Source organism: Pelodiscus sinensis, chromosome 27 (assembly GCF_052426305.1).
Source record: "Pelodiscus sinensis isolate ZL-2025 chromosome 27, ASM5242630v1, whole genome shotgun sequence".
Taxonomy (NCBI): Eukaryota; Metazoa; Chordata; order Testudines; family Trionychidae; genus Pelodiscus; species Pelodiscus sinensis.
In genome coordinates this window covers 10236290-10376358 of record NC_143078.1, presented here as the reverse complement: position 1 = coordinate 10376358, position 140069 = coordinate 10236290, and the positions used below count along the sequence as shown (strand labels likewise).

The following is a 140069-nucleotide window of genomic DNA, read 5'->3' as shown; positions in this document are numbered from 1 at the left end:
TCATTATCTCATAGACACTAACCTCCCCCCCCTCACCCCTGCTCTGTTCTAAAATCTGATTTGTCAATTTTATATCTGTTCACTTTTTTTGATTGTATCCTTTGGTGTATATGGTCATGTCAATTTTCTTCCACTATTTGATCTGAGGAAGTGGGTCTGGCCCACAAAAGCTCATCATCTAATAAACCATCTTGTTAGTCTTTAAAGTGCTGCATAGTCCTGTCTTTTGTCTCTAGGAACAGGGTTATCATCTGCTCAGGCTGGGACTTAGGTGTCAATACACATGTGGAGCGAGTCACTGGGAATCACACATAGTGACACAGCCAGTTGGGAACACTGGGTTACAAAGCAGACAGCACCCCCACGACGTCACAGCATGTCTCAGTTTCCCTGGACACTGCAGCACTATCTGCATAAGGAGGGGGAGGCTGGAAATGACTCACTGTGGAAGTATAAACTTAAAAAAACAACAAATGGTCCGGTAGCACTTTATAGACTAACAAAACATGTTGATGGGATCATGAGCTTTCGTGGGCACAGCCCACGGCTTCAGATGACTGGAAGCATGTCAGTCTCTAACATCCTGAGGACCAGGTGACAGCGAATAATACCGTGGGCCTGGAAGCAGGACAAAGCAGGAGGCGGGGCTGCCTGGGGGGCTGTGAGCAGTGGCTGAGAGTGTGAAGGAGTTTTTCGTCTGGCTGCAGGAGAAGGGAGCCAGACCTAGGGCTCTGGGCTCCCCTTTCCCCAAGATGGATTGTACTGAATGCTCCTGGTTCCTGTAACAAGAAATCTGGGCTACGCTGTGTCTCTGGGAACCAACAAACCTTCTGTTCTACTTGCTGGAACTGGCTGCAGATGGGGGTGCAGGGCTTGGTGACACCCCCACACTCCATGACAGGTGATATTTTATTCATTCGTGATGGCTGGAGGCACACAACGTGGTTGCAATTAGTGTGATCAAAATCTGGGGCACACACATCTCAAATCCCGGACAGTATTAGCACTCTTGCAAGTTATGCTTTGGCACATTCAAATCCTCGGGCTAGTTTCTGAAGCACTTTCCTTTGCCAGTCTTCATACAAGAAGGTTTCCAATGCTCTGCTCCCTGTCCATACTGCCCATAGCAACACATACTCTTCAGCTTGACACCATAGGGGGACAAGATGCTCCCCACTGGCAAATAGATCTGAAGAAAGGGGCATTTGGAATTGAAACAAAGAAACCCAGCTCATAGTAAGTGGCCCGGCAAAATTCTAGACCTAAATGTGTTTCATTCCCTTCCTCTTCCCAAATACAGAGGCCCAGGGACATTTCTTAGTGGTAAAATGATGGTGGGGACACATTGGGTTTTCTTGCCTCTGTGAAAATTGTGAGTAAAGGTACCCCACTAGCAGCTGTGGAATCTTGCTGATTTGATGAGTCCTTTATGTCCATTTGTATTCAAGCCCTCAGGATTTGGGGTCACTGTGCTTTCTTTCCATAGACAGAATGGGCAGGAAAAGCAACATTTACAGACAGACTCCCAAAGCACCTAAACCATATATAGAACACACTACTAAAATGCAGCTGCTTTTGGGGTAGATGGCAGCAGCTAATTAGCACAGAACACTGTATACAGCTGTGAGGAAAGAGGATGTTGTGACCAAGAGGTAGTGGTTAATGAACTGGGCTGGGACTCAGGAGTCTTTTTATTGCTCCAGTTCTGCTGCTAACCTGCTGTATAAATCACTGCGCCTCAGTTTCCCCTCCCACCATTTGAATATTTAGATGGCGAGATTTTGGGGGCAGGGATTGTCTCTTACATGTCCATACAGAACCTAGCACAGTAAGACCTCCATTTCAAATGAGGCCTCTAGATGCTGCTGTGATATAAATATTAAATAATAATAAGCAAGTTCTCCAGGGTCAATCCTTAACCTTACAAAAGTGCTCTGGACTCCAATAACCATGAATTACAAAGTCTCATCCAATGGACTCTCAGACACAGTAACACACAAATAATAAAAGGGCTGCATTGCATCTTCCTGCATTTTCTGTTCTGTTCTACACAGGTTCTTATATTGTGCTTATCATCATTGTATCAGAGCGCCTTCCAGTGCAGGCTGAATCTCTCTAGGCCAGCACTCTCTGGTCCAGCAACATCCGTGGTCCGACATGGTTTTAGTTAGCTGGATGTTCACTTATCACAGGTATGGCCAAGTTTTCCAAAGTCCAATAAAATTTGTTTACAGCCACCAATCCTGGCTCTCAGTGTTCTGTGCTGTTATTTTGCTCTAATTTACTCCTAAAATGTCTTCTAAGAGCCCACTAAGCAGTGGAAGTGTGGGTAATGGTGCTAGATAATATTGACCTCCCTGATCTGGCATATTCTCTGGTCCCGAGGGTGCCGGACTAGAGAGGTTCAGCCATTATCACAATAAGCCACAGCATACTCTAGACATACAGAGCAGGATCTAATCTCTCTCACGCTCTCCTGCCAAAATGCCCCTTCTCCAATGGCAGCCAAAGGCCAATTTGCAAAGGCAGCATTAGCGGGCAGTGCAGCCTCTGGTGGATGACAGGGTTTCAGGGGACAGTTCCCCCCTCCCCTTCAGCTTCATCCCCCACTTATCCTGAATCCTCAGGCAGCTTCTCAGTGTTGTCTACTTCTGCCTGTCTGTGCCGCACCTCTGATCCCATTGAACTCAATGGCAGAACTCCCACAGACTTCCATGGTAGCCAGGTTTGTCTGTAGTTTCTTCTGGCCCATCACCTCTTTAAGACTGAGCTTGTGTGTTTGTGTCAGGCTCAGCAGGGGTAAAGGCAAAGCAGTAACAAATCTCAGGCAGCACTTTAGCAACTTAAGTGCAGTCATAGGAAATCAGGGACTCCCTGTGCTATTCCACTCTGGCTAAGAACACAACCAGAGCCTCAGGGCAGCCATGCAACGGTAATGGCATGTAAATACAGAGCGTATTAAGTAGCATATTGGGACTCTACCTCCTCCACAACAGCCACATCGGAGAATCTCAAAGCCTACTACAAACCTCACATCCCCTTTGTCTGCTAGTCAAGAATCAGCGTCTCTATTACCGCTGTACAAAGAATGGCCATCCCATGCTGCAGAAGAGTTTGCTATTTTGAAATTTGATTCCTAATAGGAACACATGGAGGGGGGTTTATCCATTGCTGTCAATGGTGGCTACTACGTGCTTAGCTTTTTTGAAGTTGAGGCCGTAATGGGTCCCGGAGAGGTTAATTTCCTCCTCAACACTTGAATAGCAATTGGTGTGTGCCAATGAGGTTGTGATACCGCAAGTAAACAGCTGGGCTCAATCTTCACTCAACCGACAACAAAAAAGAGGCAACAGAAAACAATTTGACTCTTTGCTGTTTATTCGCAACAATACATGTGGAGAGCATGGATACGCAAGCCAGAGGTAAGCTGAGGCTGTATGCAAGGCACAGTAAGAATTACACAGTCTATGTCTGATTCCAACAGTGTCCAGGAGAGAAGATTTAGACCAGAAAGGGAATGTTTTCGCCAGTTCTGGTGAGGCCTCGTTTAACTAGGCAGCTAGGGCTAAGCCCACTTGGTTGTTGGCCATATCAAAGACAGAATAATATTCCCTAAGGAAGATGTTACCCATGATCCAGAGCGGCTGCCCATTCTGAGAGGGTTCGTAAGTGACCTCAATTCCAAGAGTGCAGTAGCCATTGTTCTGTAAGAAAGAAAAAGAGATAGCCAGGATGGGCAGGAATGGGGCGTCTGGCATTGGCCACTATCAGCAGACAGGACACTGGCTAGATAGACCTTTGGTCTAACCCAGCATGGCCGTTCTTATGTCCTTATCACGTGTCTCTGGAGCTGTCGTTTCAACAGCCCGAGGGTTGTGTCAGCTGCACAGTGGACTTTTTGGGAGCTTTGCACTGGTTTGGATGGGAGCAGGAGCAGGCCCCGTAAGCTTGCATGATTGGAATGCGAATTGTGTTGAGCGCTGCTAGGAATGACAGGCACACAGAACTGCAGTGGGAAAAGGAGGAGGTCTCTGCTTCAGTACAGAAGCTCTGACTCCTGACTGTGGACCCGGGCCTGGCTCCTTGTCTCTGTAAGAGAAAAGTTGGTTCGGACTTTAAAGTAATACATACATTGAGGACGTAGACGGAGGGGGGCAGCGGGAACTGGGATCCATTGATGACGAAGGTGATGGTCGGCATGTTTGAGATGTTGCTGCAATCAGCCACGTACTGAGGAAGAAAAGAACAAGAGGTGATTAAGCCAGTACCAACTTAGAACAGGGGCTTTTCTCAACAGAGGAGAATGGCTACTGTAAAGTATCTACTGTTCCACCAAACTGGGGTGAGCTAAAGCTGGGAGATGCGTCTTGCTGAAAAATGCAGTTTCAGGTGGACCAAGATTGTTTGCACCCTTGATCTGATGGTTTCAACTGGGGAAAGATTTTCAGGGCCAGGAAACAACGTATGAATGTTCACACGTGTTCCCTCTTTGTAGCCTTTAGCCCCATGGAGAGGGCTCTTCCCTAGGAGGTAGGAAACCTACATTCAAACTCCATCCTCTAGCAGGGACTTGAACTTAGATCTTCCTTATACCAAGTAAGTGCTCTAACCACTGGCATATCACTCTGTCTCACTTAGCAAAGCTGTTCCTCTTCAACAGGACAGTCAGGTAGAGAATGATTTAAAGTCACACCTCTTACCACCAGAACGAGGGTCCTGTTCACTCGTTCACATTCACTTTCTCTTTGGCGCTATAAGCATTTAAACGTGTGGAACAGCATCAACAGAAGCAATTGAGAGCAAACCCAGTCCTGTAGGCCAGGGACTTGATTCACCACCTGTCAAGGTTGTTCTCCATTCTGACACTTTGATTGCAGAAGCTGGGGGTCCACAAGACATTTTAAAATACCCTACCACTAAAGGCTTCTGCTCAAAAACTGCCCAAGGTCCTAGATTCCCTGACCTCAGGTGGTACGCTGCCATCACCCAAATGCAAGAACTCTTTTGAGAACCCAGGGAGACACATTTGGGAATTTCTTCCTGTGGGGTAATGCCAGGCTCTTTAATCCTTCCTCAGAAGGGAGCTTGAAAACAAACTGTAATTTCTTAATAGCTGACCTTTCAGTCTCAGGCACAGGCACATAGAACCTCCTGCCTTCTACAACACAGGAATCAGATCATTGTCTTAAAAAGCTGATTTTCTTAACAAAAAAAAGATGACATACTTAAAGAAGTATACTAGGTTGCTAGGTGCTACAGAGCTACTGAAAAAGGCAGATTAAAAATACAGAGAATTGCTTCCCTGGGATTCAGTTTAAAATTTACAATGTACAGGGTGCGGGAGGGTGAGGTACACGGGTACAGCACAGAGGAGTCCAACAAACCCAAAAATAAAGAAAATAACCTGATCACATCTAACTAAACATTCCTTGTTCTACTCATATACCTGTTGTTCCAATGGTTAGTCCTTCCCAAGGCATGGATATCACTGAACTTTCCATGCCTTGCTCCTGGCTTAACTCATATCTCCAGCGCAGATCTGCTCCCACAAAAGACTACAACAAGATGATCCTGTTTTTCAGTTTAAAAACTCATACTCTCTCTTCGTTGGCTCTTCTGGCTTCCTGCCAACACTTCCTAGAGACTGTGACTGGTCAGGATGTCCAGAAAAGGATATCACCCTTCTCATCCATCATATCCCCATACTAAACTAGCCTCAGTTAGCCTTGAGTGAAACTCAGGCATTTCATCACTAAAACCAAGGAAAAATTGCTCCTGTGCTATGAAGACACTCCCCCCTTCAGGAATGCGCCTAACAAGAGTTATAATATGAGGGGCTGTAAAGCAGAGACACCTGGGCACTGGGAAGTTTTAGGAGGGTATAGAAAGACCCCCAACAAACGGTAAAATAAATAAGATAAGCTCTAACCAGGAAATTCATGCTGAGCACTAGCACAAAGAAGGCCATAAATAAGTTACAATTCAAGCATGAAAGAAAAAGCATAAAAAAGAGTTGAGTAGGGAGAGGAAACCTAGGTACTAGTGTACGATGGTGTTACTTAGGGGTATCAAATAATGTGATAGGTATAGTGGAGTTTAAGGAGGTTGCTAGATTTACCCATGTAAATGAATATAAAGCAGGCCTCTTTGGGGACCATGTATGGAGCTAGACGTCTGAGCTGTCTGCATAACGGTGATGTGCAGCGGCATCACCGGCACCCCCAGGCAAGTGAATCCTGACTGGGTGAAGTTTGTCTATATATTGGGAGTGCTGAGCATAAGCCATGTGCTTGGCATATGTGTTTGTGTGTGTGTGTTGCTAATAAACAGAGGTGTAGAGCACCGTTGTGAAAGGTTCTTTCAGTGGGAAAAGACCTCACAGACCCATTTGGTTCTGAGCCCTGGGGATAAGGGCAGGTATTTAAATTGACCAGGTTGCCCTGAGGTGGGTACGGGTAGGAGCCTTTGGAAGGGGAAGGATGGGAGTCCCTAAATTAACCGAGTCACGCCTGGAGCCCTTGGTAGGGTATAGGCAGGGTGGCAGTGTTCCCTCTAAGCTGAGCACTTGGGCGGCCACCCAGAAGAGATTTAAATGCTGCCCAGCTGATGAGCAGAGCACCCTCAGCACCCACAGCACGTGTTTCTACTGGTGGTGCACATCCACACATGCCTTGGTGCACATAAAGTTTATTCCACACACATATAAAAAATATTAGAGGGAACATTGCTGGAGTGCCTTCGATTTTTGCAGGTAAGAGCCTGCCCTGGTGGTTAGCACCTCCCCTAGAAGAGAGGAAGATCTGAATTCAAGTCCCTGCTCTAGAGCAGCAATTCAGCCCCATGAGGTTATCAGTTAGGAAGGGGAAACACTCACACAAGAGTTGAGGGCCTGACATACACTTTCCAATCTGCTGAAAAACTACAAACCTTTGTGGAACAAAACCAAATGTTACCCCTGAATGTTTGGTTTGCTGGACAAATGGCAGAGTCTAGTAGAAGCCGTTCTGTAGCGCTCTGCCATAAGACAGGCGGCAGTTCCTCAGCCTCACCCATCTTCTCCTGCCAGCCACAATAGTATCCCCATACTGCCTGCTTCAGTGCTCATGCTGACTTTACCCCACCCCGACTCTTCAGTGTGTGTCAGACAATATAGCTCCAGCACTACACCTGTTTACAACAATTAATGACCTTGCCAACTGACTTCACCAGAATTACTTCTGATTTCCACTGGGGAAAGGGAGAGCAGATGTTCCCTCCTCACACTCAAGGGAGACTTGATGTTCTGGAAATATAGACGGTGCTGCCACCAATTTTAAGATGCTGGCCCCAGAGCCCCTGTCTGATCACACAAAAGCCCGTCGTTCTCATCCTCTGATGTCTTGGATTCCCCGTGTCAGGCACTGCAAAATGTGGACATCCTCGGCAGTGTATCAAGACCTCCTGTTGCTCCTACCTCTCCGTTAGATTCCTGAGCCCCCACAGCCTCCAGGAAGTACCCCAAGTACTGCTGCGGGACGGTGAGCTGAAATGTCCCTGTGTCCACGATGCCCTGACAGCCTTGGCTGCACCAGCCAGTTGCCTGCTGTCCGATAACAAACCTAAGGGGGGGGAAATACAGGAAACTTCATGGTACAAATCTGTCAGACAAGAGAATGCCTCAGATGCAAGCTGAGCCAAGAGCAGCAAGGGGCAACCGAGGCTAGTAAGTGGGCTGTACGAGTGGCCTCCTTCTTCACAGGAGGCTGTAAGATTGTTGTAACCAAGACAGTATCCCGGGGTAGGGCAGTTGTGCTCACTGCAGTTGTGTGTCTGGAATTTGCGGGGGGTGCCGACTGAACCGTAGCAGCACTGTGATTGGCTGCAGAGGGAGCACACGGCTCTCCCCGTCAGTGTTGTGTGCAGCCAGCACGCCCCTCACTTCACGTGCCCTGGCTTTACGCGTGTGTCACTTTAGTAATAACAGTAGGAAAAACCTACGTGGAGAGAAACCAGCGGATTCTGGCAGCCCTGTGCATGAGCAATGGTGAACAAAATGTCTCCTGGGCCACACCTAGAACCCTGATGGGCTGCATGTGGCTCAGTGGCTACAGGTTGCCCATCACTGACCAAAACCACAAGGCTTCAGATACTCCATAACCTGCCATTCAGAGACCCTTATTCTATAGGGCCAAGCATTGCCACTGGCCCCGATTCAGGAGAGGACAGCAGCACGTGTTTAATTTTTAGGGTGTGTCTAATTCCATCTTTCTTCAGCAAAGCTCTTAATCTTTAAGCAGCTGCTGCTTAGGCATGTTTCAAGATAATGCTTATGATTCTTGCTGAATTGGGACCTATGATCGGACCTATCAGCTTTACTCGAACCACAATCATGGCTCTTTCTGGGTGGGTCTGAAATCCAGACCCAGCCTTTACCCTGAGCCATGTTCGGAGCTTGCGACTTCACTAATTACAGCCAGAAAGGCTGTATATGGACAATAAGGAGGAAAGGTACAAACCTACATTAGTAAGCATGTGTGTGTAACCACCACCAAACGGATTTGAACCTGGGACCGCTGGAGCTTAGTGTAGGAGCCTCTACAGCTTGAGCTAAAAGCCAGTTGGCTCTCAGCTTAGGCTGTAGAGCTTCCTTGTTCTTATCTCTCGCTGCAAGTGGTCCAAGTGCCACTCCATAGGACAGCGAACCACATCAGCTGTGTGGGTTACAGATACGTGTGCACAAAGAAAACTTACTCTTCAATACCAATCTTCCAGTAAACCTCTTGGATAACAGGGATCCAGGTAATCTGGCCAGAGAACAGCTGGGTGTCAATGCCTCCCAAGATGACTTCCCCTCCGTAATCATACGTGGGCTGGCTGGAAGCACAAATAATTAACATATCAGATAGGGATCAGATTTTACCCAGTGGGGAATAGGTTGTAAAACACATGTGGCTAGGGGAGGAGGGATGATAGGGTATGTCTAGACTACATGCCTCTGTCGCCAGAGGCATGTAGATTAGGCTACCCGGCATAGGGAAATGAAGCTGCAATTTAAATAATTGTGGTTTCCTTTGAATTTAAATGGCTGCCGCGCTCTGCCGACCAGCTGATGATCAGCTGTTTGTCGGCAGGTCGTGGCAGTCTAGACACGCCACGGTCAACAAAGAAGCCTTTGTCGACCGGTGCAGGTATGCCTCGTGAAACCAGGTTTACCTGCGCCAGTCGACAAAGGCTTCCTTGTCGACTGCGGCACATCTAGACTGCCCCGACCTGCCGACAAACAACTGATCATCAGCTGGTCGGCAGAGCGCAACAGCCATTTAAATTTAAACGAAGCCGCGATTATTTAAATAGCAGCTTTATTTCCTTATGCCGGGTAGCCTAATCTACATGCCTCTGGCGACAGAGGCATGTAGTCTAGACATACCCATAGACAGGAAGAAAACAGAATGGTGGGAGAGAGAAAAATAGAGACGTAGACAGAAAATACTTATGTTGGAGGAGAGGGGGAGAGAGATCTTACCGGGAGAAATAGAAACTGAAGATAAGCTCAGTAAGCTGGCCCTGCTTCACCAGTTCCTGCATAAGTGTGTTGTACCCTGGTAGGGCTACCGGAGGATAAGCCATTCCCAAAATCCCATCAAAGTAAGTATAGTAGAAGGGGTAGTTAGGTTCATTTTGACTCAGACCAAATTCCTGGTTTTCAACGACCATGTTCTGGATCTACAGGGGAAGAAAAGAACAGCTCTCACCGAGAATTTTACATGTAATCAGGGCAGCGAAAACATGTAACCATTTCTTTTCTCAATGGTTGCTGATGCTCAAGACATTCTGAGAAAGCACACTGCTAGGGTTAGGGGCTTATCTCTAAGCAGGTTCGCATATTTGATCTGGAGTGGGAGTCAGTTGAGGACATTTTCTCAATCAAAGGAGAAAATTGAAGTCCCAGCAAAATCAGGGGGGAAAAAAACTCGTAGCCACAGAGTTTGTGCCTAGTAATGATCAGTATAGCTAATGTTGTTCCTCACTGACTGATTAACTCAGGACTTGTCCACATGAAATAGCAGCACTAGTTTAACTTAAATCACTGATTAAACCAGTTCCGTTACACTGGATCAATAGGGGCTTTATGACACTTTGCTTAATGAAAGAAACCACTCTGAAGTTCAAGAAAAAGACACGGAAATGAAGCCACTCAAAACAATACAAAGGCATCCACACTGGGGTTTGCATGATTTAACTAAATTGGTTTAAATTCACATCTGAAAGTTAAAACTGGTGCAGGTTTCTCTTACTATGTTCTGTATTAACAGGGTCTAATGAACAACATAAAAATCAAATTTACAGAACCAAATTCACTGCTGGTGTCACAACACTGAAGCCAATGGAATGTAGCTCATGAAATGTCCTCAGATAAACGTCTCCCAGCCCAAGGCAGTTAAACTAGAAAGACGTATCATGTCTTCTTGCTTCCATGTGGGTCACAAGCCTTAGTAGGTTGCATTCAAGACAAGATATTACTAATCACAACCCCTCATGTTTCTAACCCCAAATGCCATCCGATGAGTCCAGAGACATCCCTCTAATGCAGTGGCTCTCAAAGTGGGGTCCACGGACCTCTGACCATCTTGCAGGTGGGCCACAGGCCTGGAGCTCTGCCCCACGCCTGCAGTGGGGAGCCTGCCCCCCACTCCCCACATGAGGTTGGAGCACCAGCGCTGGCTTCCCGCTGTGGGAGGACGAGGAGCCTGGCAGGGTAAATCCAGCTCATGAGGGCAGGGAGCGGCTCCATGCATTGCTGCTCCCCCTGCTCCCAAGTGGGGGAATGGCAGCACAGGAAACCACCCACCTGGAGGCTTTCCCTGCTGTTCCTATTGGCCAGATTCATGGCCAATAGAAGTGGCAAGAGGCGCAGAGCCAGGTAAGCATCCTCCATACCCCCAGCCTGCTCCTCCACCCTCCCTCCTGCCGATACCCCCCTCCTACACCCTCCCTCCTGCCGATACCCCCCTCCTACACCCTCCCTCCTGCCGATACCCCCCTCCTGCACCCTCCCTCCTGCCGATACCCCCCTCCTGCACCCTCCCTCCTGCCAAACCCCGCTCCTGCACTCTCCCTCCTACCAATACTCCGCTCCTACACCCTCCCTTCTGCCAAACCCCGCTCCTACACCCTCCCTCCTGCCAAACCCCACTCGTACACCCTCTCTCCTGCCGATACCCCGCTCTGCTGCACCCTCCCTCCTGCCGATACCCCACTCCTGCATCCTCCCTCCTGCCCAAAACCCTGCTCCTACACCCTCTCTCCCAACCAGACCCCACACCTCCAACACCTTCTGCAGCCATTTTGTCATCATGTGTGGTTGGCTGGTAGTCCACGGAAAGGTCTGCATTGAGCAGAGGGGGCCACACGCCAAAAAGTTTGAGGGCCACTACTCTAATGGCAACACAGGATGAGGATGGTGCAAATTTCACTTACCGTCACCGTGTCATAACCTAACACCACTTCCACGTCTCCAAACCCATAGGGCAGTGTGTAGGTTGTTCCAATGTTGGAAAAGGTGGATGATTGGTTGGGATTGAACCTTGCATGATTGGCTGCATTAAAAACAAGATTGCAATATCATGGCCAGTCACATTTGTGGCTGCAATGTGATTTAAGCCAGACTCATTCAAGTGCTTACAAAGTGGAGGCAGCGTTTTCCAACCACTAATGTCCCATGGAATGAAAGAAAAGTTAGCCCAAGAGTTCTTGTATGATAGAACAAAACACTGATATTAAGCCAGATAATATCAAACAAACTTTTTTTAATGCCCACTTTCATCAACCTATCTTGTACCTGGAACCATAACATTTAAGAATTATGGGCCAGATCCTCAACTGGTATAAATGTCAGTTTATGCCAGCTGAAAATCTGGGTCATAGTTATGGCATTTGTCATCACCCAGAATGACCGCTTAAACTTTACCATACACTCTGCAGTATTCTACAGTGCAGCATCACAGCTGTTAGAATGTTGGACGACTCCTTCAGAATACTGTAGTGCCTTTTTATATGGAAAAAGTGATCCATATTGTAAGCAGGGCTTAGAACAGAGCTGTAGAAGGAGACTAGCTGATCTCTTAGTCCGACATTTGTAAATACTGAGAGGATCTTTCTTGGTTTAGAAGATGCTGTGACTTCTTGCCTTCTTGGAATATGACTCTGCTTTTCAGGAGCAGTGCACACAGGATATGCATCTAAGGAATATTTAACAGCAGAGCAGTACTCACAGCAGGCCTGGGTCTGGCAGTACGTAGAGGGCACCCACAGGTTGGAGGAGCCGGTGTCGAAGAGAACCAGGAAGTTCTGGGGTGGAGTCCCAATGCTGATCTCTCCGAAGTAGTAGGTCTGCAGAGAGAGAAGATGGGTGGGCAGGGGGGTTTCGTTGGGCTGTTCATCATTTTCCACCATTTTGACTTCTCCAGTATCTTCCATTTGGAAATGTCAAAGGTCCTTCCAGTCCGTAAGGAATTAAGCTCCACAGGGCTGGTACAGTATTTTTCATACAGGAGAACTGATGTTTGGGGAAGAGTAGTGACAAACCCAGCAGCTCTGTTTCAGAGCCAGGAACAGAATGGTAACTTCTTGACTCCCAGACTTGTGCTAAAACCATAAGCCCAGTCCCTGGAGAAAACACACGATGTGTCCCAGGGAATACACAGCAAACACTTGGGAGAGAGAAAGTAGGAGGGGGGAAACAGGACAACCCAGACTCTACTGCTTTCCCAAATAGAAACAATACTGGAAGCCGGACTCGTGTGTTCGTTGGATTCCTTTAGTTTTTTCCATCCAAACCACTTGAAAATAGTTGTCTATTTCCATGGGCTGGAAAGAGAAATCAAAACATTGTACTGATTTGGGAAAACAGAAGCACACAAATTGACCAGGTAATAAGGAAGGAAAGAAGAGGAGCAAGGCCAGATAAAGAAAGAAGAGAGAGACGGAGAAAGAGCCTTATTACTCACGTCCAAGTAGTTGGCTATTGGTACATTAGCGACATTGTAATTATTGAAGTGGTACTTCCTTGCGGGATCAACTTTGGGATTCTTCAGGAAACTGTCCAGAACGCCTTTCTCTTTCATCAACTCTCGCATAGACTTTCCTTTCTTCAAAGTGACTCTGCATAGCACAAGAAGAGCTTAGGAAATGGTTTGCCCTTCCAAGCATCTCTCCACTCTGTAGCCTGCCACAAAGCTGTTCCTTCCTTCTCCAAGTACTTCTGACAGCTCAGTGTGTTACCGCCGGGAGACAAAGGAACTTACATTTCATACAAGTATTATGCGATCACAACTTGCCTCCCTGGGGGACCTCAAGGCAGGGCGGGTTGCGATAGGACAGTACCTGTAAGAAATGTAAGTGTGGGGTGGAGTGTTGGGATGTGGGGAGGTGCGGGCGTCAGGGCTGGGGGGTGGAACTGTGGGGGGAAGTTTCAGGAGTCAGGGCAGGGGGGGTGGGAGTGAGGGGGAGACTTTGTGGGAGTTCCAGGGGCCAGGTGACCTTACCCTGGTGGCTGGGTTCCTGCTGCCTCCACAAGGAAGCTGTGAGCTGACAGTGTGGAGGCACTGCTGCTGGGAAACCGGCAGCGGGGCGAGACACTCCCCAGCCTGCTGGCAACATGTACACCACAGACGGCACGTGCACTGCCTGGTGTCCCCTGAGGGGCAGCAAGACAGGTGCAAATGCACCAGGAGTCCAGTTGGGAGCACACACGCCTCCTCTACAATGTGCCCCCAAGCGGGTCCCTTTAGCCTGGCTGTGTGTGCCGGGTCGTCAGCCCCAGCCTGCAGCAGGAGCCCGGCTGGGAAGGAGCGTGCACCACAAGCCACGCCGCCCACCTGCCACAGCGGCGCTCCCCAGTCAGCTCTTGCCGGAGCGGCGCACTGGGGCTTATTTTCACCTCTGGTTCTCAGCCCAGGCAAGAACCACTGAGCCAAGGCAGAAATACAGTCGCAGACGTCATCGTAAGGGCCTGACTGAGTGGACACAGACACGCTGGCCTGTTTGTTTTCGAATCATAGAACCCTAGGGCCGGAAAAGCCCTCAGGAGTCACCGAGTCCAGCCCCCTGCCCGAGGCAGGACCAACCCCAACTCAATCATCCCAGCCAGGGCTTTGTCAAGCTGGGACTTAAACACCTTTAGGGATGGAGATTCCACCCCCTCCCTAGGCAACCCATTCCAGTGCTTCATCACCCTCCTAGGGAAATAGTTTTTCCTAATACTCAACCTAGACTTCCCTCGCGTAGCTACTTCTCTGCACAACATTATCTGGTCTAGCATACTCACTTCACCAGCCCGTCTGAGAGCTGGAGGCAAATCAGAGACAGGATGAACCACTTCATGGTGCTCGATTTCTCCCCCAAACAGCTCCTGAGCAGAACACACCTGAACGCCGCAGCAAAACACACCTGACTTTTATACCCTAGCCCTGCCCGCTGCTCCATTATCGGCTGGCACCCAAATTCCCATATCACTGCTCACCCACCATCAACACTTGGTGTATTTTATTCCTCCAGGAAGTTTGAAGACATTAATTTCTTTTGTCTGGGGGCTGAGATTGTAAAGCAATTAGCGCCTTGGACAGCCAGATCAAATGATTCAGATCTACACCAAGCAAACCTCCGCTCGCAACCAATGAAAGGTGTTGTCCAAATGTCAACACACTACAGCTTTATCTGTCTCCGTGGGGTAGCCGGGTTAGGCTGTAACTTAAAAACAGCTTTATCGGCTTCAAAACGTTCTTGCTAAAAACAAAGAAACATATGTCTGGCCGCAAGGAGTGGAAACTTGATACGGTTATCTCTTTTTGACCCTCCGGGTTAGGCAAAATTCAAAGCCTGGCTGATTGTTTTCCATAGAAGAAGAAAGCCATGTTGGAGTCAAGTATTTCCTGGATGCAGTCTGGTTCACTTACAAGGATGGTACAGCGTCCTGTTTCCCTGAAAACAGAAATCAGACATAAGGAGGCAGTTTCTTTTTCTCTCAGTTCCAAGCAGGGATTTCTCTACACTTCCCCCCCCCCCATGGGGGTATGCACCCCCTGAATTTCCCCAACACCACCCCAGTTTTGTGAACTATGGTGCCACACAGCCCATCTTCACCCTCACGGTCTCACCCCTCATCAGCTCTGATACCCCCCCAATTTCAATTCCTGGGGAGGCTACTGGTTCCAAGCCTTTTTCTAGCTAGTGCATAGCCCCAAAGTCTCAGTCGCTGTAGGCCGGCGGTGGGCAACCTGCCCTCTAAGATTCTGTGTGTGGTTCACGAGACAATTTTTTTTAACGGTTGCCCATGCACAGGATTGCCAGATTCTGCTGGTATTCGTCCGCATAGGGCTTTTTTTCTACAGTATCACAAAAGTGAGATGCACTCATAGGGCATGTGAAATGAGGGGTGTGCTGATTGCACACAACACTGACTGGGAGAGTCGTGTGCTCCTGCTGCATCCAAGCCCGGCGCTGCTAAGGTTCAATTGGTATTTCCCCCCCCCCCCCCACCAAATTTTAGGTATACGAGCACAGTGACCAAACCTACCCTGTCCTGGGAGACCATCTTGGTTACAACAGTCCACTAAGATGAAGGAAGCCACTTGTGCGGCCCACTCACTAGCTGTGGTCGCCCCTCACGGTTCTAGGCACCGTCTCGGAGCCACGCCTTCCCTGGTCTTTTCTGTATTTGTTTTTGTGGTATTCCTCTTCTTCCCTCACACACACAGATACACCACTCCAATACAACAGACACCCCGGTCCCAAGTTTAACAGATGAAAGAACTATGCGAACTGGTTTTTTCAGATCACTGGATATATCAAAAAATAATATTTGGGGTCAAATTGCTTGGCTCAACTCAAAACAAAGCCTTTGGTTTTGCTTTTGAGATTCGTTTGTTTTAAGTAGCAATACATTTCTAAACAAAAATTGTTGTGAATCCCTCAAAAAGTTTCACGTATACAAGGTCACAATTGAATACTACTTTGCGTTTTCAGCTGAAATGATATGGTAAGCATGAAACAAATTTGCAAAACATTTTGGCTGCAACAAATTGGCATTTTTTGTGGAAATTCTTCAGCAGAAAACTTCTGCTCTGCTGTCATCACAACAGAACTGCCCTGGGGCCTGGTTAGCTCCTACTTTAGTCTTGCCTGTGGTTTTGTGTTGGGTGGAGGCTTCTACTGTTTGAGCGATTTAGGCTTTAAGGATTTCCATTCTCTTTTACCTTTATCCTTAGGCTAAGTCTACACTGGCACTTTACAACACCATAACTTTCTGGCTCAGGGGTGTGAAAAAACCACCCCTTCCCCTGAGCACAAGAAGTGACGGCGCTGTAAAGCACCAGTGTGAACCAGGCTCGTCGTGGAAAGCTGCACCGCCAGCAACAGCTCTGATCTGGTGCAACTCAGAAGTCCTGGTTTTCACTAGGAGAGATGTTCTTACCTCATGTTAGACTGCATCTATACTGCACCCTTTTTCCGTACAAGCTTGTGTGTAGACAGCTCCTTTTTGTGCAACCTCCCCGTGCAAGAGACATTCTTCATTTTTTCAGGAAGAATGGCTCTTGTGCAAAACCTCTTGCCCAAAAAACAGCCCCTAATTGATTATGCAAATGAAGCGTGGCGATATTCCACTCCGCGCTTCATTTGCATAAGCTTTTGAAGAAAAAGGGTGCAGTACAGACTTAGTCTTAGCTAGTGCTTGTGTCTGAGGTAAAATTCTAGTGAAAATAAGGCAATAGTTGTAACCCTTGTCTCTCCAATAGCCTTTACCTTGAGATTTGCTCACACACATGAAAACTATACACTGACTTGCCTCCCCTCGGATTGTCCCGCAGGTTCCTTACCTCGGGTTAGCTAACAGGAGAGGAAGACACACTATTTTTTCTAGTGAGGAAAAGCACAACAGCAGTTGATAAAGATGGGTCTTTAATCCTGGGATGCTGCAACACAGGGACTGGTAGCAACCTGCTCATATAGATTAAAAAAATAGTTTCAAAGTGTCCAGGGGGAGTATTTACTTGTTTGATCATTCATTAAACTAGAGGGCTTGGCCATCTACATTGCAAGTCTGGAAAGTCTCATCTCCGATGAGAAAAGGTGGGTGGTTTCACACAGCACAGGGGCAGCGAACATCCAAAAAGTAGAGGAAGTGTTGCAGCAGTTACAGGACGCTGAAATTGTGCCCAAGGTTAACTGCAATGAATGGAGCCCCCTTACAGCCTCGGTATTTATGATTTCAAGGTAACACCCATGAAAGCAAAATCTTCGTCAAGGGGGGCCATGCCTCAATTTTTTCAAGCGTATCCACTCCCGCTTGCAATAACAGCCCAAGGTAGACACAGCACTTACTGGGCTCTAGAAATCTGTCCAACGCTAAGCGGAGTGAATGCTGCACTCCTAATGAAAAAGAATGTTCCTCAATGTGTCTGAGGTCACTTCAAGGATCCCATAAAGCCAGTGCTGTGTGCGTATCAGTGTGCTTTATACCGGAGAGAGGTTATGCGTGCCTATTACCTGGGATAGAGGATTTCTCCAAGATCAGCCTAGCACACCCCTACCTTCAAATGCAGACTGAAGAGAGTGGCAACATGGATCACACAATTAATACACAAAGGCTTGTCCCAATAGAACAGGCTAGCGGTACATCCCAGGAGTAGGTCCCGGCTCTCAGTTTTACTAAGACCATAACCTAGTCCTGGAGACAGTTATGAAGCGCCCCTGGAGACCGGTGTTCCCCGTAAGATGTGCATTTGGATGGTCACTCAGGAGAGATGCAAATGCCACTCAGCTGATTAGCAAGAGCGCTCGCAGCCGCCCACAGACAGCAGCATGTGTTTCTACTGGTGGTGCACATCCACATACGCATTGGTGTCATAAGGGAATTTATTCCGCCCTCAGATGAAAAAAAAATGAGGGACCGTTGCATGAGACCCTCTAAAAGATATCTGTGGGGGTGGCTGGGTTTGGACTGCAAAGAAGGAGAAACGTGAACTTTTCTGAGTTATGGACATCTCAAGGCCACTGACAATGACTGATTGGCTCAATCACAAGAGAAACATGTCCTTAGCAAGTCCCAACCACAAAACATACCCTGCAGTTACACTCCTTTGGGGGCCCGGTCATTTATTCCCATAGGTTCTTAGAGCTAGGCTGAATTTTTTCATCAGAGCTATTTCCCAAGGAAAACACGCACTGCTCTGCAAAAACCAAACATTTTCCATGGGAAAATTTCAGGTTTTCCCTTCAGGAAAGTCAAAATGACAGCTCCCCGGCAGCCGGTCTGGAGTGTGCTTGTTAATATCACTTCTGCTTGCCTGCAGCAGGAGAGTGCATGAAGGCTGAACCCCCCACAGCTAGATGGGAAGGCTAAGCTGCCGTCAGGATCCTTGTCTTCTAGTGCTGAAGCCACCAGAATCCCTGCCAGAGCACCACCATACCTCCGCCGCTTGTTTTTGCCTGCCTGCGTACAGTTAGCAAACCTGGTTCTGCGGAACCCAGAGCAGACCGTGGGGTTTCCGCTTATTCTGAACATTGTGCAGAGAGCAAAGATGCAGCCGCCATGTTCCAACCTGACTTAATATTTTAGTGACAAGCACCCGGGTGAATGATGGAAGTGAATTATTCCAGGCTTTGGAGCTGAGATCAAAAGCCGCCCTGCAGGGCTCAAAGAGCTTTCACAGATGTTGCAAGGAGAGGCTGCAGAGAGGCATCCTCTGGGATTGTCCTAGAGCAGGGGAGTTGAACCTAAGTCCCAGGGGATGGATGCAACCCCCAGCTTGCCTAGATCTGGCCTGGGAGCTCAGGGTTCCATACCGCTATGGGGGAGGAGGGAGCCTCAAGCTTTGTGGGCTAGAGTCATGCAAGCCCAGGATGGATTCCAACCCATGGGCTGTGCCTGGTGGGGGGAGGTAGCGGCTCTATGTGCCGCAACTCCTCCTCTCCCTCCTGCCAGCTGGGGAAATGGCAGTGCAGCAAAGCACTGCCTGGAAGCTTCCCCTCCCTCGCCTACCACTCTGATTGGCTGTGATTACAGCCAATAGGAGCAGCAGGGGAAAATGCCTGGGAGCGGCAGGGAACACGGAACCATGTGTGTCCTTGCATCGGACAGGCATCCTCCATTCACCCAGACCACCACTCCCAGCCCGTTGCTGCACCTTCCTCCTGCCCATGCCCCCATCCCACTCCTGCACCCTACCTATCACCCAGACCCCCCACCCTGAGCCCGCTCCTGCACCCTATCACCCACCTATATCCACCAACCCCCAACCCATTCCTGCACCTTCCATCTGACCAGATACCACACCCCAAACACTCTTCCTGGCAGCTTCCTCCCACACACTGAACCCCTCCTTTTTGCGTCCCACCCCAGAACCTAGAGAGGGCCCACAAAATCTACTAGCCTAGGCCCCGCTAGACTCTGGTGCAGAAGGGAAATGTAGTGTGTGTCTTTCTGCCTCCCAGTTGGGGGCCAGTGAAGTGTGTTTCTTCCCCCCACCCCTCCTCAGGCCTTTGCCATAAGCACCAAACAGTCTTATCCACCTTCTCTTAACGACCAGAGGAAAGGTTGTTTTCTAAGTGACCATCGTTCTACTTATCCCTCCCCCTCCCGAGACCTCTGTTTCCACATCTCAGAGAGCCACGAGCTGTGCAGACTAAAAGAGCTGCGTATTATCAAGCCACCTGCTCTGACAAAGGAAGGGAAGGCGTCGTGAGCCAGGTAGAAATGAATCTTGGCGACCTGGCATGACTGAGGCACTCTCCCCCACAACACGAGGCCGTGGGAAGAGTGGGTGGCATTTACATGGAATTCCTGTGGTTGGTGCCACTTTAAATTTGCTCCTGCTCAGATTAGCTCAGCAGGAACAGCTGCATATTTCTGCCCATGACACACACGCCTGGATGCCACGCTTCCCTCCGCCACATGCTTATTTTGCACCAAAAGTCCAATCCACAACACATCTGCTTCATGTTTTTATTTTTTATGCCTTTTATTTATTTGCAGTCACCTTCAAAGGGAAGCTGAGAATTTCATCGCTCAGATTTCACCGGAGAGAGGCTTCAGAAATTTGCCAACGTCCAGCACAGAGACACGTTCAAGATCCATGGAAAACAGCGTGCGGGGCCAGCGTGTCACAGCCTAGCAGGCTGGAGGCGGGAGGGAAGATGGTCGTGGTGATTACACAGCTGGGGCAAAGCCCACCTGATTGCTTCCGACGTCGTACACAGAGTAATAGGACCGGAGGAAGACATCACCCAGGATCCAGAGGGGCTGCCCGTTCTGGGAGGGCAGATAAGTGGGTGAAATGCCCACGGTACACTGGCTGCTCTTGCTCTGTGGAGAGGATGGAAAGCAGAGTTCAAGCCCGTTGCTTGGGAAACTCCAGTCGTGACCCCTGGATCACCACGTGGACGTACCCAGCAGAGCCATGGACGACAGCTCTGCAGGCCCACCAAAAAACCAGTAGGCGAGCAGAGGAAGGGCAGGGGAGTGCGCCCCTAGGCGAATCCGTACCTGGAGCACGTAGGCAGACGGGCTCAGCGGGAAGCTCGCGCCGCCGATGGTGAAGGAGATGGTCGGCATGCTGCTAATGCTGCTGCAGCTCACCTCGTACTATGGAAAGAGAAAGCAAGAGCAGATCGATACTCTATACACAGTCACTGCAGACTGCTACTTCCAGGGGGCTCGCCTACCCCCTCCTCCACAGGCAGCCTCCTTCCCTCGGCCCACGAAAGCTCTTTACACAAGTTCACAAGAAAGGAAAGAAGTCAAATGTTTTATTCCAATCAAAATTGGAGGAAGTGGAGAAGGACTGGAGAAGAGCAACAACAATGATGAAAGGTCTAGAGAACATGAGCTACGAGGGAAGACTGAAAGAACTGGGCTTGTTTTGTTTCGAAAGGAAAAGACTGAGAGGGACATGATAGCAGTTTTCAAGTATCTAAAAGGGTGTCGCTAGGAGGAGGAACTAAAATTATTCTCCTTGGCCTCTGAGGATAGGACAAGAAGCCATGGGCTTGAATTGCAGCAAGGGAGGTTTAGGTTGGACATTAGGAAAACCTAATGGTCAGGGTGGTTAAACACTGGAATAAATTGCCTAGGGAGGTTGTGGAATCTCCATCTCTGGAGATATTTACGAGCAGGTTGGACAGACACCTATCAGGGATAATCTTGATCAGGGGTGGGCAATATTTTTTGTCCAGGGCTACTTCAAAAATTTTTGAAGTGGCCCTGGGCTGCCCCATAAGGGGCGGGGCCAAAATGCTTCTGGGCTACCCCACCCACAGATCATGATTGGTCTGGGGGTGGGGCAGCCTCTTTGCCCCCTCTTCCCACTAAGCACCCCATGGTCCTGGCAGGGCGGGAAGAGGCTTTGCTCGTTCCCCACCCCCAGGCCAATCAGGATTTGGGGATGGGGGAGCGTGGGAAGCCTGATCCCGCCCTGCCAGGAGCATGTGATACTCTGAAGTGCTGCACGCTCCTCACAGGGCCAGGGCCAGGGCAGGATGATGGAAACTTCACACTCTCCTCCCACCCCCAGGCCAATCAGGGCTTGGGGGCAAGGGAGCGTGTCACGTCTCCTCCCACCCTGCAAGGAGGGCGTGGCGCTTCAAAGCTCTGCATGCTCCTGCCATGGCGGGAGGAAGTTTTGTGCGCTCCCCTGCCCGTAGGCCCTAATTGGCCTGGGGGGCGGGGGAGCAACAGGGCCGCTGCAGGCTGGATCAACCCACTTGGTGGGCCGGATTCAGACTACGGAGGCCTTTTTGCCCACCCTGATCTGGATGGTGCTGGGTCCTGCCATGAGGTCAGGGGACTGGACGTGGTGACCTCTCCAGGTCCCTTCCAGTTCTAGCGTGCTGTGATTCTATGATTCTCACAACACCCTGAATGAGCAGGGACTATTAGGCCTACCTTACTGATGAGCCAACAGGCACAAAAAAAGTTAAATGAGTCACCCAAGACCAAGCAGAGTGAGTAGCAGATCCAAGAATCAAACCCAAGAGTCTGGATACCCAGTCACCCGCTTTAACCACTAGCCTGCACTCTCGCTGAACTGCTTCATGTCACCAGAACTTGCTTAGTGGAAAGTTTCTTCTCTTTAGGCTCCTCCCCCCATCCCCTCAGCTGTTCTCCTCACCTCACCATAGCTGTTCTGCTGAGCACCTATGTCCTGCATCAGCTGAGAGAAGATGGCTTGTGGGGCAGTGAGCAGGGACGTTCCGGTGTCCACAATCCCCTGGCAGCCGCTGCTGCACCAGCCGGTGGACTGTCCATTAACCGAGAACCTAGGGGAACCAAACACAGGACACTGCAGCAGCAACGAACCATCTCTGCTGCACGATGAACCAAGAACACAGAGACGGGGGAGGAAAGAGTCCTGCCAGAGCCATGTTCTCTGTTCTCATGGTATCTCTGGAACCAGGCTCGATGTGAGGGAGGGAACCAGGCTCCAGTGGTTTAAAAGGGCTCAGAGCTTCCGCCGCTGCAACCGCAGCAGTAGCCAGAGCTCCGGGCCCTTTTAAATCGTTACTGGAGTCCAGGCAGCACAGGAGGGCTAGCTGGCAGGGCATGGCCCCCAGCCTGTCCCTTCTGCCCGAGGCCCTGCGCCTCCTGATTCCCTGTCTGGAACTTTTTGCTTTTCCAATTGTGAGAGGGAGGGGAATATAAAGGTCCCATGAAAACTCAGGGGAGAGTCGGGAGTAGAACCCAGGAGTCCAGGTCTTGACTCTCGGGTGTCCTGTGCCTGAGCATGGAGGACAGGTCCAGCAAAGGCTATTAGCCAAGATGATCAGGGATGGAACCCCAAAAGCTGGGGGTGCTTAGTTGCTGATTGTCACATGCTGGGAGTGGACAATGGGGGCGGGAGTGTTACTCAATTGCGGCCTGTTCTGCTCATTCCCTTGGAAGCACCTGGCCATGGCTGGACGACAAGAAACTGGGCTGGACCATTGGTCTGACCCAGCATGGCTACTCCTCGGCTTGTCATGACTGGCTCCGCATCAGGCCCTATGTTCCTATAGAGAAACACCCAAGACAAGCACCTTACCCTTGAATTCCAATTTGCCAGTAAGCGTCCTGGGTGACAGGCGTCCAGACAATCTGACCGGTGTACAGATTGGGGTTAACCCCTCCAAAGAGAAGCTCGCCGCCATCTTGAATGCCCTCTTGCCTGAGCAAACACACAGCAGGGAAAGCAACGGGTTAATTTTAGCCTTCCACAGGGCCCAAAGACATCTTGGACCGGACAGGCTCCTTGCTGGAGTTGTAGCACGAAAATCTTCCCTGAGATGGACCAAGAACCCTGGTGGCGATTAGGGATGTCAAATCCCAGTTAATTAGTTAACCAGTTAAACATTATGTTTAACCAGTTAACCGATTAAATGGGCATGGGTTGCTCTGGCTAGGCAGAGTGCCCCCAGCCTGTGGCGGCTGGGGAGCTGCTCCAGCTCCCACCAATTAACTGTAAGTGCTAAGTATCACCCGGGAAGGGTAATGCCTACCCGCCAACCATTTATACCCCAAGTGGCGATGCTGAGAAAAATCAAGCTTAGGGAGAGCTCTTGATCAGGTGCACTGGTGCGGCGACACCTGCGTATTCAGCAAGGTGCAAACCTGGGCAGTGCCAAAATACCAGGACGGGTGGAGCCATTCGGTTTGCAATGGAGTCTTTCAGAAAAGTCTCCTTTCCCGTTTGGAGGAAACCAGTCATCTTATAACAGGAGTGGAGGGGTCAATCGTCCACAGCTGTGGTGGGGGTAGCTGTGGGCACGTGGCCTCTGGGGAAAAGCCGGCACGGAGTGTCTGGTGCGAAGAGTGCAGGGACGGCAGGAGACTTAGCCCATGCGGAAGGGAATAGGTGAGACCCGGCAGAGCCTTCATTACAGAGAGGAGAAGGTGAAGGAGCTTGCCCTACTGACGGTTTGCCCAGCTGAGAAGGGGAGTAGACAGGGCTGCGGAGGAGCACGCATGTCCAGAGTAAGCGATGGGGTCTGCTCCTAGCCATTATCCTGCCCTCGTCCCAGCTCCTCAGGGTGTGGGAGAGCAGAGGCACCAACACAAAGGATTATAGGAAATATGAAGGCAGCACCCGGGATTAAAGAGGCAGGGGCAGGCCCGCTACCAGGGGTGGGGCAAAAGAGGCAACTGCCCCAGGGCCCAGCAATACTAAAGGGTCCAGGGCTCCTTCCAAGACCCTGCAGAGCTGCCCCCCTGCACTGCCACCTTGCGCAGGGGCCTGGTGAGCCTGGCGGCCCCACAGGCTGGGGGAAACAGCCTCCTGCCACTCACCCACTTAGGTAGAAGCTGAAGAGCGGGGCGCTGATCAGGTTCTCCTGCATGAGGCCTTGCATGACGGTGGTGGCGCCGCCAGAAGAAATGGCAGGGAAGCCCAGCCCCAGGATCCCGTCAAACTGAGCATAGAGGAAGTTGGTGCCAGGCTCGGTCTCGCTCAGGCCAAACTCCTGCTTGGTGATGGAAACGTCTTCGATCTGCGGCACAATCGATGGGAACAGCCATTAACACCAGACGAGGCCAGCAGGCCCCAGAACCTAGAGCCGCCAGGAAGGAGAACGCAGAGGCGGGGGAGTGCAGGGGGCACTTCTCTCCCCAGCCACGAAACGCCTGAGCCCTTTCTGTGCCACCATGTTACAGACAGAGAAGCAGGCTCGGAAAGACGAAGCTATTTGCCAAAAGCTTACCCAGCCCCTCAGAATCAGAGAGTAAAAACCAGGTCTCCTGACTCCTGCCACTAGACCGTGCTGCCTCTTGCAAGATTACTACACTGTTACACTCTGAGCTCCCTGCTAGTAAGACCCTGAGGCACAGACAATCCTCTGAAGCTCTGCACTTAGTCGATATTCCACTAAAGCAGGGGTGGGGAACAGTTTTTTGGGGGCCAGGGCAGCTGACCCTCAGAAAAAAATCAGTTGAGGGCCGCACGCAAAATGAGAAGCCAAAAAAACAAATCACCTCATTGACTGAGAAGCAGAAAGACACTCCCCGCATTCCCTCACACATAAGAGCCTACAGGAGCCCCCAGGCAAGTATGATTTTGTGTGCTCTAGCCCTGTGGTGGGGCAGCAGTAGGGCTGGAGGACCAGAATGGCATTTCACTAGGCACTGTTTGAACAGAAAGCTCCCACAGAGGAGCCATAGATTCACTAGCCATCTCCACCGCCTCGAGCAAGAGCCCAAAGGGATGATCAGAAGCTTTCTACCATCCCCTGCTGAAGGCGTTTGGATGCTGGCACCTGCCGGTTCATGCAAACACTCCAGTAACGGTGTCGTCTCCTTGGCCGATGCGGTTACTTACGGTCACAGTGTCGTAGCCAAAGATCCCCGTGAGGCTGCCGCTCCCGTACTGCAGAGAGAAGGTCTGTCCATTGGAAGTGTAAGTGGAGGAAGCGCTGGGGTTGAACATCGTGTGGGAGGCTGGGGAGTACAAACCGGTCAGCGTCAGGTTTCAACTCGTGTGCACGACAGATTCAGACTCGGATGGAACCCCACCCCGAGTGACCCTGACTCTGATCCCCTCTAGAAAGGTCTGATCGTGGCAAAACTTTCCCTTGTGGTCGCGCTGCGGTTCACAAACTCTTTGCACACATTGCTAAGAAATGAAGCCTCCCAGCCCCTCTTCGAGGCAGTGCTAAAGACCCTCCCTTTCTAGGTGGAAAATGAAGGCAGAGAACCGGGCAGTGACTTGCCCAATGGGATGCAGTCCAGCCTCTCAATCCTGCAATCTAGCCACAGGACCATCCTTCCCTGGCTTGCCTTCCTCGCATGCAGCCATCTGGACCGGTCACATGGGCCCATGCTGCTTGAAACATCTCTCTGGGTCCCCACACGCCTAAGCGTGCTGTTGCATGTGGCCATTATGACCTGATCCAATCTGAATAGGAATTTCTTCTCTTTGTAACAGGTTAGTTGATTTTCTTGCACACACACACACACAAGAGTGCATGCACAGAAAGATATACCCAGCGCTGCTCGGGTCCTTAATTAACTGATTTTTTGCAATGTCCAGGCTTCATTTGAATCCTTGCTCTGGGGTGGAGCGGGGGATGAGGGGTTCAGGATGGAGGCTGCCCTGGGGAGAGAGGACAACCCCAGCCCCCCTCTCACCCCAGCAGCTTGGGGCCAGGCGAGAAGCGCCTCTCCGTGGCTGCTGCAGCACCAGCGGGCACAGCCAGGGGAGGGGTGCATATCCCCACCCTGGCTGAGCAGGTCCAGGTTTGTCTGCCCCTTATGCTCCCCAGCCAGAGTGAGGAATGCAGCAAACTGTGCACTTTCTTCTGGCTCCCTGATGAAGGGGAACAACCAGCAGTATTCCCATATGAATCCAGTACTGCCCCAGCCCTGAGCCTCCCACCCCTAAAAGATACGTGGTAGGTATGAGGCTCAGGGCGAGGGCAATCCCAAATGGGAGGAACACACACACACACACACACACACACACACACACACACACACACACACACACACACCACCAGCCCTTTCACGTGCCAGGCAATTCTGACTCTTCTGTATGGTTTTATACATACAACCCCTGACCTTGCTTTAAAGTTATAAGAGGAAGCTACCTACCAAATTTGGTGGTCCTACCTCTTACTGTTTAGGAGACGTTCTTGAACGGACAGACAGACAGACAGACTCTCTCAAATACATAGTAGATAAATAGCTAGAGTTAGAAAGAACATTGCTACCGAAGATCCAAAAAGACGCCTTTGAAGGTTTGGACATGTGTCAAGAGCAGACCAAGGAAGGATTCCCGACATGGCCCCACATACCAGACTACAAGCTGCTAGAACAGTGTTACCCAACTTTATTTGGCCACGGAACCCTTTTCAGCTTAAAAGAATTTCAAGTTGCCAGGGTAAAATTTGTCAAGCAAAAAAAAAAAAAAAAAAAAAAGACCGACCAGAATTGGTCAAGGGAAAAAAAACACAACTTCAAAATAGACTCTGTCTCTTTGAGAAGGGGCAGGAGGGTGCCACGTTCTTGCGGAACCCTTACTTTTCTTTCGTGGAACCCCAGGGTTCCACGGAGCACCAACTGGGAAACACTGCGCTAGAAACAGAGGAAGTCCAACGATGCACTGGATGGTCACAGTGAAGACTGACATACCGCAGAAAAATGTAAAGGGGAACAAAGCCAAGAAGCTGGTACAAGATAGAAAGCAGCGCACAGACTTCATTTGGCCTCAGACGTCACAAATGAACTGACGGATGAGCACCAAAGAACAGAATACTGTGTATGTCAGTGTGAGGATTGTATAATCAAACACTCCCTATTTTAAAAGAGGTGTGTGTATACATCTGAATACTTGATTAGAAGGGTGGGGAAACACTGGAATGGGTTCTCTAGGGAGGTGGTGGAAGGAAGATCAGCCTTCAACTTCCTAAGGGAGGTTCCAAAGAGGCTGGAGGAGGCTGTTCTCAGTGGTGACAGATGGCAGAACAAGGAGCAATGGTCTCAAGTTGCCGTGGGGGAGGTCTAGGTTATATACTAGGAAATCTATTTCCCTAGGAGGGTGGTGAAGCACTGGGATGGGTTCCCTACGGAGAGGGTGGAATCTCCATCCCTAGAGGTTTTCAAGTCTCGGCTTGACAAAGCCCTGGCTGAGTTGGTTTAGATGGGTTGGTTCTGCCTTGGGCAGGGGACTGGTCTCGATGACCTCCTGAGGTCTCTTCCAGCCCTAAGATTCTATGGTTCTTCAATCTAGAAATACATCAGTTATCACTGGAATTCCTGTAAGAGTCTAGGAGCCCCCTGGTCCCTTTCTGGGGCTCCTAGACTCTTCCAGGAATTCCTATAATTCTTAGGGAACCCATTCCAGTACAAACACAGAATCAAAAAACAGGCCCTGCCCCACAGAGCTCCCAGTCTAAGTAAGTAACATGCGTTTCCATAGCGTTAGCTGCTTTTGTGTTTGCCGCAGGCCTACTGAACACTACAGCCTATTGACGGGTGTCTATGTTATTCCTGACGAACAATCAGGATTAGAGCTGGGTTCGTGCCCGGAATGGGTCGCTGTCAAAGCAGGGACCATCAGAGCAGGGACATTTCCCTCGGCCCCTTGTGTGTGGGGATTACTCACTGCAGGACTGGCTCTGGCAGTATGTGGAGGGCACCCACAGGTTGGAGGAGCCGGTGTCGAAGAGAACCAGGAAGGTCTGCGGCGGGGTTCCAATGCTGATCGCCCCATAGTAGGACATCTGGAGAGAAAGGGACACACTTTTCCTTACACATTCTCCTCATGATGATCCAACCAATGCTACCGCTGAGAACGCACCACTATTGGTCCCACAGAAATAACCTCAAACAGTGGGGCTGGCAGGTGGGTGAATAGTGACGAGCAATGATGGAATCTCAGGCAGTTCGCCATAGTTGGAGTCATTTACAAAACTGACAGAGTTTCCAAAAAAGAAAAAACACTCTCCCCTTCCATTTTAACCCTTCCCTCTCCCCCCAGAGAGACTCCATTTCTTAAACAGATATTCTAGCCGGGGCAGCTAGGATGGGAGGGCTGTTGAGGTTTTTACTCTTCACATAACAAAACCTGTAGGGAGGAACCTACGGGCATAGCTGATCCCCAAATAACTGTGGATACTAACTACAGGAGACTCTCAGAGATATGACCTGATAGGTCAACCACACACCTCATTTGGAGCTGGAAGTGAAGAATCAGGCAGCAGCGAGAGAGGGGAAAAAAGCAATTACCACACAGATAACACTGAGTTAAACTGTTAAAAAAATAAAGTTTAAAAAACAGATTCGGCAAGATAATAGGATTTGCTAGGATTGGTAATGGGTGTTGGATTGGTCCTGCTTTGGGCAGGGGGTTGGACTTGATGACCTCCTGAGGTTTCTGCCAGCCCTGGGAGTCTATGATTCTAAGGTAAGGAATCCACTTCTATGCTTCTTTCAAAATGGTTAAAACACTCATTTGTCTTCTGCCCAGTAGTTTCAAAACTGTAGTAAGTCAATGTTCATCTGTAAGCTTTTGAAAGAACCGCCCTCATGTTTTGTTCGTGATTCTGAAATGTTCATAACTCTGAACCACTTCCATTCCCAAAGAGGTCGTAACTCTGAAGTTCTTCTGTATACATGAACACACGAGGTTTAGCAACATACCCATGGCTGCTCTAAAACACAGTGACTGCCACACGAGAGCCCGCAAACTAATTGAAGTGACACTGGTTGAACCTCTCTAGTCTGGCACCTCTGGAACCTAGAATGATGCCAAATCACAGGAGGTCAATATTGTCTAGCAGCATCACCAACACTTCCACTGCTTACTGGGCTGTTAGAAGACATTTAGGGGCAAAATAGAGCTAAATAACAGCACAGCACACTGAGAGCCAGGACTAGGAGCTGGAAACAAACTTTATGGGACCATAAGAAATTTGGCCATACCCATGATAAGTTGACATCTGGTTAATTCCAGACCACGCATGTTGCCAGACCAGAGAGTGCCAGACTAGAGAGGTTCAACCTGTACTACCCAATTCCTGCCTAGTACAAGAACCATTCTACAAACAGATGGGCTGGTGCAAGTTGGATTCCATTGGAATTTCTCAGTCCACCCATCCCTGCTCCACTGTTGACAGCTTTGTCCTCTGCTCCATCTTCACCATTTTCCCCAAGCAAGCGCATACTCACATCCATGTAGTTAACCAGGGGTTCATAGGCAATAGCAAAGTTGGTGAAGTACTTGCTGGCTGGGTCATACTTGTGGTTCTTCAGATAGTCCTTGAGTACACCTTTCTCCTTCATCACCTCCCGCATGGATTTGAATCTCTTCAGGGGGACTCTGCACAGAAAGAAGGAAAGCAATGAGGTCTGCCCTCTTCATTTCCCCCTCTCCTTTCCTTTTCTCCCTTCCTGCTTCACTTCCATCCTTTCATGGGCTTCAGCTGCCAAAGGCTTGGGTAGGGTTACCGGGCTGGTAAGCTGTCCAGCCACTGAAAGCCTCATTAGAGGGGCTGCAGAGGGACTGGGTTTGTGGCGATTACACCAGGGATTAATTTGATCCAAGTTTCCATACTCTTGGCTCTCTTGACTCCTTGAAGCACAGAAGTCGCACCCTGGGAAACTAAGAATGGGAGGTGGACGCTGGGATAATCGTGCCAATGGTCAATGATGCGGCCAACGCTGGACTGTTATTTCCTTGGACTCAGGGAAAATGCTATGCCACAGAAAAGAAACCTGACACTTCCTAAGACCTAGTGCTTGCCCAAGCACTACCGATCTGCAAGTGTAGTCAGGTCAGTAGCACTGTTCCCATTTTACAGCGAGGTAAACTAATGCACCAAGAGATTAAGTGATATGTCCAAGAAGATAGATGCTGTCAGTGGCAGAGCCAAGGAGTCCCAATTGCCTCCTTGATTCTCTCCCCACGATGCTCCTATTCTTTCCTTCACATCATCCTAATTAGCAGCAGCTGCCATGCTGTTATTCCATACTCACCTCACCATCCCCTCTGAGAGGTGGAGACACACCAAGGCGAGGATCAGCCACTTCATGATGTCTTTCTTCTGCAGCAATTTTTCACCAGGCCTCTAGTTCACTCCTGGACACCGGACTGAGGTTGGAGTCCCAGGATCCCTGCCTATATACCCAAAGGGTCCTCTGTTGTGTCCACCTCCTTCTGCCACTATCAGAAGTGTATCAACATGTCAGGAACGCTTGCCCTAAAAGCCTAAGGGACCCTTTATCTCCAGAACAACTGCTTAATCAGAGGTTAAATGCCATTTTATTTTTAAATTACTCCTTGAAGTGGTGGAATGATAAAAAAAAAAAATCAAAGTTCTTAGATTCCAAACGCACCCCACAAGCCACCAGCTTTCCCCCTTTATCTTCCACTTGTTTGCAGTCCGATAGTCCTATCGCATGTTTTCCCCAGAGGAGGAAAAGATTGATCCCACGACAGCAGCTGGCTTAAAATGGAAAGAACAGCAAGTTTATAATCAGTGTGTGCAGTCAGCATTGCTTCTATCCCTCTTCTCACCTGTAACTTTTCAAAAGGCCGGACAAGGACAAGGGCATGTAACATTCCTGGCTGCAGACACAGCAGAGGAGGAGTGCTCCAGTTCACCTTGGAAAGCAGGAACGTCTCGGCGGCAGCCTTTTAAAAACAACCAAGGGGTGAATTTTAGGGAAGGAGTGTTATAAACCCAAGAGCCCCATTGCGTGTGCAACTGGAGCATTTGGACTTACACGGAGCATGTGACATTAAATCAAATCTTTGCACATAAGTACAGTAAAAATGGCAATAGTGAGGCTAGCTAAGTACAGATTGAACCTCTCTAGTCCAGCAATCTCTCCTCTGGCAAGACTTTCATTAGCCGGACGTCCATTTGTCATGGGTGTGGCCAAGTTTCCCGCAGTCCCATAAAATTTGTTTACCGCCACCAGTCTTAGCTTTGTGTTCTGTGCTGTGACTTAGCTCTGATTTACACCGGAATGTCTTCTAAGAGCCCAGTAAGCAATGGAAGTGTTGGTGATGCTGCTAGACAAGACTGACCTCCTTTGGTTCAGCAAAATTTCTGGTTTGGCACCAGCCAGGTCCTGAAGGTGCTGGACTAGAGAGGTTCAATCTGTATTTAAGAAGCTTCAGAGGGTAACCGAGTTAGTCTGAACAGGATCAATTTAAAAAACAACAAACGGTCAGGTAGCACTTCATAGACTAACAAAACATGTAGATGGGATCATGAGCTGTCGCGGGCACAGCCCACTTCTTCAGATGACTGGCGTTTGTGCTCACGAAAGCTCATGATACCGTGTACATGTAGAGGGTATCATGAGCAAAGAGCCGCCTGCTCAAGCAATCTGCCAGCTAGTTCTGAACCCTGGGGAGGTAAGATGATTCGGGGGTGCAAATTTTACCTTTGCACCAAGGCACAACACCCCCACGCCACTGTAGGAAATCCTAGTCTTCGCTAGGAGAGACGCTGTTCTTACCTCATATAAGCTAGCTCTTCTGTCTGAGGTAAAATTCTAGTGAAAATAAGGCAATAGTTGTAACCCTTGTCTCTCCAATAGCCTTTACCTTGAGACTTGCTCACGCATGAAAACTACACATCGCCTTGCCTCCCCTAGGATTGTTCCTCAGGTTCATTAGCTAACAGGAGAGGAGGACACACTATTTTTTCTAGTGAGTAAAATCACAACAGCTGTTGATAAAGATGGGTCTTTAATCCTGGAATACTGCAATACAGGGACTGGTAGCAACCTGCTCATATAGATTCAAAAAATAGTTTCAAGATGTCCAGAGGGGATATTTACTTGTTTGATCATTCACTAAACTAGAAGGCTGGGCCATCTATGTTGCAAGTCTGGAAAGTCTCATCTCCGATGAGAAAAGGTGGGTGGTTTCACACAGCACAGGGGCAGCGAACATCCAAAAAGTACAGGAAGTGTTGCAGCAGTTACAGGACGATGAAATTGTGCCCAAGGTTAACTGCAGTGAATGGAGCCCCCTTACAGCCTCGGTATTTATGATTTCAAGGGAACACCAATGAAAGCAAAATCTTCGTCAGCGGGGGCCATGCCTCAATTTTTTCAAGCGCATCCACTCCCATTTGCAATACAGCCCGGGGTAGACACAGCACTTACTGGGCTCTAGAAATCTATCCAACGCTAAGCGGAGTGAATGCTGCACTCCTAATGAAAAAGAATGTTCCTCAACGTGTCTGAGGTCACTTCAAGGATCCTATAAAGCCAGTGCTGTGTGCGTATCAGTGTGCTTTATACCGGAGAGAGGTTATGCTTGCCTATTACCTGGGATAGAGGATTTCTCCAAGATCAGCCTAGCACACCCCTACCTTCAAATGCAGACTGAAGAGAGTGGCAACATGAATCACACAATTAATACACAAAGGCTTGTCCCAATAGAACAGGCTAGCGATACATCCCAGGAGTAGGTCCCGGTTCTCAGTTTTACTAAGACAATAACCTAGTCCTGGAGATAGTTATGAAGCGCCCCTTGAGACCGGTGTTCCCTGTAAGATGTGCATTTGGATGGTCACTCAGGAGAGATGCAAATGCCACCCAGCTGATTAACAAGAGCGTTCGCAGCCACCCACAGACAGCAGCATGTGTTTCTACTGGTGGTGCACATTGGTGTCATAAGGAAATTTATTCCGCATTCAGATGAAAAAAAAAAATGAGGGACCGTTGCATGAGACCCTCTAAAAGATACCTGCAGGGATGGCTGGGTTTGAGCTTACTGCAAAGGAGAAACATGAACTTTTCTGAGTCATGGACATCTTGAGCCCACTGACAATGACTGACTGGCTCAATCACAAGAGAAACATGTCCTTAGCAAGTCCCAACCACAAAACATACCCTGCAGTTACACTCCTTTGGGGGCCCGGTCATTTACTCCCATAGGTTCTTAGAGCTAGGGCGCAATACCTGGGAGCGGCGGCGGACACGGAACCATGTATGTCCCTGTGTCGGATAAGCATCCTCCATTCACCCAGACCACCACTCCCAGCCCGTTGCTGCATCTTCCTCCTGCTCAGATCCCCAACCCACTCCCGCACCCTACCTCTGCCCAGACCCCCCCGCCCTGTGCCTGCTGCACCCTACCACCCGCCTAGATCCACCAACACCCAACCCACTCCTGCACCCTACCTCTCACCCAGACCTCCCACCCTGAGCCCACTCCTGCACCCTACCACCAGCCTCAATCCACTGACTCCCAGCCCAGTCCTGCACCTTCCCTCTGCTCAGATCCTACCCACACACTCAACCCCTTGTTTTTGGGCCCCACCCCAGAACCTAGAGAGGGCCCACAAAATCTACTAGCCTAGGCCCCACTAGTCTCTGGTGCACAAGGGGAATGTAGTGTGTGTCTTTCTGCCTCCCAGTTGGGGGCCAGTGAGGTGTGTTTCTTCCCCCACCCTTCCTCAGGCCTTTGCCATAAGCACCAAACAGTCTTATCCACCTTCTCTTAACAACTAGAGGGAAGGTTGTTTTCTAAGTGACCATGGTTCTACTTAACCCACCCCCTCCCTAGACCTCTGTTCCCACATCTCAGAGAGCCACGAGCTGTGCAGACTAAAGGAGCTGCATATTATCAAGCCACCTGCCCTGACAAAGGAAGGGAAGGCGTCGTGAGCCAGGTAGAAATGAATCTTAGCGACCTGGCATGACTGAGGCACTCTCCCCCACAACACGAGGCTGCGGGAAGAGTGGGTGGCATTTACATGGAATTCCTGTGGCTGGTGCCACTTTAAATTTGCTCCGGCTCAGATTAGCTCAGCAGGAACAGCTGCATGTTTCTGCCCATGACACACACGCCTGGATGCCACGCTTCCCTATGCCACGTGCTTATTTTGCACCAAAAGTCCAATCCAAGACACATCTGCTTCATGTTTTTATTTTTAATGCTTTTTATTTATTTGCAGTCACCTTCAAAGGGAAGCTGAGAATTTCATCGGAGAGGCTTCAGAAATTTGCCAACGTCCAGCACAGAGAGACGTTCAAGATCCATGGAAAGGAGCGTGCGGGGCCGGCGTGTCACAGCCCAGCAGGTGGAAAGGAAGATGGTCGTGGTGATTATGCAGCTGGAGCAAAGCCCACCTGATTGCTTCCAATGTCGTACACAGAGTAATAAGACCGGAGGAAGACATCACCCAGGATCCAGAGGGGCTGCCCGTTCTGGGAGGGCAGATAAGTGGGTGAAATGCCCACTTCACACTGGCCGCTGTTGCTCTGTGGAGAGGATGGAAAGCAGAGTTCAAGCCCGTTGGTTGGGAAACTCTGATCATGACCCCTGGATCACCACGTGGATGTACCCAGCAGAGCCATGGACGACACAGCTCTGCAGGCCCACCAAAAAACCAGTAGGCGAGCAGAGGAAGGGCAGGGGAGTGCGCCGCTAGGTGAATCCGTACCTGGAGCACGTAGGCAGACGGGCTCAGCGGGAAGCTCGCGCCGCCGATGGTGAAGGAGATGGTCGGCATGCTGCTAATGCTGCTGCAGCTCACCTCGTACTATGGAAAGAGAAAGCAAGAGCAGATCGATACTCTATACACAGTCACTGCAGACTGCTACTCCCAGGGGGCTCGCCTACCCCCTCCTCCACACGCAGCCACCTTCCCTCGGCCCACGAAAGCTCTTTACGCCAGTCCCGTGGGAAAGGAAAGTAGTCAAATGCTTTATTCCAATCAAAATTGGAGAAAGTGGAGAAGGTCCAGAAAAGAGCAACAACAATGATGAAAGGTCTAGAGAACATGAGCTATGAGGGAAGACTGAAAGAATTGGGCTTGTTTAGTTCAGAAAACAGAAGATTCAGAGGGGACATGATAGCGGTTTTTAGATATCTAAAACGGTGTCACAAGGAGGAGGAAGAAATATTATTCTCCTTATCCTCTTAGGATAGGACAAGAAGTAATGGGCTTAAACTGCAGCAAGAGAGGTTTAGGCTGGACATTAGGAAAAACTTCTTAGCTGTCAGGGTGGTTAAACACTGGAATAAACTGCCTACGGGGGTTGTAGAATCTCCTTCGCTGGAGATATTTAAGGGCAGGTTAGACAGAAACTTGTTAGGGATGATCTAGACCAGGGTTTCTCAACCTATGGGTTGGGACCCAAATATGGGTCGCTATCACATTTCAATAGGGTTGCCAAGTGTCTCCCCAGGTAGCTCTGCCCCCTCTCTTCTCCCCGTTTTTGAATTGCCTTGGGTCACTAAGTCTTCCTGAATTGTCAAAATGGGTCCCCATCTGGAAAAGGTTGGAAACCGCCGGTCTAGATGATTCTGGGTCCTGCCAAGAGGGCAGGGGACTAGACTTGGTGACCTCTCCAGGTCCCTTCCAGTTCTAGGAGTTTAGGATTCTCACACCCTGAACGAGCAGGGACTATTAGGCCTACCTTACTGATGAGCCAACAGGCACAAAAATAGTTAAATGAGTCACCCAAGACCAAGCAGAGTGAGTAGCAGATCCAAGAATCAAACCCAAGAGTCTGGATACCCAGTCACCCGCTTTAACCACTAGCCTGCACTCTCGCTGAACTGCTTCATGTCACCAGAACTTGCTTAGCGGAAAGTTTCTTCTCTTTAGGCTCCCCCACATCCCGTGGCCAGCTGTTCTCCTCACCTCACCATAGCTGTTCTGCTGAGCACCTATGTCCTGCATCAGCTGAGAGAAGATGGCTTGTGGGGCAGTGAGCAGGGACGTTCCGGTGTCCACAATCCCCTGGCAGCCGCTGCTGCACCAGCCGGTGGACTGTCCATTAACCGAGAACCTAGGGGAACCAAACACAGGACACTGCAGCAGCAACGAACCCATCTCTGCTGCACGATGAACCAAGAACACAGAGGGGACGGGGGAGGAAAGAGTCCTGCCAGAGCCATGTTCTCTGTTCTCATGGTATCTCTGGAACCAGGCCCGATGTGAGGGAGGGAACCAGGCTCCAGTGGTTTAAAAGGGCTCAGAGCTTCTGCCGCTGCAACCGCAGCAGGAGCCAGAGCTCCGGGCCCTTTTAAATCGTTACTGGAGTCCAGGCAGCACAGGAGGGCTAGCTGGCAGGGCATGGCCCCCAGCCTGTCCCTTCTGCCCGAGGCCCTGCGCCTTCTGGGAGGGCCTGGCGCCAGCCCCCACACCTCTTTCAGGGGCCCAGCTGTTCTGTCCTCAGCCCTGTCTGGAACTTTTTGCTTTTTCAGTTGGGGGAGGGGAATATAAAGGACCCACAGAAACTCAGGGGAGAGTCGGGAGTAGAACCCAGGAGTCCAGGTCGTGACTCTCGGGCGTCCTGTGCCTGAGCATGGAGGACAGGTCCAGCAAAGGCTATTAGCCAAGATGATCAGGGATGGAACCCCAAAAGCTGGGGGTGCTTAGTTGCTGATTGTCAGATGCTGGGAGTGGACAATGGGGGCGGGGGTGTCACTCAATGGCGGCCTGTTCTGCTCATTCCCTTGGAAGCACCTGGCTGTGGCTGGACGACAAGAAACTGGGCTGGACCATTGGTCTGACCCAGCATGGCTACTCCTCGGCTTGTCACGACTGGCTCCGCATCAGGCCCTATGTTCCTATAGAGAAATACCCAAGACGAGAACCTTACCCTTGAATTCCAATTTGCCAGTAAGCGTCCTGGGTGACAGGCGTCCAGACAATCTGACCGGTGTACAGATTGGGGTCAGTCCCTCCAAAGACAAGCTCACCACCATCTTGAGTGCCCTCTTGCCTGAGCAAACGGACAGGAGGTTAATTTTAGCCTTCCACAGGGTCCAAAAACAGCCTGGGCCTGGGCTGTAAACCAATCACCCCTAGTAACGATGCTGGGGAAAAATCAAGCTTAGGGAGAGCTGTCGATCATCACAGAAGGTAGACTACAGGCTTTTGTCGACAACGTCTCTGTCGAGAAAGAGCATCTAGACTGCAGCCAGTTCTGTCGACAAAGCAAGCCGCTTTCTCGACAGTCTAGACGCTCTCTTTTGAAAAAGCAGAGTGTGGATGCAATAACGCCTTCTGTACTCAGAACTCCGTCAGCAAACAGCACTGTTCCTCGTAGAATGAAGTTTACCGCCGTCGACAAAACTGCCGCATTCTGTCGACTTACCGTAGTGTAGACGCACCCACACAGATGCACTGGTGCTGAGATACCCACATGTACAGCGAAGTGCAAACCTGGGCAGCGCCCAACACCAGAATGGGGGGAGCCATTCGGCTTGCAATGGAGCCTTTCAGAAACGCCCCCTTTTGGTGGAAACCAGTCAACTTCTAACAAAAGGGGAGGGGTCAATCCGGTGCCCGGCATCCACAGCTGTGGTGGGGGTAGCTGTGGGTACGTGGCCTCTGGGGAAAAGCCGGCACGGAGTGTCTGGTGCGAAGAGTGCAGGGACGGCAGGAGACTTAGCCCATGCGGAAGGGGATAGGTGAGACCCGGAAGAGCCTTCATTACAGAGAGGAGAAGGTGAAGGAGCTTGCCCTACTGACGGTTTGCCCAGCTGAGAAGGGGAGTAGACAGGGCTGCGGAGGAGCACGCACGTCCCGAGTAAGCGATGGGGTCTGCTCCTAGCCATTAACCTGCCCTCGTCCCAGCTCCTCAGGGTGTGGGAGAGCAGAGGCGCCAACACAAAGGATCATGGGAAATATGAAGGCAGCGCCCAGGATTAAAGAGGCAGGGGCAGACTCACTACCAGGGGTGGGGCAAAAGAGGCAACTGCCCCAAGACCCAGCAAGACCTTGCGCAGGGGCCTGGTGAGCCTGGCGGCCCCACTGGCTGGGGGAAACAGCCTCCTGCCACTCACCCGCTCAGGTAGAAGCTGAAGAGCGGGGCGCTGATCAGGTTCTCCTGCATGAGGCCTTGCATGACGGTGGTGGCGCCGCCGGAAGAAATGGCAGGGAAGCCCAGCCCCAGGATCCCGTCAAACTGAGCGTAGAGGAAGTTGGTGCCAGGCTCGGTCTCGCTCAGGCCAAACTCCTGGTTGGTGATGGAAACGTCTTCGATCTGCGGCACAACCGATGGGAATAGCCATTAATAATATAATATATGGAGATAAACCTCTCTTATAGGGCTGGAAGGGACCTTGGGAGGTCATTGAATCCAGTCCCTGACAGATCTGCCCGAGATGCCAGAAGGAGAACGCGGAGGCGGGGGAGTGCAGGGGGCACTTCTCTCCCCAGCCACGAAACGCCTGAGCCCTTTCTGTGCCACCATGTCACAGACAGAGAAACAGGCTTGGAAAGACGAAGCTTTTTGCCAAAAGCTTACCCAGCCCCTCAGAATCAGAGAGTAAAAACCAGGTCTCCTGACTCCTGCCACTAGACCGTGCTGCCTCTTGCAAGATTACTACACTGTTACGTTCTTAGCTCCCTGGTAGCAAGACCCCGAAGCACAGACAATCCTCTGAAGCTCTGCACCTAGTCCATGTTCCACTAAAGCAGGGGTGGGGAACCTTTTTTGGGGGCCAGGGCGGCTGACCCTCAGAAAAAAATCAGTCAGGGGCCACACACAAAATGAGAAGCAAAAAAAAAAAAAATCACCTCATTGACTGAGAAGCAGAAAGACACTCCCCACATTCCCCTCCCACAAGAGCCTACAGGGGCTCCCAGGCAAAAGATTTTTCTGCTCCAACCCTGTGGTGGAGCAGCAGTGGAGCTAAAGGGTCAGAATGGCTCCCCAATGTTGGGAAGGGAGCCCTGAGCTTTGGGGGCTGGATCCAGGCAAGCTGGGGGCCCCATCTGGTCCCCAGAGCCTTAGATACCCCACCCCTGTACTCAAGAAAGGCTTCCCAGATTCTTGTGCTTCTTTGGACTCAGGTTGGGAGGCCGAGGGTTCGCAGTGTTGAAAAAGGAATGCTGAACACCTCGGGTTTTGTTTGAAATGCAAACATCCTGCTCCGATTCCCCAGCCCCCCCCCCCCCCATTTCAAAAGCCGGACTGTGTCCCGATCTGGGGATTCGAGGTGGATTATTCTGGCATTTCACTAGGCACTGTTTGAACAGAAAGCTCCCACAGAGGGGCCAAAGATTCACTAGCCATCTCCACCGCCTCGAGCAAGGGCCGAAAGGGATGATCAGAAACTTTCTACCATCCCCTGCTGAAGGCGTTTGGATGCTGGCACCTGCCGGTTCATGCAAACGCTCCAGTAACGGTGTCGTCTCCTTGGCCGATGCGGTTACTTACGGTCACAGTGTCGAAGCCAAAGATCCCTGTGAGGCTGCCACTCCCGTACTGCAGAGAGAAGGTCTGTCCATTGGAAGTGTAAGTGGAGGAAGCGTTGGGGTTGAACATCGTGTGGGAGGCTGGGGAGTACAAACCGGTCAGCGGCAGGTTTCAACTCGTGTGCACGACAGATTCAGACTCGGATGGAACCCCACCCCGAACGACCCTGACTCTGATCCCCCCTAGAAAGGTCTGATCGTGGCAAAACTTTCCCTTGTGGTCGCGCTGCGGTTCACAAACTCTTTGCACACATTGCTAAGAAATGAAGCCTCCCAGCCCCTCTTCGAGGCAGGGCTAGAGACCCTCCCCCTTTCTAGGTGGAAAATGAGGGCAGAGAACCGGGCAGTGATTTGCCCAATGGGACGCAGTCCAGCCTCTCAATCCTGCAATCTAGCCACAGGACCATGCTTCCCTGGCTCGCCTTCTTCACATGCAGCCATCTGGACTGGTCACATGGGCCCATGCTGCTTGAAACATCTCTCTGGGAGCCCACACACCTAAGTGTGCTGTTGCATGTGGCCATTATGACCTGAGCACGTCTGAATAGGAATTTCTTCCCTTTGTAAGATGCCGCTTGCTTTTGTAAACACACATGTGAAGATTTGCCCAGAGCTGCTTGGGTCCTTAATTAACTTATTTTTTGGAAAATAAAATGCAAGCGAATCCTTTCTCTAGGGTGGGGCAGAGGATGAGGGGGTCAGGATGCAGGCTGCCTTGGGGAGAGAGGACAACCCCAGCCCTCTCTCACCGCAGCAGCTTGGGGCCAGGTGAGAAGTGCCTCTCCATGGCTGCTGCAACACACAGCGGGCACAGCCGGGAGAGAGATGCTGGGGCAGGTCCAGGTTTGTCTGCCCCTTGTGCCCTCCATCCAGAGTGAGGAACGCAGCAAACTGTGCGCTTTCTCCTGGCTCCCTGATGAAGGGGAACTGCCAGCAATGTCCTTATATGAATCCAGTACTGCCCAATCCCCGAGCCTCCCACCCTTAAAGAATGCCTGGTGGGTAGGAGGCTCATGGCTGAGACAGTCCCAAATGGGAGGAGCCCTCCCCCCTGCCCGCCCTTTCACCTGCCAGGCAATTCTGACTTTTCTGTGTCATTTTAAATAAACAAACCCTGATCTTGCTTTTAAGTTTAAGAGGAAGCTGCCTACTGAATTTGATGGTCCTACCTCTTACTGTTTAGGAGACATTCTTGAACAGACAGATGGACAGACTTTCTCAAATACATAGCAAATAAATAGCTAAAGCTAGAAATAACAGATGCCTTTGAAGGTTTGGACGTGTGTCAACAGCAGATCCAGAAAGGATACGCGTCATGGCCCCACATACCAGAGTGCAAGCCCCTAGAAATAGAGGAAGCCCAAGGATGCACTGGATGGTCATGGTGAAGACTGACACAGCAGAAAAATGTAAAGGGGAACAAAGCCAAGAAGCTAGTACAAGACAGAAAGCAGCGCACAGACTTCATTTGGCCTCAGGCGTCACAACTGAACTGACGGATGGGCACCAAAGAAGAGAATAATGTGTATGTCAGTGTGTGGATTGTATAATCAGACACTACCTATTTTAAAAGAGGTGTGTATTCATTTGAATACTTGAGTAGGAGGGTGAGGAAGCACTGGGATGGGTCCCTAGGGAGGGGGTGGAATCTCCATCCCTAGAGATTTTTAAATCCCGGCTTGACCAAGCTCTGCCTGGGATGGTTTAGTTGGGGTTGGTCCTGCTTTTAGCAGGGGGCTGGATTCCATGACCTCCTGAGGGCTCTTCCAGCCCTGGGATTCTATGATCTAGAAATACATCAGTTATTATTGGAATTCCTGTAAGAGTCTAGGAGCCTCAGTAAGGAACCAGGCCCGCCCTGGGCTAAGCTCTGTACAAACACAGAACCAAAAAACGGGCCCTGCCCCACAGAGCTCCCAGTCCAAGTAAGTAACATACGTTTCCATAGCGTTAGCTGTCTTTGTGTTTGCCACAGGCCTACTGAACACTACAGCCTATTGACGGGTGTCTATGTTATTCCTGACGAACAATCAGGATTAGAGCTGGGTTCGTGCCCGGAATGGGTCGCTGTCATAAAGAACCTCCCACCAGAGCAGGGACATTTCCCTCGGCCCCTTGTGTGTGGGGATTACTCACTGCAGGACTGGCTCTGGCAGTACACAGATGGCACCCACAGGTTGGAGGAGCCGGTGTCGAAAAGAACCAGGAAGTTCTGCGGCGGGGTTCCAATGCTGATCTCCCCATAGTAGGACATCTGGAGAGAAAGGGACACACTTTTCCTTACACTTTCTCCTCAAGATGATCCAACCAATACTACCACTGAGAACGCACCGCTATTGGTCCCACAGAAATAACCTCAAACAGTGCGGCTGGCGGGCGGGTGAATAGTGACGAGGGACGATGGAATCAGAGTTGATTTTGTAAACGACTCCAATTGTGGCGGAGAGATTCCAAAAAAGAACAAACTCTCTCCCCTTTCATTTTAACCCTTCCCTCTCCCCCCTAGAGAGACTCCATTTCTTAAATAGATATTCTAGCCGGGGGTAGCTAGAATGGGAGAACTGTTGAAGATTTTACTCTTCACACAACAAAACATATATGGAGGAACCATCAGGCATAGCTGAGCCCTAGATAACTGTGGTTACTGCTCTAAAACACAGAGACTGCCACACGAAAGCTTGCACACTAATTAAAGTGATACTGGTTGAACCTCTAGTCTGGCACCCTTGGTACCAAACCACAGGAGGTCAATATTGTCTAGCACAGGGGTCTCCAACCTTTTTAAGGTGCAGGAGGAGGTTCATGACTGGGGTAGGGTTTCAGGATGTGGGCTCCAGCTGGGCCCTGCTTACCTCAGGTGGCTCCTGGGTGGTGATACAGTGGGGCTAAGGCAGGCTCACCCCTGCCCTGGCCCTGCACCACTCCCTAAAGCAGCCAGCCAACTCCATCCCAAGCCCTGTTGAAACCTCCCCCACCCCCGTTCTGCGGAGATAGGATACAGGGTGGGAGAGGGGGCATCTTGACATGAGCACCCTCCTCTCCATTGCATAGCAAGCAGCATGCTCCTGAGGGGACAGCTCCAAGACAAAGGGCAGGAGATGCGCAGCAGTTGGGGGAGGGGAAGCTGAAGTACAGGCACTTGGTAGCCTCTTGGCCAAACCAGTCAGGATCCCCCGTCAGAGGCTCCAAGATCTACCAGTAGATCCCGATCAACTGGTTGGTGACCACTGGTCTAGCAGCATCACCAACACTTCCACTGCTTACTGGGTTCTTAGGAGACATTTAGGGGCAAATTCAAGCTAAAAAACAGCACAGAACACTGGGAGCCAGGACTAGGGGCTGTAAACAAACTTTACGGGACCATAAGAAATTTGGCCACATCCATGATAAGTGGACATCTGGCTAATTCCAGACCACGCATGTTCCCAGACCAGAGAGTGCCAGACTAGAGAGGTTCAACCTGTACTACCCAATTCCTGCCTAGTACAAGAACCATTCTACAACAGATGGGCTGGTGCAAGTTGGATTCCATGTTTTCCATTGGAATTTCTCGGTCCACCCATCCCTACTCGTCCTCTACTGCATCTTCACCATTTTCCCCAAGCAAGCGCATACTCACATCCATGTAGTTATCCAGGGGTTCATAGGCAACAGCAAAGTTGGTGAAGTACTTGCTGGCTGGGTCATACTTGTGGTTCTTCAGATAGTCCTTGAGTACACCTTTCTCCTTCATCACCTCCCGCATGGATTTGAATCTCTTCAGGGGGACTCTGCACAGAAAGGAAGGAAAGCAATGAGGTCTGCCCTCTTCATTTCCCCCTCTCCTTTCCTGGGCTTCAGCTGCCAAAGGCTTGGGTAGGGTTACCGGGCTGGTAAGCTGTCCAGCCACTGAAAGTGCTGGGGCTCATTAGAGGGGCTGCAGAGGGACTGGGTTCGTGGCGATTACACCAGGGATTAATTTGATCCAAGTTTCCATACTCTTGGCTCTCTTGACTCCTTGAAGCACAGAAGTCGCACCCTGGGAAACTAAGAATGGGAGGTGGACGCTGGGATAATCGTGCCAATGGTCAATGATGCGGCCAACGCTGGACTGTTATTTCCTTGGACTCAGGGAAAATGCTATGCCACAGAAAAGAAACCTGACACTTCCTAAGACCTAGCGCTTGCCCAAGCACTACCGATCTGCAAGTGTAGTCAGGTCAGTAGCACTGTTCCCATTTTACAGCGAGGTAAACTAATGGTCCAAGACTTTAAGTGATATGTCCAAGATCATAGAGACTGTCAGTGGCAGAGCCAAGGAGTCCCAATTGATTCTCTCCCCACAGTCCTCCTATTCTTTCCTTCACATCATCCTAATCAGCAGCAGCTGCCATGCTGTTATTCCATACTCACCTCACCATCCCCTCTGAGAGGTGGAGACACACCAAAGTGAGGATCAGCCACTTCATGATGTCTTTCTTCTGCAGCAATTTCTTACCAGGCCTCCGGTTCACTCCTGGACACCGGACTGAGGTTGGAGTCCCAGGATCCCTGCCTATATACCCAAAGGGTCCTCTGTTGTGTCCAACTCCTTCTGCCACTATCTCATTCACGTATCAGAAGTGTATCAACATGTCAGGAACGCTTGCCCTAAAAGCCTGAGGGACCCTTTATCTCCAGAACAATTGCTTAATCAGAAGGTTAAATGCCATTTTATTTTTAAATTACTCCTTGAAGAGAAATGTCGGAATGATAAAAAAAATAAATAATCAAAGTTCTTAGATTCCAAACGCACCCCACAAGCCACCAGCTTTCCCCCTTTATCTTCCACTTGTTTGCAGTCCGATAGTCCTATCGCATGTTTTCCCCAGAGGAGGAAAAGATTGATCCCACGACAGCAGCTGGCTTAAAATGGAAAGAACAGCAAGTTTATAATCAGTGTGTGCAGTCAGCATTGCTTCTCTCTCTCTTCTCACCTGTAACTTTTCAAAAGGCCGGACAAGGGCATGTAACATTCCTGGCTGTGTATCGAGGTGCACACACAGCAGAGGAGGAGTGCTCCAGTTTACCTTGGAATGCAGGAACGTCTCCGCAGCAGCCTTTCAAAAACAAGCAGGGGGTGAATTTTAGGGAAGGAGTTTTATAACCCCAAGAGCCTCACTGCGTGTGCAACTGGTGCATTTGGACTTACACGGAGCGTGTGACACGAAATCAAATCTTTGCACATAAGAACAGTAAAAATGGCAGTAGGGAGGCTAGCTAAATACAGGTTAGAATCATAGAATCCTAGAGCTGGAAGAGACCTCAGGAATCATCAAGTCCAGCCTCCTGCCCAAGGCAGGACCAATCCCAACTAAAATCAACCCAGCCAGGGCTTTGTCAAGCCGAGACTTAAACACCTCTAGGGATGGAGATTCCACCACCTCTCTAGGTAACCCATTCCGGTCCTTCACCACCCTCCTAGGGAAATAGTTTTTCCTAATATCCAACCTAGACCTCCCCCACGGCCACTTGAGACCATTGCTCCTTCTTCTGCCATCCGTCACTACTGAGAGCAGTCTTTCTACATTCTCTTTGGAACCTCCCTTCAGGAAGTTGAAGGCTGCTGTCAAATCCCCCCTCACTCTTCTCTTCTGCAGACTAAACAACCCAAGTCCCTCTGTCTCTCCTCATAGGTCATGCTCTCCAGATCCCTAATCATTCTGGTCACCCTTTGTTGGACCCTCTCCAATGCGTCCACAACCTTTCTATAATGGAGGCCCCAGAACTGGACACAATATTCCAGATGTGGCCTCACCAGAGCCAAATAAAGGGGAATAATCACTTATCTGGATCTGCTGGCAATGCTCCTCCTAATGCATCCTAATATGCCATTAGCCTTCTTGGCTACAAGGGCGCACTGTTGACTCATATCCAGCTTCTCTTCCACTGTAACCCCCAGGTCCTTTTCTGCTGAACTGCTACTTAGCCATTAAGTCCCCAGCCTGTAAGGTGCCACGGGTCTGCTCCTTGTTTTTAACAGTACTTAATAATTACACTAACAGAGCAAGGGGAGACACAAAAAAGTGCCTTTAATAATTAGTTTTGTTTCACCTGAGATACCAAACACTGAAATGCCTTCATCATAATCTTATTGCTACTACATGGTGTCGCCTCAGAACAGAGTTACAGTTATTTGGGTGCCTTCTTTGTGCCTTTACATTTCTTAATATGTACTCTAACACCGAATGACTTGGGTTTGGAGATCATCACAACATCATTGTCCCAGCTCTGGTCCTTGCCTTACTGATCTGCACTAAACTTTAACTCCATTGCAGTAGTGTTTCATCTGGGAATGAATACAATTCTTATCAAGTAGGGTTCCCAACACTGTATTTCAAAAATATAGGCCGGTTGTCATAGTGCGCACACATTAAACTTGGGCTGACATGGCAGAGAAGTATTCTTTTGTTCCCCCCCTCCCCCAAGTATGGCAATTTGTCAGATCTTGGTGTCTATAGTTTACATGTTAATTAGTATTATTAAGCAAAACACTCACCTATATTCACCAGGGGTATTTTTTGCTGCTTCTTACACTCTCTTCAAGCTCCTGGTCCCGTGGCATGGAAAGGGAGAAATCTCTGCAGGAGGCCATTGCAGATTTCAAAGCGGGGTGAAGGGCCAATGTGGGAGTCCAGTGTCCAATATGGCATGATGGAGGAGCAATCCGGATTAACTGGAGAGCATTGAGAACCCATGCACCAGATCAAGCTGCCAACCAGCGGCCCTGTGCAAAGTGCAATGCCAGTGGGGCTGTTCTGCCCCAGATTTCACATGCCAGAGTGATGCTCCGGCTCACCATGGCAACAGGCAGCTCTATACTCCTGGCTGAAATACGGTAGAAAAGGCACTCAGTACAGCTATTTTATTTAAATAAGGGGCATTCCTTATAATACAGGGCTGTTGTTGTTCCTATTAAAGCATAGCTCAGCAGACCCCCAGGGAGGAGAGTTCCAATCTCAAACTCCATCAGCCTTGGATCTGCACAGGAGACCATCAATGGCTTTTGCTTGGAGACTGAAGCCCTCGGTACACAGCAAAACTTCCCCGCTCCTCAGCAGTGACTAGTCCAACTCCTGCATCGGCACCACGTCATCATCCAGGTGCTTCTGATACCCTCCAACATCAGTCCCGGCCTAGTACAGACACTGTTTGCTCCTGAGCAGCGTTCCCTGTGAGCTGAGCGCTTGTGCAGGATAGATTCCAATGCTGCCCGGCTGATTAGCAGAGCACCCTATTAAGTTTGTGTTTCTACTTGTGGTGCACATGTAACCCACACATATAGCGTAGTTACTGAGCAATGCAGGTGGTACCTAGACCACAGCAACAGTTAAGCTCAAGAGACCTCCACAGCATGGCTTGAGAGCCATCTGGTTTTTAGCACAGAGAGTAGCGGCTCCTATACTCAGCTCCAGAGATCCCAGGTTCAAATATGCCCGGTGGCAATTACACACATTCACACATGGCTTGGTTAACATCAAATTTATTCTGCACATGGAAGAAAACATTTAGAGGGAGCATTACTCCTGAGTCCCAAGTAATGTGGATTCTGATATTAGCCACTAAGAGAGAGTGAATTCCAGACAGTGATTTCCAGACATGCACCAACTGCTAGGAGAGGAAAAAACCTCACCTTTGTAACCGTTGTTCTTTGCGATGTGTTGCTCATATCTATTCCAACTAGGTGTGTGTGCGTGTTATACAGGTAACTATTTTTTCTCCTTTGAGTGCTTGCTCATATGTATTCTAATTAGGTGATTCACAAGCCTCTACCCTGGAGGAGGGGTTGGAGTCACAGTCTAGCTGACATAAGTACCAAAAGCCGCGTCTTGCTGTGATTATTGCACGATGGCAGAAGGCGATGTGAAGGTAGGTCCCAAAAACGAAGTGGCGGCTCTGCAGATTTTCTGGAGAGGGACATTAGCCAGGAATGCTGCCAAAGATGTTGTGCTCATGTAGAGTGCACAGTAAGCAGGGATGGAGGGACATTGGCTAGATCAGAACAAGTGCGGATGCACAGGGTGATCCAGGAGAAGATACGCCGCAACAATACTGTCTGTCCGGATCATCTGCCACGGCTATGAACAGTTGCGGCATCTTACAAAAGGGCCTGGTCCTTTCGATGTAGAACACTAGTGCACGTCTCATGTCAAGGAAGCGCAGGCGTTGGGGCTTAGGGTTGAACACGAGACAAAAGATACCTTGCCCTGTGTGGAAGCTGGAGCCCACCCTCGGGAGAAAAGCTGAGTGAGGGCAAGACTGGACCTTGTCTTTGTTAAAGACTGTGTGCCTGTACCTATCCTATCTCATCTCATCTAACTGGAAGGGACCTTGTCCAGTCCAGTCCCTTGCCCTCATGGCAGGACCAAGTACCATCCCTGACAAATTCACCCCAGATCCCTGAATGGCCCCCTCAAGGATTGAACTCACAACCCTGGGTTTAGCAGGCCAATGCTCAAACCACTGAGCTATCCCTCCCCAAGAGACTTCAAGGTCAGGGCATGAAGTTCGGAGACCCTGCAAGCAGAAGGGATGCCTTGGAAAGTGGCTTTCCTGGTTGCCAAGACAAACAAGGAGCTAATGGCTCAAACAGTGGAACCATGAGAGCAGAGAGGAGGCGGCTGAGATCTCAAACGGGGGCAGGGTAATGAGTCGGAGGGCAGAGCCTGTCCATCTCCTTGATGAAGCATCCAACTAGGGAACTCGAGAAAATCATGAGGCCTGCTTCTCTTGGGTGGAAGGTGGAGATGGCCACCAGATGCGCAAAGAGGTTGCCAGATCTTGTTGCTCCAGAGATATCAGAGTCAAGCACCCATGGAATAAAGATCAATAGAGAGTCCAAGCTGTGCTGCAGGCACAAGAACTGTTTCCTTTTGGGCCAGGAACATGAGTCTGGTAGAAGGTTTCCGACTACTGAGGAGTACCAGCTGAACCTGCTCCAAGCAGGCCTGCTCAGTCACATTCAACCGTGGAGTCGCCATGCCGTGAGGTGGAGCAAGTACAGGCCTGGGTAGGAGCCTATGATCCTGCAGGATGAGATCCGGCAGTAGCAGAAGCAGAATTGTTGATTATACTGACAGCTCCAGGAACACGGGGCACCAACGCTGATGGGCCCAGGCCGGAGCTATCAGGATAATGCCTGCCCTGTCCGTGCAGAGCTTTGGAAGCACCTGGTGGACCAATGGGAACAGGAGAAAGACGTTCAGCAGATGTGTGCACCATGGAATCAGGAATACATCCACTGCCGACCTGGGGCCGAGATTCCAGAATGAGCAGAAGCGTTGGCGTTTCCCACTCTCCCGAGTCAGGAAGAGGTCCAGCTGGGGAAACCCCCTACACCTTGCAAGATGCAGGGGAGGATGTTGGGCAGAAGCGACCGCTCGTGAGCAAAGAGCCGCCTGCTGAGGCGATCTGCCAGCTGGTTCTGAACCCTGGGGAGGTAAAATGCTCTCAGGTTTATGGATCAGGCTATGCACAAGTCCTACAGACAAAGGGCTTCCTGGGAAAGTGGAGAGGACTGTGCATCTCCGTTTGTTGTTGAAATACATGGCAGTCATATTGTCCATCAGGACTGCCATGCACTGCCCCTGACTGTGAGGGAGAACAGCCAAGCACACCAGGTGAATGGCCCTGAGTTCCCGCACATTGATGTGAAGGGAGAGTTCCTTCGGGTGGTAAGGTCTCCCAGATGCACCTGCTTTGGGCTGGGGGTGCCTCAGCGACCAGGGACATCACGGGTTGCGAAGCGTGGAACAGAACATCGACTAATGCTGACACAGGGTCCAGCCACTGCCCAAGGGCGAGAGTCACGTGCTGCCGAACCATAACCACCATGCTGAGATTGTCACGTCCCCGGCAATATTTGTGGGAACAGGGGAAGGTGCAGGGCAGCAAGGAAAAGACACTCCAGGATAGCTATGCAAGCAGCTGCCCTTACCCTCCACCCCCAAAGACTATGGCTGTTCTCAGCCCAGGCACAGGCGACGTAGCTCATTGCCTGTTCTCTGGATTTTCACGATAAAAGGGCAAATATAAATATCAGCTCACTCAAGGGGAGCCCAATCACCAAGGGCCTAGATAAACAGTGGAAACTGCTCACCCTGTGGGCCAAAATTACAGAAAAGTAAATAGAAGGTGGGTGGGAAAGGGGCATGGAATGAACCCTGTTATCCCACCACACACCTCCAATCTGATTCGGTTTTGCAGAATGTTCCTGTCTCCTTCAGGCTCCGTAACAACAGGGAGAGAGGCCAGGTGCCTGGATGTGTCAGCTGAAGCCTCGCCAGCAATAGAACGCGAAGAATTCTGACAGCGTTTCAGACGAATGAGATGGCTAGTCCAGGGTCCTGTGGCATCATTAGCAGATTCTTGATGGGATACTCCAATGGTCATAGGTAGGGCCTTACCAAATTCACAGTCCATTTTGGTCAATTGAGTGGTCATGGGATTTTTAAAATCCTAAATTTCCTCATTTCAGGTACTTAAATCTGAAATTTCACAATGTTGTAATTGGTGGGGCTCTGACCCAAAGAGGATTTTGGAGGGGCGGGTCTCAAGGTTATTGCAGGGAGCATTGTTGCGACCCTTACTTCTGCACTGCTGCTGGGCTGGTGCCGAGGTCAGAGCCGGGCAGCCAGAGAACAGCAGCTGCTGGCTGGGAGCCCAGCTTTGAGGGAAGAGCTGCCAGCAGCGCAGAAGGGTAGCATGGTATGGCATTGCCACCCTTCCTTCTGCACTGCTCCTTGCAGGGCGCTGCCTTCAGAGCTGGATGTCTGGCCAACAGCCACCGCTCTCCAACTGCCCAGCTCTGAAAGTGGCAGAGAAGCAAAGGCAGCAAAACCACAACCTCTCTCTCTCTCACATACGCCCCCCACAACTCCCTTTTGGGTGAGGATCCCAGGATCCTGGGTCCCCCCATGAAATATGTATAGAGCAGACTAAAAGCACACAAGAGATCAGATTTTATGGTCCACAATGCATTTTCTTGGCCGTGAATTTGGTAGGGCACCAATCACAGTGGACAATTATGGAGTAACCTGCTCCTAAAGGAACTTTATTCCTGACCCCCGTCAATAGCGGTTGATCTAGGCCCTGAAACATGAAGGTTTATAGTCCTGCTCTATTTTCTATCTTATTGAACCTAAACAGTATAGAGCTAAGTACCTAATCCACTGAAATCCAACCAAATGTTTTAGGTTCAATGATCTTTTGTGGCAATGAGTTCCACCTGTTAATTACATACCGTGTTAAAAAAAAAATGTCTCTCTTTCCGTCAGTTCTAAAACAGTGCTTTTCAGTTTCATTGGTTATTGATTTGCTTTTGTCTTTAGACAGCATTTACTAGGGTATCCAAGAGCACCTGAGCCTGCTCCTCTATTGCATGATTTCATATTCCCCTTTCATGACCCCTTCTGTTCGTCTTCTCTCCAAAACAAAGTCCCTGCTTTCCACCCCAAAATCTTACCAGGACTCATCAGTCTATCACCCAGCTCTATTTTCTCTTTCTGCTAACCTGTGTTTTGAAGACAGGGAGACCAGAACTGAACAAATTGGTTCTCTTCGGAGCCATCTAGGCAATCTGGTTATGCAACACTTATTCGTTTCCCGTGGGAGGTGGGTGGATAAATCACAGTCTACTTTGACAATCTCAACCAGAATCCCAGGTGCGGCTGGAGTGTTAATTGAGAAAACAGCATAACCCTATCGCTCTATTTTTAATCCTTAACTTTGGGGCATGTTGATTACTTTTCTGACCACTAACAAATCATTTGCAGTAACATCTGGATCTTTCCGTTGTGTCATTTTCATCTGTTTAGATTAGAACCTAGTATAATGAATTTTAGCTGGCGTCATGCTGCACTTTCACCTAGCTCAGTTCTTCTCCCATCTTAACTAACCTAAATAATCATTGTGTTTGCAAATGTTGCCACTGCCATGTGTACTCTGCCCTATATCATTAATACGATAAACACTAGCCTTAGCATAGACCCTTGTCTTAAGGCTCACTGCAGTGTAAACCTTTTGGCAGACTGAAAGCGTACCAAGGATGACTCTTTCTTCTCTGTCTCTTTGCCAGTTTCTGATGCAAGACAGAATTTTGAGTATCACTCCTGTGACCACTCAGTTTTCTTAAGAACCTATTTGTGAGGGACATTGCCAAAGGCTTTTTGATAAATCATATCTATCAGTCCTCCTTCATTCACTGTGTGGTCAAGGAAGCTCCAAAATTCTAGTAGATGAGAGAAGCGTGATTTTTTTTTTTTTTTTAACTGCAACTGTCCTGAAGTCTTGTAAAATGTGATGGTTTCCTTAAAGGGCACACTGCTGGTATCAAAGGACTTTAGAAATTTAATGAAATCTGAGTCCTCATTTTTGCAGAGAAACCCCGAAAGAGCAAGCCCTAAAGGCTCAAACATCCACAAGGACAAAGCAAGCCCCCAAATACTTGGTTTTTTTTAATCTTCTGATTTTTAAGCCAGTCTCAACATTTGGGAGGGAAGGGGGTCTGATGTGATTTTCCAGTGCTTGGAAATACTGTTACCGGCCAGATGGCTGATCTATTTTGGTACATTCCACAGCTAATAAAGAGTTCTTGTTAGAACTTAAGCGATAGCTCAAAGTTAAATAGATTGCAGCTCGGAAGCACTTAGGACACTAGTCTTCATCTTCATCTTCTCTCACTGCCCTCTTCATACTTTGCTCGATGGCACCCCCTTGTGCTCAGCACAGCCTTCAAAAATCCCACCAGCCAAGGAGCTCCCCTCAGATAACTTTGAAAACTGGGACAGGAACAGCCATTGAGACTCCACAAAGCATTTTCTACAAACAGAGAGATTTTTCAAGGGCACACACGGCAGCCAGGTGCTTCTGTGCCATTGCACCTTTGAAAGTCTCTCCCGACACGGCTGGTGTCATACAGAGGTTTCAAACTCTGGGGGGAGGGGCGGGTTTGGCGCAGGGCGGCAGCAGCTGTTATACCCTCCCGCACTCCCTGTGGCAGTGGGAACCGCGGGGAAGTGGAGCAAGTGGGGTGGTCTGACTGCTGCCCCACACCAGACCCCTTCCCCCCCGCAGTAATCCCCCAGGCCACATCCTTTGGGATACAGGGTGCAATGGGGGGAGAAGGCAGGGTGGTGGTGGAGCGAGGGGGATGGACATGAGCATGCCCCACTTAGGCCTCTGGCTCTCTGAGGCTAGAATATGCTCCAGCCCATAGTTGGCCCGTGGGCTGGGAGTCTGAGACCCCTGATGCAGGCCACGACTGCAGGATACCGGCCGAGCTAGAGGGTATCCAGGACCGAAATACCAGATTGCAGGAGGCTGGAATTGAGGTGCCTTAGCAGAGTCTCTATGACGGGCATTGCAGGTCAGAATTAGGGCACAAGCAGAGTGGCACGAAGGACAGGGCCTACTTACACCAGGCTTGATTCTGTCCCCCACCCTGGGTCTCCTGCTTCCATTAGCAACTAAAATTCAACCTTTAAACTTGACACGTCGCTATTTAGCGCCAAACAAGCCACGTCCTCCAGCAGAGAGTCATCAGATTCCATTTATTCTGTATACATTCGTAGTGCACATGAGAGTAAGACACGAGCGCTCCTCAGCTCTCACAGCACTGCTAAGGCTCTTTGCCTTGACGGTTACACCTGGATGAAATATAAACAGGGACCGAATGGATATCCACAGTAATAACCCATAGAAGTAATTATACAGCAAGATCTCTGTGGACAGAGCAGCTTTGAATCCCTGCTAACCAGAGCCACGAAGTGCCTTTGCTTTTCCGTCACATCAGAAATATTTATTATCAAAGACACCAGGACAAGTAACAATGAGGAGAATTACATGGGATAAAAGCTTGAGGACAACACAGATGTACTTTAATATCTCTCTCTCTCACACACACTCTCACACACACACACTCACACTCCAATTCCGTTCACCTACCTGCACTCAACACTCAGGTTCTGATGAGCCAAGTTTGGTGGAAGGACAGACATGCTGTAAGGGAGACACTACAGGTCAACTGAGATTATGACTAGGCAATTGACGGATAACACTGCATGGGAAGAGTGAAATCAACCTGGACTGGGTAGCATCACGCCAACGGAAAATAGGTGGGAAGAAGTGGTGGAGATGACCAAGAGAATTTACATTGATAATACCTAGTTCCTGTATACCACTTTTAATCAATAGATCTCTACGGGTATGTCTACACTAGCCCCCTAGTTTGAACTTGCAAATGGAACTTGCAAATTCGAAGTTGCAAATGGAGCCCAGGATTTCAATATCCCAGGCTTCATTTGCATCTTCCTGTCCGGTCGCCATTTTGAAATTTCACTAGTCCGGACTAACTGCCCGCGGCTACACGCAGCAGGGAGCCGGTAGTTCGAATTAAAGCCCTAATTCGAACTATCTGTTATTCCTCCTGCAAGGAGGTTTAACGGTAGTTCCAATTAGGGGCTTTAATTTGAACTACCAGCTTCCTGCCACATGTAGCTGTGGGCAGTTAGTCCAGACTAGTGAAATTTCAAAATGGCGACCCGACGGGAAGATGCAAATAAAGCCCGGGATATTTAAATCCCGGGCTTCATTTGCAACTTCGAATGCCTACATTAGCCTCCCTAGTTCGAACTAGGGAGCTAGTGTAGACATACCCTAAGTGCTTTACAAAGGAGGTCGGGATCATTGTGCCCATTTCACATGTGGGGAAACTGATGCACTGAGAGGTGACATGATTCGCCCAAAGTCACCCAGCAGACCAGCCGCAGAGCTGAGAATAGAATCCAGGTCTCTTCAGGACTAGACAGAGGTCCACACAGCCCATAGGGATACGCAGAAACAAAGGTCTGCTTGACATACACATACCCTCATGTGTCCCCATGTGAGGCTCAGGGGAACTCTGGCACGAGAGGTCCAGTGAGAAACAGGCGTTCTGAGGATCAGAGGTATTTAGACAGCCACTTCCCACTGGATGTAAACACAGCGACAGCTGGGAATTTTTCCAGTGGACATGGTGGCTTACCGAATAATACTTAGCATTGTGTAATTCTTTGTGTGTTCAAATCTCTTTGTAAACATCAGTTAATCCTCAGAATACCCCTGTAAGGCGGGCGACTATTATTAGCATTAGACCAAGGCAGCTACAGTTCCTCACCATTCCCAGAGAGAAAAGTAAGCAGCTAGGTTGCATAAAACAAGCTGCATGCGCTCCTTAAAATGAAACCTATTCCCTGGCAATCACTTGAATCGATGGCAAGGGAGAGGGAGTCCAGCTGCTTAACTTCAAAACCCAAAGAAAACACACTGGGAAGGCTAAGCCACTCAAAAGCACAAAGAACATGTCCGCACACTGAAAGCCTCCTAGGGAAACATGGTCTTTTGCATGTTATCAAGCCTCTCCACAAAAAAGATCACTGCAGAGACCATGCCAGAGGAAGCCCCCTTGTCATGCAGCCAATTTAATTTGGGGCCTCATTCCTTGTTGTGTGAGCACATTCAAGGCCTCTAGGGCAGGTACGCTCCCATAAACGATGCTGAGCTATGTGTGTGCAGCGGTGTGGCATCAAGCAGACATACAATGCTTTCAAGGGAACCTTTGACTCTGAGGCCAAGAGGTTTAGGAAGGCTACTGTAAAAGATGAAACATTCTGGGTTTTGCCCAAGTTGTCTTCACTGATGTGGTCACAGCACATCTGGGGGGGAGGGGTAGAATGGGTCCTCATTAAATCCAGATCCAAGATACAGGTGCACATGGTTTTGGATAGTCCAATAATCGGTTCCAGACAAGGCTCGCAGCAAGATGTGCAAGAAAAAGAAAGGCAGCCATTAAAAGAACATGATTTGGAGGTAAATACAAGTCTTTACTGGTCATGAGCTAGAATGTTTCTAGCAAAGGTAACTGGGGCCAAATTCAATTCCTGAAGCCAGTGGAGGTACAGCAGGGCTTAATTTGCCCCACAAGTTATGAACTTCTCAGGGCAGGGAGCCTGGTCTTATTTTAGTTCGGTAACAGTGCCCGGAACACCTACTGTGCTCTATAAATAATTCCAGACCAAAACAGAATCATAAAATAAGAGATCCCACCAGGGACTAGAAGAATTATCACTAGGATTACAGGATACCTCCCATCCACTACCAAAAGCAACTTCTAATCACACAGAGCAAAGACTTCAGTGGAGAGGGGGAAAAATGAAAATAAAAAAGGTCCAAGCCTGCTCATCCTGCCACTGAAAAGTCCCCTTCTACCTGCGAATGTCCCACGTCTGACCACTAGAGGAAGCTATGAGGCTGCGTAACACTACCATCACCACACTTGTTAACGAAACAATCAACAGGGGCTTCCCTTCTGTTTCTGGTCCCTAAAGCTCCAATACAGCAGTGCTCACACTGCTCCACGAGGTGTTTTCCTGGCTGTCAAAAATAAGGCAACAGGACCTTATCCATGGAAGGATATTTCACCCTTATGAAGCTGCCCATAGAAAGAGCAGGAGGGCCACTGATCTAATACATTCCTGCTAACTCAAGTCAGGTGACCATGGCAGGGTCTCCCCCAAGCGCATGAGATGACTAACTGCCTTAAGAAGCCTTCAACCATTCACAGCATAGCTAATGGGTTCTCACTCTGAGCCTGCATGGATTCTCTCTCCATCCCCTGAAGTTTCCCCACCCAGCTCGAAAGCGGAACTCGGCCTTCTATGCTAATGGGCCCATGGTGCTGATGAGCATTAAACTGTAAATTCACTTTCTCAGCCATCGCCTGGAGCCAACCTGCCTTTGGCACTTCTCTCTCAGACCTCTTCTTCTCACGAACCTGCTGAGTCAATCATTGCACTCCTACCCAAGGATGCCAATCAGAATGAAGACCGAGAGACACAATAAATCAAGACACAGCCAGACTGCACTTGGTAAAACCAAACCACACATGTCCCAAATCAGAACCACCCTGGAGAGAATTAGAAGCATCTTCTCTAACCTCCATGATGAGAGAACATCTAGTGATTTCATCTCCACCTTGCCCAGTGCATCATCCATTAACCACCATGATAAACTGGACTATAGATTTGATTAGGCAAGAGAAATTGTCAGAATCTCTATGTAGGTATGTGGCCTTCGTCACCATATTATCCCAACCATGCCTCTGAGAGGTAAGGAATTATCCCCTTTTGCAGATGGGAAACTGAGGCACATGGCAGAGCGACTTACCCAAGATCACGCAGGAAGTCTCTAGCTGAGACGAGAATGCTAATCCCAACCCCATGCCTTAGACAATAGACCAGAGTTCCCCAGACTTTCAGCTGCCAGGACCACATCGCTCAGCCTTGCTCTTATAGTGGGCTGAAGCAGGTTCATTACAGAAAATACCTACATTTTGTATGCAACTCTAAAAGTGTAAAACTTTTCCTACCCTGAAGAGTTTACAGTAACACAGCCAAGACAGCAGATGGGGAAAGAAGGTTGGTGAGTGTAGGTAGTAGGGATGTAAGCGACTAGTCGACTGTCAAAGCATAAGCTTATCAGACAATCGACCAGTGATGCAACTAGTCACTCCCCCCCCCCCACCACTTGCTGCCTGTATTAGAGAGGAGCAGCAAGAGCGGGGGAGCAGGGGCCAGTGTTGGGGGGGCCACAGAGGGCAGGGGAGGTAGAAGCACAGTGGGAAACTGCGTGAGCGGGGACTGAAGCTGCCTCTGCTCCCAGCGGTTCTGCTGCGATTCTGCTCTTGAGCATTTGAAAAGCAGAAGCCCGGGGCCAGTGGGGGGCTCGCAAGCCCTGTGCTCCCTGCAGGGCTTCCTTGAACTGGGGCTCATCAGTTAATCCTAAAAACTACAAGCAACCTGGGAAGACTGGAGCCAGTACCCACGCGTGCCAGCTCCTGTGGAGCCGCTTCTCCCTCCCCCCCGCTGCCTCTCACAGAGGCAGCAGCACAGGAGGGAGCCAGGGCTTAAAAGCAGGCTCCCCACAAGCACTAGACCCTGTAGAGCCACCTCCTTTCCCCCTCTCGCTCTCCCACGCTGCTGTCTCTGATGTGTGGAGGCGGGAGATGGTACATGTGACGAGCCCTTCTACAGAGCTGCCTGCTTCACCCCCCATCCCCTCCAGCCTCCCACAGAGGCAGCAGGTGGGGGACAGGCGGGAGCTGGTGCGGGGAGCTGGCTTAAAAGCCGCCTGCCCTGTGTCCCTGCGTGTAAATATGTAAGCAGTAAAAATTCCAGCTGTTACACATGTACACAGATACGCGTTAGTTAACATCCCTAGTACTAACAAAGGCATCATGACGAGACCAGCCTGACCCGTTCCAGCCTCTTGGCTCATTTAGAGTTTTGGAAATACATAGTCGGGCATATTCAATGCTCCCCACAACTGCCCTACAATGTGGTCCCGGGCCTCATCTATTACATCTGATTAGACTTCTCCCAAGACAGACAAGCTGTACATTCACCTGTACAGATTAATGGCTTTGGATACATTTGAAGGAACCCAATATTTCTTCCAGAAACCTATGAAGGCCCCTCCCTTTCTGATGAAGGGACCTGAAATCTCTTATTCCAATGCTAAGAAACATGCTCATCCCTGGTGCAACCCTACTAAAGTTACTGAGGTTGCCACCAGGAGAAGTTTGGTGCAATGGTCAAGGAATCGCCTTCTGCTATTGCAATAGTGTCACGAGTCCTTGATCCCTAGCAGCAAATGACGACGATCCTTCTTTTGGAATGCTGCCTCCATTAGAATTCTTCGCCTTTTGAGTGGGTGCCAGACTTTAATCAAGCAATTCTAAACTGCTAGGGCTGAATCAGGTTTCAGACTGAAACTTGACCCTGATCCATTTACACCACGTTGGGATCCTCAAAGGCTTGCACATACACAGAGATCACTGGCATGGCAGTTCACTCAGTCCTGAAGCACTGGAAAGCTTGATATCCTGCAATGCGTGTGGGCTTACACACACACCCCGCAGGTTGGGATACAGATAAAGCTTGCAGTAACACCAGGCCTACCTACTCCCAACACAAGATCCGGCCAAAGAGACCATCCTTCCAAGATGTCAACCTCTCCTGAGTGACTGCATCAGAAATGTGCAGACTGTAAGCCCTTCAGGGCAGTGGCTGGCTGTTCTGTTTGAAGAGTGCCCAGTACAAGAGGCTCCTGATCCACTAAAAGAGTTCCTGGGCAGTGCCATAATCCACAATAAAAAGAAAGGTTAAAAAGTAAATAAAGGAACAGACAAATGTCTCCAATCCCAGATCTATTCCTACCCTGTCCCTGTAGGTTCTGAGGGACTATTTCCCTTTCTCTTGAAAAGCAAGAGTAGAAATTCGGGTTATTGTCATACTGTGTGATCTTGGGGCAGTTCTAGCCAATATTAAGTAGCAGGCCCTCATGGGGCAAAAAGGAGAAATTTACCTTTTTGGTCAGGGACTAGATTAGATTATCTTGGCTGGTAAACCTCCTAGGCCCTTATCCGGCAAGGCAATGAGATACAATGGGAGTGGAGGATGCTCAGTGAATCACCGGCTTGGACCCTACGTCCCCTGAGGTCACTTCCCATAATTTAATGAAAGAAAATAGCACAAGTGCCTTAGCACCAGTTCCCATCTGGCAAATACATGACAAATGGCTTATTACACCTTCTTTCTTATCTCGGTGGTTCTCGTCCTTCCCTCTCTGCCTTCCGTCTCCATCAGATGATCTTGAAGTCCTGAAACTGTCACTACAAAGCCAGTCCCAATATTAACCTATTACATGTTCGTAAAGAGAGAAAGAAAGGCACACCTTCTAAATCTATTCAGAGCCCCCAAACGCAGGAAACTTAACCACAGAGCGGAGCTACCCCAATAAAAGAGGGATAATTGCTCCTGCCACATACTGGTTTTTCCTCTCCTCCCCCTTGCTCTCAAAGGTTCTGAGCATCTGTCTACACTATGACTTGTCCTAAACCATGCTAGTAAGAGCTCATCTTCAACGTGGGGGTCACTAGGACAGTCTCCCAAGCCAATATGGCGAGCAACTTTTTCCATTTCATCTGCACTGCAAATACAGCTGTAAACAGGACACCAACCACATTCTAAATACAGGAGGCCCCCAACTTGCAACCCCCCCCCCCCCACACACACACACACAACCATTTTTGTAAGTGTGGAAGGGGCCGGAAATCCCCGACTTACGTCCTCAGCCCACATTTACGACGACGCCTACCGTAAAAGAGGGTTTGAGTTACAACACCCCCAACTTGCAACACTTCGCCCGCGTCGCAAGTCGGGGCCTCCTGTGAAGCCTCAGACATTTCTCATAGGCATTTCAAGACCAACTCTGCTTTAACTGTGCTGGCGACTTGTACCCAGATCTCTTAATACTGTTGAGCGGTAGATGGATGCAATGTCTGAAAATTATGTAAAAAATCCTACAAAGGAGAGAAAGCCAGCTGCGGCATCTTGCAGGTGCATCACAGCATGGTCAGGTTAACCTAGTTCTCGGAAAGATACGACTGTTCAGAGGAATTGTGATAAAGCCCTGCTAAAAATGTTTGTTAGCACAATTACAAAAGTCTGCAGTTCATGCATACTAAGAATCCAGGACAGAGAAGTGAGAAAACCTACCATTTTTTTTTGGCCCCATGTTAAGAGCACTCACCTAGCAGAAGACAACTATTATCCTGTGACCACTTCTTACTTCGTGGACATTTGTGACCAACATGCTAGCAACAAATGCCTAGAATAGACCCAGATCCAGGCTGCAAGTGAAGTCACTGGAAGGAATCATCTGACTTCAGAGTGTGCTAGATTGGGCCAATGCAGTTCTAAAATAGGTAACAACATTTACCCACAAAAGGGCAATTCAAAACCCACCAAAGTAAGTGGCAATCTTTCCACAGACTTTGAATCAGGGCCCACATGACTACAGATAAAACTTGGCACGGCCAAAGCAGGATGAAATTCATAATCCAAGTTTGGACAACGAAGGAGTCTGTGGCTACATCTACGCTGCAGGCTTTTTGCGCAAGCACTGTTTTGTGCAAGAGTACGTCCACCCTGCCATGTGCTTTTGGCCATTTTAGCCATAGGGGTTTCTTGCGAAAGAAACCCGTTGCCTGGCCACACTGCCTACTTGTACAAGAACATGCATGCAGTGTAGACGCTCCTCAAGTCTTTGTGCAAGAACAGCCATTCTTGCGCAAAAAGCCTGCAATGTAGATGTAGTCCATAAGTGCATCTGTAGCATCACCTGCCTGGATATTTTGCACATCTCTCAGCAGTGAGCAAAACTAGACAAGTCAGTTTCAAAGCAGTGGTTAATCAGTTTCAGCTAAAGATTCTCAGGCTGTGCCCAGTGCCGCAATATATGAGGTGCAAAAGCTGCAGGGGAGGGTGATGTTTAAACCTTTAAATTACCTCAAGATTTTTCATTAAAATATTTTTTTTAGTTATTTTTCAAAAACTCCAATTCTTCCTCGCCCCCAATCCAACCTAAATTTGGGGCATAAACTACTTGACAGTTACAGTTTCCATATAAAGAAAGTCAATTCAGATATTAAAAATAATTAGCTTGTTATAGAACAAAAATAAGAGCTGGAAGGAAGAATGGAAGCCAAACCTTAAGGCTTGCAAAAACTCATTCACTTCTTAAGCTAGTGGCACGTTTCGTATCTGTAATGCAGACACCGCCCCGCTGAAGAACCACAGCTCTACAAACGGTGGGGAGTTGTGGTTTTGTGAGTAAAGATATTAGATGGATACCCATCAGCTTTACTTGCGTCTAGGGCTGTTACTACATTCCTTGCCCTTGGGCCTAGAAGGTTCACTTTTCAAGGCAGCACTAGAGCACCAAGAATAAGCTGGATCTATTAGGCCTGGAAAGAATCTCGGAAATTGACAGATTGTGCTTGCGACTGCCAAGACTGAGATATAAGCAGATGATCCAGCTTTTCCCTTTCACTGACTCCGCTGTTTGTTAACATACCAATGGCAAGGACATCATAGTGAGGTTTGGAAAGCTTTCAGAAAACTGCATGGCCATGGTTCAGATCCTGCAGAAGAGGGTGAGGAAGTTTCAAAACAACGAGGCAAAAGTTAATGTAATTCCAAGAGTTCTTTTGCATCTCATAGCAGTGACAGAGAATAGCGAAGTGAAATCAATAATACTTCATGCTGGAGAGACTGGCGTGGCCTGTAGCAAATCAAATCATACAGACAATGTTATCACTGGAACATCCCACAGTGGACGGGAAGTAGAGCAACACACACAAATTTCTACAGAAGGCCGTGATGGGATATCCCAGGGCTGAATTTGATGTAACTGGTTACAACCACTCAAAGCTGATGGAGTTGCACTAAGGCTCAATTTAGTGTTTCAAGTCTATAATACAAGGAAATGAGCCCATTTAGTCAAAATACTATAGGTTGAACGTCTGCTGCCCAGGACACTCTGGTCTGGCAACATCCATGGTATGGCAGGACCGCAGATGTGGCTCAACTCAGCTTGAGGCAGCCTGGAAGGCCAATGGCCTGGGGGCAGGAAGCCCAGCCAGCAGCCAGAGCAAGACCGGGCAGGAGCCCTGCCTGCCGAGAACGGAGCTCTGCTGGTGAGGACATGGAGCCCCTGCTGGCTGGGGGAACGGATCCACCGGTGGCAGGGAGCTCCTACAGCTAGAGGTGCGGCACCACCGCTGGCCAGGAACATAGAGCCGCCGGCAGCCAGAGGACGCGGAGCTGCTGGAAACTGGGAAGCCTCCAGCAATGCAACAGCTGGGAGTGAAGCCCTGCCACTGGCTTGGGGCAGTGCACTGGCCAGGCCAGTGGCCAGGAGAGGGGCCCCAGGACAGCCCCACACTTGTCCTCTCCTGGTCCGACAAACTCCCTTGTTCGGGACCACTCAAGTCTGGAGGGTGCCAGACCAGAGAGTTCCAAGCTGTAGTCAATTATTTCACATGGACTCAACAAGGTATATGGGAGCAGGCAATGCTTCTTAGATAGAACTGCCTCCCACTTATGCTCAGGTGTCCATGTTTTCTTCTCTCACTCCCACTAGCCCACTACAGTGCATTCCAGGTAACAATTTGGATTCACATCTACTCTTTCCTCAAGGCAACTGGATGTGATACATCAGACTTTCCCTCCATATACTTGGCCCCCAAAAAGGGAGTTGAACACCAAACAGATCCACTTTGTGTCGCCACAGGCTCAGCACTTAACTTGGATGCACAAGAACATTTATAAAATAAAATACGTAAATAAATAGAAAATAAAACAAATAAACCTACAGATGGAAAACATTGCTGAGTATCCACAAAAAAGGACAGACAGATACATTCACACCACGGGCTCACTGATCCCAAACCTCAAACTCCACTTGCATTTCCAGTCTTTCCCCCGCCTCCTTCGATGTTTTTTTTTTTTTTAAATGATCCCATAATTCTGTGCTGTCTTCTCTCCACAGGCTGCCGACATGGATGCCATGAAAGCAGGGGGATTGACCATGGTCCGTGTTTAGAATTATGCTCCATTTAATGCCATTTCAATTGCTGGCACCCCACACAATAAATAAATACATAAATAAATATTTTTTTCTGGTGCTCTGCAAGGCTTTAAAACCAAACGACACAGGAGGAACGGAGAGGGGGGAGAGGCTGACAGACATTGCAAAGTCTGCTTGATGGAGCTATCCCAGGATGCTGTGTTGAGCAACGGGGTTAACAGGGGATCAAGGCAAGAGAGAACGAAAGTTACGCTACACGATACACTGAAAGGCAGATACGAAAGCCACAAGGCAGCGCTTGCACTGGGTGTTTCCCTTACAGAGGCAAGTCGGTGCTGTTATGCCGAGTTTTCCTTGAAGTCCCATCGTCTCTGGGTAGCGCCCTCTGCAAGCTGGACATGGCTGCTGTCTTTTTAAGGTCAATGACTGCGTAGGAGTCCGTCCTGCGGGCGGGGTGGGAGGCAGGAAGCGGGGCGCAGGGCACCTGGAGGCTCTGGCACCCCTTGTGAGGGTCAGCCTCCAGCTCCACCTGGATATAGTTGAGCTGCCGCTGCTGCTCCGGGCAGGGCCGGCGGAAGTCGAAACTGAAGACACTGGGTGTGCAGTTGTGGCGGTGCTGCAAGAAGTCATCCCGGCGCATGCTGCTGTGCAGCATGGTGCTTTCTGAGTTCATGTAGTTTTGCAGGGGATCCTCTTCGTCCAGCTCAGGGTACCCGTTCGGAGAAGGAGTCAGCGCGTCGCCAGAGTCCTCGTTGTCCTCATCCTGCCGCAGCGGCTGGCACTCCCACACAGGAGGCAGCGAAGGCAGGTTCTCGTAGTGCAGCAGGGGCATCCTGCGGTGTGTGCAGCTGTTTAAACCCAGCTCCTCCCGGGTGAGTTTCAAGCGCCCGCCACGCCGGAGAGACACGCCCCCAGCAGGCAGCAGGCCGTTCACATTCTCGTACACGCACCTGGGCACGGGGCACTCATCCTTGCACTCGTTGTTGTTGGTAGGGGCGCAGACGTGCCCTCCACATTCCCGATGGTAAGGGCAAGAGCTGTCACGTTTCACCATGTGCCTGTGAACTGGGGCAGGGCCCAGCACAAACTTCACCTCCCCTGGCTGCAGGAAGACCTGGGGGTTTCGGCCCTCCAGAGAGCAGCTGTGGTTCCCATGCAGGAAAGGAGGGTGAACTTCAGGCAGCGAGTGCATGCAGTGCCGACCCCTCACCTCCTCCTCACCACTGGTTGTGTTCACATAGGTGTGGGACTGCAGGGAGAGAAGATGTGTTTGAGAGGCAGAGCATGATGCTGGGGAGGGAGACCATGATAGGAAGAGAAAAGAGCCAAAAATAAAGTGTGGGGGGGGGGGGGGAATTGTGAATACAGCTGAAAATGTGAGTGGGGAAAGCGAGGGGTCTGGCAATTGATAAAGTGGGGGAGGAGGAGTCTTGGTGGCTGAAAAAAATGTGGAGGGACAAAAACAGAATAGTCTCTGGGCCAAGAAAGCGGGGATGATGGGGGTTACATTTGACTGAGAAGGATGCAGCTATGTATGACAGTTGCAAACCAAACACCCAGCACCTGGAGACAGGAATGAGTTTTGTTGCATCTCAATAGACGTGAGTTGGAGTTTCTAAGGGGCAGGATGAGCAGCATCAGCTAGAAGCTGCACTGGAGATACTGCTGCTATAAAATGGAAACAACAACAACAACTCTAAAGCTTCCTATTAGTCTGGCCTGACTCAGTTCTACCCCTCACTTCCAATACCATCACAGCTGCTATTCATTGGGGGACTGACGTGTGGCTCTCCTGGGTCTGAGGCTGGCTCTATGGCATAGGTGCTTTGCTAGTATGGCTACACTGGAATATTACACCAGCAACACGCTCCTAGTGGAGATGCAGCTTATACCAGCAATGCTGCATTTTTCCCAATAATGAGCTCTCCCAGCCAGCACAGCTATGTCAGTCAGGGATCACGCAACATCACACCTCGACAGACACAGCTGTGCTGGCTCAAGCCTGCAGCACAGAACTGCCCTCGCAAAGGCTCCTTTCGGCGTCAGCAACTTGTGCACGTGAGATGGTTTAAAACAAAACAACGATGATACACTTTTAAACAGGTCTCAAGTAGGGATGTAACGGAATAGCCATGTAAATGGTGAACCAATAAGCTCATGCTTAATCAGTTAACGTAATGGTTATACACTGGCTCCAGGCACCACTCCCGGGAAGCAGCCACAACCCACAGCGCAGAATAGCAGCTAGTTCACCGGGAGCGGGACTGGGAACCGAGAGCCAGAGCACACAGCTTAAAAACCGGCACCCAGCACATGTCAGCTCCCTGGGAGCCAGCTGCCACCCTGTGTTGCAGGCTCTGCAGTATAAAGCTTCTACTGCAGAGGCCATAGCACAGCCAGGTTCCTGGGAGTGGGGCCGGCAACCAGCTCCCAGCACACATGGGCTGCCGGCCTTGCTCCTGAAGAGCTGGCCACACTGCTTGCTCTGCGGTATAAACTTTATATTGCACAGACCGCTGCATGTAACCATTAAGATTTTCAGTGGTTACACGGCTACCCAATGAACCACTTTTTAACATCCCTAGTCTCGAGTCCAAACTCCAGTGTGGAGCATATGAAATTCCATCTACACAAGGTGCATGATCTTCTTGGATGGTTTATATAAAAATATCTGAGGAGACAAATGACATGAGGAGGGAGCCCATGCCTGCCTAGGTTTGCCTGGCTCTGCAGCAGCAGCTATCCGACAGTGACAGAGATAAGACACCGTGTCTAATAGACTGATGTGGTATGGTAAGTCCTATGATCCTAAAGACCAGCAGCCCAGGCACTGTGGTGGTAGCACAACAGAGTCTGAGCTTGGGGATCCAGCCTAGAGTTTAGCATGGGGCTGGTAGAAATGCAGAAGCAGCGGACTCAGTATCAGGAGGGAATTGCATCTGCTGTCCAAACAAAGGACAGATCGTTACTTATGGAGCAGAGAAGTTACACCCAGCCTTTGCTGAGAGCTGCTGTCCAGCAAGTAGTTAGAAAGGTGCAACTCTCCAACAGTGAAACTAAGTAAAACGGCCAAGAAGCAGTAAATGACAAGGTTAGAGGGTCTCTGGGCTTCCTCAGCATAAGCCAGATATACAAGCCAAGGCAACCCACAAGAATCCCAGGAGAGGAGGAGCAGACATGCGACAAGTTCCCTGCAGCCATGGCGCTCACAAGACCTGGTCTTACCTGCTCGTCTGCCCCAATGAGGGCATGTGTGGAGTCCTCCCCAATGGAGGAGTGTCTCAAGCTATTCATGGAAGGGTGTCGGGCTGTGGAGTAGGTTGGGATTTCCCCAGGGAAGCTGTGGAATCCATTGGGGAACCCTGGAACAGTGTACGCCAGAGCTGGGGAGAATTCAGAGAGACTTGTTTTAGACACAAAGCACCCCACCGGGCAAGCATTCAGATGTGGCTGCAGCTGCACCAGGGGCAGCTTGTCAACGGGCCTTATTAATCAGGCATGCTGGAAAGGCAGAGCCTACCTGGCTGGGGAAGACTCCTACAGCTAGGCTCCCTGAGTTACATTTACCAGCACCTAAGTCTCATCTATGAAGGCAGGAAACACAAGTTCTTCTAGTTGAGGTTTCCTTCAAGAGCCTGTTGATCCCTGGGGAGGCCACATGGCAGGGATCCAACAGGAATCTGACTGGAGCCTGAGAACTAGGTTGATAACTTGCAGATTTTGTTCCCATTTCCTTGGGAACAAGGTACCACATCTGCAAAGAGTGGAGCTTTAAGCATGCTGCACAGAACATGTGTGAGGCCTCCAGGCCCAGCTAAAAGACAAGCCAGCTAACACCAGCCACATGGGGGAATGTAACCTTGACTGAGAGAACCAACATGGAGACAAACTAGGATATACTTCCTATACCCTACGCTCCCTTGAATCTGGCACTCCAGAAGCCTTACTGTTGGGTGTCTGGGGTGTCCTGGGTAGTTCCAGCTCGGTGGAGTGACTGCCCCTAGTGATGACAACTGGCTCCTCCACCACATTGATGCTATTACACTGCATCAGGTCCTGCAGCAGGTTAAAGATCTCCTCCGCCCTTGAACACTTGAAGGCAAATATCCCTGTGCAAAATACAAAGATGGAGTTGGGAGAGAAGAGGACAATTTTTAGTTTAATGAATGTAGTCTAGCTGTTCCAAGCAATTGTAAAGTCTGATTTTAAAAGGTTTGTGTTAAACACAACACAATTGACCTGGGGAACTCACTGTCACAGGAGAGAGTCAAGAGCTTGGCAGGACTAAAAAAAAGCAGATCAGATATACAGGTAATGGGGCTATTCACTCTGCCATTAGATAGCACACAAATCTGCAAGACTCGTGCTTCAGGGTACAGGTCAAATACTAAATGTGTGGGTTAGGAAGAAACTTCCTCAGTAGGCCAGTTGTTACATAATTGTTCATTATGAAGTTTCTTCCATTCGCCTTACAATTCAGGGTGCGAGCCTATATTTCAAACAAGATACTAAATTAAACTGACAACTAGTCTGATCTTGTTAGACAATTCTGATAGTTCTCTACACACACATTTTGGAAATATTTTGTTGAAGATATTGTCAATATTTAAACTCACTCATATGTAACATTTCTGGATGGAATACCCTGCTGTAGAAACAGAACATCACAGCTGCTAGTTGATTAACTAATTGGTGCATCTAATGCTAATTTTATATTAGCTAACTCCACTGGATACAATAGCATACTAGTCACAGATCATATTCTTCACCTCTGATTTCCATTATTTCAATTTATCTGGGTCCCAATCCAACCCCAACCATCTTTTTCCCCACAGACTCTAATGGGAATTGGATTAGACACCTGGAATACTTCTGGAAGGGAAGGGCAATCACACCCCACTTTTAAAAACCAGATTCAACGTTGGCTCTCCAGATAAATGGTTTGACCAATTACTAGTGTGTGCAGAACTAACCAATCACATGCTGGCACTCTCACACATGCCCAAAAGACATAGCAACAAGGACAAACAGCATGGCAACAGCTGCTGCTACTCTGAAGAAAAAATTGAAAGATATTCTTGCTAGAAAATACATGCATCCATCTTATTTACTGGGAGAAGGAAAGAGGAGCAAGGAGAAATCATCCAAAATCCATTACCGTGTTTTAGCGTATACAACCCGCAGGTTATGCAAACCTCGCCCCCCACCCCGCAAGCAGGCTGTACTCATCCACATGTTATACAGGTTGTTGTGTTTTTTTTTTTTTTAACTGAAAGTACAGGAAGACAAGGCTGACTTACTTGATAAAAGCAGCATATTTTAATTAAATAACAGAAGCAGTGATGTTAAAATACATTAAAGTTAGAACTTTACTGTGCAATTAGTAAAATAATAAATATATGGTAAAACTGTTTAAAAAAAGCCATCCTTGCGTTGTCATAAAATACATAAGTTCATTCATTCTGATTGCTACAATCAGCGCCAGCAGTATCCTCATCAGCGTCTGAGTTTTCAAAACCGTCAAAACTTTCGTCACAGTCGCTGCCTTGAAAAACAACCACTAACTCCATAACCAAGGCTAGGTGAGCTTCGATGACAGCCGAGGTCTGTGGTACCAAATCAGAATTGCTGACAGTCAGATTTAGAGCTAGACGAGTCAACGTCGGGAAGAATTTCACATTTACAGAACCCACTGTGAATAGTAGCCAGCTTTATTCTGTCCCAAGCAGCCAAAACCCATTTGCAAACTTCCACGTAAGTTGCACGGCGCTGTCGACCTGCCGGAGTGAATGTGTGTTCCCCATCTGTCATTCAATTGTCCCATTCCTCTCAGATGAAGTGGTTGACAGCTACATCAAGTGTTTGCAACTTGCAGGTCAGTCCACCTGGAATTATGGCGATATGTGCACCAAGGCATTTATGTGTTTCTGAACTGAAGTTTCTTTGTGAGCGGCCAAGGAATCTAAAACCAGCAGAGATTTAGGATTTTAAAAAAACCCACCTTTTCATGCACGAAAGCAGCTGTCTGTCCGCATCTTCATAACATCTGTGTTCATCCAGCCCTTTTTGTTACAAACCACACAAACGCCAGCTGGCAGTTTTTCTCTAGCCATCGTTACCCTCTTAAAAATCACCATTGGTTTTAATTTATCACCATGTGCCGTGCATGCCAACACTGCAGTAAAACAGGTGCGTTCATGACCAGTGGTTGCTACACAGACTGTTTTCGATCCAGTTTCCGCAACATACCGAGTAGCAGATATATCAAATGACATGGGCAGCTCATCCATGTTAATAACATTGCTTGGTTTCAAGCCCAGCTGGTGAATTTCTTTACATACAAAAGTTTTAAAGTCACCCATTTTCTTCTCCCATTCGTCAGGAAGCCGTTGGCCAGCAGATGTCCATGTATGAACTGACAGATTGTTTTTCCGCATAAATTTGTACACCCAATTTCCCGAGCCCCCCTTAAAATCATAGATTTTCTGTTCCATAGCCATAAGTTGAGTCTCGAGCTGTAAGGCTACCATTGACACTGCCCGTCTGTCCTCTCTCTGTGCATGAACCCACTTCAACAGGTTTTCTTCCAGATTTGGCCACTTGGCTTTCTTTCCACGTCGTGTTCTTTTCCTAGGATGTAATTTCTCAAGCTCTGCTTCTTCCTTTCTCAACTCCCGAACAGACTTTTCGTTTACAGAGTATTTTCTCCCTGCCGCTCTGTTTCCATTGTCCTTTGCATATGTCACAATACACAATTTAAAATCGGCTGTGTAGGATTTGCACTTAGGCATGTTTAAAAAGGAATAAACAAATGGTAGAACAGTGTTGTTCAAAGAGGTTATATACCAGCAATAAGGGTTGTAGCATACTTACTGCTCAGAGTCATCAGCTGTGGTTCATTAACACTTAATTACAGGTGCTGTTCATCTCCCGCGGGCTATACACGTGCGTGGGTTATCTAACACTTTTTTAATACAATCAGGAAAAACTGCAGGTTATGCATGGGTGCGGGTTATATACACTAATTTACGGAATGTGAGAAAGTCTCCTATGAACAGGAAAAGAACCAAAAGAAACGTACACTGATCAAAATACCGTGACTTCCATATAATTTATCCTCACATACAGAGTAGAGATGTTAGCAAGTAGTCAACTATCTGATAAACGTAAGATTATTGGGTAGTTGACTACTTGCTTCCCCCTCCACGCTGCCCCTATGAGAAGCAGCAAGGGAGGGAGGAACAGAAGCTGGTGCTGGGGGGAGCCAGCTTAAAAGCTGGCTCCCCTCAGCACCATCTCCGTGGTGCCGCCCTGGCCCACTGCCTCCATCAGAGGCAGCAGGGGAAGAAAAGGGGATGCTGCAGCGAAGTAGCCTCTGCCCATGGCAGGTCGAGGCTCTCTATGGGCACCGGCTGCTCCGGGAGCACCCCCTGTTCACAGCGGACAGGGCTGGCCACCACAAACAGAGGCTGCAGGATTCAACGCGAGCTGGGACTGAGCAGTCCCGGCTCACGCTGGTCTGGGATGCTGTGCCTCTGCATTTCAAATGTAGTAAGAGCTCAGCGGCTCTTTCTACATTTAAAATGCAGAGCCACTGCTCGAGCCGGCTCCTGGAGCTACCCCCGCTGTGGCTCTGCAGAGCAGTCCTTATCGACTAGTCGTGTAGTCGATACAATTATATCGACTACACGATTAACCAGATAACCTCAATTTAACATCCTTAATATAGAGGACTTGGATGACTTAGCTTGCGTCCTCTGAAAGATCTCTTTGTACATGAAGAGTGACTAACTCTACCCTATCAGTAATATCTAGAGCTCTGTAGAAAATCCAAGTGAATGTAACAGCATTCCAACAACTGATCTGAATCCTGCAAAAGGCAAATTGTAAACACAAAAAGGCAGAGTTTATAAAGCAGGTTTCCTAGATATCATAAGCAGGGAAGGAATCAGCACCAAGCAGTTACTGCATTCTGCAACTGAAAGTTTTAGACTAGTTAGTTTCCCCAAAAGGCATGGCACCTTGTCCGGTCTGGCAGCGGCGCCCGCTCTCGAAGGAGAAGAGGTTGGAGTCATAGCCATAACGGCGCAAGCAAAGGTACGGCCACCTGACAGCATCCCGCTTGTGAGTGTGCAAGATGAGCTCCATCTGCGTTAGCTCCATAATCCCACATCCCAGCTCGTTACCCTCATCGTCCACGTTTGTTACCTGCAGAAGCATCAAAGCTCACATCAGGAGGCTCACAAAGGAGAAATTACAGAAGTAAGTGTGCTTAGAAGCAATAGCAACCCGAGAACTCTCTCCCTTGACTCACTAACATGCCTTGCTCCTGGATGACAGGAAAGGCCGAGTGTGAATTCCTAACTGGTAAAAGGTGGCATACGGACATCCCTGGAGACTGCAGCAACACACCAGCTTAATTACTGTGTCTCAACACAGGCATAAGGGGGAACACCCTTGAGTGGGAAGAGGAAAGCTCAGACTCTCTCCAATTCTTGGCGCCTCTGCTAAAACTGTCAAATGGTTCAACTACTGCCAGCTGTGCTGGTGCTTTTACAACCCAGAGACCTATTTACAGCCAATCAGGCTCAAACGCACTGACTCATTTCACACAGGCCACCAAATAGCTACCATATGGCGATAGCATGGACTTGGGCCCAATCTGAAAGGCTCCCCAACACGTAATCCATACAATTTTCCTTTCCCATTGCATCGATTTCTCTTTTGGAACTAGGAGACAAACTCGGTGCCAATAAAAATCTTTCTACATGACTGAGGGTGGAGCCAGGAAACAGGGGATTCCCTGCTTAAAATTCAGCAGCATATTTGCAAGTCTGTCCGTACAGAAGAATTGCTGGATAAGAGAAGAGGCTTCAGAGCCTACGTTCCATGAAGTTTGGATTGTACTTTGCATGCCTTGGTTCCTAGTGGCTGTGGGGAATTGCAGAGTTTTCCCTCAAGGATAAAGGGTATTACCTTAAACTTGGTGGGGTGGTTGTCTGGGAGACTGTCTCCGCACAGGCAGCTGTAGCAGCTCCCCATGACGTTAGAACACCAGGTGAGCCCTAGCAGAGGGTGGAGGGAGAAAAAAAACAGAGGATGAAGGCACAAGTTCATTGGTGTTTTTGACCTATCATTATAGTCTCTTACCAACCAATGACCCAAGCTTTTAGAGTGGTGGCGCAAAGACAGGGTGACTCAGCAGAGCCCTGTAAGTCTACTGGAAGTTAAATACCTCCAGTGATGAGGGGAGTGGGTATGCACACCAGGGTGCAATGCCAGAGGCAGGCAATGCACTGCACACACACACACACACACACACACACCTCTAATAGAAGAATATTTTCATAGTTATGCACCTGTAGAGCAACTAACAGGGAGTGTGATACAACGGGGCTGCGACAGCTGTTGATAAAACAAAGTTACTCTAGAGTTTTGGCACCCATTATCCTTTTTATGACATCTCACCATCAGGAAGAATTCCTTAAGCACTAGCCAGGACTATGCTAGAAGCGTTTTGCCTGGAGGGTATGGCCGCCAAGCACTCCTTGTCTAGAAGCAACTTATACAAGCAAAAGCACTCTCTTGCCACTCTGTCTTCATGTGGGAGATCACAACTCTGACCAACAAAGCCATTCCAGCAAGAGTTTGTACCGCAGACCTGTGGTTCTCCACCCTCTTGGGCCCAGGTCTCATGTATAAATGTTTATGGCCTGTTGCAACCCAGGTCAGGTCCTGCCCAGCACTCACCCAAGAGCAGTGGCTCCTGCAGCTGCTATGCTGTGGAGCTAGCTGGGCTTGGTTCTCAGCTGGGGACTCTGCAACCTCCAGAGTAATTGCAACGCTCAGGTTTGGCCCCACTCCTGGACCAAATTTGCATGAGTCCAATTATGACCTGGCTCATGGGTTTGCTCATTTAAATTTGTCCTACCTGGACAACCATCATGATGATGACTGGACCAAACCTGACTGGCACTCCTCAGACCCCAGAGATTGCAATGCCTAGGGCAGCGAGCTGAGCCCAGAGGGACAGGAACTGCCACATAATCCTTTGAAACATTCTGGCAACTCAAATTTGGGTCTCGATACCCAGGTTGAGAAATGCTAGTTTCTAGCCCTAGAACGTGTGTTTGAGATAATCTGTGAAGGCAGGAGAAAGTTCCTAACTCTTTAGTCTTACTTGGTTCTTACCTAGTTGAGGCCATTAGGTGTTTGAGGGCAGGGAGGCATTCCCACTTTATTCCCATGGTCCTCTGCTGAGTGTCATGGTAACCGGGATGTCAAGAAGTCACCTAGCGTTCCACGGAAACTGTCCCATGTTTCACCTACAAGAATACAATCAAAGAGATTGGCATAGAAAAACAGAGCTAGATTTTTCTATAAGTCTAAGTCAAGAAAAACATAAAACAAAGCAATAATTTACACATATAAGTTTATATAACACACAGCATAGACAAATCTAGTGGAGATTCAGGACCAAATTCAGTGGGAAACTGACATGTAAAAGATACCAGGAGTGGTAAAATAGAGTGTAGGTGTAAATGGACCAATCCGTAAATCATTGGGTAAGCAAAATGAGAGGTAGGCAGGCAGGAAATGCAACTAACAAGGCAGGCTGCTTCCTACATTTGTTTCCACCTGCCTATTGCACCTGCCCCGCACATCCCTCTCTTGATTTGTAAGTTACCTTGTGCTATACAGGGCCAGGCAAAGTGAGTGTATCGTACTTGGCCACTTACACCCATTTTCCACCCAACAAATGCCATTACTGAACGTGGCACATTCACAGGAATTGCACCATTTCAGCAGAACAAATTAGGCCTGCAAAGCATTTCTAAAGACGCATCAAACGTACATCAGCAGCTATTAAGGAATTAGCTCAACAACGCTCATAAATGAAGTGGGACTGGAAAGGTTGCTGAGCAAATGAAATTTTAGACGCATATCACAAGCAACTTTCTTTTCACTGGACAATTTTATACAACTAATCTGCAGAAGACAGACAAATTTTATGTCTCTCATAATGGGATCCTGATTCATTACTGTGCCTCCAAGGTACTACTGCAATATCAGTAAGTTGTAATACTAGCAATTAATAAATGGCATCAAGGATACTAAAAATCACAAGCATCTGCTACATTAGGGATCTGTACACACATGGATTAGAAAGAAGGTTCCTAACAAGGCTCAGAGCGTAAGAAGCTACAAAACTAGTGGACACTAGACCATAGCTATTTTATTTTGAATCATAAAAGGAACAAATTGCAGATGTACACAAATCTAAACAACTGTTCAGCACTTGCCAGAGAATGCAAGAGTTTAGAGTACAGGAAATGCATGTACTAGAAATAGAAAAAACTTTCAATGCAGACTTAAATGTACTGATCACGGGGGTACCAGAACCAGTCACTACCAAAGGACAATTTTGTTAATTCTCTAGCAATCCAAGCAGTGAGAGAGTACATCTGCATTGATAACTAGCCTGACATTACAACAGTAAATGAAACAAAGATGCTTTTGAAAATTTCAAGCTCTGGCACATAATCAGTTTAATCATCTGTCACTCCAGTTTAGCAAGAGTTCAGAGACAAAAAGGATTCTTTTGGGGAAAAGCGGTATCCTCAAGCCCACATACTGTAAGCCCTCAACAACCTCCCATTTGCATTCAGTGTACATAACTTGTCAGACTGGATTCTGCTCTTTCTTTCTCCTTCCTTATCCATACCTGGGAACCTCTCCATGACACCTCTGAAACACTGCCTCTGTCACTGCCCCAGTTTTTCTGATCCACTTCTGATGACTCTTCATTCAGATTTTAAGTCTGATCTCTACACTTAAACTTAGGTTGACATAGCTACAGCACTGACACCCCTGAGCTGCAGCTCTATTGCCTTAAACCCCCAATGTAGATGTGGAAGCCTTCTTCCTTCAACTTAGCTCCTGTTGCTCAAGGAAGTAGAATTACTACAGTAAGGGAAAAAACCCTGTCAGTGCAGTGTGAATCTATGCTGCAGGATTGCAGGACCAGAGCTGCAGCACCAGTTCTGCCACTGTATCTTCTGCAGTGTAGACAAGCCTTAAGTCTCTTTTCAACTTCATTATTGCAATTCCCCCAACTGCAGAAAGTGCAATATTCTGCCTTCTTCCAAGCAAGAGCATCACATCATCCTCAGTCTTGAATAATTACATAGGTTCATGACTCGATTCAAAATTGGCCTCCTTATCTGTAAAACCCTCGAACTTGCACCAACACACCTCAAAGACTTTGACCATTAACCCAGCATCAGCCTCCTCTGCCTTTCAGTACAGAAAACGACCTGGGGATTACAGTGGATGAGAAGCTAGGTATGAGTCAACACTGTGCCCTTGTAGCCAAGAAGGCATATTGGGGTACATTAGTAGGAACACAGCTAGCAGATCTAGGGAAGTGATTATTCTCCTTTATTCGGCACTGGTGAGGCCACATCTGGAGTACTGTGTCTAATTCTAGGCCCCCCATTACAGAAAGGATGTGGACACATTAGAGAAAGTCCAGCAGAGGGAAAAAATGTCTGGGGGCTGGAGCACTTGACTTATGAAGACAGGCTCAGGGATTTGAGCTAATTTAGTCTACAGAAGAGAAGATTGAAGGGGGATTTGATAGCAGCCTTCAACTACATGAAGGGGGGTTCCAAAGAGGATGTAGAGAGGCCATTCTCAGTGGTGACAGATGATAAGTTGCAGTGGGGGAGGTCTAGATTGGATATTATCAAATACTATTTCACTAGGAGGGTGGGGAAGCACTGGGATGGGTTCCCTAGGGAGATGGTGGAATATCCATCCCTAGAGGTTTTTAAGTCCCAGCTTGACAAAGCCCTGGCTGGGATGATTTAGTTGGGGTTGGTCCTGCTTTGGGCAGGAAAGTTGGATTCGATGACTTCCTGAGGGCTCTTCCAACCCTATGATTCTCTCGTTCTTCTAGACCAAAAATGTCCTCCCTGTGACTTATCTATGATGGAGATACTTTAGTGTCATCTAAGGATCTCAAAGAACTTTACAAATCCTAACAACTGAAGCTAAGGCAATTTGGTCTAGAGGGGCTGGGTTTGATCCTGCCTCTGCCACTAACTAGCTGTGTGACTTCTGGATAAGTCATTCACCTTCTCATCCACTGTCTTGTCGTCTGAAGCTCTTTAGGCAAACTTCAACTTTTTCTTTTGCCTCTTTATTTCACTCTCCCTCTACCAGTATGTGTCACTTGGCTCTTTAGCTATTTGGGGTAGAATGATACGTCTTCCCCTGAAAGGCTGTAAGGCTCAGAACTGAGAAAACGAAATGATAAAACTATCCCCTAATTATCTTTGCAGATTCCATAGTGAACTAGTCATTGCTGACTATTTTAATTGTATCCATTTGATGCTGACATCTAGATTCTTAAGACTTTGCACTTCAACGAGCAATCCTTCAATAACATTTTTTCCTAACCCTGCTTACACATCCAGACCATACACTAGCTGACCAAAACAACTTATCTGCAACTGGAAAAACAAATCCAAGCCAATATGTCCAAGACACCCGTTTTTAGGAAAAAATTCATAGGAACTAAAGCACATTTGAAACATAATTGTTACAGGAGGTTAGGAACAACTCGAGCACCCTCCTTATTTACTGCCTGCCTACATACTGTATATGCATGAGTGCTTCAAAGCTCTGTGCTCCAATCAGTCAGCTGCCTTTGCCCACACCAGCTGCTTCAGCCATCTGCTAAAATCCCCCCATAGCCTATACAGAAGTGAAGCAAAACACTAGTATCCTCGGTTAACGATCCAGGCGTTAGTTATGCCTTTGGCATATAAACATCTACCACACCATTTCTCATGGCTTCCTGCTCAATGTGCTTAATGTGACTGTGCTTTACAGGGGAAATGAAACTAGCTAGCATTTGCTATCCCTAGGCACACCTGTGCCTGCATGGGTTAACAACAGTGTGTTTACACTGTACCTGGGATTATGCCCTCCCAACTCCTGCCAGACAAGTTCTGCCTGAGCTAGCACACTAAAAACAAGGCAGCAGCTTGGGAAAGCCACCCGAGCTGGTACCGACAGGGTCCGAAGGAGCTAGCCAGAGATGCCACCTGTGCTACAACATTCCCAATGCTATTTTTAGCACACTACCTCAAGCAGGGCTAGCATCCTTGGCCGACAGACTCTCTCCCAGCTGCAGCATAGAAATGCCCTTAGATGAAAATGCCTGTAGCCAAGGAATGGGTGTACTCAAAAATATACAATTTTCCATGGCTATCAAAAGGTGCCTTAATCACCTTCTGTCTCATTGTGAGGGATGGATCCTGAACTCGTAGCTGACAAATTGTCTTGTGATACTCCTGTCACCGTATCAATAAAGGTGGAGATTGTCATATGCACAAAATGGGGACTGGGCACCTACTTCTATTAACTTTCCATGGAAGCTGAATGTTTAATTCCTGTTTATACCTCAGAAAATATCTTCTCCCCAGCACCTCTCTCAGTTCTTATTGAGGGTGCTGAGGTACAGCTCAATTCTTAATTTCCCTTTTGCTTCCCCGTGGTTATGAATCTGGTGGCCAGTTCCAAAACTTAGATAACACCAAACACCATCACTATAATTCACCGCCTTTTGTAATCTCGTCCTCTATTTTTCACACTCAAAACTGTAAAACATGGGTTAAAATGTGAAATAATGACATTGCCCCTTTTTCTGTGAGGGTGGTAGATGAGAAACACTTCAAGTTAAACATGCAATCTTTGTTTGAAAGTGATGTTTTTTCCAAGTTCTACACAAAGGTGATGATTTGATGCCGAGGCTGATAATTTCTCCAAGGAGCTTACAAATAAAAATGCACTTTTAACTCAAATGAGCCGATATGCACTGTGTGGTATATATCTTCAATGCTCCTACACTGCAGATTTGTTCTGTTCCCAAGATTATGATAGACCCTACGTTTATGTGCAACACGCACATGGGGGAGCTCTGGTCACACCTCATTAGCACCAGTCAATGCACAACACTAAATGGAAAGCTTTTGATTTGCAAGCCTACTGCCAGCCAGATTGAACATGAGAGTGAATACCCTTCCAACTGGCACAAAGCTAACAGCAAAGAGACTGTGTTAAGACAGCAGCCCTGGAGCAGTGTTAATAAACCACAGGTCTCTGGAGGTCTTTAACCCTTATTTATTGTTTCTTCAAATCCCAATATGGAGGCTGCCCAATTCTAATATCTACATTGCAATCAGGAGGTACAATTCCAGCATGCTTAGGCATAGCGTAGTTACCTTTGAAGACAGCGGCATAGCTGCAGCAGCACAGGCAAGCTGCCAAACAGGATCATACGCAGGCAGCTAGCCCATACTGACTCCTGGTGCTGCCTCAGCTATTTTGAGTGACCTAGCTCGACCAAAGTTAGCTTGGGCATCCCAACATGCGTTGCAATCTTGCCTTGCCTACTGCAGTGTGGACATAGCCCGCGCAAAATGCTGTGCCTTTCTAGACGCAAGGTACATATTACTTCCAAACTCAAAAATTTTCATTGCTTTCCTAGCCATTAAAATTCAAATCCAAGTCTCCCAGTGAGTCTTCATGCTCCTCCACTGAACCCCCCCCAAAACTTGAATTAATCAGTATTTTACAATTTTTTTCCACTCCCTGAATATTTCACATTTCTGTCCAACATTCCCTGTCTCTCCAGAGCCAGCAACAGATGTTTCTGTTTCCCTATGCCCATCTCCTAAGACTCATGTCCTCCATCTAATACTCTGTTTAATGCACTATTCTGCACATACCTCCTCGCATATTCCTGTGTTCTGCTCAAATTTCATGTGCAAAGCATCAAGGCAAACACTGTTCATTACATGATTCAGAAAGCGAGAGATTTGAGCAATGAAGAGAGAACAGCACACACCTCAGGATGACAATTTGATGCAAAAAGCGCCATTTGGCACAAGACGCCACCAAGTGCCACACGGCATAACCCAGGACAAACCTGTGTCACTCAGAACAGGGCAGTCAGCGACCCCCTCAAATTCATGCTGGATCACATAAGCAACTAGACAAAAAATTTAGAAGCTTAGTGTGGTGAAAAGGTAGGGAAAAGGCAAGGTTTATCCTATGCCAGTGCTCTGAACCTGGCTCAGGAAGCAGGATATGGATGCCCTAAGGCCCTGGTGTCTGGCCAACTGAGTAGAAATAAACAGGAAAAGAGGTGGCAGAAGGCATGAAAAGGGGGTACCATTACATGAGCGACAACACAAACTGCAGTGATTGGCATATGGGCGAGAAGGGAATCGTTAATGAGGGAATGTCAGGTCTCTTGGTGTGGTAGGGTAGGAATGGAAGGAATAATACACAATAGAAGATGAAAAATGGACAGTAAATCCACTGGGGGATCAGTGCAGGAGGCACAGGGAAGGTCAGAGGGAGGAGATAACGGAGGTCAGCGTAGGAGGTGCAGGGGAGCAAGGGAAAGCAGGGGTCAGTGCTGGAGTTACCGGGTAGGGATGTAAAATCCCATTTAATTAGTTAGCCAGTTAAATGTTAAGTTTAACCAGTTAACTAATTACACAGTGGGCAGGAGGCGGCTCCAGTCCCCACTGGTTAACCATTAACATTCCTAGTGGGGGGGGTATCTGGGCATGAGATGTGGAGGAATCAAGAAGATAATGGGGTGGAGTGAGTGCAGGAGGGGGTCAGGCAGAGGATGGGAAGGGGGGGGGGGGTCAGTGCAGGAGGTGCCGAGGGTTGTGGGGGAGGGGATAGCAGGAGGGGGTCAGTGGGAGAGGAGAGGAGGGGGTCAGCGCAGGAGGTGCATGGGAGAGAGGAGCAGGGGGTTGGTGCAAGAGATCCAGGGGACGGGAGGTGAGCAGGGGGTTGGTGCAAAAAGCACAGGGGGAGCAGGAGGTCGGTGCTGGGGGCAGAGGGCAGTGCAGGGGGAACAGGGAGTCAGGCAGAGACATAGGAGAGGGGTTAGCGTGAGGGAGTTAGTGCAGGGAGTCTGGGGGAGCAGAGGGTCAGTGCAGAAAGCGCAGGAGGAGGCGGGGAGAGGGCAGTAGGGGGGTTGGTGCAGGAGGGAGGAAGCGGGGGTCAGTACAGGGGGAAGCGGAGGGAAAGCGGGGGGGCCGGCGGAGGAGGGAAGCGGGGGTCAGTGCAGGAGACGCAGGAGGAGAGCGGGGGGTGCAGGAGCGGGGGGGGGGGGGCAGGAGGAGAGCGGGGGGGTCGGCGGAGGGGGGAAGCGGGGGTCAGTGCAGGAGACGCAGGAGGAGGGGGGGGGGTGCGGGGGGGAGTCGGTGCAGGAGGGTCGGCGCGGGGGGGGGTGCAGGGGGCGGGGGGGGGAGTGCAGGAGGCGGGGGGGGTCGGTGCAGGGGGGCGGTGCAGGAGACGGGGGGGGGGTCGGTGCGGGGGGGAGGGCGCGGGGGGGGGGGGTCGGTGCAGGAGGCGCGGGGGGGGGGAGCGGGGGTCGGTGCAGGAGAGCGGGGGGGGAGGGGGGGGTCGGTGCAGGAGGCGCGGGGGGGGTCGGTGCGGGGGGGCGGTGCAGGAGGCGCGGGGGGGGTGGATGCGGGGGGGCGGTGCAGGAGGCGCGGGGGGGGTCGGTGCAGGAGGCGCGGGGGGGGTCGGTGCGGGGGGCGGTGCAGGAGGCGCGGGGGGGTCGGTGCAGGAGGCGCGGGGGGGGGCGGTGCGGGGGGCGGTGCAGGAGGCGCGGGGGGGTCGGTGCGGGGGGGGGTCGGTGCAGGAGGCGCGGGGGGGTCGGTGCAGGAGGCGCGGGGGGGTCGGTGCAGGGGGGCGGTGCAGGAGGCGCGGGGGGGGCGGTGCGGGGGGGCGGTGCAGGAGGCGCGGGGGGGGGTCGGTGCGGGAGGCGCGGGGGGGTTGGTGCGGGGGGGGGCGGTGCAGGAGGCGCGGGGGGGTCGGTGCAGGAGGCGCGGGGGGGGTCGGTGCGGGGGGGCGGTGCAGGAGGCGCGGGGGGGGCGGTGCAGGAGGCGCGGGGGGGGTCGGTGCGGGGGGGCGGTGCAGGAGGCGCGGGGGGGGGCGGTGCGGGGGGTCGGTGCAGGAGGCGCGGGGGGGTCGATGCAGGGGGGCGGTGCAGGAGGCGCGGGGGGGGGTCGGTGCGGGGGGGCGGTGCAGGAGGCGCGGGGGGGGGTCGGTGCGGGGGGGGCGGTGCAGGAGGCGCGGGGGGGGGCGGTGCAGGAGGCGCGGGGGGGGCGGCGGACGCAGCCCGGGGGGGTGAGTGCCGGGGAGCAGCAGGCGGGAGGGGACCCCTGTGAGGGGTGCCGGGGGCGGGGCGGGGGGAGTGAGGGGGGCCCGAGGGGGCGGGGCCGTGGGGGGAGGGGGAGGGGGCCGGGGTCTCTGTACCTGCGGCGCTGCCCGGCCTCTGCCGCGCGGGCGCTGAGGGCCGGGCCCCCCCGCCGGCCGGCGCCGTGGGGCCCCCGCTCGGGCTCCGGGACCCGCCAGCGCCGCCTCCCTCCCCCCACCCCAGGTCGGGCCGGGGCCGGGCCCGCAGCCGCCGGCAGCGGGAGCAGCGAGTCCGGCAGCCGCAGGCTAGAGCGTCGTTCGCTGGGAGGACCCGGGCGGGCGGCGGGGCGGCCGCTAGGGGGCGCTGGGGCCGCGCTGCTCGGGGCCTGCGGCGGGGGGCGGGACCTTGGAGTGAGCGGGGGAGGCGCTTAGCCGCGGGGCGGGGACATCGGGCTGTGAGGGGGGAGGAGCTTTGGGACTGGGGGCGGGGCCGCTGGCTGAGGGGGCGGAGGGAGGGGAAGCTGGTAGTGGGGGAGGGGGGATCTGGCAGGGAGGGGCTGGGGCAGCTGGCTCTGGGGGTAGGGAGGGAGAGGAGGGGGCACTGGGGGAGGGGGAGCAGGCACAGGAAGGGGGGGGAATGAGGGGAGATGGGGCATTTGGGGGGATGCTGGGGGAGCTGACCCTGAGCTAAACATTTTTGCACGTGAAGAGAGACAGAAACTAGGGGAAAGTGCAGAGCAGTGTACACACTCCACCCTCCGCACACAGCCCACCTCCCTCTACCCAGCTCCTGCCACAACACTGTGCATATGGTCACACACAGGCTCCCCCAACAGACAAAACCCCATGGGTGCTCCCACGCCACATACACAAAACAACCAGTAGTCCCCACACCACCTATGCCCTCTCAGACAGACCATCCCTTTTCTCTAGTACAATATTGCTATTGCCAGTCAAAAATCTCCCTTGGTCCCCAAGGAGAGAGATGCAGTTAAAAGGTGTGTCCCTGTTTTTCCTCTCCATACATCCTGTGGATACTTTCAAATACATGCACACTCCAGTGGCTGCTAGTAATGTGATATTACCATAAAATAAATCCATACTAATCATCGCTTATCCCCAACATACCATGGGCAATGCTTAAACTAATTAGATAGTATTCATTGTGTTTTACAATATTTTTCACTCCCTGTACTAAACTGCTGGGTCTGTTATTAAACAGCTGTCAGAAGTGGCTATCAGTCCATGGGTGTAGAGTGATCCCTGAATTCTGTGATTTGTAAAGTACTTGGTGCTTCTGTGTAATGAAAGATGCTGTAGAAATGTAAGGTGAGATCATATATTAAATCCTAATTCGGTAGGAGGGCTCCCTTTAGCAACAAAGTGCTCACTCCTAGTCTGTTACCCAGGCATCTTCCACCACACTCTTCAGAGACTATGAGACAGGGACACCCACCTCAGGGCACTGTGTCTTCTGCCCAGCCTTGTATCTGCCAACTGCAGCATTCTCAGATTCAACTACAGTAGTACCTGCTCACAATATCCGCATAACTTCCCTGAATAGAATTAGCATTATATATAGTCTGAATGCATGGGATATAAATAACTTTCATAATTAATATTGCTAGTGACAACTATTTAAAGATGGGTTTAACATGAGTTCCCTGATTTATGAACAGGAATAGGTTATGGTTGTTCTAGCCAACCTATAACATCAGTGTTAAATTCTCTTCTGAAGTCCACAGGTGTGATAGGGAAGAATTTAACTCTGACCTCTGAGGGCACATCTACACAGCAGGGCTAAAGTCAAATTAAGCTATTCAACGTCAGCTACATCAATTGCACAGCCGAAGTCGAAATAGCTTAACTCAGTTTTTGGCGCTGTCTGCACAGCAGGAAGTCAAAGGAAGAACACTCTTCCTTCCATTTCCCTTACTCCTCGTGAAATGAGGGTTACCGGAGTAAGAAGTCCTCCAGCTCAACATTATTTTGGAAAAAAAAGACTTGTAGTGTAGACGTGTACTATGTTATTTCAGAATAATGTCAGTTATTCCAAACTAATGGTGCAGCCTAGACGTACCCAGAGAGATTGTTTCAAATGGGTTTTGAACATGACTCCGAGAAAATATCCTTGTCCATACCCGTGAGAGGAATTAATCTGAGACTTCTGCTGGCAACAACAGTGATGGAAATTACCTGTAGCTGGAATGCTTCTGATCCCCCTGTGAAATTCTCCCCGGCCGATGGAGTTGTCTGGAGGCATATGCACTATATGAATAGGGCATAATAAATGTGCAACCCAGCTAAATATGGCTCAGGACATACTACAAGAATGGTAGAGGGCTCCCTTGTGAGAGGGAAAGTAGGAAGGCATTACTTCAGTGGTGGGCAACCTGTAGCCCACAGGGCACACGTGACCCATCCAGATTCCATATGTGGCCGGCAAGACATTTTCCTGGCCCTTCCCTGGGCTGAGGGGTGGAGCATGTGTCTGGGGGGCCTGCCAACAAGTGGGAGCTAAGGGGGTAACTGCCCTGGGACCTGGTGATCTTAAAGGATCTGGGGCTCCTAACCACCTTTACTACACTTTACATTGCTCCTGGTTCTGGCCAATAGGAGATGAGATATTTTGCTGAGAGGCAGGGGCAGCATGTGAAACCTCCCCCTCCCCTTTCCCCCCAGCACTCAGAACAGAGAGCCACAGAGAGCAGCCAGCCATTTTGAGCAGCCTGAGACTGTGACAGGCAGGAGCAAGGGTGGGAAGGGGGCTGAGCAGGGGTGGGAAGAGGCAGGTCCTGGGGTGGAGGGGGGTTTTCCCGGGCTGGCAGTGCACTGATTCCTGCAGGGCTGCTGACTGGGCGCCACCTAGGTAAGCACTTCCAGGCCAGAGCCTGTCTCTGGCACCCCAGCCTCTCTCTCCCCCAAATTCCCTGCTTCACACTACCACCCCCTCCTGCCCCAGGTCATCACCCTCCCAGACCCTGAACCCCCACTTATACACCTCCCCAAAGCCAGAATCCTCTCCTGCACCTATACTCCATCCCTGACCCTGACCCCCAATCACCTGCCCCAGGTTACCATCCAAACCCTCTGCACTCATCCTCCCTCAGACCACAACTCCCTCCCAGACCCTGCACGCTCTCCTACATCCCTTCTGGACTCTGCACCCCAAGCTCCTGCCCCAGATCACAACCCCTCCTTCACCCAAATGCCCTCTCAGACCCCACACTCTCTCCTCCACCCCAGGCTCCCTTCTGCACCCAACCTCCATCCCAGACTGTGCACCCCCTCCATGACGAAGTGTGGCCCTTGAACACTTACAAAAAGAGTCCCCACCCACATCAAAAATTCTTGCCCACCCCTGAGCAAGGCAGCACCTTCTGAGTTACCATTGTGTTATAATGTCTGGTCTTGTAGATGGGAGCTTAAGTGTGATTGAAATGTTTCCCTTTCTGTGTAAATAGACACAAATGGCAGCGAGTGAATGGACAAGGACACAGAGGAGGCAGGGATATTACAGACGGTGCACACAGAGAAAGAACTCAAGCAGCGCAATGGGACAAAGTCCACAACAGCAAGCAGGCAAGATAACACTGACCCCAAACCCAAACACAGTCGATTAACTTTCACTGGGTACAAGGTGGTAGAACAGTTTCCTTAGAGCTTCCCTTTAGCACAGGTTGAGCTGCATGTGCCTGGACTGGAGCTCCTGTTAGAAAGCCAGGCTGGGTGAACTGAGCGAGGTAGTAGTATTTGAAGGGCAGAGCTCCCTGGTTGTTGTGTTTGACAGGTGGCCAGTGAAATGCTATTGAACAGGGGTGGTGATACATAGAGGGCATGCTGAAGGGTGGAGCATCCTCCCACCTCTGCTACTGACTGGCTGTGTGACCCTGGGCAAGTCACTTCACAGTCCTCAGCATTTCACTTATTTGTGTTGCCATAGTTCATCGAGGCCCCAGCCGTTTGGCTAGATGCTGTACAAACCAATAACACAAGCTATGCTGCCAAGAGCTTACATTGTAAGCATAAGCCGAGACAAGAGGTGACACAGCAAACAGGGGAACCCGAGGTATCAGTCAGACAATTATAATGAATGTCATTAATAGCAGTCAGAGCTCTCCAGCTGCCTAACCATTATTTTAGGCATCATGGCTGAAGTGAGTTTTAAGGAAGGAGTCGCTTCCCTGTGCCTCAGTTTCCCCATCTCTTAAAGGGGGATAATTATCTTTACCTTCTTTCCTGAAGCCTCAAAAGAATGTGTGAGCTGTGTAGCATAATAATCATCACCGAGGGTAACAGCAACAAACCAGTGAAGCAGAGGGAATGAGACAACAGATGGGAGGGAGGTAGAGAGGTAGCGAGCAGCAAAACATCGCCCAGTTCTTTCCCCTGCAGGGTTAACAACAGCCTCCTTTCGTCTGATTTCCCTCCCTGCCTGCTGCCATTGGCTGCCTCTGTAGGTTTAAGCTAAAAAGCCCTGTAATTAGGATCCCATCTGACACAGATCCAGTTTCCTGGGCAGGCAGATTTTTAAAAAGAAGAAAAAAAATCTCCCTGGTTTAGCCTGGATGTTTTCCTTTCGCTTTGCTGCAAAACTTTCCACGGCTCAGCCACTCTCCTGCCTGAGGCCCTTGGAAGCAGGTGGAGACCAGGGTGACCAGCCAGCCCAATATTATGGGGCTATCCCAATATTAGGGGCTTTGTCTTCTACAAGCAACTGTACTCCCCCACCCCCCTTCCGCCCTTGGTTAAAAATTGTGTCCTGATTTTTCACACTTGCTATCTGGTCACCCTAGCTGGGGTGCAGCCGGAAAGGGGCAGGAAGAAATACGAACCTCGCGACGTGTGGGCGAAGCCGATCTGTGCTGTGGCGCGGGAAGGAGGGGGCCTCGGAAAGAAGGTAGGTGATTGATTGTGTTGCTGCGGGGCCCAGCAGAGCCACGCTGTGGGGGGTGGCGCGCTGTTATCGTGGGGGTGCTGAGAGCCACTGAACCAAACTGGAAACCCTGCATGGCATGGAAAGTCTGAGAGTTCTACTGCTGCACCCTGCTCTGGGGGCTGCAGGAATCGCAGAGGGCAAGGAACAGGAGGGGCTTTCAGTGGAGGCTGTCTTTACCCTCCCTGCCTGGGCCAGGTGGAGGCACTGGCAGAGGGGAGAGAAAGAGAATCAGGGAGGGGGGTTCCCCCTGTGAAAACAGCACTGGGGTATCTAATCTAGGCACTTCCTCCCCCCTGAGGAGGGTCCCACAGAGCAAGCCTCAGGAATCCTGCATAGAAGAGGGGACTCCCCCGCTCACAGAAAACAGACACTGGTTGGCTCTGCGGCTCAGCTGCAGGGGACAGAACTTTCCACTACTAGCTCGCCCCTCTGCCGGTTTCTGAATGGGATGGAAGGGCCACTGAGCCTGGCACTCTATTGCCCCTGTCACAGGCCGGGATGGCAGGCAAACAGCAGCTCCGTGCTGCCCGAAAAGGGGTGGGACACCAGGGGCCAGATATTCGACAGAGTCCAGTGCCCACACTGCGAGCCAGACCTGTGTATCTCCAAAGAGCCCTGCTGGAGCTTCGAAAGAGCCCAGCAGATTGAGCGAATCTGGCTGTAATGGTCACCGTGGGAATGGTTCGTCCCTGGGCGCTGCTGAGCACTTAACACAGCTCCTCCTGCATGTAGGTGCCTCGGTGGGAAGGAAAAGCTAGCGCCGGGTGTGTGAGAAATCGTGCCAGGTGGGAAAAGGCCTCGCTCTCTTGCCGGGGAGTTTAGTATTTTGAAAATTGTTAGTTTTCTTGACCAATGAAGGCAACATTTTGCAGTGTTCCACCAAATATTCTGCCTGCTGGGCTGTCTTAGAGCCTCGTGCTCCTGCCTGCAACCCCGATCACCTGGTGGAAGGCACTGCTGCCAATCTTGAAAAGGCCTGACTCCAAAGCAATCCGCCTGATGGGCTGCCCCAGAACCTCAGCCCCTGGGTCCCCTGCCTCTGAGGCAGGCTTCTGAGAAGCCAGGCGAGAAAGCAGGGATGTGAAGTCACAACTCAGAAAGTTGAGTATATAGACCTGTATCTCCAGAAGTGGCAGGGAATTGAGACAACCGGAGGCCTGATTCACAGAGGGCTGAGAAATTGCAGCTCCTGCTGATTTACGTTGGCATTGGGGATTCTCTGGTCTGACCCTAGGTGTCTCAAACCGGGCACCCCAGAATTAGTGGGCATGGTTGAAAAAGGTGGTGACAATGCGGTAAGCCCCTTTGTTTTCCGTTTTTACTGAGTTTTACTGAAATATCCCTGCATTTTACAAAAAACATGATTCATTTTTTCCTACTTGTCACCCTCCTTTTGTATCTTTCAAAGATACAAAAATAAAACACATTGCTTTGTTAGGAAAATACAATACACAGCATGAGATATGTGTTATAATACATTGGTCTCTGTGTCTATGCCAAATGGTTTCCCCATGAAGTAAGGCCTCTAGTACAGTGAGGCTAGTGAGGGGGCTGCAAGAGTGGTCCCCCTTCATCTCAGTGGGCCACAAGATTGTCAAAACCAAGACACTCTCCCGCGACAGGATAGTTTTGCTCACTGCACTTGTGTACCCAGAATTTTATCAGCGCTTTGATTGGATGCAGAGGGAGCGCACGGCTCTCCCAGCCAGTGTTGGGTGCAATCAGCACCCTCCTCACTTCATGTGCTCTTGCTTTACTTTTGTAATACTGGTCGGAAAAAAAACTATGCAGATGAAAACCAGTAGAATCTGGTAACCCTGTGCATGGACAATGGTAAACAATGTTTCATGGGCCCCACACAGAACCCCAGTGAGCTGCAGGTTGTCCGCCACTGCTCCAGAAGATACACAAAGTAAACAAACAGGCATGCTGGCAACCTCTGAATTGTGTGCACATCTGAACTATGGCACATCTGAACTGTTAAGGACTAGTTGACTAGTTGATTCCCCCTTCCCTCCCCCCCGCTTGCTGCCTCTATCAGATAGAGGCAGCAAGGGGGAGGGGAGGGGTACTTCAAAGTGGCAGTGCCGCACAGCTGAGCTGGGGATCAGCTATGTGGTGCTGCCGCTTTGAAACCCTGAGGTGGCGTTTCAAAGGGGCAGTTGCTGTACAGCTGATCCCCAGCTCAGCTGTGTGGGGGCTGCCCCTTTGAAACGCCACCTCAGCATTTCAAAGGGGCAGCACCGTGGAGCCCAGGGTCAGCTGGGCAGTCCCCAGCTGACCCTGAGTTCTGAGGAAATGCCGCGCGTAGCCCACGATTAGTTGGGGAGTCCCCAGCTGACCCTGGACTCTATGCAGCATGCAGCATGCAGCGCAGCATGGAACCCAGGGTCCATGAGGGCACTGTGGCTTTGAAATGCACAAGAGCCCCCACTGGGGACTCTTGTACATTTCAAAGCAGGCATAATGCGTGCAGCCTGGAGTCAGCGGGACTTCCTACTGGCCCCAGGCTGTATGCACAGTTCCACATACCTCCTTTGTAATATACAAGAGCCCCAGCAGTCGCTCTTGTACATTTCAAAGGAGGAATGCGGAAGCACTTATCAAGTAGTCGATGGAAATTCCATCGACTACTCGACTAATCAAGTAACCTCAATTTAACATCCTTAATCTGAACATACTGATGCAGCTCATGCCCACATTTCAAGCTGTTAGAAGATAATGGTTTAAAGATCTGACTCACTAGGGCTATGTCTAGACTGCAAGCCTCTTTCGAAAGAGGCTCTTTCAAAAGATACTTTCGAAAGAGCCTCTTTCGAAAGAGAGCGTCTAGACTGCACGTTGAAATTTCGAAAAAGCGGCTTGCTTTTTCGAAAGAAAGCATCCAGTGAGTCTGGATGCTCTCTTTCGAAGAAGCCCTATTTACATTGAAGAACGCCTTCTTTCGAAAGAGGAACTTTCGAAAGAAGGCGTTCTTCCTCGTGAAATGAGGTTTACCGCCATCGAAAGAAAAGCTGTGTTCTTTCGATTTAATTTCGAAAGAACGCGGATTGAGTCTGGACGCAGGGGAAGTTTTTTCGAAAAAAGGCTACTTTTTTCGAAAAAAACCCTGAGTCTGGACACAGCCTAGAATGAGAAGAAAATGAAAATCTGTATCAGAACACAAGGACCTATTTAATAGTTTTTTACAAAAAAAAAACAGGTGCTAGAAATGCTGTGACCCAGTTATTAAATGTAAATATTTATAGGCTAGCTGTTCAAAGCATACAACAGTAAACTGTTTATTTAAATGAAAAGTTTTATTTGGGGATTAGGGATTGTTTTCTTAATCGCATTGTGAGTTTGAGTTCTGTTTTAGTTCTACAACAAACTACATTGATAAATGGAATTCAAAGCATTAATCTTCTGAATCCTTTTTCCCCGTGTCTTTCCACCCATCAAAATAAACCCTCATATTTACCCAGAAAATTAGTAATAGTTTTTTGCACGGATGTTCACCTGTTTTTGTGGGGGTTGTAATAAACACTGATCAGTTCCCAGGTAAAAATTAAATCAAATCAAAACAGAAATGAACGGCCCTAAGTATATGGTGTGCACAGAAAGGGCATGTCTACACTAGGAAATTATTTCAAAATAACTTAATTCAAAATAATAACTCCTGAAATAATAATTTTTAAATAAGTGTTGAATTCCCTGAGGAAAGCAGGAGTAGTTATTTCAAAATAACCAGCCTGTTAGTCCGAAATAACAGGCTTGATAGTGTGAATGCTCCACTTATTTTGAAATAAGGGGGGTGATTTCAAAATAACTTCGTAGTGTAGACTAGGGCAAAGAGAAGTGATGAAAGATGAACGTTATTCCTGATGGCTTTAGTCTTAAACAACTGCATTTGGAACCAAAGAAGGAATGTTGAGCGTGAGTTGAAATTTAACATTATGGGCTTGGCAGAAGAGAGCTGGAAGGGAGCACGCACAGCCCTTGGGGAGCTAATGTAGGAAAGCAAAATACTATTTCACATTCATTTAGTGCATTTCTCCTGAAGATCTCAAAGTGCTTCATAAAGATTCCTGTAATTACTGTTCCCATTTCACAGCTAGGAAAACTGAAACTCCCAAGGGAGAAGTGGTGTTTCCAGGGTCACACAGCAGGTCAGAGCCAGGATCAAACCTTAGGAGGCTGGCCCCACTATTTTGGGTTCCAAATACTAAGGGCAGCCAGGGTAAGCAGGATTCACTCAATGGTGGAGCTGCCTCTGCTCACAGAATCTCTGAATTGAGGAACTAGATATTGAAAAACCCTAGTGAGGAGCATGGACGGAGATAACAAAATATTCTCCCCAGGGATCCCATGAGTTGCCTAGCACCTCTATTCATGGTGGCCCCCATGGCCTAATGGACAGGGCATAGGCCTCCTAACCCAGAGTTTTCCACCTGGGGTTTGAAGACCTCCATCCTTCCTGGGTGTTGTAAAGACATTTTTCACCGCCACTTTCTTGCACCACAGGGATGAGCCTGGCAAAGTCATTAAATCCTTTTTCACATGGATGAGTGAGCACTAAGGCCAGTGATTCATAGGGCTTCCTGCATAGCAGGACAGGGGGCAAGACAAGGACATGAGGAAGGAAAGACTGAGGCTACATCTCCACTTGCTGCACCGGAGATCGATCTTCTGGCATTCAATTTAGCAGGTCCAGTTAAGACCCGCTAAATCAAACACTGAGGACAGCTCCAGTTAGCGCCATTACTCCTGGCAGTCTCAAGGAGTAAAGGAAGCCAATGGGAGTATTCGCTCCCATCGGCCTCCCTCTGTGAAGACGGTGCTAAGCTCAGCATAAAGTAAGCTGACTCCAGCTATGTATTTTATGTAGCTGGAGTTGCACGCCTTAACCCAACCTTCCGGGTCTAGTGGAGGCCTGGCCTGAGCCAACCAACTAAAGAGGGGGAAGGCACTGAAGAGCTCTGCAGAGAAACAAAAGGAGAGGAACCCATCTGAGCTCCCTGCCCCTTCCTTGGGAGGTGCTAGCTATTGTAATTCCCTGCTAATTACAGGGAATTGTCCACAACCCAGCTGGCAGCTGCCCAGGTTGATTAGTCACATAAAGCCCAAACACAGGCTAGGACTGCAGGGACTGGATTAAGTTCCAGCCTAATCCTTCCTGACCACCTTCTTCCCGCCAGGGATACCACTGTTATTTCTCTCTAGGCCCCATGTATCCCCTGCCAGCCAGAAGTCTGAGGTCCATGCAACATCAGTGCTGGCTCCTCTTATTTGACTTTCACCCCTGATCTGAAGAAAGAGGGGATGTCAGCCTCCATGGTCCAATCTATCCTTGGCTTCTTGGCTGAGTCTACCCAGAGGACATAGGTGTGATGGACGGACTAGTCCCTTGGAAACTGGTGTGACATCCCCAGGTGAATTTCAGTAGGATGCCCATACCCCAGCAAAAAGCTGCAGGAGGAGAACTGGGCATGGTGGTCAGGGTGCAATACCGGGGGCGTTTGCTATTTTAGAAGGTCCTGGCTGGAAATCAAGGGAGAAAGGTTGTTCCTGAAACTCTACTGAATTATTGGTACTTGTATTTCCATAACACGCCCAGCACCCAATCAAGATCAAGCCCCATTGTGCTGTCAAGACACACAGTAAGGTGCAGTCCCCGTCCTGCAAAGCTCCCAAAGCCTAAATTGACAAGACAGACAGAGCGTACGAGAGAGGACGGATCCTCACCGTTTTATAGACAGGAAAACAGAAGCACAGAGGATGGGCCCTGCTCCTCAGACCTCAGTGTTCAGTTGCCAAATTAGCACTCAATGTTGCCCAAAAGAGCCAGAATCGTGTGAATTCATGGTGGCATTTACTATTTGTGTGCGTGTGGACATGTCTGTATTAGCCTCACAGCAAAGTGACTGACCAGGAATTCTACAGTTGGTTAACACCACCATAAAACAGTGTTTCTTAAACTTTTTAAGACCGAGGAACACCAAACAGTAATTTTTTTTTAATGAGGAACACCAAGGATTTTTTGTTGAGCCAAAAGAAACCCAAAACACCAAGATCAGGGTGGGGGGGAGGGGAGCGGGGAGGGAGAGGATCAGAGGGAAAGTTATTGAGGGGAAAAAAGGGTCGGGGAAAGTTATTGAGAAAAAAAATTGCCTGCCCCCTTTAAGGGTGGCCATTTTGAATTCTGTTGTTCTCTGAGGCACACCTCTGACTGCCTCGCAGCACACCGGTGTGCCACAGAACACAGTTTAAGAAACACTGCCGTAAAAGCATCTGGGTTGGTTAATTACTTAGATTTGTTAGTAATTAAATCACCCATTTTAATATCATGTGCGGCTCCCGAGCCTCGTCTGAGTATCCCTACTCTAGGTATTTCAAAACTGCTCAGCTACTACATAGGTACCTAACGCCCCTAAATCCTTGCCAAAGCCCTAACACTGCTCCACAGCTAGCTAGCAGTTTGGAGCCCTTGCTGTAAGCCCTGAGGCAGGCTTCCCAGACCAGGCAAGGGAATTCCTATTTTGCTGGAGGACCTGATCTTCTAGGGGTACACTGAACACTCCTCCAACCTGCTACCTGTCCAGCCCGGTGTGGAAGGACCAGATGCAGGTTCCCCACAGGACAGCTCATGCAAGAGATGGTAGCACAGGGAAGCATGGGGCAGACAAAAGAGCGGTGTCGTGCGAGCAGGAAACAGAGACTGCATCAATACGGGCACAGACTACCTGAGCAGGTGAGCTGGCTTCCTTGTGCTACCATCTCTTGCATAGGCTGTGCTGTGGGGAACCTGCATCCAGTCCTTCCGTGCCGGGCTGGACAGGTAGCAGGTTGGAGGAGTGTTCAGTGTACCCCTAGAAGATCAGGTCCCCCAGCAAGATAGGAATTCCCTTGCCTGGTCTGAGAAGCCTGCCTCAGGGCTTACAGCAAGGGCTCCAAACTGCTAGCTAGCTGTGGGGCAGCTAAACTTTCACGGCAGTGTTTTAAACTTTTAAAAGTGATATTAAACTTTTATGACAGTGTTTCTTAACTCCAGGAGAGGGCTTGAAGCTGAGGATCTGGAGAGGCACCGATTTCCAGCCCAGGTTGGCCATTCAGGCATCCCAAATCCCTCTCCTTCTTCCCAGTGTTCCCCAGTCTACCCAGTGTTCCCCACTGGGCTACCGCAGGAGGCTCCCCACTCAGCTTGTGGGCTTCTGAGGAGCCCTTGCTTCACCACTGAGATCAACTCTCCTCCCTACCCCCCAAAAAAGTGACTACCGGTCACCCCACCACTGCCAAAAAGGCTCTAATGTCACCGGTGGACTCGGGGTCCATCCTGTTTCTTAGAGCCCTTGGCAGAGCCCCTACCCCTACTCTGTTCTTCCCATACATTATAGTAGGAGCTTGGGGACCAAGGACTGAGAGCACTAGGCAGCGTAGCATCTCGGGGCTAGGCATTGCAATGCTGAGCAGAAAATCAGAGCCAAAGTGGTTTTGCTTAAGGCCGGGCAGCAGGGCTGAGGCACAGCCAGGAAGAGATCCCTGAACTGAATCCCAGCAAAATGCTTCTGGCTGGTTGAGGCCCATGCCCTGGAGATGGAGTTCTGCAGAGCAAAGCTTCCCCTTTCGATCCGTGCTAATATAAGAGCAGCCATACTAGGTCAGACCAAAGGTCCATCCAGCCCAGTATCCTGTCTTCTAACAGTGGCCAATGCCAGGTGCCCCAAAGAGAGTGAACAGAAACGGAATCATCAAGTGACCTCTCTCCGGTCATCCATTTCCAGCCTCTGACAAACAGACACCATTCCTGCACATCTTGGCTAATAGCTACTGATGGACCTAACCACCATGAATTTATCTAGCTCTTTTTGGAACCCTGTTCAAATCTGGTCTTCACAACATCCTCTGGCAAGGAGTTCCACAGGTTGACTGTGTGCTGCATGAAGAAAAACTTCCTTCTGCTTGTTTTAAACCTGCTACCTATTAATTTTATTTGGTGACCCCTAGATCTTATGGGGCAAGTCAGCCCATCAGTATTTGGTCCACTAAATGCAAAGGTCTAGCAAGTTCATCTCCTTCCCCTCCCCTCTTTTCCCCCAGCTGTATTTGTGGTCTTCCAGTGGGAACCACAGATTTCCCTTTCCCTCCTCTGAGGTCTGCTGCCCTGCCACTCTTGGGTGCTGGGCACTGGGAACATGGAACAAAGCAATGCCTCCTTTTGTGTTTTTTCCTCCTGTTCATCTGACAATCTGCTAAGTTAATTATTGACCCAGGAGCCCTACAGCTTCCTGTGATAATTACCTTGGAGGAGCAGGGAGGCATGGGGAGGAGACTCAGAAAAAGAGCCATTAACTCGTTAAAACCAAGAATTCCCCAAAGGTGTAGCGATGGTTCATTTTAAAAGCCCCAGTGCATGGCTTGGGCTCTTCCCACAATGCTTGCTCTGCTATAAAGCTACTTCTCCTAGGCACAAACAGCACTCACAATTCCCCTTGCTGAAGGGTTGTCACAAAGGGGGTGGGGGGGGGAAATCAATGTCACATGCCTGCTGTAAAACTGATCCTACCTCCTGGAAGATATCTCTGTGCCTTAGAAAGGGGCAGAGGCTGGCAACAGGATAGGTAGGGGATTGTGTTGTAGACAGAGATACTGTAGCGTGATGCATATTGGAGACGCAGCTGTATTGCAGAAGGGAATGTGTTGCAGAGGGTACGGTGGTTTTCCAACTTTTTTTTCTCATGACCCAGGTGAAGAAAATTGTTGGAGCCCGTGACCCAACATAATGTGCCTGAGGTGTGAGCTGAGGATGAGAGCTTTGGGCTGTAGGAGGGGCCTCCAGCTTTGGGGCAGGGCTTGGGCAGGAGGGGTTTACCTTGAGCAGTTCTCGGTAAGGGGTGCAACGGGGGGGGGGGGCTAAGGCAGCTCCCTGCCTCTCCTGGCACTGCAGACCAGGCTGCCCCCAGAAGCAGCCACCAGCAGGTTCCCAGCCAATGGGAGTGCGGAGCTAGTGCTCAGGGCAAGGGCAGTGCCCGGAGCCCTGTGTGCTCCCCCCACACACATGCCTAGGAGCTGGGCCTGCTGCCGGCTGCTTCAGAGGTGCACAGGGCCAGACTAAGGAGGGGGGCTAGCCGGGCAGCTGCCCAGGGCGCCAACCTATGTGGGGCGCCTGATGGCAGCTGTAAGGGGCACAGCGCACCGGGGAGCGGGGCCGTGCATGTGCTGTGCGCCCGGGGGTGGAGCCATGCATGTGTCACATGCCCGCTGCCCAGAACGCAGGAATGGCTCAAGCCGACCCTGGGGGTGCAGCACAGTCTGCGGTGCAGGACAGGCAGGGAGCAGCCTTAGCGCCCCCCCCCCCGCTCACCTGATACCCCCTGCAGCAATGAGACTCAGGGCCCAACATTCCACTCCCGGTCCTGGGACACGACCGGTAGTCTGAAATCCCCTGGCATATGGCACAGTAGAGGGGCAGGCTCAGCATTGCAGAGGAGTTCACATAGGGCATCTGGGAGATGCCAAAGAGGTGTTGCAGAAGGGCACAGCCATACTGGGCCGTGCCATTGGCCCAGCTAGGCCAGTAGCTGGTCTTCCGACAGCAGCCAATGCCATCATCCAGCTTCTGACAGTCAGAGATTAAGGATGCCCAGAGCATAGGATTGCATCCCTGGTTAACTTGATTAATACTTATTGATGGACCTGTCCTCCATGAATTTAGCTAATTCTGGTTTGAACCCTGCTATAAACTTTGGCCTTAACAATATCCTCTGGCAGTGAGTTCCACAGGTTGACTGGGCATGAGCTAGCTTGCTGGAAATGTCCTGAGAGCACAGATAAATGTGCTTGCTGGAGACGGATGCACATTGGGTATATAAACAGGTCTGCCCAATACAGAGGGTGCACGTGTAAGCTCTCCGTTCCCTGTAAACTGAGCGATTGGGCAGCTGCCCAGGAGAGATTCAAATGCAGCCCAGCTGATTAGCAGAGCACCCACAGCCGGCAGCATGTGTTTCTACTGGTGGTGCACATCTGCACGTTTTGGTGCGCATAACAAAATGTGTTCCACACATAAATGGAAATATTAGAGGAAACATTGGTGGAGATCCGTGTTGGGATCGTGGTGTGTGATGGTGGAGGTATGCATCGCAGGCCATGTGATTCAAGCACAATGTGCAGGGGTCGGGAGCAGAGTGTGCTGGCTTTGTATGCTACAGTGTGATTCTGGCTAATGGGCCAAGTCGAGGGAGTGAAGATGAACCCCATGCTGGGCGCTGACACAAGGTGTAAGTTACAGCAGCTCTGATGCCCATTCTGACTTGAACCTCATGAGCGAGCAGACAGACGCGATTTCTCACAGCAAGTCGCGCTTTGTCCGGCTCTGAACTTGCTTCGACTGGGGCGCCTGGCTTCCTGCAGGCTGGATCAAGGAATGCTCTACATCCCGCATGCTGAAATCGGGGTCAGGGCTTGGAAATTCCCCCAGGGCAGTGCTGCTGATCAGTCATGTTGCTGCAAATCTACCCCCTCTGCAACCCAGCCGCAGAGTGTCAGCCTCTGGGAAGGCATCCAAGCAACGGCAGGGGTCGAGCAAGCCGTCACGCTGCCATCTCGGCTTTGTTTTGGAAACCGAAGTGCGGAAGGAAGCCAGCGATGGAACAGAGACCTGGGGGAAGGGACTGCTTCCCACGGTGTAACCATTAGCCAGGAAAGCAGCCCAGTGACCGCGGGGTTAGGTGGCTGCCTAGGCTAGAGGGAAGGATGATTAATAACAGAACTGTGGAGGGCGTACAGGGAAAAATAATAGTTTCCCACTGCACTGGAATAGACAAGCGAAAGCTGCTTCCTGCGGCTGCACTTAGTGTCAGTGCACTAAATCATGGGATAACGAGGGGCTGGTCCCACTAGGGAACGCTCCCCTACCTCGCCTCGACATGCGACAGAGCCAGAGCCATTCCAGCCGGCTACCGCAACCCGATTCAGGGTTCATTCCCTCCCACATCAGGGGCCTCTCCCAAGGGCCTGGCTGTCTGTCCCAGCTCTCTTAATTCCTTACAAGCAGCCATGGCTCAGCTCGGAGTCCAACCCACCCCCGCCCCGCTTTTCAAAGCTCTTTCAGGCTCATTGGTTGAGCCAGAGAAGTCCTGTTATCTCCAGCTAACTTTCCAAGGTCTCTCTCCATACTCCTTCCTTCAGTGGGAAAAAAAACCTGGTTGTATGGATGGGTGAAGTTCAGTAGACCCCAGCATTGCTTTGCTGGGTACTGAAAAGCAGCTACCTCTGGGATGGAACTGCTCATTTCCCTCCCTCCTGAGTAAAGGCTGGAAGGTCCTCTTCTTACATGCACAAGGCTCCATATTGGTTCGGTAAGGCCATAAACATACATCACGAAGCACTCATTATACAGGTTCCGCCTAGGCACTCAAGTGTTCCATGTGGGTAAAGGAGCAAAGGCTCTGGATCAAAGAATTATGCAGGTTCTGTATGGGAAAAGAATGCAGCATGATATAGGTAAATGCCCTACAGACACCATATGAGTTCTGGTTCCATATAGGTTTTGTATGACCAATTGGGCCATGTCTTGATAGAAACACCAGCACAAATTTCAGGTCCCGTGTGAAGGCACCGGCCCATCAGGACATTCTGCCTGCCCTGTGAACAGCCCTGCCCCATCTCCCTTTGGTTTTGTTTCAGTTCTCTCCTCCTGCTGATGTCCCTGCTGAGCCCCGCATGGCCCCGGAGAGACAAACCTCCCTGCAGCGGGCCACTAGCTGGCCTCCCACCCACCTCCTCTTCTTCCGACAGTGACTCCGGCTGCGCCCTGGAAGAGTACTTGGAACCTGCGGCCAACGCTGCCCCGGCACAGGTAGGCAGGGCCCTGTCGTCAGCCCAACAGCTCTCCCCTCGAATCGGAGCATATGCTGGTGCATCGCTTCCCCCACAATCCACTCTGCCACTGCTGGGCCTTTCCCTGCCAATCGTTCAGCCGCCTGCGGTAGTTGACGCCCAGCAGCAAGCAGGAGGGCTGACACTGGTCCTGTTGAAACCTCCCATTCCATCAGGGCGTCGCTCCTGGAGTGACACCCCAGAGGAGTACAGAGGCTATAGCAGGGCTAAGGCTACGGTTGTGGGGTGCAGTCTTGCTGGGCTTCTTGAGGTGTTTGTGTCGTGCCTGCTACAGGAGAACTTTGACGCTGGACTGTCAAGGCAGGGCTGAAAGGGGACTATGCCAACTGCTCTTCGGCAGCCTTGCCCACCGTGTTTAGTTCAGGCCTGGGCTTCTCCAGAAAGCCGGCTGCTCACATGAAGAAACAAAACTTCCAGGCATAGCCTGGGACAATCCAACACCTTTTCTTTCTTTAGGACCAGGTCCATGCCCAGCTCTGCATTCTCCTTTCACCTGCGCAAGGGTGGCCCCGCAATGGAGCTTAATAGCTTTGTTGATACTCAGAGCAGGCCAAGGAACGAACCTTAAGTTTGCTTAGAATCAAGGGTCCCATGCTGCTTTGTGGTTAAGCTAATCTAAAGCAGGGGGCTTACTCAGCAATAACTTTCAGACCAGTCGTTCTCAGCCTTTCCAGCTGACTGTCTCTTTTTCAAGACTCTTATATGTCTCATGCACCTCCAAATTTCACCTCACTTAAACATTGCTTGCAAAATCAGGCATTAAAATACAAAAAAAGGGTTACGACACGTTAGTACTGAATGCTGCTTTCTCATTTTTACCATATCATTATAAAATAAATTGACTGGAATATAAATATTGTAAGTTACATGTTAGAGTATACTATATGGAGCAGCATAAGCAAATCAGGTTGAAATTATAGGCCTTGTCTACGCTGTCACGTTTTGTCTTTTGCTAACAAAACCATGAAACCATTTTACACTATAAAAATGCAACTTTTGTTAGGGAAATAACACCCTATTTTGGTGACAAAAAACTTCCAGCCTTGCAAGAGACTTTTGTCTTTTCCCCTCCCTTTATCATCAACAAAGAGCCAATGTGAACTCTGCTGTTTGTTGTCTCCACAGAACTGGCTTCTGCCAGTATCCCACAATGCTCGGCCTGATGGCTGTGCTCAGTGTTTTGTGATCTCTGCTGCCCTGCAGACATACACCCCTCCCCTTTCAAAACTCTGGGACGTATCTGTCAGCTGAGTGAGCTACTCTGTTTCTGGAACAAACAAAGAGCAAATCATTGGAATTCTCCTGTTCTGCCCTGCTAGGAACACAATGGCAAGCAGGCTGCTGCTGCAGTGGGAGGGCTGGAGAGACAGCTGTGCTGCTTTGACATTCCTCAGCATGGAGAGCTCACAAAGCTATGAGGGAATCCCAAGAAACGCAGGGATCAGCTCTACCTCCCACAACACTGCACTGTGGAATGCTTCCCCACATTGCTTTGCTAGCTCCCCTGTCGACAGATAGCACAATATGGCCATGAAGTGTCAACAACGGGAGGCAGAAAAACCAGTCTGACCAGTTTTCACTTTTGCTGACTTTTGCATGTGGATAACACTTTTGTCACCAAACTTTCCCAGTGTAAACATAGCCTTAGTTTGTACTGATTTTGCTACCACTTTTTTGTAGACTGTTGTAAAACTAGAGTAGTAGGGTTGCCAGGTGTCCAGTATTGATCCAGACAGTCCAGTATTTTCACTTCCTGTCCAGTAAAAAAAATGAAAATACCGGACACTTAAAATGTCCAGTATTTTCTGATATTTTTTCCCTGCCAGGAGGTGAAAATACCAGACTTGTCTGGGTCAATACAATACACCTGGCAACACTACATACACACACTCAGCAACTGGGGCCAGCTCTCCCTCTACCCCACTTACCTGGTTCTGCAGGGGAGCTGTCTGGCCCAGAGCAGGAAAACAAGATGGCTGCTAGCAGCCTGTTAAAGCCAAAAAGCCTCAAAGGCTTTTCTGAAAGGGGCCATGCTTAATAACTCTTGGGGTCCTTTTTTTTTGCTCAATAACTCTCAACAGAATTTTTCCCCCGGTGTTTTTTGGGGGAGGGGGGAAATGGGGTGTTCGGTATTTTTGGTTAAACCATCTGGCAACCCTAAACTCTAGCTGAATTCATGTAATCCCCAAAATACCTCTGAGTACCCCAGGGTTATGTTGAGACCATGGCTTTGGAAAATTGCTGCAACAGGTAGTGTAGTAACAGTAACCACAAAATATGTTCAGGAGATATAACACAATAATACCACCAAAAAAAGGAACAAACAATCTCTAGTTATATCTTGCTTAGGTAGCTGGAAAGGTACAAAAATAACCTAAGAAGTATATAATAAAAGAAGGAAATGGATGAGGATTGGCATGAGAAACAATAAAAGGGAAGGGTATAATTAGCCTAAGAAATCATAGGGGAAATAAGACATCTGCAGAGTAGATGCAGGTTGTCAGTTACCGTCTGCAGCTGTTGATAACTTTCTGCCTCCTCGGGTTTGTTCTGTCTTTACTAACTGTTAAATCAGCTTTGAGTGGACATATTGATTTTTCTGAGGCTTGTTGTTATTGAGCTAATCCAGACTCCAGAGAGCCTCGCACTAAATGTATCATTTTTTATTAATTATTAATTACTAGTAAGGATGTTAAGGATTAGTTGACGATCTCATAAGCAAATGCTTATTGGATAGTCAGTTGACTAGTCGATTTCCCCCTCTTGCTGCCTCTAACAAAGGAAGGGGGGAGAAGGGGTACTTCAAAGCAGCAGCACCACACAGCTGAGCTGGGGATCAGCTGTGCAGCGCTGCTGCTTTGAACCCCCAGGGCAGCATTTCAAAGGGGCAGCCACCGCATTTCAAAGGGGCAGCCGCCGCACAGCTGATCAGCAGCTCAGCTGTGCAACACTGCCCCTTTAAAACGCTGAAGCGCCGTGGAGCCCGGGGTCAGCTGGGGACTCCTCAGCTAACCCCGGGTTCTGTGCGGCATTTCCCCAGAACCCAGGCTCAGCTGGGGACTCCCCAGCTGATCCCGGGCTCCACGGCACTAAACCCTTTGAAATGCTGAGGCAGCATTTCAAAGGGGCAGTGGCCACACAGCTGAGCCAGGGATCAGCTGTGTGGCATTGCCCCTTTTAAATGCTGCTTCGGCATTTCAAGTGGGCAGCCACAGTTGATCCCAGGCTCAGCTGTGTGGTGCTACCCCTTTGAAACACCGAGGCGGCGTTTTAAAGGGACACTGCCACACAGCTGAGGCGGGGATCAGCTGTGTGGCCACTTCCCCTTTGAAATGCCGCCTTGACATTTCACAGGGACAGCACCGTGGAGCCCAGGGTCAAATGGGGACTCCCCAGCTGACCTCGGGTTACACGTGGCATTTCCCCAAAACCCGGGGTCAGCTGGGGACTCCACCTTGGTGTTTCAAAGGGGCAGCACCTCACAGCTGAGCCCAGGATCAGCTGTGCAGCACATTGGAGCCCGGAGTCAGCTGGGGACTCTTGTACATTTCAAAACAGGCACCCACGTGCAGCTCGGAGTCAGCGGGACTTCCCATTGTCCCCGGGCTGCACGCAAAGTTCCGTATTCCTCCTTTAAAATGTGCAAAAGCCCTCGCAGGGGCTCCTGTACATTTCAAAGGAGGAATGCGGAAGTGCCTATCGACTAGTCGAGTAGTCAATTAACCGCAATTTGACGTCCTTAATTAGTAGGAGACTTACCCGGTGTGGCCCAGAGTGGCGAGAGTCATGCGGCCAGCTTCTCCCTTGGGCTGACCCAATTGGTGGCTGTTCGCCGGAGAAAGCCCAGGATGGCCACAGTGGGCCGGGGTGGCCCAGGCAGTGGGGGCAGGGCAGCTTTTCCCCCGGGGCTGGGGTTCTTGCTGCCCCCCTGTGGCCATTCATGAGTATCACAATCCCTGCTGTTACACCCCTCCCTCTTTTACATTTGATGCAAAACAATCACATTCCACGTACATCCCATTATCCTGGCACAATCCAACCCAGACCTTGTTGTAAATTATGATAAGAGGAAGCTGCCTACCGAATTTGGTGGTTCTAGCTTTTACCGTTCAGGCGGAGTTCTTGAACAGATGGGCTCAACAGGCAGATGGACGGCTGCACAGACAAACACCCTCTTTCAAATATATAGTAGATTGACAAATGATTAATCCTTGATTTGTAGTTACCACCACCCTGGAAATCTTTTCACGTCTGTCCCATGTGAATTCTCCAGGTATTTTCGTGCTCCGACGTGCCCTCGGTGGACACGGTTCCTGCTGCCATCAGGAGCCAGCTCCGGATCAAATCTCTCCTTCAGCAGCTGCCTCCGCAGGACTGCGATGTAAGACGGGCAGCAACTTTCCCATGGGAGTTCTTTACGTTGGCGATGGCTCACACATCCATCATTCCACCGCATGAGCCAATCTCATGCTTCCATTCTCCTTGGGCTTTGCCACCTTTTGCTACTCTATCCTTAGCTCCCTCCCCCATATCACCCTGTGTTCCTCTGTCCTGGAGCACACCAATTCTTAGGTCTTTCCACTCCAAAGACAGCTCTGATGCGCCTTAACCCTGCTTTGCAGCCTCCCCCCCCCCCCCCCCGCCCAGTATGCCACTTCTGGGGTCCCCCAGAACTGAACTTTGCCAGTGCCTCTGATCCCTGACCTGCCATTGCTCCTGCAACTCAGATTCCTGGATCTCTTGAGCAGAAGGAGCCAGTGATGCCAAATTCTGCACTGGCTCTGACAGTGTGCCCGTGTGCCCACGGTGGCTCCACCAACCAGGGCTGGTTCTAGGAGCAGGGCAGTCGCTCCACCCCCACCTCCCGGGGACAAAGCATTGCTGTGCCACTCAGCTGAGTTTCTCCACTCCTGATTGGCCAGCCTGCCTTTTTTGTTTTCAGTTCTTATTTCTTTGCTCAGTCACATGGGCTCCTGATGCCTCCCTATCCCAAACTCCTGGCACTTGTGCCTGTGTTCTGTTGTGATGCCCATGGCCGCAGCATCCAACCACCCCTTCCATGTGGGAGCCCCAGACTGCGGGGTGAACCCCCCTCCCCCCAGAGCTCCTGCTGCTGGAATGCTACCGTCTGGTTCCTTCCCAGGACAGGTACTGCCCCACCCTTGGGGAGGAGGAGAGGAAACAACTGCAAGCGTTCAGTGCCCGTCGCAGGCAGGAGTCACTTGGGCAGGGTCTGGCGTACCTGGTGCCCTCCGCCTGCCTTTGTGAGAAGGTAAGCTGTTGCCACGCTCATTCCAACCTCCCTTGTGCCCACGACAGGCCAGGGAACTGTAGGCAAGGATCCATCAACTGTGCCCCTTCTTCCACCCTGTGAAGACCTTTGACTGGCCAGCTCACAGGTCCCCGGTCAGTTTTCAGGGCTGATGCCACCCATTTGCCTTGCAGTGCGGCAAGAGGGTGAATGCAGGGGATCTGGGGGTTTTTGCAGCCAGGCTGGGGGAGCGATCCTGCTGGCATCCCTCTTGCTTTGTCTGCCATGCCTGCCACCAGCCTCTGGTCGACCTGATCTACTTCCACCAAGCGGGGAAGGTCTACTGTGGCCGGCACCACGCCGAGTTCTTCCGGCCACGCTGCGCCTCGTGCGATCAGGTAGGCACACAAGCGACTGTGCAGGCTGCGTGGGGCTGTGTCCTGCTTTGGGGTCACGGGAACTGCTAGGCGATGTGAGTCCTTGGCTCCGTTTAGTCCGGCATCCCCACCATACGGCACCAGCCCATTGGGCCATCTACTCCGGCCTCCTGGCTCCGGTGGACGAGGCTTAAAGAAAGCCGAAGGTACCCTCTTATATAAAGTTGCCCACGGTGGGGCCATGGGCAGCAGGGTTCCTTTCTGAGCTCTGCTACAACCCACTTTTGCCCTGCAGAATGAAGTTGGATCACCCCCATCTCAGCATCAGAAATAAGCTCAAATCCATCCCTTCCCCTCCCTCCGATTTACAGGAGGTTGGGTTACAACCCAGATCCCAATCTGGTGTCCGGCTGAGGTCTCCCCTTGTGCCTTCTCCCTCCAGCTAATCTTCACAGATGAGTGCACGGAGGCAGAGGGCAGGCGGTGGCACACGGAGCACTTCTGCTGCCTGGAGTGCGACCTGCCCCTTGGGGGGCAGCGGTACGTCATGAAAGGCAGCAGGCCCTGCTGCTGCAGCTGCTTCGAGAGCCTGTACGCGGAGCTGTGCCAGGCCTGCGGCGAGCTCATCGGTAGGTAGCCGTGCGCGGCTCTGGGCTTGGGGAGGGCGCCTGGCCACAGAGGGGGCTCGGGGCAGCCAGAGTTCCAAGGCGGAGGGTTATGGACATGGGACGGCTCGCTGGGGGAGGATGGGCCCCACCCTCAGGTCCTTGCAGTTCTGCGTGGGAGCAGCCTCTCTCTCGCTCACTGCCCCTCAGGTGTCGACTGCGAGCAGGCCACTCACCAAGGCCGGCACTGGCACGCCCGGGCCTCTTGCTTCTGCTGCAGCCTCTGCCGGATGCCGCTGCTAGGACAGCAGGTCATGTCCTACCACAGCCTCCTCTACTGCTCCGAGGCCTGCCGTTTGGAGAAAGCGGCAGCGGCCTCCACAGCCTCCGACTCCTCTGACTCCGCCTTTGTGTCTGCTCCGTCGCCCGACTCCACACCCGTCTCCAGGGCTAGCAGCAAGGGCAGCAGGAACCCCCCTGGACCAGGGATCCCCCCTCTGGCTCTGGCAGTGGGTGGTGATTCCAGCCAACAAACGACAGAGATGGATGGTATGGTCACGCGCAATCCGCTTTGAAAACTGGGGAGGGGAGAAATCTGGGGCAAGAACTCTGATCCAGCCCTATCAGGACAGGGAATTCACAGAATCCTCCCCTAACAGCCAGCGGCCAGCAGCATTCCCCGGGAGCTGGGTGTTTGTGCAGCCGCCCAGGAGAGATTCCAATGCTCCCCTGCTGATTAGCAGAGTGCTCCCAGCTAGGTTTGTTTCTACTGGTGGTGCACATTCACACATGCTTGGTGCACACACAGATTTATTCCACACATGGCTGGAAAAAAATCTGCACATGGCTGGTAAAGAATAGAGGGAACATTGGAGGCCAGGGAATGTCCTCCAGCCAGCACCTAAAGCCAGGGCTGGCTAGAGCAGAGGACCACTCTCCTTTTGCTCACATCCATCAAGTCACTGGGAGGCTGCATAGAGTCAGGAGTAGTCGAATCAGGCCTATAAGCTTTACTGTGACAGACCAGCTGATTAGGCCTCATGTGCATCTCCAGCAGTGTCCGCCCAGCTGGTGTGATGGGATAAGCCGTGGGGTGGGGGAAATTCTGCCCTGATTTATGTAGCCCCATTGGCTAACTGAACTCGGCTTGGGCTCCATCACTGTATAACGGGGGGATGTTCAGATCCTTTTCCTTCTCACTCTCCCCTTTCAGAGATGGAGGACTCCCCAGATAACACCTCCATGCGCGCCACCTTCAGACGCCGGGATGGCCACGGACCAGCGTTCAAGGAGGGGAGTAAGGGAACTGCCTACCCCAGTGCACTGGCACAAGCAGCTGCTGCTCCCGCAGGCCAGGAACAATCCTCTTCCACCCCACCCAGTGAACTGGGCCTGGATGGACCCACGGCTTTGGGCGACCAGCTCACAAGGCCCGAGGAAGGCAGCAGAGCCCAGCACTTTAGGATCAGTTCATCCCCTGGCCCCAGGACGGCCGCACGACGGAGTCCGGTCCCGCAGCTCGAGGACACCTGCCCCCAGGATGTCCCGGAGGAAGATTCCTGGTGCCCGACCTGCTCTTCCTCTTCAGACTCCGACTCGGAGCAGGAGGGCTTCTTCTTTGGGAAACCAATCCCGCAGGTGGGGGCAGGCTACCCGGCCCTCCCTGGCAGGGAACGGAGCAGCTTTGGCAGGGCTGCGGGAAGGAGAGCCAAGCTGCGGGGACGCAGTAAGCACTGCAGCATTTCCTAGCCGGGGGGAGGCTGGGCCAGGAGCGAGGGCTCCCACGCAGCATGGGAGGGCCAGAAAGGGGGTGGACAGCGGGAAGGAGAATTACTTAGCCAAGTGTATTTAACCGGAGGGAAGAAAGAAAACGAGAGGGTCCCCCCAGCACCCAAGCCAGGGGAAGGGACGGATTGTCCTGGGCCAGCCAGTTAACCCTAGAGAGAGCACAGCCCAGCATGCAGGAGTTTACACCCAACCCCAGGCGGTGGGGTGTTCAGAGGTGCTAGTCTGGATGGGTCAGTCCCTGCAAAGCTGTGGCCGCGTTTACGAAGGTGGCGGGAACCAGCCCCCGCACTGGCAGAGAGGAGCCTTTGGGTCCTTGCATTAGCAGCTGGAGGGGTAAGCAATGCTGCAGGCCAGGCGGGCCAGCCCTCTGACTAAGAACAGGTACAGCAAGCGGAGGAGCGGAAGGCAGACAGCCCTCAGGGCCAAACGCCTCTTACCTCACACCCAGACCTGGGAAAAGACAAACCAGCCCACCCTAGTTGCTCTGCAGAGGCCATTTTACTGTAAAAGGTTATCGCAGGGGGTTCAGGGCGGCTAGCAAGGACACATGCACAAATCTCTCCGCTGCCCCACAGTAGGTTCTCCCAAGCTCCGAGGGGCAGGAGGCAGAGTCTGGCTGCTCTGCCTTAGGTGTCCTAGGAGGACCTTTGCCCTTAATCTCCTGGCTGAGAACCCGGTGTGCGCCCCCATGGGGACTGAGCCAAGATGGACACAAGATCCTTCCACTCAAAAGCGGATGCAGCTTTTTGACCCACACTCTGAATGCGGGTGACTGGGCTCTGGAGAGAGGAGGGTTTGGAAATCCCAGAACCAAACTCCCTCAGCCCCACAGGGAGGGGCAGAGCATGAATGTGCCGGTGTATTGCAGAAATCAGTTCCTAAGCTTCACCAATAAAGCGCGACGTGGACCTGAAAGGAAGCGGGGTGTGGCTAAGCAAAGCAAGTCGCGGTGGGGACCGACGGGCCTGACTGCATCCTGCAGGAGGAAGAAGGAAAGGGCCTCCGTGCATTACAGGGCAGCCAGTTGCTGCCCAAAGGAAAGCAAGCGGCTGAGGCTGGGTGAAGTCCTTCCCCTCAGGGTATGTCCACACGACACCCGCAGTGGTGGCACCGCTAGGGCCTTGCAGGTGTAGCAATGCAGTGTAGACACTTCCCACGTCGCCGGAAGGGAATTTTCCTGTCAGTAGTTAATGCACTTCCCCACGAGGCACCAGCTACGTCAATGGGAGAATCCTTCCATTGTGTCTACGCAGCAGGTTAGGACAGCCTTGGATTTAGGTGTGGGCCAGATCTAAGCCACTGGCATGGAATATGCTGGCGGAACAGAGCTTTTAAACAGGAGGGGCGGGGGCTCCAAAGGGCTGACGGAAGGGGCCCAGGGACGGAAGAACAGGGGAAGTGCAGGTCAGGAGCAGAGGGTGGGGAGGGGCGTAGAGAAGCAGGGCTGCCAGGCTTCCATAGGACTGAGAATTAAGCTGGCCTTGGGCCATGTTTTTAAAAGAGTCTAGCTCCCATGTAGGTGGAAAATTAACTGGACACATTTCCGAAAGAGCCCAGCACCGTGGCTGCCAAAGAGCTTGAAAATAATCCAGCCCCCTGGCTCTTTTAAAACACCCATCTCCTGCACCGCCCCTTCCTTCAACAGGAGAAACACCCCAAATGCAATGTTTCGGAACAAGCCTATAATGGCCTCCTCGAACAGCTGCTGCCGTGTTTCCCACTTTCCCCAGGGACCTCCCTCCAGCTGTCTTCACGCTCAAGCGGACTGACCCAGGAGTAGTGGCACAGCAGCAGCGGGGGGCGCTCTGCTCTTCCGCCTGCCATTTTATTCTTCAGCACGAAAACAGGTTGCTCCAGAAATAAACACACACACACACACTGTATAAAAGTTCAGGGAGCTCCCGGCACAGACCCCTTCCTCCCTCCATAAAACCACAGTGCTCTGCAGCCCCAAATAAAACTACTGCGGGTGTTGGCCCCAGACAGGCGCTGCTCAACTCTGTGTCCGCTTCAGTCGGCCCCGCCTGACAAGGCTCCATCCACCCCCCCACTCCTCGGACATCACTTAGCCATCGCCACGGTTACTGACCCCTTCAGCCCTAGCATCCCTCCCCCTGCCCCCAGTCTCCCCCCCCCCCCGCTTCCAAGCCACCAGCCTCTCTCCCATTCCGTGCCACTGCCCAGCGTCAGCACCCCGACTGCAGCTCTCCGTGCTGGGGCTCTGCTCTCAGCCCATCATGCCCAGCGTCAGCGGCACAGATCCACACCAGCTGGTTTTTCATCTGCTGCTGGCAGATGGGGAGTCCCCGCGGTGGTCCCCGCCCCCACCAGGCTCAGAGCCACGGCAGCCGTCTCCCACGGGGCCCGCCTCTCACGAGTGGGCGGCGCCCGCGTCGTAGCTGTGAATGAAGCGCTCCAGCTCCTGCAGGCAGTGGCCCCCGACCTGCCGCAGGTTGGCCCGCAGCGCCGCCCCCAGCGCCGCCTCCATGGACGGCTCCTTCTGCAGCAGCATGGTGGCGACCACCGCAAAGGCCAGACTGTACTGCTGGTAGGACTGCGGGGAGGGGAGAAGGGGAGCGCGTCAGACGAGGCAGCGGGCGGGCAAGTCCCTAACCTCAACCTAGCCCCGGGAAAAGGGTCCGAGTTACTGCACGATTCAAGCCAGCGGCGCCCCCTAGGGCTGGGGCAATAATTTGCTTCCGATGATCCCTGCTGCCGTCATGATGCATTTTTGCGGGCGGCCTAAGGATCTCTCTGCGCTCCTGGGGGCGAAAGCGGTCAGACTCCCAACCCTCAGCCACAGGAGAGGGCAAATGGGCCAGCCAGCCAACAGGAGGTGTTGAGACAGCTTGGCCAGTCCTCAGACTGCCTCCAGTTCAATCCACCCCCAGCACAGCAAAACCCCCGGAGGAAGAATATTTTTCACATGTCGGTAGGGCCACGGGCATAGGCTAAAAACAGCCAATTGAGGAGGAGGGGGCTAGGAGCGAGGTTGCTTTGGTTTCTGGGCACATCTCACAAGTCCTGAACTCCTCATGGCTGGCTCTGGGGTTTCACCTCCAACCTCATTCTTCCCCACCCAGGATCACGTTTAGCAGACACACACAGGTCTGGCAATCCATTGTGCCTCCTTGGAAGCACTCGCGCAGCTGTTGCCAGGGATTTGGGGACTTAAAGCAAGGCAGACGATGGAGATGGTTGGGGAGGGGAAGGGAAACCCAGATCCTGGACACACCTAGAGCCTCCAGGCTTCTAGGTCCAACCCTGCTCCTGGGTGAGCAAAAGGGACCATTAGAACTTACCAGCTCAATTTCTTCTTTTCGGGCCAGTATGGCAGCGGAACGCAGGTCCTCCATGGTCTCCAATGGGGTAGACAGAGCAGCACAGGCTTGGGGACAGCCTGGGGCCTCCTGATAAGCATCCAACTGCTCCTGCGTTGGTTTCAGACAGAGTGAGGGAAGGAGGTTAACCTGCTCTAGGGCAGGACGGGGCTGGGGTGTGTGCAGGTCCACGAGTGAACCAGAGCTACTGACAAATGAAATCACCCCCAAGTCCAACCCAACAGCCAGAGGGGAAGTTTCTATGAGTGGAGAAGCCAGGCCCCCTAACCCCGGCCCTGCATCGCTTGCAGAAGGCGGGGGCATTAGAGCGATGGCTGCAGAATATTGTAAAGCATTTTTCCGAGCTTTATGCCACCTGCTTCCTGCCTGAGTAAAAAAGAGGGAATGAAGGGCTGTCCTTATGATTTCTGGTGCCTTATGCAGCCTGTGCACTTGCACCCGCCATCTTCCACGGGGGAAAGGGGATGGCAGCCACTCCATAGGGCAGGGCTATAGGGCAGGAGCTGTGGGTGGGGCAGGAAGGCTGGTGGGGGAGAAGGCCGAGTGAATGGCATAGCCAGCGGGAGCTGCGGACCGGGAGAAGGAAGGAGGAGTGGTGCAGCCTGCTGGAACTGAGGACTGGCAGGTGGAGCTGAGCGGAGCAGGGACTGGAGTGGGGAGACGGCAGCAGGGGGATTGGGTCTGATGGGGCCAGGAGGCAGAGCGGGGGGATTGGGGCCACCAGAGCCAGTTCAGCGTGCAGCCGGTCATGGCTCTAGGCATTGCAGCATAAGGCACTACTACATTTGGAGCGCCACTGATGCCCCACATGGAGTGGTGCCCAGCACAGCTGCGTATGCCAAAGGGCAGCCCAGCGTGGCTGAGAGAGATGGATACCAATGCAAGCCTGGCCCAGGTCGGCAGCGCTGAAAGATCGCGGCAGTCGGACAGCCATTTGTATCCCTTGCCTGAGGGAGTCTGACGGCTCTCAGCCTAGTTCACAGTGGGTGGGCACCCCAGCACAAAAACAACGACCACCACCGGTAACCCTAGCTCAGCCGCCAAGAAATTAACAGCTCCCGTGCCTGCCTTAGCACGCTCCAAAAGCCTGTTCAAAGGATTCCGAGGATGTTTTGGGAAGCAACCGGGGGATGGGCAAGGACTAAGTTCCTCCCCCACCTAGGGTGCTAACCTGCGGGAATGGGGGCCAACAAGTTAGTTCATACCAGCTCCATTTCTTCCTTTCCTACGGGAAGCAGCTCCCCAGTGACCTCTGGCCACACAGGTGGTGAAATCTCTAAAGCAGAGACAGCCTGGCTGAGCAGATCCGGGGCCTTCAGGTCGTCTTCCGGCTGGGGCTGTGGAGATTTCTGAGGGGACAAACAAAACAAACAGAAGGAAGTTTTTCTTCACACAGCACACTGTCAACCTGTGGAACTCCTCGCCAGAAGATGTTGTGGTGAAGACCAGGACTTTTAACAGGGTTCTAAAAAGAGGTTAGGTCCACCAATGGCTCTTAGCCAGGATGGGTAGCAATGGTGTCCCTAGCCTCTGTTTGTCAGAGGCTGGGAATGGGTGACAAGAGAGGGATCACTTGATGATTCCCTGTTCTGTTCCCTCCCTCTGGGGCATCTGGCATTGGCTACTATTGGAAAACAGGACACTGGGCTAGATGGACCTTTGGTCTGACCCAGTATGGCCGTTCTCATGTTGACAAGAGAGGTTACACCATTCCAGAGGATGGGAGCTGGGGGGTTGGCAGTGCACAGAGCGAAACAGCAGCAGCGAAGATACTGGCAAGTCAAAGCCAAAGCCCTCTCCATAGCTGGTGAATGTGAAGTACGGCTGTGACAGCGCGGCGGGAATGACAAGCATCAGTCCCACACAGTGGGGCAGGCAAATGAAAGGGTGAGTGTGTGGGAAGAGGGCATCACACCCAACCTTCTCCTCGGGCCTCAGTGCATCTGATCCAAGGAGAAGGGAGGGGTTAGTTCCTACCAGCTCAGTTTCTTCTGTCCTGATGGTAGTTCCAGGTGGGGCTGGTGACTCAGTGGTCAGATCAGAACCACCTTGGCTGGGATGGTCTGTGGTTTCCTGGCTAGCTTCCAGCCGGACCTGAGGGATTGAGGAACAGTTAGATTGGGAGGAAAAGTGAAGCAGGAGGACCGGAAACACCAACGCTGCAACCAAAGGAGATGCTGCAAGGATAAAAGATGTTGTCTTCCACATCTGGGAGCCTGCCAGAGACCTCTGTAATAATAATCCCTGGCACATAGCTGGCGGTTTTCATCCCTACTGCTCACAGCGCTTGATGAAAGAGGTCTGGGTCATGAGTCACATTTGACAGCTGGGGAAACCGAGTCATGGGGCAGGAGAAGTGACTTGCCCATGGTCACTCAGCCAGCCAGTGGCAGAGCTAGGAACAGCTCCCAGGTGCCTTGAGTCCCAGACCAGTGTATTGGACAACACTGGCTCTTGTTTCACACCGCAGAACACGAGACACGCTAGTGACCCAAGTGCCCTTGCATCCATTCGCTGCATTAGGGGAAGGGCCAGATGCTTATCTCAGCCACCTTGCACTAGTGATATATCAGTGCTGGTTCTGCTGGACAAATGCCCACATCACACTCCCATCACCCTTCTTAGCTGGCTTCTTAGCAGAGTCCAAAGGACTGAACGGACCATGCGGATGCTTCCCACAACTTTCTGCACCAGTTGCCTTGGAAACGCCTTTGACCCGCCATTGCCCAGGGGGAAGGGTTGGGACTTAATGGCAATGCACGGTCTATCAAGGGCATGTGGCAGGAAAAGACGGGTAGAGGAGAGTTCAAATCCCATCGCCCTCCAGTGCACCAACATGGCTGGCGTAAGCAAGGAGCTGAAAGGGGGGGATGGATTAGCTCGGGGTGGGCCCGCTACAAGAATTTGGTAAATGGTGATGGGCCACACTTTTCTATTATATTGATGGAGGGGGTGTGGGAGGCAGTCTGAGTGCAGTAGAGGATTATGACCTAGGGCAGGAGGGGGAACACCCACTCCAGAATCCACCCCACCTCTCTATCTTGAGGATGCCCCTTATCCTGCTGCCTGATTCAATTCCATCCTGGAGGTGACTGGTGCTGGTGGGGAGACGGTTGGCAAAGGAGTAGAACCCACCACACTGTGCCTCCCATGTGGCTGCCCTATCCATTAGGTCACTCCAGAACCCACCCTACTGCGTTACCATTGCGACGTCCCTTATCCTGCCTTCCTGGTGCTGGAGCAGAGGGCAGGGAATTGGGACACAGGAGGGGGCGGGGAGCCATATGCAGGCTTTGGCCAAGAGGCGCTTCCCCTACCAGCTCCTGCCGTGCACCTACATGCCACTCAAAGCGGCTACTGGGGCCATGCGCAGAGGTGTGCTCTGCGAGCTGCCTGCGCCCACAAACACAGCCCAAGCAGCTCCTATTGGTCGGTTTCCAGCCAATGGGAGTTGTGAGAATTGTGCTGGGGTGAGGGGCAGCGTGACGAGATCCCCTGCCTCCAAATGGCACAAGCCACTCAGACACACACAGGCCGGTCCTCGCAGCCGGCTGCTTTGAGCAGGGAGGGAGCGACACAGCAGGCAGGGAGCCTGCCCGAGGGTCCTGCTGGGCTGCAGGACATTGGTGGCCCAGAGTATCGTGGGGGCCCGCAGGCCATATTTTTCCCGCCCATGAAGTAGCTCATACTAGGGATTTTAAAAAGCGATGATTTCTGTAAGCGTGTAACTGCTGACATTTACAGCAGCTACACATTTACACGTGGTGGGCGGGGTGGGAGCTGGTGCTTGTGGGGAGTCAGCTTTTAGAGGCAGCAGCGTGGGGGGGGAGGGAGAAGAGCATCCCGCATGCACCGGCTCCTTCCTCTCCCCTGCCCTGTCCGCCTCTGAAACAGAGGCAGCAGGGGGAGAAGGGTGCGTGTAACCATTAGGATTAACCAATCAGCCCAGGCTCATCGGTTAATCGTGTAAACGAGTACATGCTCACACCCCTAGCTCATACCAGCTTGATGTCTTCGTCCGGGAGACGACGATCCTCCGGGGTCCCAGTCAGGACTGAGTCAGTCCCCAGAGCGCAGCAGGCCTGGCCATGGTTATCTGCAGCCCCCAGCTGGACCTGCAGAGGTTTCAGACAGATGAGGACTATCCCAGGGCAGGACAGGTGGACAGCAGCCCTGGGAATGCTGGCAGCGAGTCGCACCAAGGAGCTCTGTGACTCTAGAGGAGTCAGCAAAGCCCAAACTCCGCCCCGCTCCAGACAGCTGCCCGCTGCCATCATAACAAGCCTCCTTTACAGTCAGTCTGGGCAAAGCGTCCGAAGATCAAAGATGAAGATGCTCCCCAGAATCCTTCCCACTGGCTGCTTTGACACCCTCTTTGCTGCACTGCCACAGACATTACTAAGGATTCCGGGGGAAAGAGCGGAGCCTCAGAGGGAAAGGGCAGGGCTAGCCTCCCCTACCCAGCCCTCAGCGCTGCCCGGATCACACTGCATAAGGCTCCGGTGGTGATTTAAAGAGTCAGGGACTCTGGCCGCTGCTGCCGGCTTAGTAACAGCCCAGAGCCCCAAGCCCTTTTAAATCACTGGGCCCCAGAGCAGCTGTCCCCTTTGGCCTCCTGTCGGCAGCCCGCTTCGTACAGCACCTAGCACAAAGGGTCTAGGGCCTTTAGGGGCTATTGCAGTGTCCTGGGACACCAACGCATCTGCTTCCAGCAGAGTGAGAAGAGCCGGGTTGGTTCCTACCAGCTCAGTGCCCTCCGTCTTCACTGGACGAGGATTGTCCGTGGTTTCAGATGAAGCTGGGGGTTCAGTATCCATGGCAGAGCCGGCCTGGCTGGGAGGGTCTGTGGCTTTCTGGGTAGCTTCGGGCTGGACCTACAGAGGTTTCAGATGGGATCAGAGAAGGAGGTTAGACCCTCAGAGGAAGACAGGAAGCAGGCAAACTTGTGTTGCCTTTGCCTATGCTACAGCTGCTCCCAGAGCTGGGTTGGTTCTATGGATAAGCATACAACGTTAGGCATGAGTCTGCCAGCAGGGTTCACTCTACCATTTTCCATCCATGGGCAACACCAATATGGAGGTCACGTGTGGATGTGCACCACCAAGTACAAACAAAGAGCCTAGATATAAATATCTATTTTAAACAGTTCGAAGGTATGAAGGACGAACAAATATTTAACCAAGGGATAATTCACAAGGAGCTATACTCCTACATGTATTTTATGATCCTAACATCTCAAGCTGGTAAACACACCAAAACGAAGCAAACTGAAAACAGTTATATAAATAAATTAAAGGCTTGGCCATTAAATCAAAGCATAAAAAATATGCATCAGAGGCCCAATTTAACAACCTACTCCCATAGACCATTAAATCTTCACAATCTCCACTAAAGCTGCTCTCAAAAAATGAAGCATTTGCCCAAACACTAGCATGCTACAGACTTTTGTAGGTCACAAAATTATCCACATACAGCCCAGCTTTAAGATGCTAAACAAATCTAGAAGTCAACTAGAAATAGTCATGCTCTCCTTGCAAATATGAATACAATATTTACTGACACTGAAAAGGAGAGTAAAAGGCATTCACTCAGGCTTATACAGTTTCTCTGAGATGTCAACCCTTAATTTGAGTAATAGTGCACAACCATAGAACAGTAAAAATAAGTAATAAAGCAACACAGACAGCAAATAAAGCCACAACCACTGAAAATAGAAAGGGAGGGAAAACATCATGTGGTTGGTTATGAATATTTTAAATGAATGTTTAGGATCCATGCTGTGCAAGTAAACAGAGACCTGTAAAAACAAATAACAATTCTCCTGGTTTGAAACTTTCACGTTGTGTGTGTTACCAACTCAAAGAACAGAAGTCACAGAGCGCATTAACACATGGATTCAGAGTTTGTAAACAGATCCATTCTTCAAAGAGCTTGCAATAAAGTTCTTCATCCCACAAAACACCTAGCATCACACCCAGTGCTTGGTACTTCGGAGTATGCCCACTGACTCATAAGAGCCAGAACTGTACCAAGATAGCAAAGATCTGACTTTAATGCCAATACCCCTCCCCAAACAAATTCTAAAATTGAATGGAAGTAACTTTGCCTGGAATCCATCTCTAACTGAAAGCCAAACAAATAAACCGGATCCATGGTAAAGCTCCTCCAGTTTTAACAATTTACCATGTATTAATTAGTAACACAGGATTATTTTTTTAAAAAATCATTAAGATCAGAGTTTTCAGATATCTACAACACTACAAAAATCCCATTAAAAGAGTCCTTTTCTGTTTTACCTTAAGCCATTAATACCTGTGTAAACTTTGTTTGAAATATACAGAATCATGAGCTTTCATCAGATGAATTGGGTTTGACTCACAACAGCTCATGATTCTATATACAGTAATTACTCATTTAACCTGTGCCCGCTTAACACATTTTCGCAATAGCATGATTTTTTTGGGGAACATTTTTCGAATAACACGACCGTCCCCGAAATAACACGAAAATAATCAAGTGGCGGACTACTTCGCCCGGCGGTATAAATTGGTGAAAATAGTGGTAATACGCATGAGTGGACGAATACACATGGTCACAGTGCTCCTGCACTTACTCACTTGTTTATCTTTGTGTTTTAACAAACCGCCGCGACTTGTGTTGCTAGTTATCTTGTGTTGCTAGATATCTAATGCTGATGTTGACAACCCAGCACCAACAAAAAATTGACTTTGGCACTACCACCTGAAATGCAACTCCCACCTTTTCCATTATTTTGAATGGGAAAATTGACCCCGCATAGCACGTTTTCGCTTAGCACGAACATTTTCAGAAACTTATCTATAATATTAAATGAGGAATTACTGTATTTGTGTTAGTCTCTGAGGTGCCATAGGACTACTTGCTGTTTTTAATGTTGTAGACTCACATGGCTACCCCTCTGAGACTTTGTTTGAAATGTAATCACGCAAATGTCATGAGTAGGCCTATCTGCAGCCTGAATCTTTATCTACAAAAGCAGCCTAAATGCTTCACAACAGGAAAACACCCATACAATCCAAGTCAGATCCTGCATTAAGATCTTCTCATGTAGAAACTCTCCAACCTCTTCTCTGCTCTGGATCTGTCTCCCTCCAAACACACTAAATTTTAGCCCAGGCTTCTTAACATCTCTGGGCAGATGGCCAGTTGTTAAACTCGACCTGTGTCTGTAGCCCAACTAGGGCTGCTGTGCTGAGACAGTGAGCACCTGACTCTTGCTGCAGTCCAGATGGGAGCGAGTGAGGATGCCCAAAACTCACTCCCCACTGCACAGATGCCAGCACCCACCCACCCCTTCTCTCTCCCACCTATCCCCAAGCATACTGCTCCCCCAGCCCCAGCCCAGTCGGGGGCTGGGGTAGGATCCTACTTCTCCTGAGTTGCAAACACCAGGAGCTGCAGCCCCGCTGGGAGTCAGGACAGGAGGATTCACCAAAAACTGCACCAACACCAGCACCCACCTCCTCGCAGCCTCCCGCCCAGGGGAGAAGCTCACAGGAGGCTGCAGTCATGGCTCTCTTCTCTTCTGGACGCCCAGCCAGAGACAGGAATCCCCTCCCTTCCCACTCCTCCATCTCTAGCCACCCTCCCTCCCTACCAGCTGGGAGATGTGAACTCCTCCATCTGGAGCAGGGCGCTCTGGCAGCTGAAGGGAGAAGTGCCCCTCCCTTGGCCAAGGAGCCCTGAACTTCTCACCGGCTCAATCATTCGTGATCCTATCCGCCTGTCTCCCCGTACCCTGGAGCACCCAAGTGCCCCACAAAGCCCCCATGCCCGAGGGACTCGGGACACACCCTCGTCCTAGCGACCCGTCCTTTGCCCAGGAAACCCTGCCGCTTCTCTCCCATGATCTGGGGTGGTTTGGGGTCTTTCACGGGAGCGGCGGAGTCTTTCTTGGCTTTTCCAGGCTTCTTGTGCACTTCTGATTTTGCTGGCTTTGTCTTAGAAGACACACTTTTCTTTCTGCTAGGCTGGAGGAAGGAAAAAGAGCAGAAGCTGGAATCCCTCTTTTGTCCTTCGGTGCCCACCTCGTCACCACAGGACCGTAACCCCGTGAACCTTTTCCTGTGCTCGTCCCTGTCACCCTTCTGTGAGGCCGGGCTAGTCTCTGAATCACTGGAAGACTAGGTGATTTGCCTGAGGTCACCGAGGGACTCTGTGGCAGAGCTCTCCCAAGTAGGGATATAAAATCCCGTTTAAAATGTTAACTGGTTAAACTATATGCTTAACTGGTTAACCAGCCTGCCACATCCTGGGTGGTGGGCCCAGCCGGGCTGGAGCAGCCCCCCCAGCACACTGCACTCTGGGCAGGGATGGGAGGAAGGTGGGGGCTGCTCCAGCCAGGCCAAGCGCCAGTTAACCGGTTACTCTGGTCAGGCAATGCTTACCAGGTAACTGGTTAACCCTTTACATTCTTACTCCCAAGTCTTAGCTCATGTTCTAACCACTAGGCAAGTCTTCCTCTTCACAGCTACTAGCCTACCGGCCTCTCTCACTGTGGCTGGGATTCCAGTGAGGCTGTGGGCAACTCCTCCCCATCTCTGGCCCACGGATGGCCCTTGGCTGAAAGACAGAGGGCGAGATTTCCCAAAGCCGCCTCAGCGTGTTGCCTGCCCGATCCCTGTTCGATGTCAAAGGAACCAGATGGCCTAAGCCCTCGGAAACGTCAGTCCGACTTTCCAGGCTGGGGCTCGCCAGGTTCTGGCTTTGCGGGGTTTGGGGAATGGCCACCACGGCCAACTCCACAGCAGCTAAGGGCCAGCTTCTCCTCTCGGTGACGCTGAGGCAGCCCCCCTGACTTTGACATGCAGGGGTGTGTGTGTGTGGGGGGGGGGTTCCTACCCATGGGCTGGCCAGGCAGTGTCCACAGGACCCCCAACCACAAGTGGGCTGGTTCTTAGACCAGCTCCGCCCCACCAGCCTCTCTGCGCCTTGCCCGGCTAGAGCTCAGAGAAGTGTGAGAGGCTGGAACCCGGCTCCTCCCCTCTTACCGCTGAGCGGCTCTCCAGGGAGCGGGAGGCCGACGACCTGGACGACTTGAACTTCTCTGCAAAGAGACCAAGGGGGACAGAGTGAGGCAGACAGAACCAGGTGGCCGGGCCACGTGCCTCCCCCCGAGGCTCTGGTTTACCACTGAGACCCCTTCTGCCCTCCAGCCCCTGCAGGGTGCAGAAATATCCAATGGGTCCTTCTCAGCCTGGGGAGACTTGGCCACCCAGCCTCTCCTATGAGCTTCAGGCCTCCTCCCACCCGACTCCTCCTCCTCGCAGAGCCACATGCCAGCAGCCAGCTGTGCCCCACGGCGCCCTGCCTGCAGCTCTTTCTGGGGCCCTCGCAATAAACCCCAAGGAACCCCGCCTCTGTCCCCGAGCTGGAGAGACCTCCACGGCAGGCCGACCTGGCAGCTTCTTCACCCTGGGAGAGATGCTGCTGAGACCCAGGAATCTGGCTGGGGATAGGGCACCGCCAGGCAAGGGCTGTGTCCTGGGGCATGCTGGGTATGGCGTGTACCCTCCACCTGCTGCCAAGGGACTGACCTCTGGAGGAGCTGCGCCGGAAGTGGTGGTAGCGAGGCGCGAATTTCCCCCGGTAGCTGCCTCGGAAAGGGCCACGGGGATGCTTCCAGCCGCGGCCACGGTACTTACTGGGGAAGTCCCCTCGCTCCCTAGGGAAGGAAGAGGGGGCTTGGGCGTCATTTCTCTAGGGCTGGTCACACGTAAACGTCAGACAAAGCCCAGCTCCTAGTCTCTGCCCATCCTGGCTCCCTGTACCCACCCCCCGGCAGTGGTGGGAATCTGCCCCATCCCAGCCTGGCTGCCCAACCTCCAGGGCTGCTTTTACCTTTCCCCAGGCTGGCACTCCCGTCTCCTCCTTTCCAGCGTATCTACCCCTGCTGGCAACTCCACCCATGTCCTTCCTGTTCTCCCGCCAGGCGGCTTCTCCCCCGTCGGGTGGTGCTGCCCAGACACTCCCAGCTGGAAGAGGCAGCAGTGGGACCAGACCAGCCAGGGATGAGACTGGGAGCAGTGGCTAGCCTGGGATCACTTGAATGAGGGGGGTCACGCCAGCACAGCCGGGTGCCTGGATGTGCCCTCTGGCCTGCTCTCGCCTGGGTCTAGCCCCCTCAAAGAACCCCCCGCAGGGCCAGCCTGGGAATTTCAGCGCCTCGGCTCCCCAAGCAATCAGCCCGGCCCAGCTTCCCCGGTGCCCTGCCGACACCTGCCTGTCCCAGGAACCGCCACGCTCTTCCCTCGAGTCTGACTCCGGGCAGTGCTGGTTAGGCGACCTGGCCTGAGAAAAGGGAGACATGTTACAGCGGTGAGGGGTGACTCTTACAGGTACTTTGCAGCTGAACAAGGGGAGATCCACTCACTCACTCTGCCTCCCAGAGCGGGGAACAGAACCCAGGCATCTCGGTTCCCAGATCTGAGCACTAGGCAAAGCTCCCCTCTCGAGGTCTGGGACAGAACCCAGGCATCCTGGCTCCCAGTCACCAGATCTATACACTAGGCAACGCTCCCCACTCGAGGTCTGGAACAGAAGATCCTGGTTCCCAGTCTCCTGCTTTATACCACAGACCATCCTTCTCCTCCGGAAGTGACGCTTCCAAAATTTGATGACTCAGAACGAAGGGTGCCCCAGCCCCACCGGGCCCCCATGCAGGGCTGCTGGCTTCCAGCCTCCACGGGGCCACAAGCAGCTGGTGCCTGTGCAGAACCCGCCCTGCCCACCCCCATTTAATCAGTTAACCAGTGAAATGTAATGTTTAACCGGTTAACTCATGACACGGGATTTTGCATCCCTCCCCGGAGCAGCAGCAGTGGGAGACAAGACGCACGCAGAAGGAGATGGGGGTCAGCTCCAGTCTCAGGACACGGACGTGCCTAGGTCACACCCCAGGGCCAGTGCAGGGCAAAGGTGAGTGCCAGATGGATAGAGTGGCAGGCTCAGGACACAGTCTTTCACCAATGGGCCCCGTGAGAAGGAATCGGCTCCAAATTCATCCCGTCATGTTCTGCGGCAGATGACGGCCTGGCTCCCCGAGTTTACAGGACGGGGTCAGAACGCCCTCGGGTCTGTCCAGCTGGGAAGGCTCCATTCACACGGGATCCCCTCCAGGACTGTAACCAGCACCATCAGCCTGGCAGAGAGGACACTAGCGTCCTCCTCCCCCGACCCTAACTCCACTGCGAGCGCTGTCCATGCGGGCACAACGGTGCCCCGAGCACCGAGAAAGAGCCCGGACCCCACTTACCGAGTGCCGCCCATGCCTGACGCCTTCCTTGTGCCTCCTGGCTTGGTTCTCCCACCTGGCGGGCTCCTGGTGGTCCTGGGGTGCCCAGCACCTGTCCTCCTCACCCCCATAAAAGTCAGCGGGGTAGGGTTCTACGTCTCGGGAAAAGGGCTGCAAAGACGCAAGATGCGGGATGAGGGCAGTCCTGAGTGAGGACTTGTGTCAACTGTGGAAGCTCTCACTGACCCTATAAATGTCTCCTCCTGTTGGGAATCCTTCAAAGCTCCTGCCCTCAGCCAGATATCCTGTGGCAGTGAGTTCCATAGGTTCACATACACACGGACTAAACAGTGTTTCCTTTTGGGCGCTTGCAGCTTCCTTCCAAGGTCATTGGCTCCTCTTGTTCTTGCACCAAGCAGGCAGGTGAGCCCCCAATCCCAAACTATCCTCTCCCCCATTCATTATGTTATGGCCCTCTCTCAGAAGTCCCTCCTTGTTAAATAAAGGGAAGGTGGGCAGGGGTGGTGTCAAAAGGCACTCCCATGGGTGTCAGCTTGGCGAGTGCCCTCTCACAGTTGGGGACACCTAAGCACAGAGGTGTGGCAACTTGCTAAAGGTCACTGAGTGAAACAGTGGCAGAATCAGGAAGAGAGCCCAGGGGTCCTGAGGCCCAGGCCCCTACTCCAGACCAGAATGTGGTGTGAGCTGTACAAGACCACAGTGGCAGCACCAAGGAACTGCAGTGGGCGGGGGGAGGGCAATGTTCCCTCTAATTTTTGCACCAGAGTGTGGAATAAATTTTGTGCTGTGCACTACAGCATGTGTCGATGTGCACCACCAGTAGACACACGTGCTACGGACACTCTGCTAATCAGCTGGGTGGCATTTCAATCTCTCCCAGGAGGACACCCAAGTGCTCAGACCTGGGTGCAGGTCACGGAGCAGCACCATCAGCCAAGCAGAGATTCCTCTGGTCACTTACGGACAAACCAGGAATTCTGCCTGCCACTTCCAGCCCTTGCCATCTCCGCAGACATGACAGTGCCCCGAGCATGGAGGCTCAGCCCAGACCCCACTTACCGAATGCCACCCACCCCTGAAGCCTTCCTCGTGCCTCCTGGGTTGGTTCTCCCGCCTAGCGGGCGGTGGATGGTCCTGTGATGCCCAGCACCTGCCCTCCTCACCCCCGTAGAAGTCAGCGGGGTAGGGTTCGGTGTCTCGGGAAAAGGGCTGCAAAGATAACAGGGTGAGACCAGTCCTGAGTGAGACATGCGGGTGCACGACCTGCCTTGAGGCCTCATTCACTGGGATTCCCAGCCTGACTCAAACTCAGGGGGAGCGGGAGGGACGACTTATCTTCCAGCATCCTGTCTCCATCAGTGACCAGCACCTGCTGCTTCAGAGGAGGGTACAAGAACCCCTGCATTGAACACTATGGAATAACGGGCCCAAAGGGGAATTTTCTGCCTGACCCCTGTGAGTGGCTGACTTGTGCCTTGAAGCATGAAGGTTCGTAGTCGTTAGGTGGCCTTTTTAATCCTGTGGTACGCACCTGTAACTATTCACATTCTCCACAGCACTAAATGTCCATGCCCCTTTGAAACTGACCGAGCCCTTAGCCCCAGGTTAACTCTGTGCTGTGGAAATACAAGGACCTACTCCAATCAGTTTCAATCAATGCTCCCTTGCTCCCGAGCGACGAAGGAAGGTGAATGGGAGCCCCCCATTTACCTCATTCTCTCTGCTTTTGTACTCCTCCGCTGCAGGAAGAGATGCATCTGGGGCACTTAACTGCCAGGTAAGTGGGCAAGTTCTGTTTGCTTTTCCTTAACTACTGGGGAAACTGAGGCAAGAGGCGGTAGCGCGACTTGCCCAGGGTCACACAGCAAGTCAGTGGCACAGCCAGGATAACAGTCCTGGTGTCCAGCCATAAGCCCCTGCTAGGGCACTCGGCCTCTCTGGGCGAGAGCCACAAGGAAAGTGGGTGGCCAGAGGCAGGAGACGCAGCTAAGACGTTCTGCTGGGGAGCATTAGCAGGAAGGGAAGTGGATATTTCTCAGGGGGAGAATCAAGCCCCAGGCATGTAACACTTTGGCCTGTTCCCATGGCTTGGTGGGTTTGTACCCCTAGGAAGCAAAGTGGGTCAGGACACCATGCAGAGAGAGTCTGGCCCCCTGCCCCTCACAGGGCTCCCTTCTCCCCACCCCACCAACGCCAGTCTGTCTGCCTAGCCAAACAAACATCCCTCCCACCACGCAGGAAGGCTCCACCCAGCTGCGTGCTGGTCACGGCGCTGTAACCAAGCAGCGATTGCTTATGTCTGCCCCAAGAATTCTCCTCAGGACATCGTCCTAACCACCCACGGCCCTTGGCCCTGCCCCAGCCCAACGGCAACCCTCCTCCCACGATTTGCCTGGGCCCCACATCCCTCGAGCCTCTGCCCCGATCCACTTACCGAGTGCCACCTGCCCCTGAATCTCTCCTCACGTCTCCCAGGGTGGTAATCCCAGCTGGCTGCCTGCTGATGGTCCTGGGACCGTCCCCTGCCCTCGTCACCCCGGTGAAAATCAGCCGGAAAGGTGGAGGGCGAGTCCTGGGGACAGGATTGCAAAGATGACACATGTGGCACAAGGAGGGAGCAGTGAGGCGCGTGGCATACAGGGACACAGCCTTTGCCTCACTGCCTCTTAGTTGCAGGGGGCACAGTTAAATGGGCGTGTTTTCAACCTGTCCCTGGGAAAGGATTCTCGAAGCACAGGGGAGACTGGAACTCCTTTTCCCACGTTTTCCCCATTCCTCAAAGCATCACAGCAAACACAAGGCACAAGTCAGCCACAAAGCCCCATAACCAGGTTCAGCTTCTGACATAGGCTAGCCAGAGCTGTTCCCAGCGCCTGGCTGAGACTCGGAGTTACTGGATTTGCGCTAGAGACAGAGCTAACTGTGTAGCTCCGAAAGGGATGCGACCGGTCCCCAACTTCATCTTGGTCAGCCGTTAACTCTGGAACCTAATGGTGGGTTTTACAATATTTGATGCGGTCAACCATTTTGTTAGTGGTTGTATTGGTAGAAACTACCCAGCTATTCTGGGAGCATGGGAGGGGACTGGGTGGAACTCCACTATTTCCTCCCCCAAACACACTCGGACTCCCGCTTGGACAGAGAGGGAAGTAGACTGAAAAGATGAGAAAACACTTGGCATTGGTGACTTTGCTGTTGTGTCCTTGCCCACCACTTCCCCCTCGCCCCACCCTGCCTGCAGCTCACTGAACCATTCGGCGATTAACCCTTTGTCTTCCGGCCAAAGAGCTGATTCAGTGAGGGTCCCAGCTCCACCCCCGGCATCGAGTTGTGCCATCCTCCTCCCTCCTTGCCTCTAGGCTGGGTCACTGAAGCCACTTACATGGAAGAAACCATTTGGGTGCCCTCTTCCGGGGAACATCCTGTTCCACAAGACGAGGCCCCTACTCGTTCAAGTCCTGGGAATAAAGGAGCGGGATGGGGGGGGGGGGGGGAGAGAAATGTGTTGTGAGTTCAATTTATGAATCAACCAACCAGCGCAGACAGAAAGGCTGCACACTCCCAAGCCCGAGAACAGTTCAGGGACTGCAGTCGTGATGGGATTCTACTATTTTGAAGCTGCCCTCCAAACCTGAGCCCTCCATACCCACTGGTTTATTATGGCTGACGCTTTGCACCGACTTCCTTTTCCGTTTGTGTAACACCCCTCCCTTTGCAGTTGTGTACGATGTGCTGGAAGCAAAGTAATGCCCAGGCTCCATTAGGGATGTAATAAAATAACCATTGAAACGGTTAACTGACAGGTCTGCGCTTATCGACTGCCATCAATGGTTAAATGCAGGCTCCCCCCCACCTTCCACTTCTGGAGATCCGGCTGCCACTGCTGGCTCCTAGTGCGCACTGGCTTCTGGCCCCATTCCTGGGGAGCCGGCTGCGTTGTGGGTTCTGCCATATAAGTGTTATACGGCAGTGCCCACAGCACGTAACTGCTGAGATTATCAACGGTTTCTCAATCAGTGGTACGAGTACTCTTAGGGGTACTCAAGAGAAGTCTGGGGGGGGGGGGTACTTCAACACAACTGAAATTTGGAGAAAGATGAATTTTTCTTTTAAGTTTTACAGCGTTTTATTATTTTTGTACTTTTTACACCCAAAAATTTCATTGCCTGCCAGGCTACGATTAAGTTGTTTAAACAAATGTTGAAATGGTAGAAAAAAAATTTGCGTGTCTGAAAACTGTAGGAACTGGGGGATATATATATATATATTTATTGGAAAAGGGGGTACTTTATAAGAAAAGGTTGAAAAACACTGTTTCATACAATTCAGTAGGACTGCAGACCTATCTGCCACACCAAAGTTTGCTGCTACTCATTTCCCATTATTTCTTTTGCCCTGACTATGCAAAACTTTCCTGGTAAAATCACACGGTCAATTGCGGGACCACAGTTAGTTATGAAATAAACTCAAGACAGGAAATGCCAGTCACTCCGAGGTATTGCTAAACGTCCGTGATAGTGGAGTAGAGGAAAAAAGGTTCAATACGATACCTGTTTCCAGGAAGCAGGTTTATGCAGCACGGTTACAAAGCAGGCCTGGTTCCATAGGTACACCCCTCACACTCTCATTTTTCCATCCAAACCGTTCACGAGTAACAAGATACTGAGTCCAGATTTAACAAATTATCTTTCTACTTTGTTTTTCTGGTATCATGGTGTAACCGCTGGCTCTCTGTTCTGAGCTCAGGCATTCCAGGTACCAAGCAGGACGGAGGGGGGGAGGGTGCAGGGGCGGGGAGGAGGCATCTCATGGGGTTTTACCAGAGTAGAACACTCATATATCTTGTCCTTATCTTTGGGACATTCCAGGACTGGTCAGAGAGAGTAACTCCCTCCCTGTTACTATGGTAAAACATCCCACATGTTCCGTTCCTGATAGTTTCACTATCTACTTACGCCAAAGTTACTTCAGCTAATGCAAGGTGCTATAGGATGCTTGAAATCTGTATATATCTCCATCTATCGATCGATATATGAAATCTAATAAGTTACAGAAGAACCTCGTCTTCCTGCAAACACAAGTACACTGCTGTGTTAAATGTAAACTACTAAAAAAAAAAAAAAGTTTAAAAAAGATTTGACACATTAAGGAAACGGTTTCTGTGCTTGTTTCCTTTCAAGCATTATTTTGCTTCGGCATAGTAACGTTTCTAACAGGGATGTGAAACATTAACCTGTGAACTGCTTAACCAGTGGGGACAGCCCAACTGGAGCGGAGGGTCAGGGAGCGGCCCACCCAATTGGCTAACGGTTAAACTTCACGTTTACCCGGTTAACCCATGAAACAGGATTTTCCATCCCTAGTTTCAAAGCTGTACGATGACGAGGTGCGGTTAGAACAACCGTCATGTTTTGTTCCGATACGAACAACCTCCATTCACGACCTGTTTGGAACTCTGGTGTTCTGTTGTGTGTTGGTATTGTGTGCTTAATGCCTATTAATATAGGTAGCCCTCTCCAAATGGCACATACTGATAATGCAATACAGATTTATTAGCCCAGCATGTATTGGTCACCTGTTAATCTGTAGCCCAGAGTCACTGGATGGGAGGGAGGGAGCACACTATAGCAGGTGCTATAGCTGTGGGTCAGCAGTGCCCGGCCCAAAACAGGCTCCCCACCCCTGTGCTATCAGGTGGTAGAGTAGATGCCGTGTCTCCTTCCCCAGGTTCACCAAATGTGGTTTCCAGCCCAGCTGGCGTTAGAGGAACATGACTGAGAAGCCCCCTTATTGCGCATCATGAGTTCATCCCGGCCCGGCACTCAGACATGCGGCGCCTACCTGATGGCTTGCCTCCCATGGAAATCCACTGCACGTCTTCAGCGCACCTCCCCCAACTACCCTTCCCACGACAAGTGACACCCACTGGCCACTGATAACTGGACAACTCAAGGGCTTGATCTGCTGCCCTCATTCAGGTGAGAAGCTTGGCGAGCTGCCACTCTGGCAGTACAATCGATCATGCAGAGCGTCTGCAGCGAGAAAGCCAGAAACCACCTCCAGCACCGGTCTAAGGAGTCACGGGTGCTGGCCTTCAGACACCACTTCAGAAAACCTCCCCAGGCCAGACCTGGAACCACGTGGCACACCGTTCTCAACCCCTACCGTAAGTTGATCATCGCTGAGCGTACTAGCCCCAGGAGAGGACCGGGGCCTGTTAGTTTTAGCCACTCTCATTCAGTACACTGCCGAGGTCTGCCCCCTGCAAATATGGATTTAAAATTTGGCCCCAGCCAGATGCATTGTAAATAGAAGCTTTTCTAAAAAATGACAGCCAATAGAAAGGGGATTGCACACCCCAAAATCCAGTGAAAATAGTTCTAAATAGATAAACACTGTCCTGCCCTCTGCAGCCCCCAACACTGAAGCGCGTGACAGTGAAACGGGAGATGCCCCCAAACGAAACCGACCTCATCGATTTGCATTGTGAGAAAAGCGGCAGGAACAGGGAAACAGACTGGATGCAGCAACAAACAAGGCCTGGGCGTGGGAGGTTACGGTTCTATTCCAGCTCTGGCACTGTCTCACTGTGTGACCTCACAGCCCCACGCCAGGCCATAGTTTTCCCTCTCTAGAGTGGGGATCTGTGCCTTTATAAAATGCTTTGAGAGCCCAGGTGGAGTGAGGGACCATTCACAAGACAGATGCAATAGTGCTAAACCCAAACTCATGAGTCAGGCCACCTCAAATCATGAAATTTAAAATAAAAATATTTTGGGTGCTCTATTTTCCTTCTGTGTTTTAGGCTTGTGGGATGCATTCAGGCCACAATTTCACTGATTTTTTCCTTTTAATGAAAAAAATCAAGATTCTTGGTTAATCCCTTCTCTCTGAGTGCTGGAGCGAAAAGGAAATATTGCAAGAGTCTCAATAAAACCACAAGAGCAGGCAACACTGACTTACCTCTTAAAATAGGCAACTTGATTCTGGGACAAACTAACTTCAGCTTTTGAATCAGGAACTTGAAACTCATACATGCACAAGCAGGCTGACTACAAGGAGAAGGTTAGTTTTTATAAATGCCATTTACATTTAAATTGAGGACTGGGGGAGCCATTAGCTGGAAACTTTCCAATAAAAGAAAAGATGTAGACTTCCGAATTGGGTACTTAGGGCTTGTCTACACTTGACAGTTAATTCAGATTAAGGTAAAGTTTGGAATGAGAGTGTTCACATATCAAGAATAGATTATCTGTTCACTTGAAATTCACAATTCACCTTATTCAGGGTTATCCTTCATGTGTAGACAAATCCTTATTCTGGAATAAGGTTATGTCTACATTATGGACCTAACAAAGTGTCTCCCTCCGACATAGTGCTGGCCACGCCACTGCTTTAGTTGGTGAAACTTTTGTGAGTCAGTGTTTTTTCCCCCCTCACGGACAAAAGTTTTCACGACAAAAACGCTAGCGTAGGCTTGGTAACAGAGCATCCACGCAGGGAGTTCTTCAGGAATAACCATAGAAGAGCAATTTCTGACTAACTGGCTGTCTCTTGTTTCTGCACAACGTAATCAGGATCTCTGGGCGCCATGACAAGCCAAATCTTTGGTGCTAGTCCTAACGATCTCTGGCCGGGGGAACAGACAGCCCCGGCAGGCCCCAGGGCACGGTGGGAGAGGGGTAGCTCCGCCCGCCCAGAAGGGGCGGTGCCTCGGGCAGAAGGGGCGGTGCCTCAGGCAGAAGGGGCGGGGCCAGGATAGCGAGTACATCACACCACCTGCCCTAGCCCTCAGCACCATCCACGGCACAGCGCACTCCCTCCAGTCCTTAGAGCTGCCTGGAGCGGTGGCTTCAGGCTGCCACTGCTGCTGTGGCCACCTGGAGTCCTGGACACTTTAGAATTGCCAGGCCCTGGGGCAGCTGCCCCCTTAACCCCTCCATTGGCGGGCTGTCTTTCCACAGTAAAGTAATTAATATACAAGAGCACCTGGCCCATAGTCCAGCCAAGGAGCTCAATGTACTTGACAGAGCTCAAAGCAAGGGGTCCCATATGTGAGCTGCCACACAGTCCATCCTGGCCAGAATGTCCAAGGGCCCAGCCGTGGTGCCAAGCGCTCTGTGCATCCAGGGCAGGTTCCCCACACAAGCTGGGTAAGCCAGGCTCCGACAGGCGTAGTCCTTGGTGCCCACGACCCACTGGCTGCCAATGGCCACCGTAACCGTGTAGGATGGGCCCGGTCTGGCCCACACAGCCACAAGGAATGGAGCTGCCTCCACTGCCAACTAGGGACTGAGGGCATGGCTGGGCCCTGCAGAAACAGCGGCGCCCCTTCCCACTCCACCTCTCCTTGCACCCCAAGCATCCTGCATCCCACGCTTCCCTCCTGCCCCCTCCCCACGCCCTGAGCTCCACCCCGCCTTGCACCCAGCCCCTAGCTACCGTTCCCAAACCCTGAGCTCCACCCCGCCTTGCACTCAGCCCTTAGCTACCCCTCCCCACACACCCTGAGCTCCACCCCACCTTGTACCCAGCCCTTAGCTACCCCTCCACCCTGAGCTCCACCCCACCTTGCACCCAGCCCCTAGCTACCCCCCCACCCTGAGCTCCACCCCACCCTGCACCCAGCCCTTAGGTACCCCTCCCCACACACCCTGAGCTCCACCCCGCCCCTAGCTATGCCCTGGGGTGTATGGGGTGTTCAGGGAGGGGTAGCACCTCTGATGTACGGGCATGTCGTGTCCTTTTAGGGCAGCTCATCCACCTTTGGTCCCCACTTGTCACTCAGCTCTCACCTGTGGCTCCTAGTAGCTGTAGCATGTGCAGCGGCCACACCCCGGGCAACAGCTTCGACAGGCTGGCTAAACCAGGTTGAGAGTAGCCGTCGGGTCATCGACCTTCGGTGAGATAGGGACTTGTCTATCCCGAGCATGTGAAGACAGACTCCGGTGGATCGAGCGGATGAGACCTACTAGAATAGGACCAACGGTCATGAAGGTGGTTTCTGCAAGCGATGTGGTACGCTAAGAGCATGGCAAGACATGAAAGATGCCCTGGTCAACCACTGCGCCCAGCCCATCTCCAACCGTCTTGACATTAGTCCTGCCATTGGAGCAAGATGGAATCTGGGAAGAGAGAGTGAGGCTGACTATGCGCACCTCTCCCTCACTTTAATCCAATTCACGCGCAAGTCTTGACATCTCGACATCCCCTAATTCCCGTAAACCTTAAAGTCCCGTGGTGACGGGCGAGCGACGAAGCAGCAGGTGTGGATACACTGGGAGCTAGAAAAGGTGCCCTAAACATTGTTTGCTTCATAGACCGATCGACATGGCACACGCTGCTCTACCAAGGCTGTCAAACATCTGAAGCCAGAAGGACAACCATAGCACAAGAGAAGCGAGCACTCCGTAAAGCCAGAGTTGCAAAAGCTGCAACAGTGGTGCCCACACATGTCTGCCCGACATGTGGCAGAACATTCTGTGCCCGTATCGGCCTTATCAGCCATTTGCGGACACACCGTGGACAGTCCACAACCCGTTAGATGTCAAGGTCCTCTTCGAATACGATGGACGAACAACAACAACAACAACAACAACAGCTATGCCCTGAGCTATCCTGCCTGCACACGCCCCTAGCTACCTTCTGGAGGCCCCCTAAGCCAGGGGTGGGCAATAATTTTTGCCTGGGAGCCACCCCGGAAGAGGCAGGCCCTATATAGGAAGGGACAGGGCTACCCCACCCCCAGACCATGACCGGTCTGGGGGCGGGGAAGCCCCTTTGCCCCCCTTTCCCACTAGGCACCCATGCCCTGGAAGAGGCTTGGCACGCTCCCCCACCCCCAGGCCAATCAGAGCGGAGAAGTCTTCGGGCACTCCCCGGCCCCTAAGCCTTAATTGGCCAGGGAGTGGGAGAGAAGCTGGGCCCCTGCGGGTCGGATCCACTTGCTCGGCCGGCCAGATTCAGCCCGCGGATGCCCTTTTGTCCACCCCTGCTCTATGCTCTATATCCTCTATATGAGCTGGCTGCAGGACTGAAAATATGGAGCCTCACTAACATGCCCCCAGCCCGACAAACTGCAAGGAGAAGCAGGCCCGCCCTCCCTCCCTCCCGTTAAGGAGACGCCTGGTCTGGGTGTTATACTTGTATTTGCAATATTTGATTCTTTCCCCATCAGTAGAGGTGGGGTCACAGCACAGACATCCAGACTGCAGGCCCAGAAACTGGCACCCCCACGACACTGCTCAAAAAGCGGGAGAACAGTTTTGTTTTAAAACCAACCACCACAACACGGGGGTGGGGAGTTCACAATGTGGCGAGCAAGGGTGCACTGTTCCCTGTGCAGTTTTGTGTGCCTGGACACCGCCTGGTCCGCGCCACACTTTTTCCAAGGGTGGTTCTACAAGAAACTGCTTACAAAGCTCTTGCAGCATTTCCTCAGTCTGGGGGCAGATCTGAGCCTTGCAAGTCGTATTGTTACAATGCAAAGGAGCCACGTCCTTGGTGTACTGGCAGGCTTGCAGCTTGGAGGGCTGGAACAGTGGGAATGAATCATTTTCCTCCAGAAGTGCTAAGAGTGAGTGGCGGGGAGGGGAAGGCTGCAGCTACACAGGTAGGGTATGGAGGGGGATAGAGAGGGAGCATTTGGGAACCTGCCTTGAAGGAGGCACCAACAGGAATGGACCAGTTCACCAGCAAGACCAGAGCCAAAGGCACGTTTTGCTAACAAAAGCCAGTGGAGAGCCACCGAACGCTTTGCTAACCAACTTTTTCACTAGCATTTGCAAGTGGGGCATCAGTGGCTGTAAGGCAAAGGGGAAACTTACCCTCCCCCCGACTTTTCATGGGTCTGTCTGCCCCTCCTCCCCCACACAGCCCTTGCAGGATATATGCTGGCACAGCGTTGCAAACCTTCCCCCACCTCTTCCTGAATTTTTCTGCAATGACTCCCTGGGGTTTGCAATGCCCCCCCCCCCATCCCAAGGTGACTCACACCGCCCTGACTTTTGTCTCCCCGTTTGTTTTGCTCCCCCATTCATTGGCATTTTGGGGGAACAGTCAAGAAAGGCGGGGTGGGTTCACTCACCCCAACTCCAGTGGCTGTGGCTTTTTTTTTTTTGGCGGTCTCGCTTTAAAACGGGCCAGGCACCAATCAGCTGAGCAAGCGTGGGGAGGGGTCAGGACACCGACTTCAAGGCAGCAAAAGCACAACGAGGCGCTGAGCCGGGGTGCCCTCGCCTCCCCCTGCAGAGTGAGCCGCACGCCCTAGGGAGCCACGCGCAGCACACGCCCGGCCAGCTGGGGATGCAGCCATGCGCCCGGGCTGTGGGTGCAGCTACCCAGAGCAGAGGAGAAAAGGGGAGGGGAAACAGAAAAGTTCAGTTTCCTTCCTTCCAGCCCGACAGCAGCAAGACTCCCCTGCAAAAGAGCCTGCATGGTTAGCTAGAAGGGGGAGGGGGAATCAAGACACCCTCTGGCTGCTGATTGCCTGTGGTCCCACCCAGCGCTGGTGTTAACATCCCTGCAGGGCAGGGCTGCAGGGTGTGAACTGCCAGCTCCCTTCCCCACCAGACAGTTGTTTTCCTTAAGACCCCTCCAGCCTCTGGAGTCCAGGGGAGCAGGGGCACTCCAGCCTGCCTTCTCCAAAGTGGGTTTGTAGCCCTACTGCCGGCGGAGAAAACTTCCCGAGGTGACCCCCCCAAAATACTACAAAGGCCGCCCCCTCTATTATTTGCACGTCCCTGCGTGATCCGTGGCGAGCCTGGTTTATGGACAGTGGCAGTGTGGCGGCTGAGGTGCTAGGCCAGGGGGTGGGCAATCATTTTGGATGGGGGGGCTCTCCACGAATTTGGTAAGTGAAAAGGCCACACTTTCCTGTGGTATTAATAGAGGAGGGGAGTCTAGGGTCGCCAGATGGTTTCAACAAAAATACCGGACACACTGGACATGACTTCACAATCTACATTACGTCTTATTGAGAAAATACCGGACATTTCTATTTTCTCAATTTGTTTCCCCAACAGAAAGCTCAAATACTGGACTGTCCGGTTCAAAACCGGACACCTGGCAACCCTAGAGGGGACGGGGGGCTGGGAGGGAGGTTGGGTGCAGAAGGAAGCTGGGGGTAAGGGACAGGGGTGCAGGACGGGGTGTTGGATCCGAGAGGGAGTTTGGGTGAAGGAGGGCGTTGTGACCTGGCTCCCTCAGGCCGGATCTAGTGACTTGGCAGGCTAGATTCAGCCCGCAGGGTGGATTTTGCCCAGCCCTGTTGTTTGAGGTTGCAGCTTGGCAGTCGCTGCTGCTAGTATGTGACCCGGGAGATCATTTTTGCAGGCTGGATCTCCCCAAGTTAAACAAACTTGCTAAGGGTGTGAATCCACAAAAGAGCTATGCTTGAGGGGCAAAGAAAGGTGAACATCCTGGCTATGTCTACACGGGCAGCTTCTTGCGCAAGAACAGCCGTTCTTGTGCAAAGACTTGCCAGCAGTCTACACTGCACGTGCGTTCTTGCGCAAGTAAATTTACAGTCTAGCATTGGAAAACAGGGCTTCTTCCGGAAGGCTGTGTCTACACTGGGCCACTTATTCCAGAAAATCAGCCGCTTTTCCGGAATAAGCTGCGAGCTGTCTACACTGGCCCTTGAACTTCTGGAAAAGCAACGATGCTCTACTGTACAAAATCAGCCGCTATTCCGGAAAAACTATTCTGCTCCCGCTCGGGCATAAGTCCTTATTCCGGAACACTGTTCCGGAAAAGGGCCAGTGTAGACAGCCCAGTAGTCTTTTCCGGAAAAAATCCCCGATCGCGAAAATGGCGATCGGGGCTCTTTTCCGGAAAAGCGCGTCTACATTGGCCACAGACGCTTTTCCGGGAAAAGGGCTTTTCCGGAAAAGCAGCTGCCAATGTAGATGCTCCTTTTCTGGAAAAACTGAAAACGGAATAGTATTCCGTTTTAAGCATTTCCGGAAATTCATGCCACTGTAGAGACAGCCCTTGTGTTTTACATTCTGCCTAAACCCACGTGAATTGCAGCATGAGCTGAAGCTGCAGGAGCTGGGATTGCTCTTTGGCTTTGTCTACACAGCTTTTAGCGACATGGCTGTGCTGCTGAATGTCAGGAAGGGTACATGCTATTTGTCTGCACTTTTGCAGGCAAAACTCTTCCACCCCCCACCCAGAGCAGCGTGGGCTGCAAAGCTTTGGAGGCAGGAGGGCTTGGTGGTTTAAGCACACATGAATGACAAAAGCTTTCTTATTGCTCCCTGGGTGTATGCCTTGCTCCATGTGTTGAGCTGTGTCCTGATGCAAATCCATGTCATAAGGAATGAAACTGCTGCTTCTGGGTCCTGAGTGCCTACAGGGGAGGGAGTGTTGCCTCCTGGTAGAACTCTGGATTGTGACGCTGACGTTGGAGGCTCTGGATTGGGCTGTGCCACACGAGGATGGCAACAGACCGGCGCTTTCTGTGCCCGTATCCCAAAGGCAAAGGAGGGGGGGAAAGATATTTGCTCAGGGCCCATGCAAGGTGTCTCACTGAAAAGTTCTGCCTGGCACCCAATGCTGCTGCCTCTGTATCAGGGAAGGGGCAGGTTGGCTGTGGGCCGGATCTACAAGCTTGGTGGACCGGATCTAGCCCATGTAGGGCCCTTTGCCCACCCCTACTTTTTGGCCATTGTATTTGGTGTATGAAAAGAGTACTGATTAATGTAATTTTATCTCTGCCTTTTAACACATTACCAAATACCACCTTTCTCCTAGCACCATCGTTTAAGCAAGTCCACACGAAGCAACACTCACCATGCAAAAACCATGCAGTGTTACTGTAGCGGTGTCAGACCCAGGATATTAGAGAGACAAGCTGAGTGAGGTAATTTCTTTATTGGGCCTTCGTCTGTTGGTGAGAGAGAGGTTTTCCTTTCCAAGACCTGAAGAAGAGCAGTGTGTAAACTTGAAAGCTTGGCTCGCTCACCAACAGAAGTTGGTGCAACAAAAGCAAATATTAGGCCAAAATCAGATGAGCTAATGTACTACCCTGGCCCGTATACATGACCGATGTTTATGAGCTTTCCAGCAATATATTTCATAGACACAACATAACTAACCCCATAACTAAGTCCTTCTAATACATTTTTATTTTTCCTAGTAGTGGTAAAATTGTAACTGGTACTTCCTTGGCTATCTTTTTCTTTTTTTAATTATTAACCACCATCCTCGTTACTCAATCCAGTTGTCTTTCCATTGTGTTGTATGTGTTCCATTGTTTCTTACAACAGTCTTATTCTTACTTATCTGCTGCTTGTGGACTCTGAATTGTGGGATAGTTCTGACTAGTCCCTAACCATCTACAACCTAACTTGTCTTACTAGGGATCAGGGATGTGAACGTTTAACCAGTTAACCAGTGAGCATCACCCTTAATGGGTGATGCTTACTGGTTCCAGTTAACTGGTGGGAGCTGGAGCAGCTCCCTACCACAGGCAGTGGACTGGGTATTCCATCCCTGCAGGGCCCGCCGCAGACAGGGACTGCTCCAGCCAGCCGGAGCAGCCCCTGTCCACGGTGGTCCCAGGCTGAAGCAGCCCTTGTCTGTAGGTGGGAGGGCTGCTCCAGTCTGGTCGTGGTGGAGGGGGCTGTTCCAGCCCGACTGGAACAGCCCCTCCACCTGCCCCCTTTAATCAGTTATCCAGTTAAACATCATGTTTAACCAGTTAACCAATTAAACAGGATTTTACAAGCCTACTAGGGAGAGCTGCACCTGCCAATAAATCATCCATTTCTCTGGGTTGCTTTGCCCTGTTATCTACACAGACCAAGAATCCACTGTTGATAAGACCAGACAAACCAGCTTTCTGTTTGTTGCAACCTCTGACATTGTCTTTGCAGAGTTTTGAGAGCTGTGTTAAAAAGACACACACAGAAAGCAGAAAAAAATCCCCTTTACATTTTCTTACGACGCTTTTAAATACTCTCTACTTCTCCAACATTATTTAATGCGCATTTATCGAACACAGTTAATTACACTTTTCCCCCCCTGCCTGCTCAGATGAAATGCACCATCAACGCCAAACACAGCTGCAGTTGCCTGTGTGCAAGCTGTTAGTATACTGCCATCTGCTGGCTTTGGAGAAATTAACAGCCAGTCATTTAAATACTGTTATTTATGTTTATTACTGAAGTGCCGAGGGTTTGCACCAAGCCAGAACTGCCCCATTGTTGTCAGTAATGCACAAACACTGCTCACAAATGCAAGTCCCTTATGCGTTTAATGAGACCTTGCCACTTACCAGGTGTACGAATGATCTAGGGAAATACTTAGGTTTTCAGAAGAATCACATTTTGTTGCTTTTTAAAGCCCCCACCCCACCCGTCAGCGACATTAAAAGGAATCCACCTGTGGCTACAATTGCGAATACTAAGCAATACATGCTCTGTATCCTGGAACACCAGCAAATCCTTACGCGCGTGCTTAACTTTACTCCTATGAGTTGTCTCGTGACATGTCTTTAATGGACACTAAGTTAAACACCCACATGAGGATCAGGCGCTAAATCAACTTAGGGTTGTCAGGTGTCCGGTTTTGAACTGGACAGTCCGCTTTTTGAGCTTTCTGTCCAGGAAACAAATGGAGAAAATACCAGACATATAAATGTCCAGTATTTTCTAATTAAGTAAGTTTTATTATTATCATAAGTATTAGTAGGTAGTTGCGTACTGCCTGGCTGGTCGATGCACTCACGCTGTATGAGCATGTCTACCAGCCAGGCAGTACACAACTACACAGTAGAAAGGAGGAGAGGAGGGAGGCAAGGCTGGGGTGGGATGGAATCGCTGGGGCCAGACTCACCCGTGTGCCCCATCGAGACCGTGCGTGGGACTGGCAGCACCCCGGGATCTGCATGCGCCCAGGCCAGCCCTGCTCCGCACTGGCCAGCCCCGCTTCCCCCTCCCAGCAAGCCCCACTCCCCGACAGCTGGTTCCCCCTGGCCAGCCACACTCCCGTCCAGCCCTACTTCCTGCCAGCCAGTTCCACTCTTCCAGTTCTCCCCTGGCCAGCCCCACTCCCCCAACCCCCTCCCAGCCAGCCCTGCTTCCCGCCACCTGGTTCCCCTCCTCCCGATCACCCACGGCCAGCCCCACTCCCCGCCAGCTGGTTTCCCCCCCGGCCATCCCCACTCCCTCCAGCCCTCTCCTGGCCAGCTCTGCTTCCCGCCAGCCGGTCCCCCCCCTTGCCTCCCTCGATCTAACCCAGCCAGTCCCGCTCCCCCTGACCTCCTCCCGGCCAGCCCCGCTCCTCTCCCTGCTCATCCCCCCCTCCATCTGAGATTAAGTGTGTCCGGTATTTTTTTGAAACCATCTGCTCTGCATTTACAGGTGCAACTATTACTGAGAGACTCGCCAGGAGGGACCCATGAAGGGACTTACTTCGGCCCACAATGCTGAGCATAACAGCAACTAATTCTAGGTGCCTGGAACAACCCAGCAGCAACACTGCAACCTGCACAGGCCAATTTTGGCACTTAGGCTCTGAGTGGGGAGAGAGAAGCCCCTTAGAATGTGATCCACAAGGCAGCAGGCTAGCGAGGGAGTCGCTTGAGCAAGCTAAGGGGAGATGCTGAGTGTGAGCGCGTGTGTACGCTCATGGGCATGCTCGCATGTGCAAGCTAAGCCCTCCCCCTTTCTCAGAGACAGGTGCGTAAAGCGAGGCTGCAGGGAGTGGCCAATCTCTAGTTAGCGATCTAGGAATGGGATCCTGACACTGACGGTGTTTCTTGCAGGACTGAATTAGTTGGGGTTTTTTTTGCTAGGAGAGGAGGCGATGGTGCACGGAGCAGCTTGCAAGATCAACACCTTCTTCCCTTCAAACCTGAGCCACAAGCCTGCAAATCCTTGTGTGCTTGGTTAACTCCCCTGAGTGGTCCCAACAGAGAAGGTAAGTGGACTCATGCGTGTGTATGTAGGACTGAGGCCTGATCTGTGTTGCTGCCTGCTGCTGCTTCTGGCTGGCTGGTTTTTGTAGTGATCCTTTAAGGCACACTCCTCTTGCTCTCCACGGAGGTGCTGCTCTCCATAATCTTCCCTGGAACTTCGAATCCTAGAGCTGGAAGAGACCTCAGGAGGTCATCAAGTCCAGCCCCCTGCCCAAGGCAGGACCAACCCCAACTAAATCAATCCAGCCAGGGCTGTGTCAAGCAGAGACTTAAAAACAAGGGTGTATTTCCTTAGAGGGGCTGAATGGATTGAGAATTTGCCATTAGTATTTATTATTATCTACTCTATAGTTGAGAGAGTTTGTGTGACTGTCTCGCTGTCTGCGGTCTGTTTGTTCAAGAACTCCTCTTAAATGATAAGAGCCAGGACAAACAAATTTGGTAGGCGGCTTTCTCTTATCCTAGCTTAAGGCAAGGTCAGAGTTTGGTTGGGCCAGGACAATGGAAGGTGCTGAGAATGTGATTGTTTCTCATTAAACAGAAAGGGAGGGGTGTGATGGGGCAGTTCTACTCAGGGTGTCTGCACTTGCCCCCTAGTTCGAACTAGGGAGGCAAATGAAGCATACCGAAGTTGCAAATCAAGCGCGAGATTTAAATATTGCATGAGGAGTAACAGTTAATTCGAGGGAAGGGTTTCCGATCGAACTACCACATCTACACGCGGCAAGTTAAATCAGGTGACTGGCATTTTAAAATGCTGACTGGCTGCAAATATGCTAATCAAGCGCAGGATATTTAAATCCCATGCTTCATTTTAAACTTCAGTATGCTTCATTTGCCTCCCTAGTTTGAACTAGGGGGCAAGTGTAGACATACCCTTACAAAGTAAGTGTGCCCCTGCTGCCCTGACAGTCCTGGGGAGCTACGGAGCAGCTAGCATCTGGGCAGCACAGTCCCTGCCTCCCTGGGCCGGCCACTCGCACCCTCTGTCCTGAGCCCCCACCCCTCCCCAGACTCCTGCACCCCCACCTCCAAAGTGTTTTGTCCTTTCTCTGAACTAGGTGTGTGTCCAAACACTGAAGTATATAGGATCAACAATGAAATCTCTTACCCTACCCCACTGACCTTTGGAGAACATGGCCAGATGTTCAGGCAGGGACCCGTGACATCTGATACAGGATGCCTGTTATTACAGATGTATGTTGTGATGAGCAAGGTCTGATTGATGAGGGGTTCCTCTGATCTAAATATGGTAAAAGGTATGTTTATTGCACATGTTTTCTGTGAGCTAGGAAAGGAGGACTCAGTGGAAGGTGTTTTTAACTCATTAGGAACTACTTGTTGCCACAGATGTTCTTAGTAATAACAACTGGGGGAGAAATCCCTTTAGTTTATCACTTGTGTAATCTGAGATGCCATAAAAGGTGCTTTGGATGCAATTGAGATACCAAAGCCCCTGCAGAGTGGGATCGGGGTGGGAAAGTAGCTTCTCTTCTTCACAAAGGAATTTCTTTGTCACCCACTATAAGAGGGAAGAATTTGCAGGAGTTAAGGTGGAGATGGACAAACAGCTAATGCTTCCCGAGTTGTGGAGAGATTGGTTAAGGGTGCTTTTCCTCTCTGTGCTCTGTGGGATTGAGAGCTAATCATCTCTGATTAAATAATTCCAACTGACATCACACATTATTATCAGTCAGAACATGTGTGGGTAGAATATAAAACAAGGCAAGCAGAACGGTAGTTCCCCCAGCTGGAACCCAGACAGGTTTTTACTAAGCTTAGCAGTATTTATGAAAGCAATTGCAGCCAGGGAAGCAGATTACTCCTCACTGGGTGTTGCAGCGGAACAGAACCAAACCAAACCATGAGGGCTAAACCTCCCATCCCTGCTGCCCCTAGTCCTTCTGTAGCCCTCCTCCAACTGCAGCCAAAGACCAGGACATCCCCTTGCTCTGAGCCATTCCATTACTGACCTACCTCCACCTGGCCCAGGAATCTTCAAATCTACCACCCTGCTCTGCCATTGGATGCCAAGCCCAGAGAAGCCCACCCCTCCTGCATTCCCATTGGCAGAAGCAGAGCAGAGCGCAAATACATTGCGTAAAAGCTTGTGCATTAGCCACACAAGCACATCAGTCTCCGTGGCTCGGGGACAGAAGGCTTTGTGCCCATGTATGGCTTGACACACGTGGTTCTGGGTACCATAGTGGGTGAGGAGGGTGATGATAGCATTACTTAAATGGGGTGTCTGGGAGTT

General features: G+C 50.9%; 6 protein-coding genes across 11 annotated transcripts; 1 reads left to right on the top strand and 5 right to left on the bottom strand.

Moving 5' to 3' along the window:
* Window positions 1–3384: 3384 nt before the first annotated feature.
* Window positions 3385–14361, bottom strand: LOC102443428 (pepsin B-like). The gene is made up of 9 exons (XM_006130415.4): window positions 14306–14361; window positions 12987–13140; window positions 12252–12369; window positions 11458–11576; window positions 9503–9702; window positions 8731–8853; window positions 7454–7598; window positions 4132–4230; window positions 3385–3704 (listed from the first exon to the last, which is right to left on the bottom strand). Exons 1-9 carry the CDS (start codon window positions 14359–14361, stop codon window positions 3552–3554), a joined length of 1167 nt encoding a protein of 388 aa, XP_006130477.3. The 3' UTR covers window positions 3385–3551.
* A 5623-nt stretch (window positions 14362–19984) lies between these two features.
* Window positions 19985–31137, bottom strand: LOC102443684 (gastricsin-like). Its single transcript, XM_075909994.2, has 9 exons — window positions 30476–31137; window positions 29669–29819; window positions 28104–28221; window positions 25320–25438; window positions 24296–24495; window positions 23055–23177; window positions 22146–22293; window positions 20522–20620; window positions 19985–20341 (listed from the first exon to the last, which is right to left on the bottom strand). The coding sequence occupies exons 1-9, from the start codon at window positions 30529–30531 to the stop codon at window positions 20186–20188; spliced, it is 1170 nt and encodes a 389-aa protein (XP_075766109.2). The 5' UTR covers window positions 30532–31137; the 3' UTR covers window positions 19985–20185.
* Window positions 31138–34408: 3271 nt separating this feature from the next.
* On the bottom strand, window positions 34409–54048 carry LOC102444076 (gastricsin-like). Its single transcript, XM_089773726.1, has 9 exons — window positions 44080–54048; window positions 43307–43457; window positions 41824–41941; window positions 39650–39768; window positions 38271–38470; window positions 37082–37204; window positions 36118–36265; window positions 34912–35010; window positions 34409–34729 (listed from the first exon to the last, which is right to left on the bottom strand). The coding sequence occupies exons 1-9, from the start codon at window positions 44133–44135 to the stop codon at window positions 34574–34576; spliced, it is 1170 nt and encodes a 389-aa protein (XP_089629852.1). The 5' UTR covers window positions 44136–54048; the 3' UTR covers window positions 34409–34573.
* Window positions 54049–61764: 7716 nt separating this feature from the next.
* On the bottom strand, window positions 61765–81795 carry FRS3 (fibroblast growth factor receptor substrate 3). Its single transcript, XM_075910581.2, has 7 exons — window positions 81535–81795; window positions 73366–73499; window positions 72151–72239; window positions 71196–71382; window positions 67122–67283; window positions 66400–66557; window positions 61765–64423 (listed from the first exon to the last, which is right to left on the bottom strand). Exons 3-7 carry the CDS (start codon window positions 72214–72216, stop codon window positions 63491–63493), a joined length of 1506 nt encoding a protein of 501 aa, XP_075766696.2. The 5' UTR covers window positions 72217–72239; window positions 73366–73499; window positions 81535–81795; the 3' UTR covers window positions 61765–63490.
* Window positions 81796–82090: 295 nt separating this feature from the next.
* On the top strand, window positions 82091–107889 carry PRICKLE4 (prickle planar cell polarity protein 4). Of its 3 annotated transcripts, XM_089773559.1 has the most exons (10): window positions 82096–84283; window positions 84879–84996; window positions 86211–86314; window positions 98018–98189; window positions 102504–102611; window positions 103374–103502; window positions 103676–103879; window positions 104301–104487; window positions 104674–105012; window positions 105677–107889. In XM_089773559.1, exons 4-10 carry the CDS (start codon window positions 98034–98036, stop codon window positions 106210–106212), a joined length of 1659 nt encoding a protein of 552 aa, XP_089629685.1. In that variant the 5' UTR covers window positions 82096–84283; window positions 84879–84996; window positions 86211–86314; window positions 98018–98033; the 3' UTR covers window positions 106213–107889. The 3 variants fall into 3 exon arrangements, with proteins under 3 accessions (XP_089629683.1, XP_089629685.1, XP_089629684.1); XM_089773557.1 differs by lacking the exon at window positions 98018–98189 and having other exon boundaries at window positions 82091–84283; XM_089773558.1 differs by lacking the exons at window positions 82096–84283; window positions 84879–84996; window positions 98018–98189 and adding an exon at window positions 85865–86055.
* A 139-nt stretch (window positions 107890–108028) lies between these two features.
* LOC102444769 (uncharacterized) lies at window positions 108029–132301 on the bottom strand. 4 transcript variants are annotated; one of them, XM_075910571.2, is made up of 16 exons: window positions 131972–132301; window positions 129681–129856; window positions 124268–124343; window positions 123320–123457; window positions 121945–122094; window positions 120886–121035; window positions 119850–119921; window positions 119168–119291; window positions 118622–118677; window positions 117425–117601; window positions 114335–114466; window positions 113594–113707; window positions 111570–111686; window positions 110798–110941; window positions 109554–109682; window positions 108029–108805 (listed from the first exon to the last, which is right to left on the bottom strand). In XM_075910571.2, exons 3-16 carry the CDS (start codon window positions 124304–124306, stop codon window positions 108623–108625), a joined length of 1725 nt encoding a protein of 574 aa, XP_075766686.2. In that variant the 5' UTR covers window positions 124307–124343; window positions 129681–129856; window positions 131972–132301; the 3' UTR covers window positions 108029–108622. The 4 variants fall into 4 exon arrangements, with proteins under 4 accessions (XP_075766686.2, XP_075766685.2, XP_089629682.1 ...); XM_075910570.2 differs by having other exon boundaries at window positions 129681–129853; XM_089773556.1 differs by lacking the exon at window positions 117425–117601 and having other exon boundaries at window positions 129681–129853; window positions 131972–132298.
* Between the last annotated feature and the right edge of the window lie 7768 nt (window positions 132302–140069).

Coding starts and splice junctions, on each gene's coding strand:
- LOC102443428 (XM_006130415.4), bottom strand. CDS start 14,361: ATGAAGTGGTTCATCCTGTCTCTGATTTGCCTCCAGCTCTCAGACGGG. Junction 8,854..9,502: donor TTCAGTTTCTATTTCTCCCG/GTAAGATCTCTC, acceptor TTGTGCTTCCAG/CCAGCCCACGTATGATTACG. Junction 7,599..8,730: donor TGGAAGATTGGTATTGAAGA/GTAAGTTTTCTT, acceptor CCCCCCCCTTAG/GTTTGTTATCGGACAGCAGG.
- LOC102443684 (XM_075909994.2), bottom strand. CDS start 30,531: ATGAAGTGGCTGATCCTCGCCTTGGTGTGTCTCCACCTCTCAGAGGGG. Junction 22,294..23,054: donor TGGCAAATTGGAATTCAAGG/GTAAGGTGCTTG, acceptor TGGTTCCCCTAG/GTTCTCGGTTAATGGACAGT. Junction 20,621..22,145: donor AGCAGAACAGCTATGGTGAG/GTGAGGAGAACA, acceptor CTCTTTCCATAG/TACGAGGTGAGCTGCAGCAG.
- LOC102444076 (XM_089773726.1), bottom strand. CDS start 44,135: ATGAAGTGGCTGATCCTCACTTTGGTGTGTCTCCACCTCTCAGAGGGG. Junction 38,471..39,649: donor TTGGCTTCGACACTGTGACC/GTAAGTAACCGC, acceptor GTTGTGCCGCAG/ATCGAAGACGTTTCCATCAC. Junction 36,266..37,081: donor TGGCAAATTGGAATTCAAGG/GTAAGGTTCTCG, acceptor TGGTTCCCCTAG/GTTCTCGGTTAATGGACAGT.
- FRS3 (XM_075910581.2), bottom strand. CDS start 72,216: ATGGGGAGCTGCTACAGCTGCCTGTGCGGAGACAGTCTCCCAGACAAC. Junction 71,383..72,150: donor ACCACCCCACCAAGTTTAAG/GTAATACCCTTT, acceptor ATGCTTCTGCAG/GTAACAAACGTGGACGATGA. Junction 66,558..67,121: donor GACACCCCAGACACCCAACA/GTAAGGCTTCTG, acceptor AATTCTCCCCAG/CTCTGGCGTACACTGTTCCA.
- PRICKLE4 (XM_089773557.1), top strand. CDS start 84,885: ATGGCAGCGAGTGAATGGACAAGGACACAGAGGAGGCAGGGATATTAC. Junction 103,503..103,675: donor CCGCCTGCCTTTGTGAGAAG/GTAAGCTGTTGC, acceptor TTTGCCTTGCAG/TGCGGCAAGAGGGTGAATGC. Junction 103,880..104,300: donor GCTGCGCCTCGTGCGATCAG/GTAGGCACACAA, acceptor TTCTCCCTCCAG/CTAATCTTCACAGATGAGTG.
- LOC102444769 (XM_075910571.2), bottom strand. CDS start 124,306: ATGTTCCCCGGAAGAGGGCACCCAAATGGTTTCTTCCAT. Junction 118,678..119,167: donor CCGGCGCAGCTCCTCCAGAG/GTCAGTCCCTTG, acceptor GTCTCTTTGCAG/AGAAGTTCAAGTCGTCCAGG. Junction 108,806..109,553: donor GAAAAGAAGAAATTGAGCTG/GTAAGTTCTAAT, acceptor CCCTCCCCGCAG/TCCTACCAGCAGTACAGTCT.